The 144,179-nt window shown below is 43.1% G+C and overlaps 2 protein-coding genes across 2 annotated transcripts; one reads left to right on the top strand and one right to left on the bottom strand.

Moving 5' to 3' along the window:
• Positions 1-28,536: 28,536 nt before the first annotated feature.
• Positions 28,537-129,570, top strand: LOC311149318 (SH3-containing GRB2-like protein 3-interacting protein 1; the record flags this gene model as incomplete). The annotated part of the gene is made up of 23 exons (XM_084186464.1): positions 28,537-28,579; positions 38,976-39,020; positions 81,153-81,225; positions 93,297-93,321; positions 93,692-93,712; positions 93,945-94,010; positions 94,333-94,399; positions 96,762-96,998; positions 104,922-105,006; positions 105,411-105,529; positions 107,431-107,535; positions 108,012-108,086; positions 108,266-109,117; positions 110,899-111,035; positions 111,415-111,571; positions 114,297-114,356; positions 117,313-117,424; positions 117,676-117,831; positions 118,356-118,491; positions 118,578-118,780; positions 119,028-119,092; positions 126,028-126,192; positions 126,458-129,570. The coding sequence occupies 23 exons, from the start codon at positions 28,537-28,539 to the stop codon at positions 126,478-126,480; spliced, it is 3,027 nt and encodes a 1,008-aa protein (XP_084042590.1). The 3' UTR covers positions 126,481-129,570.
• Positions 129,571-131,636: 2,066 nt separating this feature from the next.
• On the bottom strand, positions 131,637-135,641 carry LOC311148860 (relaxin-3-like; the record flags this gene model as incomplete). Its single annotated transcript, XM_084185854.1, has 2 exons — positions 131,637-131,788; positions 135,464-135,641. The coding sequence occupies 2 exons, from the start codon at positions 135,639-135,641 to the stop codon at positions 131,637-131,639; spliced, it is 330 nt and encodes a 109-aa protein (XP_084041980.1).
• Positions 135,642-144,179: the final 8,538 nt, after the last annotated feature.

Raw genomic sequence — 144,179 nt, 5'->3', positions numbered from 1 at the left:
AGTAAACTTTTACATTGTTTGTTCCTGCATCTGCGTCCTGCCTCTTCGTATCCTCAGTACTCATCACAGCACACATGAGTAGAGTACAGTATAATATAACATACTCTACTGGTACTCTTCTCGACTGTACTGTACTAAACTATACTGTACTATACTGTGCTCTACTTTAATATACTGTACTTTAGTGTGCTCTAATGGGCTGTACTGTGATGTCCAAACTTGTGAAACATAGATGTATATTGTTGGTACAGTAAAACAAAGTGGGATTCGGTACAGAAGAGCACAAATGAGTAGAGTACAGTATAATGTACTGAACTATACTCTTCTTTTCTTAACTTTACTGTGCTATACTGTACTCTATTGTGCTCTTCTGTGATGTCCAAATTTGTTAAACTTGGACGTCTATTATTGGTACAGATTTAGTCCAGTCTGGACCAACCAAATTTGGTCTTGTTTGGGGGCGGAGCTCATTAATGATAGCCAGTGTGTAGAATAATACCCACACATGCCAAGGAGGATATTATAATTTTCTACCTTTGTGTACCTCAGGATACATCACCATGAAGAGAATGACATTCATAATTATGCATTTCTGTATAGTACAGATCAAGGGACCCATGATGTCATTCTGTTACTGGGTGTTGATCCACTTCACTTACTGTAGTTCATAACCAAAATATCATATCATAGCAAACACCCCTTTCTTTCTGCAGACATCTTAATTCGGCGTAGAAACTTAAGTCTTTGGAAAACGTGGTCACATATAAATCTGAAGGAGATTTTACTGTCATTCTATTACCAAACTTTGCATCTGCCCTGTTCCTCAAGTAAATTAAAAGTAGACTTCTGCATGTAGGTGTATGGTTTGTAAAACTTAGCAATCAATGGTTTTTGCTTGGTATACATTTTAAAGTGAAAAAGTGAGTCCCAGTATCTCTCTATTACTGTGGAATTGCCTATAATTAGCTTTGACGTGGACTATTTTATTAATGGCAGCCACATCAGCTGTTATATGACATACTGTATATATGACATTATAGAAGAGTTTTCCATATGTTTTGTTACTCCTACAAGACTTTTCATGAATTTCTTTCCCAGAAATGAACTAGACCCTGAGACAGACATGAGTCAGACAGACAGATGGATGTTATTGGTATAGAAGTCTCTCCCCCCCCCCCCTCTCTCTCTCTCTCTCTCTGCCGTAGTGGAACATTTATTTGATTACTGAGGGAGTTTTTAATGAGGACTAAGGGTCGAGTGGTGGGTCAGAGCTGAGAGGCCCCTGACGCAGCAAGGCCTGGTTCCACTTTGGGCCCCTGGCAGTCATCACAACCACCACGGCCCTCCTCTCCTGGCCTGGCTAACTCTCTACACACATGCCCACTTGAGAGAATTTAGCAGCTGGTCAATGTTTATTACGCAACCCTGAGATCGACCACATGAAAGAGCCTTCTGGAACATTAGAACAGAGGGAAAGAGGGGGAGAAAAAAGGAAGAGAACCAGAACCAACATTTTTCTGAAAGGGTTGAGTAATTGTCTTTGGCTGAGCGAGCAGTGGTCGTTTACTAAGGTCGATTTGGGCTAAGGTGGTCGATTTGAGACGTCTGTCTGTCTGACACCATTGAAAAATCATAATTTCCATTTTGGAAATGAACTACCGTTAGCTAGCTAGGCGACAGCCAGCCTGATTGATTAGCCTGAGTGGATTACATAAGATCTGTTGAGTCAGGGCACGCTTCGGAGTGTCAGATTGACATGTCACAGCAGGTTCAACAGACGTTTATACTGTATCTTTCCTAACTCTGAGGGTTAGACAATTATCATCTGATGTGTGTGTATGTCGTCTCGTCTATTGTAACAGGATCCTAGTACACATAGGCCTCTCATTCCTCTCTGTAACACACTGGCCCACTTGACTATGCATGGTGACCTGTTACGGGTCGTACTGGTCCTAATGTTCAGTTAGTGTTCCTCCTCCTCTTCCATACCCTCGTAAACCAGACATGGTCTTGGCGTGGTCGCTCATACTGTCAGCTCTCTGGCTTGGGCTCTGGTAGAAAGAGAAGTTTGAAATGGGTATCAATTAGGGCTGGCACAATTACTGTACAACTGTGTAACCAACGGTTATGGATGAAGACCGTCATGAAAATAAAATAATCGTAAAAAAATATAAAATAAATAACAGCTGACTAGATGGGCATTCGTGTGGTTGAGATTCTGCGATAACATGGACTCTTAACAACATGATTCAACTTTGTTGCCCCTTGCTGAAGCAAGCAAGGTGTTGTAGCAAACGATGAATAGAATGGGCTTGGAACTTCTAACCGTAGAGATCCTATTCATAGATTGCAATTCGGTCGCATCGCGCCATTTTTATGAATGTTCTCAAGCCACCCTCTAGCAGTGGCACAATAGTGGTGCCCAAAGTTGTGATAAGCCCAGTCATTCTGGACAGAGGCTAATGACTGTTTAGTCTAAATTACACTATAGTGCCTGGAAATATGATGACATTGCTAAAGTAGTCAAATATTTAGTAGGAAACAACTTTGCCAGCGTTATCATGTCGTCAAATTTACTTTAGACAGATGGCAATGTTGTCATTAGCTAGCAAAGTTTGTCAAAAATAGCTAGCGATGCTAACGTTAGCTAGCTAAAATCCGGTGTCCTGCCTTCAATCTTAGCAAACTAGCTAATGTTATACTGCATCTAAAGTCAATCTGGCGGCATCAAAATGATAACAAAAGATTTTCCTACTAATTATTTGCCTCCTCATGAATGTCATTGTATTTCCAATCCAATGTAATGCACTTTTGATTAAATCAAATCAAATAAAATTGTATTTGCACATGCGCCGAATACAACAGTTGTAGACCTTACAGTGAAATGCTTACTTACAAGCCCTTAACCAAAAATGCAGTTTTAAGAAAAATAAGTGTTCAGTAAAAAATTGATATAATAATGAAAGAGCAGAAGTAAATTAAAAGAACAGTAGGGAGGCTATATACAGGGGGTACCGGTACAGAGTCAATGTGCAGGGGCACAGGTTAGTCGAGGTAATTGAGGTAATATATACATGTGGGTAGAGTTAAAGTGAATATGCATAGATAATAAACAGAGAGTAGCAGCAGCGTAAAATAGGGGGTGGGGTGGGGGGACAATGCAAATAGTCCGGGTAGCCATGATTAGCCGTTCAGGAGTCTTATGGCTTGGGGGTAGAAGCTGTTAAGAAGCCTTTTGGACCTAGACTTGGCACTCCGGTACCGCTTGCCGTGCGGTAGCAGAGAGAACAGTCTATGACTAGGGTAGCTGGAGTCTTTGACAATTTTTAGGGCCTTCCTCTGACACCGCCTGGTATAGAGGTCCTGGGTGGCAGGAAGCTTTTCCCCAGTGATATACTGGGCCGTACGCACTATGCTCTGTAGTGCCTTGCGGTCGGAGGCCGAGCAGTTGCTATACCAGGCAATGATGCAACCAGTCAGGATGCTCTCAATGGTGCAGCTGTAGAACTTTTTGAGGGTCTGAGGACCCATGCCAAATCTTTTCAGTCACATGAGGGGGAATAGGCTTTGTCGTGCCCTCTTCACGACTGTCTTGGTGTGTTTGGACCAAGATAGTTTGTTGGTGATGTGGACACCAAGGAACTTGAAGCTCTCAACCTGTTCCACTACAGCCCTGTCGATAAGAATGGGGGCGTGCTCAGTCCTCTTTTTTTTCATGTAGTCCACAATCATCTCCTTTGTCTTGATCACGTTGAGGGAGAGGTTGTTATCCTGGCAACACACGGCCAGGTGTCTGACCTCCTCCCTATAGGCTGTCTCATCGTTGTCGGTGATCAGGCCTACCACTGTTGTGTCGTCGGCAAACTTAATGATGGTGTTGGAGTCGTGCCTGGCCATGCAGTCATGGGTGAAGAGGGAGTACAGGAGGGGACTGAGCACGCACCCCTGAGGGGCCCCCGTGTTGAGGATCAGTGTGGCAGAAGTGTTGTTACCTACCCTTACCACCGTTGGGTCAGGAAGTCCAGGATTCAGTTGCAGAGGGAGGTGTTTAGTCCCAGTTTCCTTAACTTAGTGATGAGCTTTGAGGGCACTATGGTGTTGAACGCTGAGCTGTAGTCAATGAATAGCATTCTCACGTAGGTGTTCCTCTTGTCCAAGTGGGAAAGGGCAGTGTGGAGTGCAATAGAGATTGCATAATCTGTGGATCTGTTGGGGCGGTATGCAAATTGGAGTGGGTCTAGGGTTTCTGGGATAATGGTGTTGATGTGAGCCATGACCAGCCTTTCAAAGCACTTCATGGCTACAGACGTGAGTGCTACGGGTCGGTAGTCATTTAGGCAGGTTATCTTTGTGTTCTTGGGCACAGGGACTATGGTGGTCTGCTTGAAACATGTTCATCAGTGTTCATTGATGGTGCTTTGAGTAGAATGCTCAGTCGGCATTAGTACGTTCAAAACAATATTGTGAAGAAACATGCAACCCATGAATTAAATTACTTATTTCATATAATTAATTATTAGTATTCTAATTCTATGCCTCTAACCCTGGCAATTTGACTGGTAAACTCATTGGTACTCAATGGATGCCCGGTATTGTAATGCAATCATTTCCATGGTAATGTAGAATGTTAATTCAACTGATGTTAACTGATGTGGCTCATGCAACGGAATGTGTTTTTTGTAATGTCAGTTCAGTTGAATCAACAAATCACAGCACGTACACGTCCTGCTTTTACTTCCTGCTTTTATTTCCTGCTTTGCTCCTATGGGTACACTCGCATTGGCCGCCAGTCCACCCATTATGCCATCATTGGCTTGAATGGGGACAGCCGGTCTATTCATTGTATTTCTATGGCAACACATGCAGTCCGGAGTAGAGGAAAGGAGAACATGTGCTATTCGAGTGGTTATTACAGAGACCGCGGTCATTTGTCTGGCCAATAACGGTTATCCAAAATTCCAAGACCGTCACAGCCCTAGTATCAACAAAAACAAACAGGATGTTCAACACGGAACTGTGGTTCCCTCTGGGTATTATATTAGGCAACACGTGATGTTGAGATCCCATTAGCTTATGGTATGTGAGCAGACCTGGGTTTAAATACTATTTTAAATCTTTAAAATACTTTGAGCGTTTTTCTCTACACTGCCAGATGGGCAGGTTTTGCCGTTTTGGGACTATTTTATTTATCCATTAAGCAAGGCAAGCTCAATCAAGCGCAGTATTTTAAATTATTTTTCAAAAAGTATTTGAACCCAGGTCTGAATGCGAGAAGAGGACTCAGTCAGCCAGCTAGGGAGAGCCATGGAGAGTTCAAGACAGGGTTGAGGATGGGAAATTGTGAGGGAGTTGGGAGCGGAGCACCGAGCAGGCTGGGTTTGGTGTGAGTTTTGGGTGTGCTTGCCTGGGAATGAAGCCTGGGAAAATTCCTCCTCCCCTCTTCTGTCCCGTGTTGCACAGTTAAACCCAGCAGCATAAACAGACAGCTTTACTCTACACAAAGGTCTGACACCTACACCACACCGTCTGCAACCCAAATGGCACCGTATTCCGTATATATTGCACTACTTTTGACCAGGGCACACAGGGCTTTGGTCAAAAGTAGTGCACTATGTAGGGAATAGGGTGCCATTTGTGACGCACACCATCACACCACTGCCTGGCTGGGAGAGAGATAGAAAAAGGGATGTTTGTGCCCTAGTCAGAGCCTGTTCAGACCTGTCTTTATGACGTTATTAGAACGGTCTCTGAATACCAGAGCCTAAATAGCAGGGGATAACACCCGAGCTGCTGATGCAGGGATGATACATACACACAAGTACGCACGGATGAACACACACACGCACACCTGCGGGAGTCATCCCTCATGAATAATCAATCTCTGGTTGGTAGAAGGAATAGGGCCCTATACAATCTTTTTAATTTTTTGCCTGATTATGTTTAGTTTTTTCTGTTTCCCCTGTTTTTCCAGGTTTTCACTCTCAAATAGACAAACTACTAGTTTGGATGTTCTAAGTCCACAACAATGCTTACACCACATCAGCAGGCCACTTTTAAAGATTTTTCGGTTTAGTTACCCTTTAATTCCAGTGTGCACCAAGCAAGACGCTGTTGTTTAGGAGTGTTGTTGTAGAGCACGTGATGGTAGAGTCTGCAAAACAAATACCCAATGGATTGATGAAAATAATCATGATATCCTTCTGCCAGGTAGTTAACATTTAATTGATAAGATTTTTAAGAAATCCTTTCCATCTACCAGAATACTTTATTAGCATCATCACTAACGGCTACACAAAGTGGTAGACGCACGCACCGCTAATCATTTTCAATACATTAAGTTCAATAGATTTTTGAATATTGTTTAATTCCGTTTGAATGTATTCATTCCGTGACTCTCTCGTGGATTTGATAGGGCCCTAAAGGAAGAAACTGAACTGTACGGAGGCTGTTAGTCTTCCTCTTCTAACCCTATCTTTTAAAGTTGACTTCAGACTCATGGTGTTAGTCTGTAAATGTCCTAGCTGAGTGATTTCCCCGCGTCTCCGCATGTACGAGGCAGGTGGAGCGGTGTGAGGGAGCGCGGTGAGCTGTTTTAGGAGTGCAGTGGTGAGCCGAGGCTCTGCGTATGGAGTCAGGGAGGGAGAACATATGCTTTATTATATGACACATCTCAGCTGGTGTGAAGTAACTCACTGATGAGTAAGAGTGTAGGCGTAGGGCTGTCAGGAAGGTTTGTGTGTGAGTCCCTCCGATATCTCCTGCTGTTCTTTGCCGGAGGGAAGCTCTGACATGTTGTTCCGGCCTTTGGTGTGTGTGGTTGTTTGTGTGTATTATGTGTAGGAGTGCCCCATATTCACATTCTCTCTATTGGCTCCATAAGGAACCTCACCACACAACTGTGCACAGTATAGCATAAAACAGAACAACAACAACATAGCACAGATGCACCTTGCATCATAGGACAGAACAACATTGCAGAGCACCACAGTATAATAGCACCAGTCAGTAGTCCTACAATAGGACTCACCCCAATAGCACCAGGGCTCCTGCCAGTTAACCTAGGCATTATAGGACTCTGTATCTCTATGGAGACCAGCCATCAGGGCCTGAAAAGGGGGCCAGGTCAGAATAGTCACGGACTGGGAGGAGCTCACTGCATACGCAAAACCCATATTAGCATCCTTGTGGGTGCTCTGTCAGAACGAGAGACAGAGGAGAGAAAGAGATTGATATGGTTATGAAAGCGTGATCGTTTATGGATAATTTCTGTAACGCCATTCCCTTTATAATTTCATTATGCTTAGAACTGTAACGTTCTACTTTTAGCCTAGTGGTGATGGCCTGCTATGCCTGAAAAACAATCTTTCCTGATATAATTCCATTATTTTTGCACTTTTGAATCTCCTTTGAAACGTCCTCAAATCACGTCAGTTGCTAAACTCCATTTTGATGGTTTGGGGAAACTATCTCATTAGAGCAGCCTGTGTGTTGTGTAAGTTATGTTTATAGATGGGATCTGATAGTGGAGTGAGTAGTGCTGTGTTTATACAGACCTGGCCCCTGTGGACGTGCTAATATGTTCTGAGTAAGAAGAACACTTTGGGTTGGTGTTGACATCACCTTATTAGTTCAGGCTGCAGACCACACACACTGGTGACTAACTAATCTTTTCCACTTGGTGTGTGTGTGTGTGTGTGTGTGTGTGTGTGTGTGTGTGTGTGTGTGTGTGTGTGTGTGTGTGTGTGTGTGTGTGTGTGTGTGTGTGTGTGTGTGTGTGTGTGTGTGTGTGTGTGTGTGTGTTAAACTGTGGATCAGAGCGAGAACAAGGTTGAGGGTGAACTGAGATGTCACCGTCATCACATTTACCACTGAACTGGTTCTACTGAGCCAGGTTTGAGGAGTTACCGAGGTATCTTTGGTCAACTCTGAGTTCACCTCGGGATAACTTGTACAACGAAAGTGGCTCACCTTTTAGCCAGGTACATTTCAGAACCAACCTGCTCCAGGGCAGGCTAACTCAGGGCTATTTATCCTGAGCCGCTAGTTGAGGACCAATGAAATCAGATTCCCTTCCTCTCGCAAAGATTCCGTCATCATCCCCTTCATTTGAAGAAGATTACTGATTTTAAATATTTTATTAATGAAAAGGTTTTTGTGTGTTAAAAAATAATGTTTAAAATACCTATCACAGTACACATTTAGTAATGACAGAATGCATTTGAAACTTCAAGCACAGTAAAACTTTTGCATTACTTAATTCATGCCAGCAGTAAAATTAGATTTAAAAAACAGATAAAAATACACCTTATGGAACAGCGGGGACTGTGAAGCAACACAAACATAGACACATGCATACAAACACACGATAACATTCGCACTATACACACATGTTCACATGGATTCTGTGTTATAGATATGTGGCAGTAGAGTAGAGGCCTGAGGGCACACACTTAATATGTTGTGAAATCTGTTATGAATGTATTGTAATGTTTTTAAAATGTATAACTGCCTTAATTTTTCTGGACCCCAGGAAGAGTAGCTGCTGCCTTGGCAGCAGCTAATGGGGATCTATAATAAATACAAATACAAAATGCAATTATTTTTATCGATAGGAGTGGGTAACAAAAGGTGCTCGTGCACGCCAAAGACGGCATTAACGATAAGTAATAAAATAAAGATGGCACTGCTAAAAACCAATTTCACTCCATAGCCTGCTGAATTTGCAAGATAACTTTTCTTTCATTTTGATTTCGGCACAAATGAAAATGTGGCACTGACTCACCCATGCATTGATGCAAACAGTTTCCTCTGTGTATCAAGAATGGTCCACCACCCAAAGGACATCCAGCCAACTCGACACAACTGTGGGAAACATTTGCAGTCAACATGGGCCAGCATCCCTGTGGAATGCCTTGTAGAGTGTCGATGAATTGAGGCTGTTCTGAGGGCAAAAGTGGGGTTGCAACTCAATATTTGGATGGTGTTCCTAATGTTTGGTATACTCAGTGCACTGTACAGTGGGGAAAAAAAAGTATTTAGTCAGCCACCAATTGTGCAAGTTCTCCAACTTAAAAAGATGAGAGAGGCCTGTAATTTTCATCATAGGTACACGTCAACTATGACAGACAAAATGAGAAAATTAATTCCAGAAAATCACATTGTAGGATTTTTAATGAATTTATTTGCAAATTATGGTGGAAAATAAGTATTTGGTCAATAACAAAAGTTTCTCAATACTTTGTTATATACCCTTTGTTGGCAATGACACAGGTCAAACGTTTTCTGTAAGTCTTCACAAGGTTTTCACACACTGTTGCTGGTATTTTGGCCCATTCCTCCATGCAGATTTCCTCTAGAGCAGTGATGTTTTGGGGCTGTCGCTGGGCAACGCGGACTTTCAACTCCCTCCAAAGATTTTCTATGGGGTTGAGATCTGGAGACTGGCTAGGCCACTCCAGGACCTTGAAATGCTTCTTACAAAGCCACTCCTTCGTTGCCCAGGCGGTGTGTTTGGGATCATTGTCATGCTGAAAGACCCAGCCACGTTTCATCTTCAATGCCCTTGCTGATGGAAGGAGGTTTTCACTCAAAATCTCACGATACATGGCCCCATTCATTCTTTCCTTTACACGGATCAGTCGTCCTGGTCCCTTTGCAGAAAAACAGCCCCAAAGCATGATGTTTCCACCCCCATGCTTCACAGTAGGTATGGTGTTCTTTGGATGCAACTCAGCATTCTTTGTCCTCCAAACACGACGAGTTGGGTTTTTACCAAAAAGTTATATTTTGGTTTCATCTGACCATATGACATTCTCCCAATCCTCTTCTGGATCATCCAAATGCACTCTAGCAAACTTCAGACGGGCCTGGACATGTACTGGCTTAAGCAGGGGGACACGTCTGGCACTGCAGGATTTGAGTCCCTGGCGGCGTAGTGTGTTACTGATGGTAGGCTTTGTTACTTTGGTCCCAGCTCTCTGCAGGTCATTCACCAGGTCCCCCCGTGTGGTTCTGGGATTTTTGCTCACCGTTCTTGTGATCATTTTGACCCCACGGGGTGAGATCTTGCGTGTAGCCCCAGATCGAGGGAGATTATCAGTGGTCTTGTATGTCTTCCATTTCCTAATAATTGCTCCCACAGTTGATTTCTTCAAACCAAGCTGCTTACCTATTGCAGATTCAGTCTTCCCAGCCTGGTGCAGGTCTACAATTTTGTTTCTGGTGTCCTTTGACAGCTCTTTGGTCTTGGCCATAGTGGAGTTTGGAGTGTGACTGTTTGAGGTTGTGGACAGGTGTCTTTTATACTGATAACAAGTTCAAACAGGTGCCATTAATACAGGTAACGAGTGGAGGACAGAGGAGCCTCTTAAAGAAGAAGTTACAGGTGTGTGAGAGCCAGAAATCCTGCTTGTTTGTAGGCGACCAAATACTTATTTTCCACCATAATTTGCAAATAAATTCATTAAAAATCCTACAATGTGATTTTCTGGATTTATTTGTCTCAATTTGTCTGTCATAGTTGACGTGTACCTATGATGAAAATTACAGGCCGCTCTCATCTTTTTAAGTGGGAGAACTTGCACAATTGGTGACTGACTAAATACTTTTTTTCCCCACTGTATGTCTGTATCATCAATGCTCCTTCCACTCAAGCTACTGCTACTGTCTGCCTTTCTGAACTGCATAGACATCTGAAGCTGTGGAAGACCATCAACCATGAACTAGCAGATCGATATATTTGTTTTTGTTTTGTTTTCAAAGTGACTTTGAGATTCTTGTTTGTAATGAATAACGCTATATAAAATACATGTATTATTATTATTATTATTATTATTATTATTATTATTATTATTACTATTATTAATGGGACTTGCGACGCAAACATCCCATTTTAAATCTTTGACATAGTTCTTCTTATTATTATTATTATTTGGAACGCTACTCCTTCTGCACCATTTAAGCTAGAAACGCCGTTCAAACTTTAAAACGTGCAGATCGGTCTGGAATAGTGTGCTTGTATATCACTTTTTGATATCTTTTATACTTTTGAAGTTGTACATTTTTTTTGTCCTGCTTTTTGTCCTCCATCTGCTTACATGGGATTTCCTCAAGATTCTAAAAGGCCCCATTGTGACATCATCACTTCCAACTTCCATTCACTGTAAATGCAATAAAGCAACTTTTGACACAAATCAGCTACTTATTCCACTTTGCAACAACTTACACAAAAAGTTAGAGCATTTAAATCTTCTCTGCTTCTCAAATCTGGCGTTTGAACCAAAAAAACGTATTCTGATAAAAAGTTACAGCTGTTTTAGTAACCTCATCAACAACATTTTCTGTAACTTTTTTGCAAACAACTGCAGTTTTGACCACTACCTCAAGTTAGACAAAAAGTTAGAGCGTATGAATTGTTCTACTTCTCTGCTATTCAAATCTGTTCACGGATCCAAAATATCCGTTACGGATCTAACAATACAGCTGTTTTAGTAACTGAATTACCACATTTTCCCCTAAACCTTTTCCAAATAACTGCCATTTTGACCACTCCCCCAACAATTCAGACAAAAACATAGATGGTATGAAATCTGCCCCTACTTCTCTGCTTGTCAAATCCGAAAACCGATTAGGAATAGCGTCTACCAATCTGTAGATAGAGCTGTTTTAGGAACCCATTAACTGCTCTCTTTCTAGCTGCAGTAAATCATGTCAGAAACTAGCAGATGAATTATTTACCAACAACAGCTTCAGATTCCAGTAAAACTACATCACGTTTTGAAGTTCACTTTCCTTGCTTTGTCTAACAACACTATCATGAATCTAGCAAATAAGTTTTGTGGGTCAGAGTGCAGTATTTAATTATTAATAAAGCCCAAACGTACTGTATGTTAGCATGTTTCTCACACTTGCTTTAGCCAAAAGGGAGCAGTGTTGCCAACGCTACTGTAATAGCAATGCTAGACTCACAGGAGAGAATGTCTTCATAGCTCTTCAAATTCCAGACCGAACAGCTAGCGCTAAGAGCGCTAAGAATGCTTCCCCGGTCTGGACGACCTGGAATGATAAAGATAAGATTTCCAATGCTTACTAGCTTTGTCTGCCTTTTTAGGGATCATGCTCCGTGCTCTAAATAACTAAACTGACTAGTTTGCCTGACGTCATTGAGCAGCCCAAATGGAGCCGTTGCTATGGATACTCAGACACAAAAATTATGACTAGGGTGAAGAGTGACCACACAACTACTGACCACAACCAGATAACTGTTGACCACAACCACACAACGGTTGACCACAACCACACAACGTCTGACCACAACCACACAACTACTGACCACAACCACTCAACTTCTGACCACACAACTATTGACCACACTTCTAATCACCATAACTACTGACCACCACAATTACTGATCACATCACAACTTCTGATCACAACCACACAACTACTGACCACAACAACTGACCACAACTACTGACCACAACTATTGACTACAACCACAAAACTACTGACCACAAGCAAATAACTACTGATCACACAACTACTGACCACAACTTCTGATCACAACCACACAACTGCTGACCATATCTAGTCACCACAACCACACAACTTCTTCACACAGAACTACTGACCACACATCTAAATCACCATAACTACTGACCACCACAATTACTGACCACAACCACCTAGCCACAACTAATGACCACAATTACTGACCACAACCACATAACTTTTGACCAAATAACTACTGACCACACAACTACTGACCACAACCACACAACGTCTAACCACAACCATATAACTTCTGACCACAACTACTGACCACAACCACACAACTACTGACCACAACAACACATCCTCTGACCACACAACTATTGACCACACTTCTAATCACCATAACTACTGACCACCATAATTACCGACCTCAACCACACAACTTCTGACCATATTCACACAAATACTGACCACAACCACACAACTACTAACCACAACTACTGACCACAACTATTGACTACAACCACACAACTTCTGACCACACAACTACTGACCACAACTACTGACCACAACCACACAACTACTGACCACAACAACACATCCTCTGACCACACAACTATTGACCACACTTCTAATCACTATAACTACTGACCACCATAATTACCGACCAAAACCACAAAACTACTGACCACAAGCACATAACTACTGATCACACAACTACTGACCACAACTTCTGATCACAACCACACAACTTTTCACACACAACTACTGACCACACATCTAAATCACCATAACTACTGACCACCACAATTAGACCACAACCACCTAGCCACAACTACTGACCACACAACTTCTGACCACAACCACACAACCGCTGAACACATTTGGGGACCACAAACACACAACTACTAACCACAACCACTCAACTACTGACCACAACATCTCAACTACTGACCACAACTACTGACCACAAACACATAACTACTGACCACTCAACTACTGACCACAATTACTGACCACAACCACACAACTGCTGCCCACATCTAGTGACCACACCCACACAACTACTGACCACAACCACATATCTTCTGACCGCACAACTATTGACCACACTTCTAATCACCATAACTACTGACCACCACAATTACTGACTACAACCACACAACTGCTGACCACAACTTTTGAACCACAACTACTGACCACAAAACTACTGATCACTACTGTGACCACAACTACTGCTCTAGTCTGCACTAGCTCTGGTCCAGCTCTGGTCCTGGTTGTAGCTAGCTAGCTCTGCCTCACACTAGCTCTGGTCTGTACTATAAATTATAACTACTTAACTGTGCATGCATATAATTACTACCAACAATAATTGTAACTCTTGAAATGTTCAAGCTAGATACACCAAACCAACTTTCACATGTTCAGGCTATCCTAACTTCAAATTATGCACAACCTTTATCAACTATAACTATATAAATTAGCATAAATTAACCCACCAACAGTAACTCTTAAACCGTTCAAGCTAGATACAACAAACCAACTTTCATATGTTCAGGCTATTCTAACTTTCATCTACCTACTTGTTCAACTATAACCAGTCCCCACCATTACTACTGCATACACTATCACTACTATAATGTTTTTCTAAACCATACATACTTTAAAACTGCTTTGTTTTGAATAGTAAAGTAAAACTTTTTAAACATCTACCACTACCACAAAAATAATTTTAAAGCAAGTCCCATCAATTGTACTTCATGTACAATTACCATCTAGTTGTTGTTGTTGTTATTATAAGATGCATAGGGGCAGGAGTTTTTCCAGATTACATGACCTAAGGCCTAGAGTTTTGTCCTGGCCAGGTAGACAGGAAAGACTGTAGGGGGTCTGTAGTGTTACAGAGTGTTATTCAGGCCAGGTAGACAGGAAAAACTGTAGGGGTCTATAGTGTTACAGAGTGTTATTCAGTGTAGACTGTGGTAGAGACTAAGTAGAGTGAGGCTCCACAATAAACAGAACCAATCTGGGGAGTAAACAGTAAACACATTGTTTCTGTGAAGAGGTGGGCTCACTGCTCAGTCTTAATGGATGAGGCATGGTGTGTTGCTACCATCACATACAGCAGTTATCCCTTATTAGTTTAAGACCATTGGGACCACTGAAGGAAGTTAAAGCACCAATGTTCCCAGTGAATCATCACCCTGAGTCAATGTGTCCTGATGTTCTCCTCTGAAAGGGAAGTCCCCTCAGCTCCCCTGGCCCTTGTTCTGTGTGTCAGGTCTCTTTCTCAGTCCTGCCCGGCAGCAGCGTAGCTCTTCTTGCAGGTTGCCGTGGCGATCCACAACTCCCCTCTCACCCCTCTGTCAGCCCTGGTGATGAGGAATGCTGATTAGGCAGCAGCGGGCTCAAACCAAAACATTCCAGGCGGTGATAAGGCTGGGCTATGTCCATGTGCCTACGTGCTGCTCGGCCCGCCATGTCCTCAGTCTGTCTTGCGCACAGTGACCTAATGGCACAATGACACCCCAGACACAGCTCACTTTGCCCTGCCCAATGTAGAGGGAGAGACTGGCGGTAAGGGTGGGATTTTCCGGGCCTTTTAGGGTAATCAGCATCCACTTACTGGTTGTTGGTCTGCTGACGTTTGATCGGTTTGTTTAGTCTGTTGCTGATGGGGTTTAGTTCTGCCTGTGGTGAGACTGGGATACACAATACCTTAAAGGCCCAGTGCAGTGAAAAACTTGATTCTCATGTGTTACATATATTTCCACACTTTGAGGTTGGGATAATACTGTGAAATTGTGAAAATTATGATTATGCCTTTTGAGTGTAAGAGCTGTTTGAAAAGACTGCCTGAAATTTCAGCCTGTTTTGGTGGAATGGAGCTTTGGCCTTTCCATGGTGACATCACCATGCGGTAAATTAGTTAATAGACCAATAAGAAAGAGAGTTCAAACCTCTGCCAATAACAGCAAGTTTTCAGTTTTCCCCTCCCCACTTAGACCACTCCCTGACAGTCCCAGCAAAATGTTTGCTTGAGAAATTGCTCATGGCTAAGAAGTAGGGGTGTGAACGTTTAAAACAAAAATGGAATTGTCTTTAACGTTAAGAAGAAATTCCTAACCGAAAAACTATTTTTTTCTTTTTTTCTACAAATAAAACTCCCAGTGCAGTTATCACAAAACATATTCTTAGCCATATTATATAATAGGCTATAAAGGCATGCAAGTAGTGCAGAGCGATTAACCAACATTTCATTTTTTAAACAACTAATTGACAGACGTGGGTTCAATTATTTGAATTCCATTTAGTTTATTATTTTTTTATTTCTGTGAGGTCAATGCACACATTGTGCAGTTTCTTTCGAGACAAATCAGATCAAGCCCGAACTGTGCGATGTAGCAGTGAGTTGTAGTTTACAACAGGCCAATATTCTATGTATTTTAGCACAGAAAACATTGTAATTGATTACAATGACCATAAACCATTGCTTCACAACTTATTTCTAGCTGAAAATACATGAGCTAAGTGACGCATAGTTGGTATTCAGCAGTCATAAAAGTATGCCTTAAATACTTTGAAGAACTACTAAAATAGGGATTTTGTCAGACAGCATAGGCACAGCTCTATAGAGATGAGATGATGACTTGGAATGAAATAATAAAGTCATCAAATAAAACAAATGTAATATACACAACAACGGAAATATTTTATTAAAATAAAGTAATGTGAATAAGTGATAAGCAGTACTGGGCAGTCACTACCATCTTGGGACTTTTACTAAATGTTTTATTCTGTGTTACAGCATTCAACCCAGGTAATGCATAGTGCATTTAATGTTTCAAAAAATTATCGGTCCGGAATCGAAAACAGTGTAAAAAAAAATTTATGAACCGAAACAGAACCGACCTCAAAAAGTACTAATCGCTCAGCACTACAAGACATTGAGATACAGATTACCGAGACATATGCGCAAGATTCTTTCTGCCTGCCCCCTCCTCTCTCTCCCTTGCACTGGCTTGCCTGCTCTTTCTCTTCGCTAATGATGCAAGTGTGTTCAGTCTTTGGTCTGTTGTGTGTAGAATATCCTAGCTTATTCATTGATGATAGGCCTTGCTTTACTGAAGTTGCGAGACATTGCAAACCAAGAAATTGTGAGATACAGCATTCCATAGCGAGATACAGCTTTTGATTACCGATAGATAGGCCTAGTGTACGGTTCTGACTCTGTCTGCCTGATAACAAAACTGTAGCTGGCAACAGCCTGCACAAAGTGCAAGCAGGTAGGCCTATTGTTTTCGATAATTCTGTTAATTCTCAGTTAATTATTACATTAATTCAGGCTTTCGTTCATTAGACCATACACAGACCATATAAAATGTAAACCTGTGAGGCTAGTAAAAGTTTTAGTAGCCTACTAAATATAAATGTAGCCTATTTTTGCAGCCTATATTCGATTCTGGGAATTCCCTCCCGTAATTTGCATGCGCCTCGAGAATAATATTTATCTCGCATTGAACACACAACAACAAGCCAACTAGGTAAATAAACTCTTCTATTATGGGGTGGTCTGATTTTTCTATTCATTACTCGTTTTGTTTTGCAGATGAAAAGTAAATGTCGACAGTTCCAGCATCTTCGTAGTGTGCCTCGGCAGAAATCGTTTTTCATATTCCGTATTTTTGGAGCGTGGCGGCAATGTTTTGCCTTGCTTCCATTCAGCCACAAGCATTAGTGAGGTCGGGCACTGATGTTGGGCGATTATGCCTGGCTCGCAGTCGGCTTTCAAATTCATCCCAAAGGTGTTCGATGGTGTTGAGGTCGGGGCTCTGTGCAGGCCAGTCAAGTTCTTCCACACCGATCTAGACAAACCATTTCTGTATGGACCTCGCTTTGTGCACAGGGGTGTTGTCTTGCTGAAACAGGAAAGGGCCTTCCCCAAACTGTTGCCACAAAGTTGGAAGCACAGAATCGTCTAGAATGTCATTGTATGCTGTAGCGTTAAGATTTCCCTTCGCTGGAACTAAGGCCCCTAGCCCAAACCATAAAAAACAGCCCCAGGCCATTATTCCTCTTCCCCCAAACTTTACAGTTGGCACTATGCATTCGGGCAGGTAGCGTTTCTCTGGCATCTGCCAAACCCAGATTTGTCTATCGGACTGCCAGATGGTGAAGCGTGATTCATCACTCCAGAGAATGCGGTTCCACTGCTCTAGAGTCCAATGGCGGCGAGCTTTACACCACTCCAGCCGACGCTTGGCATTGTGCATGGGGATCTTAGGCTTGTGTGCGTCTGCTCGGCCATGGAAACCCATTTCATTAAGCTCCCGACGAACAGCTCTTGTGCTGACGTTACTTCCAGAGGCAGTTTGGAACTCGGTAGTGAGTGTTACAACCGAGGACAGACGATTTTTGCCCCAGGAGAGTGAAGCTAAAGGATCGATAACTCTGTGTGGATAAATAAGATATATAGCTAGAATTGGAAAGAGGTCACATTTAGACTCCATGTTGTTCAGGTGCTTTCATTGCATCGCTAGGTAATTAGATATCAATTTCACAATCTGATTGACCACGACGCAGTGTTTTGGTGGTCTGCTGCGATGACAGTGTTCTCTGGATGCTCTGTGAGGCTGTGTTTTTTCAGAGAGACCTGTGGTGTGGTGACCGTCTCTATGAGCGTGCAAGAGTAGGAGACATAGGGAGGGAGGAACAGGTAGAAAGGAACAATGGCAGACTGAAGACAGCGGAGCAAAATGCTTCAAGATAAAAACGTCATATTCAATATCTGTAAATCTGACTAAATATTAGCACTTCACCCAACATACCCGTATAGTCGTGGGCAATATCCTTCACTCTGGATAACAACACAACGCAAATTATAAGGCTAGAGAAATTTATCGACCAATATTTTCAACACAGTCAACACCAAAACATGTCGGAGAGTAAGCATGGAGAACCAATTCCCAAAAGAAAACGACACTCCTCGGTTGACACAGACGATTTATGCTTTTCACCACCTGGAACAGTAAGTGTAGAAACCGACTTGCTAAAGTCGATAAATGATAAATTGGGCATACTTGAACTAGTCAGTAAAGATATAAAGGATTTGAAGGCGATCCTCGAGATGAGTGAAGAAAAAAACAAGCTAAAGGGTACAGTGAATACTATTGAAATGGACGTTAAATAACTTTAAAAAGAGAACATGTTTCTGAGAGAATCTTTACTTGAAATACAGACTACATCTATGTGAGAAAATCTGGTACTCACCGGTATTAAAGAGAATGAGGGTGAAGATCCAGAGAGTGTGGTGAAAGATTTACGGGTTAAAGCACTGCAGATCCCAGGCGATACTGTCGACAAAATTAAACTCGAACGTGTACATCGTTTCGGACAGAGAGTACCGCAAAATGAGAGCCCAATCGTTGACAAATGTCCATTCTTTAAGGATAAAATAATGGTTAAAAGCCTGGGCAAAAGACTCGCTGGCACAGAAATATGCATGAATGATCAGTTCCCAAAATAAATTGCAGAACGGCGCAAAGTTCTGTACCCACTCTTCAAAGTGAATAGACTAAAAGGGAAATGTGTAGCTCTCGTAGTTGGTAATATTGATAAAGAAATAAACTACAAATACACTATACCATTCAAGATATGGAATGTCGTAAAAATAATTAGTATTCGACTTTCTATTTACAGTATTTATAAATAGATAAAATACTTTATTAGAAGAAAGGACAATTATTGAAATAATACATCTTCAAATATAAGGAACTGGAACATTAAAGTACTCAAAAGCCCGAAATTAGGTAGGAATCAACATGGTAGAGATAAAAACACAGCAAACAGAGGACATAGAAGGCACAGTATGTGGGTATGTGCGGGTCTATATGTGGGGGGGAGTGTGGTTGTGATGGAAGATGGGGTGTGTGTTTTTGGGATTGGAAAAGTGTGGTGAGTTAAGTGAGTGAAAAAGGAAAATGGTTGCAAATGCCAGGGTCATGTGTGTCTGCGAGCAGGAGTTGTGACAGAGAGTTTTCAATTTTGTGCAGATATGGGATATACACTTTTAAATAAATTACAAATAGTCTATTTATTTATTGTCCTATCATGATGGAACGGTCCCCAACCCTATTTCTTGGAAACCCACCTGAGCGACCCACACACTAAGGAGAAGTCCTTATCTGTTTTATAGGCCTACTGCAAGTAGCCTATACGCAGCCAAGACAGAAAGATGAACACGGTCAGAGACCCACTGAAGCAGCACTGCCCCCTCAAGAGTCTTGAGACTGCCTGGCAGGGTTGGTCCAACAAAGCCAAAGCCCCTACCTAGCCACCAACACCCAGGTGGCAGTGCTGGCAACACTAGCTGCAGTAACCCATGGGGAGGGGGGTCACACTCAGTCAAACAGAGAGGGGCAAAATTATTGTGACCCTGTCGGCACAAAATAATAAAAAGGTCTGACTGGTCAAAAATGCTTGGGAAAATGGTCACAATGGGCGACCAGCGTGTGTGTGTTTCAGGGGAAAGGGGTGTATCTGAACTCCATCAGCTAGGACTTGACATTGGTTAAGCAAATCTCCTAATTCTTGCTCAATTTTGCATGCCTTCTCATACAGGTATAACTGTATATGCATTCGCACATCAAGTCTTCTCTTGAGTTGGGCTCGGGGATGGAACATCTCAGCTTGTGGTTGTTTGTGGGGGATGCGTGGGGAGAGTGTGTGTATGTATAACACATCTGTTGCTATGGAGTAATGATGTGAGGGACAGTATAGGATGAATAACAATAATTGTTTCCCAAAATAATAATTGCTTGCCAAAAAATGTAGTTTTTGTAATGCCAGTCCTGGCTATAGGTAACAATCCTTCTATGAAGTGCCTACAGTATTACGCATGTTATTCGTTAATTGCGGAAATAAATTAAAGATATGCAAGATTTTTTAAACATACAGTGCATTCGGAAAGTATTCAGACCCCTTGACTTTTTCCACATTTTGATACATTACAGCCTTATTCTAAAATTGATTAAATTGTTTTTTTGTCCCCTCATCAATCTTCACACAATACCCCGTAATGACAAAGCAAAAACTGGTTTTTAGAAATGTTTGCAAATGTATTAAAAATGCAAAACAGAAATATCACATTTACGTAAGTATTCAGATCCTTTACTCAGTACTTTGTTGAAGCACCTTTGGCAGCGATTACAGCCTCGAGTCTTCTTGGGTATGACGCTACAAGCTTGGCACACGTGTATTTGGGGTGTTTCTCCAATTCTTCTCTGCAGATCCTCTCAAGCTCTGTCAGGTTGGATGGGGAGTGTCGCAGCACAGCTATTTTCAGGTCTCTCCAGAGATGTTAGATCGAGTTCAAGTCTGGGCTCTGGCTGGGCCACTCAAGGACATTCAGAGACTTGTCCCGAAGCCACTCCTGTGTTGTCTTGGATGTGTGCTTAGAGTCGTTGTCCTGTTGGAAGGTGAACCTCCGCCCCAGTCTGAGGTCCTGAGCGCTCTGGAGCAGGTTTTCATCAAGGATCTCTCCGTACTTTGTTCTGTTCATCTTTCCCTCGATCCTGACTAGTCTCCCAGTCCCTGCCGCTAAAAAATATCCCCACAGCATGATGCTGCCACCACCATGCTTCACCGTAGGGATGGTGCTATGCTTTCGTCTGGCCACTCTACCATAAAGGCCTGATTGGTGGAGTGCTGCAGAGATGGTTGTCCTTCTGGAAGGTTCTCCCATCTCCACAGAGGAACTCTGGAGCTCTGTCAGAGTGACCATTGGGTTCTTGGTCACCTCCCTGACCAAGGCCCTTCTCCCCCGATTGCTCAGTTTGGCCGGGCGGCCAGCTCTAGGAAGAGTCTTGGTGGTTCCAAACTTCTTCCATTTAAGAATGATGGAGGCCACTGTGTTCTTAGGGACCTTCAATACTGCAGACATTTTTTGGTACCCTTCCTCAGATCTGTGCCTCGACACAGTCCTGTCTTGGAGCTCTACGGACAGTTCCTTCGACGTCATGGCTTGGTTTTTGCTCTGACATAAACTGTCAACTGTGGGACCTTATATAGACAGGTGTGTGCCTTTCCAACTCATGTCCAATCAATTGAATTTACCACAGGTGGACTCCAACCAAGTTGTAGAAATATCTCAAGGATAATCAATGAAAACAGGATTCACCTGAGCTCAATTTCGAGTCTCATAGCAAAGGGTCTGAATACTTACGTAAATTAAGTATTTTTTAAACTAATTTTTTATACATTTGCAAAAAAATCTAAAAACCTGTTTTCGCTTTGTCATTATGGGGTATTGGGTTTAGATTGATGAGGATATTTTTTTTATTTAATCCATTTTAGAATAAGGCTGTAACGTAACAAAATGTGGAAAAAGTGAAACGGTCTGAATACTTTCCGAATGTACTCTAGGTAGGGGTAAAGTGACTAAGCATCAGTATAAATATAGAGTCATGGTCAAAAGTTTTGAGAATGATACAAGTATTGGTCTTCACAAAGTTCGCTGCTTCAGTGTTATAAGATATTTTTGTCAGATGTTACTATGATATACTGAAGTATAATTACAAGCATTCCATAAGTGTCAAAGGCTTTTATTTAGGCAAAATTGTGAGTGAGCCCACTCCCTTGGCTGAGAAGCAATCCCACACATGAATGGTCTCAGGATGCTTTACTGTTGGCATGACACAGGACTGATGCTAGTGCTCACCTTGTCTTCTCCTGACAAGCTTTTATCCGGATGCCCCAAACAATCGGAAAGGGGATTCATCAGAGAAAATGACTTTACCCAGTCCTCAGTAGTCCAATTCCTGTACCTTTTGCAGAATATCAGTCTGTCCCTGATGTTTTTCCTGGGGAGAATTAGCTTCTTTGCTGCCCTTCTTGACACCAGGCCATCCTCCAAAAGTCTTCGCCTCACTGTGTGTGCAGATGCACTCGCACCTGCCTGCTGCCATTCCTGAGCAAGCTCTGCACTGGTGGTTCTCCGATCCTGCAGCTGAATCAACTTTAGGAGACGGTCCTGGCGCTTGCTGGACTTTCTTGGGTGCCCTGACGCCTTCTTCACAACAATTGAACCTCTCTCCTTGAAGTTATTGTGGTTGATTTAGGTGCAATCTTACTAGCAGCAATATCCTTGCCTGTGAAGCCCTTTTTGTGCAAAGCAATGATGACGGCACGTGTTTCCTTGAAGGTAACCATGGTTAACAGAGGAAGAACAATGATTTCAAGCACCACCCTCCTTTTAAAGCTTCCAGTCTGTTATTCTAACTCAATCAGCATGACAGAGTTATCTCCAGCCTTGTCCTCGTCAACACTCTCACCTGTGTTAACGAGAGAATCACTGACATGATGGCAGCTGGTCCTTTTGTGGCAGGGCTGAAATGCACTGGAAATGTTTTTTAAGTTCATTTTCATGGCAAAGAGGGACTTTGCAATTAATTGCAATTCATCTGATCACTCTTCATGAGATTCTGGAGTATATGCAAATTGACATCATCAAAACTGAGGCAGCAGACTTTGTGAAAAATAGTATTTGTGTCATTCTCAAAACTTTTGACCACGACTGTACAGTACCAGTCAAAAGTTTGGACACACCTACTCATTCAAGGGTTTTTCTTAATTTTTACTATTTTCTACATTGTAGAATAATAGTGAAGACATCAAAAGTATGAAATAACGCATATGGAATCATGTAGTAAACAACAAAGTGTTAAACACATGAAAATATATTTTATATTTGAGATTCTTCAAATAGCCACCCTTTGCCTTGATGACAGCTTTGCACACTCATGGCATTCTCTCAACCAGCTTCACCTGGAATGCTTTTCCAACAGTCTTGAAGGAGTTCCCACATACGCTGAGCACTTGTTGGCTGCTTTTCCTTCACTCTGCCGTCCGACTCATCCCAAACCATCTCAATTTGGTTGAGGTCGTAGGATTGTGGAGGCCAGGTCATCTGATGCAGCACTCCATTACTCTCCTTCTTAGTAAAATGGCCCTTACACAGCCTGGAGGTGTCCTGATGAAAAACAATTGATAGTCCCACTAAGCCCAAACCAGATAGGATGGCGTATCGCTGCAGAATGCTGTAGTAGCCATGCTGGTTAAGTGTGCCTTGAATTCTAAATAAATCACAGACAGTGCCACCAGCAAAGCACCCCCAAACCATAACACCTCCTCCATCCATGCTTCACGGTGGGAAGTACACATTCTGAGATCAACCGTTCACCCACGCCGCATCTCACAAAGACACAGCGTTTGGAACAAAAAATCTCCAATTTGGACTCCAGACCAAAGGACACATTTTCACCGGTCTATTGTTCATTGCTCATGTTTCTTGGCCCAAGCAGGTCTCTTCTTCTTATTGGTTTCCTTTAGTAGTGGTTTCTTTACAGCAATTTGACCATGAAGGCCTGATTCACACAGTCCCCTCTGAACAGTTGATGTTGAGATGTGTCTGTGAAGCATTTATTTGGGCTGCAATTTCTGAGGCTAGAAACTCTAATGAACTTATCCTCTGCTGCAGAGGTATATCTGGGTCTTCCAATCCTGTGGCGATCCTCATGAGAGCCCGTTTCATGATTATTTCTGCGACTGCACTTGAAGAAACTTTCAAAGTTCTTGAACTTATTCCATATTGTCTGACCTTCATGTCTTAAAGTGATGAACTGTCATTTTCTCTTTGCTTATTTGAGCTGTTCTTGCCATAATATGGACTTGGTCTTTTACCAAATAGGGCTATCTTCTGTATACCCCCACTACATTTACATTTACATTTTAGTCATTTAGCAGACGCTCTTATCCAGAGCGACTTACAGTCAGTGAATACATATTTTTCTTATACTGGCCTCCCGTGGGAATTGAACCCACAACCCTGGCGTTGTAAACGCCATGCTCTATCAACTGAGCTACATACCTGCCGGCCATTCCCTCCCCTACCCTGGACAACGCTGGGCCAATTGTGGGCCGCCCATGAGTCTCCCGGTCGCGGCCGGCTGCGACAGAGCCTGGATTCGAACCAGGATCTCTAGTGGCACAGTTAGCACTGCGATGCAGTGCCTTAGACCACTGCGCCACTCACTACCTTGTCACAACACAACTTATTGGTTCAAAAGCATTAAGAAGGAAAGAATTCCACAAATTCACTTATAAGAATGCACACCTGTTAATTGAAATGCCTTCCAGGTTGACTACCTCATGAAGCTGGTTGAGAGAATGCCAAGAGTGTGCAAAGCTGTCATCAAGGCTATTTGAAGAATCTCAAATATAAAATATATTTTGATTTGTTTAACACTTTTTTGGTTACTACATGATTCCAGATGTGTTATTTCATAGTTTTGAAGTCTTCACTATTATTCTACAATGTAAAAAATTGTAAAAATAAAGAAAAACCCTTGAATGAGTAGGTGTGTCCAAACTTTGGACTGGTAGTATATATACGCTACCGTTCAAAAGTTTGTGGTCACTTAGAAATGTCCTTGTTTTCAAAAGAAAAGCAATTTTTTTGTCCATTAAAATAACATCAAATTGATCAGAAATACAGTGTAGACATTGTTAATGTTGTAAATGGCTATTGTAGCTGGAAACAGCAGATTGTTCATGGAATATCTACATAGGCATACAGAGGCCCATTATCAGCAACAATCAGTCCTGTGTTCCAATGGCACGTTGTGTTTGCTAATCCAAGTTTATCATTTTAAAAGGCTAATTGATCATTAGAAAACCCTTTTGCAATTATGTTAGCACAGCTGAAAACTGTTGTGCTAATTATTGAAGCAATAAAACTGGCCTTCTTGAGACTAGTTGAGTATCTGGAGCATCAGCAATTATGGGTTTGATTACAGGCCCAAAATGGCCAGAAACAAATAACTTTCTTCTGAAACTCGTCAGTCTATTCTTGTTCTTAGAAATGAAGGCTATCCCATGCGAGAAATTGCCAAGAAACTGAAGATCTCGTACAACACTGTGTACTACTCCCTTCACAGAACAGCGCAAACTGGCTCTAACCAGAATAGAAAGAGAAGTGGGAGGCCCCGGTGCACAACTGAGCAAGAGGACAAATACATTAGAGTGTCTAGTTTGAGAAACAGACGCCTCACAGGTCCTCAACTGGCAGCTTCATTGAATATTACCCGCAGAAAACCAGTCTCAACGTCAACAGCGAAGAGGCGACTCCGGGATGCTGACCTTCTAGGCAGAGTTGCAAAGAAAAAGCCATATCTCAGACTGGCCAATAAAAAGAAAAGATTAAGATTGGACTCAATTTCCTCCTACAACAGGACAACGACCCAAAGCACAGCTCCAAACTATTCAATAGCCATTTAGGGAAGAAGCAGTCAGCTTGTATTCTGTCTATAATGGAGTGGCCAGCACAGTCACCGGATCTCAACCCTATTGAGCTGTTGTGGGAGCAGCTTGACCGTATGGTACGTATGAAGTGCCCATCAAGCCAATCCAACTTGTGGGAGGTGCTTCAGGAAGCATTTTGTTGTTGAAAAGGGATGTAAAGGGATCCAGAGAGGAATGATGGAGGAACGATGTGCCAAGTGCAGGACTGCCCTCTGCTGATACTGTAGATGGGTAGAAGAAGAGAGTAAAAGTAGGTCAGTGAGAGAGACAGAGGGAGAGAGACAGAGGGAGAGAGACAGAGGGAGAGAGACAGAGGGAGAGAGACAGAGGGGGAGAGACAAAGGGGGAGAGACAGAGGGGGAGAGACAGAGGGGGAGAGAGAGAGACGGAGCGAGAGAGAGGGAGACAGAGGGGGAGCGAGAGAGAGGGAGAGAGACAGAGGGAGAGAGACAGAGGGAGAGAGACAGAGGGAGAGAGACAGAGGGAGAGAGACAGAGGGAGAGAGACAGAGGGAGAGAGACAGAGGGAGAGAGACAGAGGGAGAGAGACAGAGGGGGAGCGAGAGAGAGGGAGCAGGAGAGAGAGAAGGAACGAGAGAGAGAAGGAGCGAGAGAGAGGGAGACAGAGGGGGAGAGACAGAGGGGGAGAGAGAGAGAAGGAGCGAGAGAGAGGGAGACAGAGGGGGAGCGAGAGAGAGGGAGAGAGACAGAGGGAGAGAGACAGAGGGAGAGAGACAGAGGGAGAGAGACAGAGGGAGAGAGACAGAGGGAGAGACAGAGGGGGAGAGACAGAGGGAGAGAGACAGAGGGAGAGACAGAGGGGGAGCGAGAGAGAGGGAGCGAGAGAGAGAGAAGGAACGAGAGAGAGAAGGAGCGAGAGAGGGGGAGACAGAGGGGGAGCGAGAGAGAGGGAGAGAGACAGAGGGAGAGAGACAGAGGGGGAGCGAGAGAGAGGGAAGAGAGAAGGAACAAGAGAGAGAAGGAGCGAGAGAGAGGGAGACAGAGGGAGCGAGAGAGGGGGGCGGGAGAGAGAGAAGGAACGAGAGAGAGAAGGAGCGAGAGAGGGGGGCGGGAGAGAGAGAGAGGGAGAGAGAGCGGGAGAGGATGGGGGGATGTCATGGCAGCCAATTTGTTTTTCCAATTCTGCTGCATTTGAAATGGAAAATCCCCCACCTTGTTACAGTGTCAAACCTGTGGGAGGAATATCTGGCAATTAAGAACTACTGTATCATGAACTTCAGAAGATGAATGATTGTTTCTGTAAATGTCGAGGACAGGCTGTTGAGCTCTGCTAAAAGTGGAGGAGGAAACGAGATACTGAGATGAGATGACACTGCAGCAGCAGGCTCAGCTCTGCTCTGATATTATGATATCAATGACATCATTCTCACTGCTCAGGAGCAGAGAAGGCAATTCTTGTAAGGATAGGTCATACAGTATTCTGAGATTAAGAGTCAGTTGAGCCAGCCAGTAGTCATGTTTTATGTATGAGTTATACACGTGTAATAGATGTAGGGCCGTCAGGACACATCATCCAGTCACAACTATAACTGTTTGATTGAGACTGTATCCGATCAGGCCTGAGAGAGGCAGTGCCTCACTTCAACAGGATAGTCTAGGCTTAGTACAAATGTGTCCTGTCTGATTTTACATTTCTAGATGCCTTTTAATTTGTCCGTCTGTCATCACAGTTATGCAGTCAGTTCAGTGTCTGATTTCAGTGTCTAAGACGACATCTGATTAGGTGCTGAAACTGCAATCTATTACATTATTTGTTTTCAGCCATTTAAATTCAATTGCATTTTGATGTGGTAGGTAATTTGATCTGTTTTATACCAACCCATCTATGTAACATATGTGACCCCTGACATCTAAGGGTGGTTAACCATTGCATAACAGTGACGTTTAAAAGACATCTCAACACTTCTGCCAAGTGTAATAATCAGAGTGATGAGTTCAGAAGGCCAGTGAGTGTTATGACATACTCTGGCAAAGTGTCAGAAATATAGAAAGAGATGCACTGTTAGAATACAACCAGCAGGAGGCAGCAGAGGCATGTGGCACTGATGTCTGCTGCATAAAGTTTGTCTTTCCATCCTGTTTATTGTACAGTTTACAGTTTTATTTCCTGCATACGTAAATGAGAGACTGTTAAAAGTAGGAGGATTCATCCTATTTCAGCGTATTTCTCTACTAATCTCACAAATTTTCCCTGTTCTCAACCTTATCTCTCTCCTTCATCTCTCCTGTCTCCCTCCTTCCTCTCTTTCCTCGTTTCCCTCTTTCTCCCAGGGTGCTAGGGGTTAATGCCACTGGCCCAGTGTGCAGTGCAGTGCATAGAGAAGTGGCTCTGTTCTATACAGGTCAGGTACACTCAGGCTGTTTGTGTATAGTCACCTTCACTGACTGACAGCGGCCCAGACAGCACTTCTACAGAAGGACATTACCATTCTCCACAGGTCCTTCAGTGTGTGTGTGTGTGTGCTTGCGTCTGTCCACTCAGCCAGGGAGCTCAGTCAGGTGCAGTCATCCTCACCCCTCCTTTAATGCGACTGGTCCCTCTCTTTCTTTCCCTCCTCACAGACTCTCAGCCATCCGTCTCTATTTCCATTCCTTCGTCCCTCCATCCCGCTATGCGCCTGTGGATATTCCAGATATGAGACCTGCTCCATGGAGATTGCTGTAGATGGCTGAGGAGCTGTGTACCGGCTGGTTTCGCATTGTTGCAGGTATGCGCACCTCTCTCTCTTTCCTCACCTATCTGTCAACTTCCTCTGTATGAATGTGCGTGGGTGTATTCCATTACTGCACTGTAACTGTGTGCGTTGTGGTGCTTACAAGTTTGTGTGTGTTCTATAGTTGTGTTGTCTTTTTATGGATGTGCGTGTGTATGTATACATACCCCTCCCAAATGTACCAGTTACTCTCTTGGTTGTGTTTGGTGCAGAGGCGTCACAGGGAGGTATAGTAGAGAGAGGCCCACAGTGTAGAACAGAACAGTGCCCCTGTGATCTGCTGCTGTCCTTAAAGGATCCTCTAGTCTAGCTGCAGTAGAAATGGGTCAGGAGCTAATACAGTTTGTGACTATCACACAGCCAAGGCCCAGAGAGGGTAGAGCTGCAGCACAGAGGGGTAGACAATGGGTAGGTGCTCTTTTCACTCTGCTTTGTCTCTCTCTCTTCATATCTCACTCTTTTTTTTTCTTCTGTCTGTTTCTCTCTCTTTCTCCTGTTATCTTTCTCTTCTCCTTTCTGTGGGTTTTGCTCAGGACTGACTGTGTTCAGCTCCTCCTGCTGGCTATCTGACTTAACTGCTTGTAGTTGTGCAGAGTGCTGCTACTGATGGGAGCTACCATTATCTTCCAAATGCAGGGGTCCCAGACTCCAGTCCAGGAGAGCAATAGCATGTGCATGTTCTTTGTTTCAGCCGAGCTCTACCACTATTGCTTCAGCTAATAACTTCATCACAGTCTTCAGTTTAGAGCTGAGTTGGAACAAAAGCCTAAATACCCTGGACTGTAGCTCTCCTGGGCCGGAGTTGGAGACCCTCGGTCTGTATGGTGCTTGTTGGTCAGTATGCATGTGTCAATAAGCATGCTTGCAGTAAGCTGTTATTGTGACAGTGACCTACCATTCCCTGAGCTGTACTACAGTTTTCCAGCCATAGAAATAAAGTAACTAGAACGGACAAAGCCCCTCAGACCACAGCAATTTCAAATCAAAATCACATTTTATTTGCCACATGCTTCGTAAACAACAGGTGTAGACTAACCGGCCCTTCCCAACAATGCAGAGAGAAATAAATGGAAAGAATTCAGACCCCTTGACTTTTTCCACATTTTGTTACGCTACAGTCTTATTCTAAAATTGATTAAAATGTTTTTTTTCTTCCCTTCATCAATCTACACACAATACCCCGTATTGACAAATCAAAAACCCGGAAATATCACATTTACATAAGTATTCAGACCCTTTACTCAGTACTTTTTGAAGCACCTTTGGCAGTGATTACAGCCTCCAGTCTTCTTGGATATGATGCTACAAGCTTGGCACACCTGTATTTGGGGAGTTTCTCCAATTCTTCTCTGCAGATCCTCTCAAGCTCTGTCAGGTTGGATGGGGAGCGTTGCTGCACTTGCTATTTTCAGGTCTCTCCAGAGATGTTCGATTGGGTTCAAGTCCGAGCTCTGTCTGGAACACTCAAGGACATTCAGAGACTTGTCCCGAAGCCACTCCTGCGTTGTCTTGGCTGTGTGCTTAGAGTCGTTGTCCTGTTGGAAGGTGAACCTTCGCCCCAGTCTGAGGTCCTGAGCGCTCTGGAGCAGGTTTTCATCAAGGATCTCTCTGTACTTTGCTCCGTTCATCTTTCCCTCAATCATGTCTAGTCTCCTAGTCCCTGTCGCTGAAAACGATCCCCACAGCATGATGCTGCCACCACCATGCTTCACCGTAGGGATGGTGCCAGGTTTCCTCCAGACGTGTCGTTTGGCATTCAGGCCAACGAGTTCAATCTTGGCTTCATCAGACCAGAGAACCTTGTTTCTCATGGTCTGAGAGTCCTTCAGGTGCCTTTTTGCAAACTCCAAGCAGGCTGTCGTGTGCCTTTTACTAAGGAGTGGCTTCCGTCTGGCCACTCTACCATAAAGGCCTGATTGATGGGGTGCTGCATAGATGGTTGTCCTTCTGGAAGGTTCTCCCATCTCCACAGATGAACTCTGGAGCTCTGTCAGTGACCATCAGGTTCTTGGTCACCTCTCTGACCAAGGCCCTTCTCCCCCGATTGCTCAATTTGGCCGGGCGGCCAGCTCTAGGAAGAGTCTTGGTGGTTTCAAACTTCTTCCATTTAAGAATGATGGAGGCCACCGTGTTCTTGGGGACCTTCAAAGCTGCAGAAATGTTTTGGTACCCTTCCCCAGATCTGTGCCTAGACACAATCCTGTCTCTGAGCTCTACGGACAATGCCTTCGACCTCATGGCTTGGTTTTTGCTCTGACATGCACTTTCAACTGTGGGACCTTATATAGACAGGTGTGTGCCTTTCAAAATCATGTCCAATCAATTGAATGTACCACAGGTGGACTCCAATAAAGTTGTAGAAACATCTCAAGGATGATCAATGCGAACAGGATGCACCTGAGCTGAATTTTGAGTCTCATAGCAAAGGGTCTGAATACTTTCGTAAATAAGGTATTGATTTTCGCTTTGTCATTTTGGGGTATTGTGTTTAGATTGAGGATTTTTATTTATTTAATCTATTTTAGAATAAGGCTGTAACATAACAAAATGTGGAAAAAGTGAAGGGGTCTGAATACTTTCCGAATGCACTGTAGGTCAGGGTAAAGTGACTAAGCATCAGAATAGATAATAAACAGTAGCAGCAGCGTATGTTATGAGTCAAAAGAGTCAAGAAACGGTCAGTGCAATTAGTCCAGGTAGCTATTTTGTTAACTATTTAGCAGTCTTATGGCTTTGGGGAAGAAGCTGTTGAGGGTCCTGTCGGTACCGCTTGCCATGCAGTAGCGGAGAGAATGGTCTATGACTTGGGTGCCTGGAGTCTTTGACCATTTTTAGGGCCTTTTTCTGACACCGCCTGGTATAGACGTCCTGGATGGCAGGGACCTCGGCCCCAGTGATGTACTGGGCCATACTCACTACCCTCTGTAACGCCTTGTGGTCGGATGCCAAGCAGTTAATGGTGTTGGGGTCTTGCACGGCCACGCAGTCGTGGATGAGCAGGGAGTACAGGAAGGGACTAAACACGCACCCCTGAGGATCAGTGTGGCGGATGTGTTGTTGCCTACCCTTACCACCTGGGGGCGGCCCGTAAGGAAGTCCAGGATCAAGTTGCAAAGGGAGGTGTTCAGTCCCAGTGTGCTGAGCTTAGTGATGAGCTTGGAAGGCACTATGGTGTTGAACGCTGAGCTGTAGTCAATGAACAACATTCTCACGTAGGTGTTCCTCTTGTCCAGGTGGGAGAGTGCAGTAAAGATTGTGTCATCTGTGGATCTGCTTGGCGGTATGTGAAGTGAAGTGGGTCCAGGGTGTCTGGGATAATAGTGTTGATGTGAGCCATGACCAGCCTTTCAAAGCATTTCATGGCTACAGATGTGAGTGCTACGGGGCGATAATCATTTAGATAGGTTACCTTGGTGTTCTTGGGCACAGGGACTATGGTGGTCTGCTTGAAAGATGGAGGTATTACAGACTTGGTCAGGGAGATGTTGAAAATGTCAGTGAAGACACTTGCCAGCTGGTCAGCGTGTGCATTGAGCCTCCTAGTAATCCGTCTGGCCCCACAGCCTTTTGAATGTTAACATGTTTAAAGGTCTTACTCACATCGGCTACAGAGGGCGAGATCACACAGTCGTCCGGAACAGCTGGTGCTCTCATGCATGGTTCAGTGTTGCTTGCCTCGAAGCGGGCATAGAAGACATTTAGCTCCTCTGGTAGGCTCCCGTTGTAATTCGTGATAGTTTGCAAGCCCTACCACATCTGACGAGTGTCAGAGTGGCGTAGTAGGATTTGATCTTTGTCCTGTATTGACACTGCCTGTTTGATGTCTCGTTGGAGGTCTTAGCGGGATTTCTTATAAGTGTCCCGCTCCCTGAAAGTGGCGGTTCTATCCTTTAGCTCAATGTGGATGTTGACTGTAATCCATGGCTTCTGGTTTGGATATGTACGCTGAGTATACAAAACATTAAGAACACCTGCTCTTTCCATGACATAGACTGACCAGGTGAATCCAGGTGAAAGCTGTGATCCCTCATTGATGTCACTTGTTAAATCATTTTCAATAAGTGTAGATGAAGGGGAGGAAACAGGTTATAGAAGGATTTTTAAGCCTTGAGACAATTGAGACATGGATTGTGTATGTGTGCCATTCAGAGGGTGAATGGGCAAGACAAAATATTTAAGTGCCTTTGAACGGGGTATGGTAGTATGTGCCAAGCGCACCGGTTTGTGTCAAGAACTGTAATGCTGCTGGGTTTTTCACGCTCAACAGTTTCCCGTGTGTATCAGGACTGGACATCCAGCCAACTTGACACAACTGTGGAAGGTATTGGAGTCAACATGGGCCAGCATCCCTGTGGAATGCTTTCGACACCTTGTAGAGTCCATGCCCTGACGAATTGAGGCTGTTCAATATTAGTAAGGTGTTCCTAATATTTGGAATACTCAGTGTATGTACGGTCACTGTGTGGACAACGTTGTCGATGCACTTATTAATGAAGCCGGTGACTGATGTGGTAAACTCCTAAATGTTATTGGATAAATCCCGGAACATATTCCAGTATGTGCTAGTGAAACAGTCCTGTAGCTTAGCATCCACTTCATCGGACCACTTCCGTATTAAGTGCGTCACTAGTACTGTACTTCCTGTTTGAGTTTTTTCTTGTAAACAGGAATCAGGAGGATAGAGGTATGGTCAGATTTGCCAAAAAGAGGGCGAGGGAGAGACTTGTGTGCGTTTCTGTGTTTGGAAGAGTTTTGTCGCCTCTAGTTGCACAGGTGACATGCTGGTAAAAATGAGGTAAAACGGATTTCAGTTTCCCTGCATTAAAATCACCGGCCACGAGAAGCGCCGCCTCTGGATGTGCATTTTCTTGTTTGCTTATGGCCCTATACAACGCGTTGATTGTGGTCTTAGTGACAGCATCAGTTTGTGGTGGTAAATAGACAGCTACGAAAAAGATAGATGAATTCTCTCTTAGTAAATAGAATGGTCTGCAGCTTATCAGGAGGTATTCTTACTCAGGTGAGAAAAAACTAGAGAGTTTCTTAACATTTACAGCTGTTGTTAACAAAGAGACACACCCCTCCCCTCTTCGTCTTACTCAAGGCTGCAGACCGGTCTTGACGATGCATGGAAAAACCAGTGAGATGTACGGTACCAGTGAAAAGTTTGGACACACCTACTCATTCAAGGGTTTTTCTTTTCTTTTTACAATTTTCTACATTGTAGAATAATAGTGAAGATATAAACTATGAAATAACACATATGGAATCATGTAGTAACCAAAAATGGGTTAAACAAATCAAAATATATTTTATATTTGAGATTCTTCAAAGTAGCTCAGCGTTCAACACCATAGTGCCCTCAAAGCTCATCACTAAGCTAAGGATCCTGGGACTAAACACCTCCCTCTGCAACTGAATCCTGGACTTCCTGACGGGCCGCCACCAGGTGGTAAGGGTAGGTAACAACACATCTGCCACGCTGATCCTCAACACGGGGGCCCCTCAGGGGTGCGTGCTCAGTCCCCTCCTGTACTCCCTGTTCACCCATGACTGCATGGCCAGGCATGACTCCAACACCATCATTAAGTTTGCCGATGACACAACAGTTGTAGGCCTGATCACCGACAACGATGAGACAGCCTATAGGGAGGAGGTCAGAGACCTGGCCGTGTGATGCCAGGATAACAACCTCTCCCTCAACGTGACCAAGACAAAGGAGATGATTGTGTACTACAGGAAAAAAAAAAGAGGACTGAGCACGCCCCCATTCTCATCGACGGGGCTGTAGTGAAACAGGTTGAGAGCTTCAAGTTCCTTGGTGTCCACATCACCAACAAACTATCATGGTCCAAACAACCCAAGACAGTCGTGAAGAGGGCACGACAAAGCCTATTCCCCCTCAGGAGACTGAAAAGATTTGGCATGGGTCCTCAGATCCTCAAAAAGTTCTACAGCTGCACCATCGAGAGCATCCTGACTGGTTGCATCACCGCCTGGTATGGCAACTGCTCAGCCTCCGACCGCAAGGCACTACAGAGGGTAGTGCGTACGGCCCAGTACATCACTGGGACTAAGCTTCCTGCCATCCAGGACCTCTATACCAGGGGGTGTCAGAGGAAGGCCCTCAAAATTGTCAAAGACTCCAGCCACCCTAGTCATAGACTGTTCTCTCTGCTACCGCACGGCAAGCGGTACCGGAGCGCCAAGTCTAGGTCCAAAAGGCTTCTCAACAGCTACTACCCCCAAGCCATAAGACTCCTGAACAGCTAATCATGGCTACCCGGACTACTTGCACTTTAACTCTACCCACATGTACATATTACCTCAACTACCTCAACTAGCCGGTGCCCCCGCACATTGACTCTGCACCGGTACCCCACTGTATATAGCCTCCCTACTGTTATTTTATTTTACTTCTGCTCTTTTTTTCTCAACACATTTTTGTTGTTGTTGTTTTATTTTACTTTTTTAGAAAAAAATAAATGCATTGTTGGTTAAGGGCTGTAAGTAAGCATTTCACGGCAATGTCTAAACCTGTTGTGTTCGGTGCATGTGGCAAATAAAATTGTATTTTATTTTATTTGATCCATGTCCTTGTTCAGCCACGAATCCGAGAAACATAGAATATTACAGTTCTTCAGGTCCCGTTGATAGGATAGTCTCGAACAGAGCTCGTCCAGTTAGACTGTGTGGCGCACAATTGGCCCAGCGTCGTCCAGGGTAGGAGAGGGAATGGCCAGCAGGGAGGTAGCTCAGTTGGTAGAGCATGGCGTTTGCAACGCCAGGGTTGTGGGTTCGATTCCCATGGGGTATGAAAATTAAAAAGAATAATGTATGCACTAACTGTAAGTCGCTCTGGATAAGAGCGTCTGCTAAATGACGTAAATGTAAATACTATTTCTATGGTTCCGGATTATCTCTTCCTTTTGGCTTTTGACAGGGCTGTGCAGGAGCTTCACACGGGTAAACAGAGAGGACTGTGGGATAGCTTCCGCTTTAAATCCCTATGAGATACTTTTGGCCATGCAATGTATGTGGACACCTGCTTGTGGAACATCTCATTCCAAAATCATGGGCATTAATATGGAGTTGGTCCCCACCAAACTTTACAGTTGGCACTATGCATTCAGGCAGGTAGTGTTCTCCTGGCATCCGCCAAACCCAGATTAGTCCGTCGGACTGCCAGATGGTGAAGCGTGATTCATCACCCCAGAGAATTTGTTTCCACTGCTCCAGAGTCCAATGGCGGCGAGCTTTACACCACTCCAGCGCACGCTTGGCATTGCGCATGGTGATCTTAGGCTTGTGTGCGGCTGCTCGGCCATGGAAACCCATTTCATGAAGCTCCCGACGAACAGTTATTATGCTTCCAGAGGCAGTTTGGAACTCGGTAGTGAGTGTTGCAACCAAGGACAGACGATCTTTACGCGCTACGCGCTTCAGCACTTGGTGGTCTCGCTCTGTGAGCTTGTGTGGCCTACGAACATCGCGGCTGAGCCATTGTTGCTCCTAGACGTTTCACAATAACAGGACTTACAGTTGACCGGGGCAGCTCTAGCAGCGCAGAGATTTGACAAACTGACTTGTTGGAAAGGTGGCATCCTATGACGGTGCCATATTAAAAGTCACTGAGCTCTTCAGTATGGGCCATTCTACTGCCAATGTTTGTCTATGGAGATTGTATGGTTGTGTGCTCAATGTTATACACCTGTCAGCAACGGGTGTTGCTGAAGTAGTGTATCTAAGGCACTCCTCTGCTTTCCTGTTCTCTCCTCTCCTGCTAGCTCCTCTCATCTCTTTTCCCTCATTCCCTCATCAGCTCTTCTTTCCTTTCCTCTATTGTTTACCCTCATTTCTTTCAATTTTTTTCTCATCTCTCCTTCCCTCAATCGGTTGTCTTGCGTGTCCACCTGATTCCCTGTGTTTCTCTATCTTGTGGCCTCCTTGCCCCTCTCATTCTGTAGTAGTCTCTGGTGACTAAGGTGGCAGTTTCCCAGCCCCTTGCTGTATAGTCATGACTGAGTCAGTGTGTCCTGCTGGTTGTTCTTCTTCTAGTTAACACCAATGTCTCTCCTCTCAATGCCACCATGTTCCAGAATCAAAACACAGCATAGGGCTTTAGGCTTTATTTAACAAGTCCCCTCCTCCCCTCTTTTTCTCACTGCTCACCGGCTGGTGGCTAAATCTCCTCTGGGGAACAGTGGCGGAGAGTAACAACCTCGTCTGGCAGAGCTAGGGGGTAGCCTGAAGGATGGAGGGATGGAGGGAGAGGGGGAGGATGAGATAAAGCTGTGGGCAGGGAGAGGACTCCTCTCAGGAAGCATCTGCTGGGTGTTAAGGATACAGAGGGAGGGAGGGAGGGAGGGATGGAGGGAGGGAGGGAGGGAGGGAGCATGCCATGGCTTAATGAGGGGGGAGAGAGAGAGGGGGAGAAAGGGGCAGGGAGCAAGCAAGCAATGAAGAGTGAGGGAGAAAAAAAGAGGAGAGAGGAAGAGGGAGAGGGAGAGCATTTCACATGGGCTTGAGCATGACTCGGATAATGCATTGTGCATGAAGAGACACAGGGCTGGCTCAATTTAAAGTGTGACAGACTGACTCATAAACAGGCAGGACAGCATGTCTCTCATCTGTGTTCCTGTGTATGAAACGTAACTTACATCTGTCTTTAAATCTGAATCGTTTATAGATATAGTATATTCTGCAGCTGCAAGTGATTTAGTCATTTGTTGTGTAATATTATTTGTATTACAAGAGTAACTCTGTCAGTATTATCGTGGCTGCTGTTGTTGTTGTTGTTATGGAGGCTTCAGCAGTGCTTGGCTAATTGTCAGTCTGTCCTGCAGCTCATGTCTCTCTCTGTTCAGTCTCTGCTCCATAGCCAGAAACATAAACATCCTCTATCTCCCTCTCCTCTTCTCTCTCTATTCCCCCCCACCCCCCATTGCTATATCTCTCCCCCATCTCTCTTGTTCTCCCCCTTTCCTCTCTTTCACTCTCTTTGTCTTTGCTCCATTAGTGGTCATCCCTTAACCTCTGGCACCATCCATCCCCGCATGTAAAAATAATCACCAGCCTCCATGCACACACACACACATCCACACCTCCCTCCCTCGTTCTCTCCCCTCCCTCCCTTCCTCCCTCTCTCCCTCATCCCCTCTCGCTGGCGGCAGGCTGAGAGTAGCGGTACACACACCTCCCTCCCTCCCTCCCTCCTCCTCTCCTCAATCTGGGTCTATCCAGGCTGAGAGTAGCAGTAGCAACATAAACGATAGCTGACCGTAGCTCCTCCCTCGGTTGGGCTGGGTCTGGAGAGGCAGCTGTACACAGCGTCGGTCTCCCTGACGTCACAATGATTGATCGTTATCCCCAGTGGCAGTGGCAGCAGAGAGGGAGGGGCGTAGAGAGAGAGGGATGGTGGGAGGGGGAGAGAGAGAGCAGTCATACTGAGCCAGCAGGCAGAGCAAAAACAGTGATATAGAAAAGGGAGGGAGACAGAGAGAAGGCAGAGCACTGTGTAAATACTTTTAAAATACAGTCAACCTACAGAAAAATGAATATGCCCGCTAGGAGGGGAGATACATTTGTTCTGTAACCAGGATCAGGGTGTGTGGGTTCGTGAGTTTGTGTCCTGAACATGGGCTGTCAGTTCACTTTAACCTGCACGTTATTCTGGCAACGAGCAAATAATTAATCTCATTCATCGCTCGGCAGAGTCTGCATACGCAAAAGGTAGGCAGGGGAGGGGTGTGTGTGCGTTATTTATGTTCGCTTGTGTGTGTGTGCGTGTTCTCTATGCGTTAACATGTCTATGTTTGAGTTTGCCTGTGTGTGTGGGTAGGTGTGTGTGAATGTGTGTGCGTATAGATGCGTGTATGAGGGAGGGATGGAGGGAGGCTACTTGTTTGTCATTCTCTAGGGCCAGGCTGTCATGGGATGCATGCCGAATGCATGTGACTCTGCAGAGAACCTCAGGGATTGGCTGAGAGCAGCTGTGATCTCAGCAAGCCTCCATCTCTCTTTCTCTTTGCTCTACCTCCCTCCCTCTCTACTCTTCTATCTCTTTCTCTTTTTTTCCAATGGTTTTTTTTCTCCTCCTCTCAGCATCCTTGGCTGATTGTGTAAGTTAGAGGCGCCGTAGGAGTGGAAGCAGCATCCATGGCCTAAGCCCCAGCCTCTCTCGGGCTACTGATCGGCGCTGAGCCCAGCCAGCCCCCCTCTCTGCCCAATCGCGGTGCATGGACCATGGGCCAGTAGACAAACAACGTGTGGGGGTGTTGGTGGCTGTGTGTTAGCCGTAGCGCTAGGTTAGCCCTGTGTTAGGTTCTGTTCTCTATTCTATCCGTGTCATCTGGTAACCAGGGGCTTCTCTCCCCTGCTTTCTTTCCAGGCTCCTTGGAGATAGAGGAATGCAAATCTGCAATCATGATGGAAGGTAAGACACACTTGAATGTATTATTTATCCGCCTCCTCATCTGCTAGCTGTGTGTGTGTCGGTGTGTGTGTGCGTGTCGGTGTGTGTGTGTCGATCGGTGTGGGTGTTTGGCAGCTTCAAATGTCATAAGCAGCCCTCCTATTTTGAGTGCATGCATTCCAGTGATCTTGCATGTCGTTTGGTGGGAAGGGCACAGCCACTGTAGAGAACGTCTCTCTCTACCATGCCAACACAATGGCTGAGCTAATTGAACACTGTGTGTTTTTTTCTCTCTCACCATCTTCCCTTCCCGTTGTAAAGGATTATTGGGATTTATTGTGCAGAAGGGCTTATGTGCCCAGCTGGCTAGCTTGTATAAATTCTCTTTGTATGGAGCGGCATACACACACACACACTACACACACAGGGTACACACGGTGTGTTCTGCTGTAGCCTCTATCTGCGCGGCCACTAGCCTGCTTGCGTTGCGAGGCCATTTTCAAACGGAGGTAGCTGCGTTCGTTCATGTGTGCACCCTATGGATAGATTGATCTGTCACAGTCACCGCTGTTCGGAAAACACACATGACATTCTGGGTGTTGATGACATCATCTGTCTGCAGTGATGGAGAGAGCGAGGAACCTTTATTTACACACTCTGTAAACGACAGGATTCATTTAATACATTTAATCTGCCTGCTCCATTTTGAATCTCATCTCCATAATCTACGACGTACAGAAAAGCAATACAGATCTATAATCTATTTGTGCTGTGATTTATCTTCAGAAAGTGTCACTGTTGTGGCAATATTACTATTAATCTGGATGTATACTGAACAAAAATATAAATGCAACATGCAACAATTTCAACGATTTTACTGAGTTACAGTTCATATAAGGAAATCAGTCAATTGAAATAAATAAATGAGGCTCTAATCTATGGATTTCACATGACCGGGCAGGGGCGCAGCCATGGGTGGGCCTGGGAGGGCATAGGCCCACCTAGTTGGGAGCTAGTCCCAGCAAATCCGTTTTTCCCCACAAAAGGGCTTTATTACAGACAGAAATACTTTTCAGTTTCATCAGCTGTCCGGATGGCTGTTCTCAGACGATCCCACAGGTGAAGAAGTCGGATGTAGAGGTCCTGGGCTGGCGTGGTTACACATGGTCTGCGGTTATGAGGCCGGTTGGACGTACAAATTCTCTTAAAACGACGTTGGTCCAAATGAACATTCAATTATCTGGCAACAGCTCTGGTGGACATTCCTGCAGTCAGCATGCCAATTGCACACTCCCTCAAAACTTCAGACATCTGTGGTATTGTGTTGTGTGACAAAACTGCACATTTTAGAGTGGCCTTTTATTGTCCCCAGCGCAAAGTGCACCTGTATAATGATCATGCTGTTTAATTAGCTTCTTGATATGCCACACCTGTCAGGTGGATGGATTATCTTGACAAAGGAGAAATGCTCACTAACAGGGATGTAAACAAATGTGTGCACAACATTTGAGAGAAATAAGCTTTTGTGCGTATGGAACAATTCTGTGATTTTTATTTCTGCTGATGAAACATGGGATCAACACTTTACATGTTGCGTTTATATTTTTGTTCAGTATATTTAAGCATGATCATTTTATGTTCATTGTATGTCTATACCATCAGCACCTTGGCGTTCCCCCTACATTACGGTAGAAACATGTTGTTAACCATCGGCTGGCTCTGCCTGTCTGTGTGTTTAGACAAGAGTGATCCAGCCTGTCTGTCATCCCCAGTCCCTGGCGGCCCGTTGGCAGTCACAGGTTGTTGGCTTGGCTTGTGCTATAGAAATAAAATTACTAGAACGGTTATCCCCATTCAAGTCAATGTTCTGTGGCCTAAGGAACTTTTCCTGTTCTAATAATTTCTATGGCTTCTGCTCCAGAGTCCAGCCACATAAGAGGACATTAGGGTACAGTGATAGAATTGTATCATAACAGCAGGATTGAGTCTAGTGGAAAACACGTCAGAAAGGCCACCAGAAAACCCCCATGATTTTTAAACATGGATAGAACCCCTGATTCTCTCATAGTGACATTCACACAACACAATCACTGATCAATTTGGCCTAGCATTCATACTGGGTTCTGACATTGTTTTCAATCTAATTATTTCAACCAACCCAATAGATATCTATTGACAGACACAACAGTTTTGTGAGATAAATCCTGTACATCATGTGCTCTCTGTCTTAACTAGTGTATCATAATGGTGTTACTCTTGGTCCCGGATCGTGACCTCTGGACAGGTCACATGATGTAATGCTTTCGGAATGGTCATCAACACCAATGGTTTATCATGACATTGTTCCAGTTCACCCCAGTTAAAGCTCTTCACTTCCCGAGTCCATTGACAGTGACTGATGAGATGTTGAGTCAGTACAAAAAGCTATAGGTTATAAGACATGCCCTACAGCCCCCAGTGACTTTGTGATCCACCCATCACTCCCTCCCTTCCTTACTTCCTCTTCTCTCCTGTGTGCATGCCATCCACCTGAAACCCTGATGAAGGAAGCTTGCTGTCAAAACATTGGTTATCATTACATGTTTTGCATTGGGGCTAGAGTGTGAGGCTATCTATTCCTTTCAAAGTGCGTGCCATGCTATCTATCTATCGATCTATCGATCTAGCATATCTATCTATCTAGCATACCTATCTATCTAGCATATCTATCTATCTAGCATACCTATCTATCTAGCATATCTATCTTTTTGGCAGAGTGGAGATTATGCTTTGCTAGCTAGCTAGAGATCCGGTCTGGCAGAGGCTTCCCTGCAAGTGTCACGGGCGAGGTGTTAGGTAACGTTAGGTAGGGGTTGGAGGTTGCATGGGGACGAAAACGACAGTCACGCTGTGCCTTTAAATAGCCCTCCATTAGCATGGCTAGCGCTGTCTTAGCGTGGCTGTGTGACACTGGATTACTAACTGTCAGGTGTAAAGCGGACGTTAATCCCTGTTAGCAGTGCTGTTTAAAGTCCCACTGCCAGGAGGACCGAGAATGGGAACGTTACTATACCGGAAACCATAGAGAGTTGTATCTCTACAGAGTAAACACCCGGCTTAGCTGTCAAGGATCGATGTGAAGGTATAGTGTAGGTGTGCTAGTACTGGAATAGATCATATAAGTGAAACTGGTTGGAGGTACTCAAGGACAGGTTTGGGAAACACTGGAATAGGTGGATGTACTGTAGGTTCCTGGTATTGTTGTGGAGAAACAAGACTTATTACATAATCACCATTGGGTGCTTATTATGGTATTATTAAGTCATGTTAAGGTTGATAAGCAGGGACTAAACAGTTAACCAACCATACAGGCAGATCTTGAGACGCCCTCAGGACATGGAATAAGACCCCAGAGGGAGGCCCATTCTTGGGCGCGTTAGCCCTGGGTAACCGCCTAATGCTATGTGGTATGGTTTTAATATAGTTGAAGCTGTGACGGCAACGGGGAGGCCCGGGTGGTCCCAAATGGTGTCCAGCTAGGGCTAACACCAGGGCTATCACCACGGTTGGCATCAGGACAAGACAAGGGCCTAGGAGGGCCACTTTAAATAGGAGTTTTTAAATAGTGTTCTTGCTGTTTGTTTCCTGTGACTAGTTTTAGGTCTGTACTAGGTCCCACCCTAGCATTACACTACATGACCTCGCCCCTGAGGGTGTTACCATAGTTCCCAGGGTTCTCCCTCCCTAGTCGGTTGGTGCCAACCTCAGCCTACAACACCAACCCTGAACACTAGCTAGCATATAGCCACACTCTCATCCTGAACCATAAAACAATACTAAAAGCAAAGATAAGAATTTACATTAATCCCATCATAAACATGACATTGAAGCCAAAAAACAACATAGTAGTCCTTTGATCTTCCCTTGTTTTTTTATTAGCATAGTGTTGTGAGAGATGTACTATACCCCTGTGTTACTGTCCTGGTCTGTTGAGCTGCAGGGGCAGAGCTAGACAGGAAGCAATAGTGCATAATGTCAGGGCTTCTGGCAGCTCAGAAGGAAATGCCTTCATTGTGAAGGGAGCGTCACTCTGCTCTGCTCTGGCAGCAGATGCTTTTAGAACATGTGTTGGGACTGGAGATGTGTCTGTCGACTGTGGAGCGGACCAGGGGAGATTGGGGACGGGGGAAAGAGAGGTGAGGGGCAAAAGGGGGGGCAGTGACATCTGGAGGTATTCTCAACAGGTGACCCGTTTGTGTGTGGAGCCACTGAGGTGTGAAATGGTGTGTGTGTGTCAGAATGAAGAGACAGGCCACAGAGGAGTAAGAGATCATTTTAGGGAAGAATAGGGTCTTAGTTGCTGTGAGGGACAATGATTCTGACAGAGACCCAAAGGACTCAAAATGAACTTCCCAACAACAAAGGCAAGCAGTAGGGACAGGAACTGGGCAGAGGAAGGGGACTGTCGTCTGGATGAATTGTCCTTCATTCACCTCTCATTCACACACATATTAACATCCACCTTTGGCTGTATTCTTGGGGTCATTGTCCTGTTGGATCGTAAATCTTCGCCCCAGTTTAAGGTCGTTTGCACTCTGAAGCAGGTTCTCATCAAGGATTTGCCAGTTTTTGGCTCCATTCATCGTTCCCTCTATCCTTACTAGTCTCTCAGTCGCTGACTCTGAAAAGCATCCCAATAGCATGATGCTGCCACCACCATGCTTTACGGTAGGGATGGTGTTAGACGGGTTATGAGCTTTACCTGATTTTCTCCAGACATACTGCTTTGTGTTCAGGCCAAAGAGTAAAATGTTTGTCTCATCAGACCACAGAATATTTTGCCTTATGCTCTGAGTCTTTCACGTGCCTTTTTGCAAACTCCAGGCGTGCTGTCATGAGCCTTTTTCTCAGGAGTGGCTTCCGTCTGGCCACTCTCCCATAAATTGGTGAAGTGCTGTAGATACTGTTGTCCTTTTGGCAGGTTCTTCAATCTCAGCCAAGGAACTCTGTAGTTCTGTCAAAGTGGTCAATGGGTTCTTGGTCATCCTCCCTGACCAAGGTCCTTCTTGCCCAGTTGCTCAGTTTGGTCGGACGGCCAGCTCTAGGCAGAGTCTGGGTAGTTACATATTTTCTCAATTTCCCAATGATGGAGAACACTGTGCACTTATATAATTATTTGGTACCCTTCCCCAGATATATGCCTCATCACAATTCTATGTTGGAGATCTATGGACTGTCCCTTGGACTTCATGGTATAGTTTCTGCTCTGACATGCACTGTCAACTGTGGAACCTAATATAGAGAGGTGTGTTTATTTTTATATGTTTTATTATCCGTTTTTTATATGGAATTTTGCATTGTACTGTGAAACTGCATGAGGTGTTAAAATCCCATTTGTCAACCAACCTTTTACACTGGGTGAAAAGGGTCAATAGCAGGGGATATCTTTATCTATGTATTTCTGGATATCTGAAATGTTATTAGATATAAGGAGTTGACATGCTCCAGATACGCATGTCCTTAATTTCATATACGGAGCTAAGATATTCTCTGTAATGGGACAGTTGCTACATGCATCCAATCTGCACCTCATAAATCTCCCTGCTACCGTATGAGTCCAGGGAGATATCTGGGGCGAGATACGTTTAAGACACGCACCTGATGTGCGTGCACCCGCTTACATATTTGTAGAATATTCTAACTCCGGAAAGGGTATGTGTCAACATGCTGACATAGCTAAGCCTTTATACTTTGGCATGAACGAATCCACATATTTTTTCAGAAATGTATCATATCTGTAGTCCTTACCTGATATATTATGTATCTGTATTTTTATTTAAATGCATAATTAAAATAGATATCCATACATGATATGTAATATTCATCCTCGTATGTCTGATCAAAAATGGGCTAACTCCGACTCATGATCAATGTCCAGCGGCCAAAGTATTTTACCTGTTTAGGCGCCAAAAATCATTGTGCTTCTTCACATGAAGGTGACATGTCTGGGTATACATTTGCACCATATTCAGTAGTAGGCTAAAAGTCACAAAGGCAAACATTGTCATATTTAATCCAAGTTGCTATTTCAAAGCACATCTCTGCTATTTCTGTTTAAAAATGCAGCATAGTAAATCCAGAGCTCCAATCACAGCACATGTTTTCTGGAAAGATGCAAACGTAGGCCAATCTTTGCTAAAAAATGTATTTTCTGATAAATAAATAAACTACAAGTTACACACCCTCAATACCCCTGCCTGCCCTGTTTGTTATGGACGATGGATGCGATGGGTGAAGATTGGGTCATCAGCGGCGGTCCCTCGCAGTCCAGAACCAACGTGGTGGTAGTGTTGGTCTGTGATCCACTCCAAACTGTCAATGCGTAAATCATGAAAAAATGAAATATGATGAAAATATTGCCATTTCACATAACCATACCACAAGGTAGCTACTCTACCTGCTTCATTCATGATGAGAAAACGAACTGTTCTTTTTGTGTTGCTATTTGAAATGCACTTCAAATAAAGTTTGAATTAAAGTTTGATTTGATATTGGATCTTTAATTGATGATTGTATGAATATAGACTCCATTAACTTTATAGTCTATCATTCTTATTAAGACGTTTAAAAAATATATGAACTAGGTTATAGGCCTACTAAATAGATGTTTGGAGTAGATTACCTGCTGAGCTGAACTGGGGTGTGATATGAGGACAATAGACAAGGTGTTAGGGGCTATTAGCATGTGTAAAGATCCATGACCTTCTAGAGCTGACTAATCAAGACTGGTCAAGCTCTGTTTTTATTCGGATTTCTCAATACTGAGCTTCTACTTAAAGATATTCTGATTTACATGTACACACTCGGAAAACAGGCCATTTTACGCAGTGTCTATCGGTGAGTGTGTGTATCTCTGTCCGTCTGTCTCTCAGTGAGTGTGTTTCTCTGTCCATTTGTCTCTCTATCGTTGATTATGTGTATCTCTGTTCATCTGTTTGTGCATCTGTGAGTGTATGTTAGCTATGTGTATCACTCTCCGTCAGTCTGGGTATCTACGAGCGTGTGTTAACGAGCATAGCGGGCAAGCTCAGGTCCCAGATTAGAGCCTTCCTGAGCATGTGATTAGGAGGCCTCTCTCTGTCTCTCCTCTTAGACACACACACTGGCACACACACACAGGCACAGGCACACACACACACACACACATTCACACTGCAGAAACTTCTGATTATTATAATGTCTCTGACAAAGAGCAGAAGGAAAAATAGATACAAAAAGAAAGCTAAGGAGAGATAGAAATAACTGTAGGAGTGGAGGGAGAGGGACAACGAGACGTGTATGGTGTGTGTCAGGAAAAGACAGGTAAACAGAGGAGGAGAGATGTAGAGAGAGAGGAAAACAGTCAGAATGCGTCAAGATCGACTGAGAGAGCGATAGCATGAGAGTAGGAGAGGAAGACGGACAGGGACACTGATAGTGTGAGAGGAGGCGAGGGAGAGACCGAGGGAGGGAGGGAGGGAGGGAGGGAGGGAGGGAGGGAGAGAGAGATGGAGGGAGGGAGGGGGGAGAGAGGGAGAACTCTATGGTCCCAGTGTCCCCGGATGGCAGCCAGCGCAGGCCAATATTTGATTGAGTCACTGTCCTGCGTGTGACATCACTGGCCTCTGGGACTCCTATTGGCTCTGAATCAGGAAGTCCAGAGGGGGTCTGAGAATTATATAGGGGCCAAATTACTCATTATACTCTCTACGAGAATGTATACTTTTCATTTTGCCCCTATTTGTACCCAAACAATGCCAACCCTGATATTGCATGCGGCTCTGCCACCCCGTTGCTCCAGCCATGTGCCCTAGCCAGAGGGCTGTGCCAGGCTGCCAGCCCATTTCATCTGATAATCTTTCTCTTCTTTTAATTAGAATGCTCTCTCTCTCCTCTCCTCCTCTCCGCTGAGTGTCCTCCATTTCCTGTTGATTTGATTGTGGACGTCCTCTCCTCCACTCCTTCCTTCCTTCCTGTGTTGAGGAGGGAGGTATGGATAGGGTAAAGGAGGAGAGGGGATGCCCTGAGGGAAGTTAGTGTGATAGCATTACTGGGTGATCTGAAAAGTCATAGTCAATCGATCAATAATATAATAATACTTTTAGCAAAAAAAAATATTTTTAATTCACAATCTGTAGAAGCAATGAGAATAGAAAGGTTCAGAACTTTTGTAAAACATCACAGTACGGTTGAAATTTATATGGCAAATAGAAATCCTATATGGATGGTGTTAAGAGATAGATGGGAGGTATTGAATGGAGTTGAAGGATGGGACTAATAACAAATAACAACAAATAATAACAAAGATAGCTAATAATGTAAGCATACTGTGTCCATAATAAGTATATAGGTTGTATGTTGGGAGCTTTTGGGAAAAAGCACAGTTAGAAAGATATGGCATATAGAAGCAAACCGGATGGACATCATGAAAATGATCGGAGAGGTTGAGAGTAGAAGAAGTTCAGGAGCAAAAACAAAAACAAAAAACAAATATAATATAAGTATTGTAAAATTGACTGTGTCCATAAGGTGTATATAGTAAGTATAGGCTGGAAGTAGAGGCCTGGGCATTGTTGTTCACTAATTTACCCCAAGTAGGGAAAGGATGGCGGGGTTGAAACGTAATAAAGGGGAGTATATATATAAAAAACATGGGGGGCTGGAAGTGATGCAGACAATTACATTGATAGAAGTTCCAATCTACACAAACTTCTTTTTTTTTTTGGGGGGGGAGGGGTGGATCAGCTTAATATGAATATATTAAGCTGATCCACCCCCCCCCCAAAAAAAAAGAAGTTTGTGTGATTTATTTTTGTAATGTTTTATTAATCTCTTCCCTGTTCTCTTGCCACCATAACTAATTCAGCTGCTCCCACGCTGCCTAAACTAAAAGACTTTGGCAATGTCTCTCTCACTGGACCATAGTGTCTGAAAACGAATACACACTCTTATACAGACACAATATAAAAAGTACCCTGTTAGTTTTATTAATAGTGTTAGACTCACATTTGTGGGCAATCTTAGTGGGCAATCTGATCTCACTTCGCCAATAGATGTGCAGTGTGTTAGATTTGGATGGAATTCAACCAGTGGTTGAAGAGGATTTTAGATGGACTCAGCCACTGTATAGTATAGGTCATGTGTAATTCAACTCTGCAGCAGTGGCATCCATTTTGCTGTAGTCTATAGAACCTCTCTGTGTGTAGCAGTATGGCCGCCTCCATTTGGCTAGGTTTCTCTGTGATGGGATCAGTGCCAGCGCAGTAAAAACAGCTGTCAGTCACTGTGTGAGAGGGATGGAGACAGTGACACAGTAACGCAACATCAGAAAGAGTAGAGATTAGGATACTGTGAGGATGGGTGGAGGGATGAAAGGATGTGTGTGATTAAAATGTGGTTCACAGCTTGTGTGTGTAAATATCTCTGGCCAGCTGTTTGAAATGGCTGACATGTTTGATGTGTGTGTGTATGTGTGTGTGTGTATGTGTGTTTCATGTACTGTATGTGTGTGAGACGAGGAGTAGTACATCCAGTCAGCCAGCTGTGACTGAGCAATAGCTGAATGTGTAGCATCTTGGAGGGTAGGTGGTCTGTCTGTGTGTGTGTGTGTTTTTTGTGTATGTGTGTGGTTTGGTTGTACCAGAAGTCCTCACAAGGATAGTACAACAAGGACAAGTGTGGACATTTCATCGGTCCCCACAAGGTTTAGGGTTAGGGTTACAATTGGGGTTAGGGGTTATAGGTTTAGGGTTAGGTTTAGTTTTAGAGTTTGGGCTTAGGGTTAGGTTAAGGGTTAGAGTTAGATTTAGGGTGAAGGAAAATATAATTTTGAATGGGAGTAAATATTTTGGTCCCCACAAGGATAGTAAAACAAACGTGTGTGTCATGCGTGTGTGTGAGGATCTGAGGGAGGAACTGTAGGATGAGTCATCAGTGTTCACTGTGTGGGCTGTGTCATTTCAAGGATGTCAGACTGAGAGACTATAGAAAAGAGCTGCGACAGTGTAAAAAGTGTTTGTTCTTACATTAAATAGCATTAGCAGTATTTCCATTCTCCATCCCTAAACCCAGTCCTACTTTGTATCTCAGCCACAGCCCCAACCCTAGCTTTTCCCAACCCAGTCCCAGACAACCTTTCAGTCTTGGTAATACTACATTTTACATTTTAGTCATTTTAGCAGACGCTCTTATCCAGAGCGACTTACAGTTAGTGAGTGCATACATTTTATCATACTGGCCCCCCGTGGGAAACGAACCCACAACCCTTGCATTGCAAGTGCCATGCTCTACCAACTGAGCTACACAGGGCCAGTAATACCAGTGATAATTTAGTAGTACCACAACCAGCGTAATTTCCTTAGCCCCAGTCCCAACTCTATAGTCGGCCTAGTTATGACTGCTCCTCCCTGTCTTCTAACCATGCTGGCTGATCAGTCCATAGTCTGAGACACTATTGGTGCTCTCTGGACCTTACATCTCTCCTCCAAAAGCTAAGGAGAGGACAGCTTTGGCCCTTTGTGAGACAGTTAATTATTATGGTTATGTCCAATAAGGATTTTCTTAAGCAGCTTCATCCCTGCTGTCACAACGCCACTGGTACTTGATTTGATAATTATACACACACGATATGGATTTCATTCAAGTCAATGACATACACTATACTGTCCATTAGATATAAACGAATAGCTGTAATGCATTTGAGTCAGTGGTTTGTACCTGCACTTCACATCTATCTTAGGGATAATTTAGCAAAGATGCTTGCTCAGATGTCAGGCCAGATATAGCAGCACAGCACTCCTATTTACTTTGACTGAATCACACTGAGTGAATTGCACCAAACCACCTCCTATGAGCAGGAGAGTAGGAGACCTTGTGTGGGTGTCTCTGTGTGTCTGGGGCTGAGCTGTCATTGTAAAGACCTTTGGGATTAAGACAGGTATTGAGTCATCAGGTTTTCATATAATTACAGCAAATGATTTGGAGTCTACATTTACGTTACTGTGTTCATGTGTGTCTTTTGGGGGTTCATAAAGGGACAGCGTGTGTGTGTTTCCATGCGTGAGTGCGTGCTTGCATAGTCTAACTGACTGCGTGTGTGTGTTGTGTGTGTGTTTCACCAAGTCAACTCACAAATGGACCTCCTGCCAGTCCTCCTCTCTCTTGTCCCTATGTGATGGATGACTCATGGCCAAATAGGATTTCATTAGCAGACATTAGCCCTCTCACTGAATAGAGGACCCATTGATTTTCACCATCAGCATAGAGAGACAGGAGACTGGGCGAATCAGCAAAAATACAACACAAAAAAAACTGCCTTTTCAATGCCTACTGTAAGACTACTGTAAGAGCCCATAGAGCTGAATGGCTGAGGAATGAAAGGGAGAACAGGTTGATGGTTATTCTATCGCGCTGTCTTTGTAAGACTCTAGGCTGACGTCATAGTGAGACAGTGTGTGATGTGTTCTGGCCTTGGTCTGGAGTCTTGTGCAGGGCTTGACATTGACTTTCTTAGTCACTTGTCCTTTGGACAATCCTTTGGACAATATTTCCAAAAATATAGAAAAATCATGGGCCAAAAACTGAAAATTGTGTGATGCAAGGAACCACTTTAAAAAAATGTGGTCTTTGCATATTCAAGCCTGTCTCAAAACACTGCCCCTTTAAGGCTCTCCTGTAGGATAGTTGGCCACCCTTCATAGCCTATAAAATATTGCAACATTACAAAATTACAGCCAAATACATTTTACGTCTTTATAAAATAATTTCCTCATTCAATGAATCAGGGATCCAATGGCTAAAGTATGCGACTTCAAGGCAAGGTTTCTAACTAAGACATGTTTATATTTAACCTTGTAATACTAAAATATTCAGGTTTCAGCGGAGATCTATTTACAGCATGGGAGTTTTGTCAATTATGCTATTCTAATAATATTATTTTTTACGTTGTCAGAATGACATGGCCAATGTTGAATAGAGGTGAATCCCAGCTTTCCAACATGCAGGTGATGACACACCATGACTTTTCCTGGATTTTCTTGACTGTACGAACCCTGTTTGCTGACCAAAGAAATGATGCTATAACTGTACAAATAACTCCCTACACGCTCCAGACTAACAGTTTCCCCTAACCTTTTCAACAAAAATAATCTTATTCAAGTCATTATGAAGTAATTCACAATGCTTTAATAAGAAATGTTAATAGACTACTGAGATGGTATTCAATAAATACGTTATTACATATAACATGTCCAAGAAGGAATGCATGATTCAAAATGCAACCTAATCCAGTGATTGTCATACATTTTGGGGTGATAATTAGGCTATTTTTGTTAAATTTTAATCTGGGCTCCAGAATTGTCAGATTTATTTGTTCAATAGAGATACATTTGCCTTTTGTCTTTATGTGCAATAATATTATATATACTGTATAGGCCTAATTCAATTTATGCTAATTTACCACCTGAGGAAATGGAAACTCAAACACATTAGCTATACTGAACAAAAATATCAACGCAACATGCAACAATTTCAAAGATTTTACTGAGTTACAGTTAATATGAGGAAATCAGTCAATTTAAATTAATTAATTAGGCCCTAATCTATGGATTTCACATGACTGGGAATACAGATATGCATCTGTTGGTCACAGATACCTTAAAAGAAATGGGCCTCACAATGGGCCACAGGATCTCGTCACGGTATTTCTGTGCATTCAAATTGCCATCGATAAAGTGCAGTTGTGTTTGTTGTCTGTAGTTTATGCCTGCCCATACCACAACCCGCCACCATGGGGCACTCTGTTCACAACGTTGACATCAGCAAACCGCTCAACCACATGAAGCCATACACGTGGACTGTGGTTGTGAGGCTGGTTGGATGTACTGCCAAATTCTCTAAAACGACGTTGGAGGTGGCTTATGGTAGAGAAATTAACGTTCAATTCTCTGGCAACAGCTCTGGTGGACATTCCTGCAGTCAGCATGCCAATTGCACGCTCCCTCAAAACTTGAGACATCTGTGGCATTGTGTTGTGTGACAAAGCTGCACATTTTAGAGTGGCCTTTTATTGTTCCCAGCACACCTTTAGTAATGATCATGCTGTTTAATCAGCTTCTTGATATGCCACACCTGTCAGGTGGATGGATTATCTTGGCAAAGGAGAATTGCTCACTAACAGGGATGTAAACAAATTTGTGCATAGAATTTGAGAGAAATAAGCTTTTTGTGCGTATGGAATATTTCTGGGATCTTTTATTTCAGCTCATGAAACATGGGACCAACACTTTACATGTTGCTTTTATTTTTGTTCAGTGTAGATTTCTAACTCTAAATATAACACCTACTGCTAGTAACCATGTATTAATCTAACAGTATATGTAATGTCCTAAAAATAACTGTGCAATGAGGCCTAGTGCAGTCGCGATGGCCAATTTGCAATTTCTAAACCATATCAGATATCTTGATTGTAAGATAGTGTACTTTGAGCTCAATAATGATAGTTGAGAAATACAGATTATAGCTACAGAGAGCTGAGACCCTCCTCTCTTTAGTATGGACAACTAGTTGCTTCCAATGTTGTGTTTTTGTCCCTCAATTGCATTTTGAAATGTTATACAATCATGAGGGGCACACAAGGGGGGAGAGAGAGTGTGAGAGGCTTGTTTAGAACAGCAGCCGGCCCCAGCGAAACAGCCAGGCACAGCGGCAGGGGAGACACTTTTGTTACAGGTATCGTGAGGATGGTGCACTTCACTGTTAAACAAATGCATGGTTTTATCCTCCCCCAAAAATAGGACGTTTTGATTGAGGTGACCAGGTAGAATGTGCAGCTTGCACCAGTGGGACCAATTAAATATTTAACTCGCACAGCCGAGTCAAAGGGTCAGAAAATGCGACTATATGGTCGCAGTCTGGAGCCCTGCACTATTAGCAAGGAATATGAACAAATGCGCACACGTTGCATCTCGCAACTGCGGATGATTGAAAGACCTCTCCTGCCTGTCAATGCAATACAATTCTACTCCGATGGGCTTTGCAGAAATTGGGAGAATCAAATCAAATCAAATTGTATTTGTCACATGCGCCGAGTACAACAGGTGTAGACCTTACAGTGAAATGCTTACTTACAAAGCCCTTAACCAACAATGCAGTTTTAAGAAAAAATAAGTGTTAAGTAAAAATAACAAATAATTAAAGAGCAGCAGTAAAACAACAGCAATACAGCGCATCCCGAGGACACTGATACAATTTTGATACAATTCTGATCGGAGTAATTGTTTGATATTGTGATTTTTGTGTGTTTTTTTTTCCTCGTCCATGTCGGTGTGCGTGTCTGTATGTTATATAGTTATACTCTACAGAACGCAAGACAGGATTGTAGCCCAGACAGAGCGCAAAATGTCCAGTCAGAAAAGATTGTTTCTCTCTCTGTCAGATGCATTGGCATTAGGCTATAGCTAAACCATTTTTTGTTATTTTTGTAACAGACACTCCTTAACTATCTTGTGTCTAGCTGTTTAAAAAAGTAGCCTATATAGCCTTCTAGCTCCATTCGATAGACTATGAATATGACTGAAGGCTACGCTTTATCGTTTTACATTACCTTCAGAAAGTATTCACACCACTTGACTTTCTCCACATTTTGTTGTGTTACAAAGTGGGATTCAAATGGATTTAACTGTCATTTTTTTGTCAACGATCTACACAAAATACTCTCTCTGGCACGGCAAGCGGTACCGGAGCACCAAGTCTAGGTCCAAACGGCTCCTTAACAGCTTCTACCCCCAAGCCATAAGACTGCTAATCAGATGGCTACCTCGACTATTTGCATTGACCCCCTTTTTTTACGCTGCTGCTACTCGCTGCATAGTCACTCTACCCCAACCTACATGTACACATTACCTCAATTACCTTGACTTACCTGCACCCCTGCACATTGACTCAGTACCAGTCAATATATATATAGCCTAGTTATTGTTATTTTATTGTTACTTTTTTTTACTTTAGTTTATGTAATTTTGTATAAATGTTCTTGGCAAATATTTACTTACTTACTTAAAAAAAACTCTGCATTGTTGGTTAAAGGCTTTTAAGTAAGCATTTCATGATAAGGTTGTATTCGGTGCATGTGACAAATAATATTTGATTGATTTGAATGTCAAAGTGGAAGAAATTGTTTAACATTTATTTACACTGTCTTGATTAGATAAGTATTCAACCCCTTGAGTCAATACATGTTAGAATCACTTTTATCAGCGATTGCAGCTGTGAGTCTTTCTGGGTAAGTCTATAAGAGCTTTGCACACCTGCATTATATAATATTTGCACATTATTCTTTTAAAAATTCTTCAAGCTCTGTCAAGTTGGTTGTTGATCATTGGTAGACAGCCATTTTCATGTCTTGCCGTAGATTTTCAAGCTGATTTAAGTCAAAACTGTAACTAGGCCACTCAGAAACATTCAATGTCATCTTGGTAAGCAACTCCAGTGTATATATGGCCTTGTGTTTTAGGTTATTGTCCTGCTGAAAGGTAAATTTTTCCTCCCAGTGTCTGTTGGAAAGCAGACTGAACCAGGTTTTCCTTTAGGATTTTGCCTATGCTTTCTCTATTCCGTTTCTTTTCATCCTAAAAAACTTTGTATTCAGGACATAAAGTTCATTTCTTTGCCACATTTCTTTGCAGTTTTATTTAAGTGCCTTATTGCACACAGGATGCGTGTTTTGTGAAAAATATATTCTGTACAGGCTTCCTTCTTTTCTCTTTGTCAACTAGGTTAGTATTGTGGAGTAACTACAATGTTGTTGATCCATCCTCATTTTTCTCCTATCACAGCCATTAAACTCTGTAACTGTTTTAAAGTCACCATTGGCCTCATGGTGAAATCCCTGAGCGGTTTCCTTCCTCTCCGGCAACTGAGTTAGGAAGGACGCCTGTATCTTTGTAGTGACTGGGTGTATTGATACACCATCCAAAGTATAATTAATAACTTCACCATGCTCAAAGGGATATTCAATGTCGGCTTTTTTAAAACCCATCTTTCAATAGTTGCCCTTCTTTGCGAGGCATTGGAAAACCACCCTGGTCTTTGTGGTTGAATCTGTGTTTGAAATTCACTGCTCGACTGAGGGACCTTTACAGATACAGTGGGGAAAAAAAGTATTTAGTCAGCCACCAATTGTGCATGTTCTCCCACTTAAAAAGATGAGAGAGGCCTGTAATTTTCATCATAGGTACACGTCAACTATGACAGACAAAATGAGAAGAAAAAAATCCAGAAAATCACATTGTAGGATTTTTAATGAATTTATTTGAAAATTATGGTGGAAAATAAGTATTTGGTCAATAACAAAAGTTTCTCAATACTTTGTTATATACCCTTTGTTGGCAATGACACAGGTCAAACGTTTTCTGTAAGTCTTCACAAGGTTTTCACACACTGTTGCTGGTATTTTGGCCCATTCCTCCATGCAGATCTCCTCTAGAGCAGTGATGTTTTGGGACTGTCGCTGGGCAACACGGACTTTCAACTCCCTCCAAAGATTTTCTATGGGGTTGAGATCTGGAGACTGGCTAGGCCACTCCAGGACCTTGAAATGCTTCTTACGAAGCCACTCCTTCGTTGCCCGGGCGGTGTGTTTGGGATCATTGTCATGCTGAAAGACCCAGCCACGTTTCATCTTCAATGCCCTTGCTGATGGAAGGAGGTTTTCACTCAAAATCTCACGATACATGGCCCCATTCATTCTTTCCTTTACACGGATCAGTCGTCCTGGTCCCTTTGCAGAAAAACAGCCCCAAAGCATGATGTTTCCACCCCCATGCTTCACAGTAGGTATGGTGTTCTTTGGATGCAACTCAGCATTCTTTGTCCTCCAAACACGACGAGTTGAGTTTTTACCAAAAAGTTATATTTTGGTTTCATCTGACCATATGACATTCTCCCAATCCTCTTCTGGATCATCCAAATGCACTCTAGCAAACTTCAGACGGGCCTGGACATGTACTGGCTTAAGCAGGGGGACACGTCTGGCACTGCAGGATTTGAGTCCCTGGCGGCATAGAGTGTTACTGATGGTAGGCTTTGTTACTTTCGTCCCAGCTCTCTGCAGGTCATTCACTAGGTCCCCCCGTGTGGTTCTGGGATTTTTGCTCACCGTTCTTGTGATCATTTTGACCCCACGGGGTGAGATCTTGTGTGGAGCCCCAGATCGAGGGAGATTATCAGTGGTCTTGTATGTCTTCCATTTCCTAATAATTGCTCCCACAGTTGATTTCTTCAAACCAAGCTGCTTACCTATTGCAGATTCAGTCTTCCCAGCCTGGTGCAGGTCTACAAGTTTGTTTCTGGTGTCCTTTGACAGCTCTTTGGTCTTGGCCATAGTGGAGTTTGGAGTGTGACTGTTTGAGGTTGTGGACAGGTGTCTTTTATACTGATAACAAGTTCAAATATGTGCCATTAATACAGGTAACGAGTGGAGGACAGAGGAGCCTCTTAAAGAAGAAGTTACAGGTCTGTGAGAGCCAGAAATCTTGCTTGTTTGTAGGTGACCAAATACTTATTTTCCACCATAATTTGCAAATAAATTCATAAAAAATCCTACAATGCGATCTTCAGGATTTATTTTTCTCAATTTGTCTGTCATAGTTGACGTGTACCTATGATGAAAATTACAGGCCTCTCTCATCTTTTTAAGTGGGAGAACTTGCACAATTGGTGGCTGACTAAATACTTTTTTCCCCCACTGTAATTGTATTTGTGGGGTACAGAGATAGCCATTCAAAAATCATGTTAAACACTATTTTTGCACACAGAGTGAATCCATGCAACTTATGTGGCTTGTTAAGCAAACATGTACTTATTTAGGCTTGCCATAACAAAGGGGTTGAGTTCCATCTAAAAACGTTAAAGTAGCCAGAGGACTAATAATGAGAGAGAACAAACTATCAATAGCCTATAGAGAAATCGAATGACAAGTTTAATCAAGTTTTAGCTTATTATTAAGAAATAAATGTTTCATGCGGGCCGGGAAAAACCCTCCATGTGAGGTTCAAAATCAAATGGCCAGTAATCTATTATCCTTCTAAGCCTATCATAAAAGCTTTAAAGGCCCAATGCAGCCGTTGTTATGTCAATATCAAATCATTTCTGGGTAATAGTTTTCCATTAAAATGGACAAAAGCGTTTTAGCAAATGGACAAAAGGTTTTTTAACACTTTTACAGTGTTAGTTTCATCAGCTGTTGTACAATATGATACAAAACACAGGAAAAATATAATTTTGACTGCACTGGGATTTTAAGACAAGTTAAAGTTATTAACAGTAACTTATTTCCCAGATATTCTAGCCTACGAAGGTGTTGTCCTAAAGTTGTTGTGGCTTTCAAAAATAACAAGAATGAAAGTCACAGCTTTTTGAGAGAGAGAAGAAATGACGTTCTATAATTGTTTTCAGCAAATAAAGCAATTATTATCCAGTTCTGAGGACTTTAGACTGCTTCTATCTAGACCATGATGTAGACCTATAACCTAGCTCACTACGGTAAGAAAGCCCTTTCCTCATCAGACAGTCACTGCTCCATCATGTACGCGCCACACAGACATACAGACACATACAAATCTGTTCTGCTCCTCACCAGAAAGGAATATTACAACATAATTGCCATTGCCTGCACATCTGCTGCCCAGGCTTTCAAGAACATTATATTTCAGCATGATTTGCCCAGTAGCATTCAAAAAATTATAATATATATATATATAGGCAATAGCATCAAATATCACAATGTTTTATGGGTACACGATCACGATATGACAAAGGTTGACATCGCCCAACCCTAGTCTCTCTCTCTCTCTCTCTCTCTCTCTCTCTCTCTCTCTCTCTCTCTCTCTCTCTCGTGCTCTCTTTGTGTGATATGCTGACAGTCGAGGTCAGGGGCTTTTTATCATGACAACTCTATTGATAATGTTCCTATAGAGGTCACATTGATGTCAGAACATTCTCCTAGTCTCCTTGGACGCACAACTTTATCTCTTCATACTCTTCCCTCCCTGCCTGCACACTGGGCAGTAATTCTCACTGAATCTTATATCTTACAGCTAGAGGAAGGAGACAACCTCACCGCACCACAGAGCATATGTCTTTGATGCAATTTTTTTATTTCAGAAGATACGCCACTGGCTGTTTACCTACGTATGTAGACAGACCAGCAGCAAAGTTTTATCTTATCATATAAGGACTATAGCATTACATAACAGTCCGTATAAAATGGCAACCACTGTTGTGACAGTGTTACCATTGCTGTGTAACCAAACTATATAAAAATAGGGGACATCCATATTAATGTCTTGACCAGAATAACCAGATTTAAACACACTCAAATAAAAGTCTACTGAGGTTTTTACTTTTTGAACAAAGTGTGTGTGTGTGTGTGTGCGTGTGTGCGTGCGTGTTTCATCAGCCAGAGATGAGAGAGGATGTGGGTTGGGGAAGGAAAGGGGCATTTTGTAGGTTAGCCTGCCGAGCCGAAGCCCAAGGCTGTCTCAGCGATTTGTGCTGTTGTGGCTCGGTGTGACTTGCCCTTTGAAAGTCATGTCAATGAGGCCCAAACCACTTTGTTCCTCTGACTGCTTTTGATGAAACCACTTTGTTCCTCCAAAGCTGCGTTTACACAGGCAGTCCAATTTTGATCTTTTGCCCAATTATTTGGGCCCGGTTTCCCAAAAGCATCTGAAAGCTATGTTCATCGTTAGAACCTTTGTAGGAGCATCGTTAAATCTCTGACCTGTTTCCCAAAACCATCGTTACTAAAGTTCCTCTTGAATATGCTTGTTATTTAACAACTACCTCAGACCACTTGTAGAACAGCTAAGTACGTCGTTAGATGCTTTTTTTGCCCTTCCACTTCACTTTATACACAGAAGATCTCCGCTAAATACAAAATCAAGATGTTTATCTGTTTTTGTGTGACTGCCGATAACTTCAGAACGAATGTGACAAGTGACTACAAATACAAAGTTGCCCATTTCTTTGCATTACAAGCAAAGGATATAAAAGACGCTTCAAATGTATAGGCTACATATACCTATATATTTGAATGATATTGAAATCAATTTCATGTTAATTCAATTGAGTTTTATTTAGCTATTTGTACGCTACTGTCTGTAATATCTGCCTCTATATATTTCATGATGTGTAACGTGCACATTGATGTGCCAAATCTTGATTTAGTGCATTATTATAGGGTAAGCATTAGAATAAGCCGCCTCAATATTTGTAGCCATAGGTGATAATATCTCTCTAGGAGCTGATCCGTCAACAGTATTGTAGAATAATTATAATGTTAAGGTAAGATTGGAAAGGGAGAACGCTGATCCGAGAGCAGTGCTTCCTTTCGAACCTATCAGTATCGACACATGCCTCAACAACGCACTTAGCGAACGTTCTCTCTGCGTGGTGTTTTGGGAAATGTCAGGGTCTGAAAGAGGAATTCATGGTGCGTGTTTCTTCAAGTGGTTCCAGACCTAGAGATTGCCTGTGGTCTCTCTTGCTCTCTGTCTGTCTGTCTGTCTGTCTGTCTGTCTCTGTCTCTGTCTCTGTCTCTGTCTCTGTCTCTGTCTCTGTTTCTGTCTCTCTCTCTCTCTCTCTCTCTCTCTCTCTCTCTCTCTCTCTCTCTCTCTCTCTCTCTCTCTCTCTCTCTCTCTCTCTCTCTCTCTCTCTCTCTCTCTCCTTCCCTCTGTTAACAGCCAAACAGACATCCTTAGTGGCTTGTGGAGGTCTGATGGTAGAGCATGGCGCTTGCAACGCCAGGGTTGTGGGTTCGTTTCCCACGGTGGGCCAGTATGAAAAATGTATGCACTCACTAACTGTTAGTCGCTCTGGATAAGAGCGTCTGCTAAATGACTAAAATGTAAATGTAAAAAATGATGGTGGTTGATGAGATTAATTTAAAGCTGTAAGAAACTGAAGTCTCTGGGTTGGTTTTAATAGCCCCTCTGGTTAGAAGGGCCTCAGGACAGTACATTCCTCTCCCCACCAGAACCCTCCCTGACCAACCTGTAATCCCTATAGGAGGGGGGTGGAGGAGGGGGCCAGGGATCAGGACTGCCTGGGACCCACTGATTAGAGAGAGGGATGGGAAAGAGGAAGGGAGGAGAAATCCACAGGAATTCCCAACCGCTTTTAGCAGTCGAATCTCGCTATCTGTCTGGGATCAGAGAGCGAGTGAGAGAGCGTGAAAGAGAGCAGTGTTTTCCCTAGGATTATTTTCAGCAGCGGTGAGGGAGAGGTTGTTGTCCTGGCACCACACTGCCAGGGCTCTGACCTCCTCCCTATAGGCAGTCTTATCATTGTCGGTGATAAGGCCTACCACCGTTGTCATCAGCAAACTCACCGTTTCATTATCTGTCTCAGACGATCCTGCATGTGAAGAAGCCAGATGTGGAGGTCCTGGGCTGGTGTGGTTACACTTGGTCTGCAGTTATGTGGCCGGTTGGACGTATTGCCAAATTCTCTAAAATGGCCTTGGAGGCGGCTTATAGTAGAGAAATGAACATTCAATTCTCTGGCTACAGCTCTGGTGGACATTCCTGCAGTCAGCATGCCAATTGCATGCTCCCTCAAAACTTGAGACATCTGTGGCATTGTGTCGTGTGACAAAGCTGCACATTTTAGTGGCCTTTTATTGTCCCCAGCACAAGGTGCACCTGTATAATGATCATGCTGTTTAATTAGCTTCTTGATATGCCACACCTGTCGGGTGGATGGATTATCTTGGCAAAGGAGAAATGCTCACTAACAGGGATGTAAACAAATGTGTGCACAAAATTTGAGAGAAATAAGCTTTTTGTGCGTATGGAATATTTCAGGGATATTTTATTGCAGCTCATGAACCATGGGACCAACACTTTGTATGTTGCGTTTATACTTTTTGTTCATTGTATATATAAATATGTATATAAAAATGTTTTTGGGAGTGGTGGCAATGATTTAAATGAATATAGGGGAAACACTGGAGAGGGAGGGAGGGACAGATAGGAAGGACAGAGAAGAAGAGATTAAAGGAGGAGGAGGAGAAAGAAGATGAAATTGAGGGATAGTGACAGAGAGGAGAGAAAATAGCCTCATCTTTAAAGATGGAGTCATTTCCTTGCTGAGCCGTCCATTTTAAAACGCTGCCGTATGCTGTCACATCCCTGTGTCTCCTCAGCATAGTGAGGCTCTGCTCTGGCAGGACGTGTCTCTCTCGCTGTGTCCTGATTCTACTAATTGTTTTTACAAACAGTGTAATTTCCTGTTCCCCAGGGAGCGTAGATGTGAACATGTCCCTGATTCATCTCAGCTACTGATTCGCATTAGCTGCTCCTCCATTATGTTTCATCTGAACAAGGACACAGAGCCAAAACCAGGCACAATGTGTGTCTCAGCATACTGGTCTTATGGAGTCTATCTCTCTTCTGTTCTGTTCTACCAATAGAACGTCTCGCAAGGCAGCTGCGAGTGATGTGATTGGTCGAGCTGTGCTGAGGTAGAGGGCAACTGTGTGGAGGCTGATGACTGATGTGAAAGCTTGTTTTTCTCTCTCTCTTCCTCTATCCACCATCTTTTTCACTCTTTTTGTATTTTTCTTATCTCCTCCTGTCCCCTTCTCTCTCCTTGCTGGTCAATAGTTGCGTACATGTCCAGGACAGCACACCACAAACAGCTCGTTGGTTTGCTAGACAGCTCTCTCTCTCTCTCTCTCTCTCTCTTGTTAGTCCATCCCCTACATGTCTCCTTGTCTGGATCTGATTCAGATCAGGTCTCAAGTGGTCTCTCTCCAGAAAGTTGAGGATGTGCTGTGAGGTCTGATCATGTGTTTCTATAGAGGGTGCACAGCTTAGTGTTGAGAACATAGGTCTCTCAGCCTCTCTACCAGCAGCCTGCATTGCCACCCCTATTTGCTATGTCTTTAACCAAAGCCTAAAGGAATGTCTGTGTCCACAGGCATGGAAGGCCGCTCAATCAATTTGCTGCCTGTTCTTAGTAAACTGATGGAGAGAACTGTGTTTGAACAAAACAATGCAATTTTTTGAAAGAACAAGTTAACTACTGACTTTCAGCATGCATATAGGGAAGGGCACTCATAGGGAACTTGTACTGCACTGACTCAGATGACTGATGATTGTCTAAAAGATAATAAGATGGATAATAAGATGATAGTTGGAGCTGTATTGTTAGAGTTCAGTGCAGCGTTTAATTTTATTTATGTTATGGCTTTATGTCACCTGCCATCACATGGTTGGAGAGTTACTTATCCAATAGAGCTCAGAGAGTATTCTTCAATGGAAGCCTCCTGTCACGACTTCCTCCGAGGCTGCCTCCTCTCCTTGTTCGGGCAGGCTTCGGCGTTCGTCGTCACCGGCCTTCTAGCCACTGCTGCTCCTCAACTCATCATTCCATTTGTTTTGTCTTGTTTATTACACACACCTGGTTTATATCCCCTCATCAGTACCTGTATAAGTGTAAATAAACCTTTTATTCTGTGATTTGCCCTCCTGCGCCTGACTCCTTCAAATCACACATCACACTTCCCTAACATCAGATATGTACAGTGCGTTATCCCTCAGGGCAGTTGACTTGGGCCGTTACTCTTCTCTATTTTTACAAATTATATGCCACTTGTCTTACAAGAAGCTCAAATGACTATGTGTGCTGATTGCACACTCTACACATCAGCACATACAGCCAGTGAGCTCACTGAGACTCTTAGCAATGAGTTACAGTCAGTGTCAGAATGGGTAATTAACAATAAACTGGTCTTAAATACAACTAAAACCAAAAGCATTGTATTTGGTTCAAAACATTCTCTTAGACCTAAACCTCAACTGGATTTGTGCATAAAAGGTGTGACCATTGAACAAGTTGAAGAAGCTGAACTCCTAGGAGGAACATTGGATGGTCATTTATCATGGTCAAGTCATATTGGCAATGTTGTTGTAAAGATGGGGAGAGGTATGTCTGTTATAAAAATATGTAATGCATTTTTGACACTGTACTAGTTGTTCAGGCTCTGATCTTGTCTGGTCTTGATTACTGTCCGGTAATAGGGTCAGGGGCAGCAAAGAAAGACTGCAGCTGGCTCAAAACAAAGCAGGACTCCTTTCCCTTAACTGCACATACAGAATTAACATCAACAACATGCATGATAGTCTTTCATGGTTGAGTGTTGAGGAGAAATTAACTACTTCTCTTTTAGTCTTTTTAAGAAACATTTGTTTGTTGAAAATGTCAAACCACTTGTATAATATAATGTATTTTCACTTCAAACAGACATACATACCCCATAAGACACGCTGCTATGATTTTTTTTTACGGTACACAAACCAAAAACATATTTAATGCATCGCTCAGTTATGTATAGAGCCATGTCATCCTGGAATGCTCTGCCACCAGAGCTTACTCAGGCAAAAAGCAAGTTTAGCTTTAAAAAAACATATACTACCAGTCAAAAGTTTGGACACACCTACTCATTCAAGGGTTTTTCTTTATTTTTACTATTTTTTAGATTGTAAAATAATAGTGAAGACATCAAAACTATGAAATAACACATATGGAATCATGTAGTAACCAAAAAAGTTTTAAACAAATCAAAATATATTTTATATTTGAGATTCTTCAAATAGCCACCCTTTGCATTGATGACAGCTTTGCACACTCTTGGCATTCTCTCAACCAGCTTCACCTGGAATGCTTTTCCAACAGTCTTGAAGGAGTTCCCATATATGCTGAGCACTTGTTAGCTGCTTTACCTTCACAATGATACACACAGGAAACTGTTGAGCATGAAAAACCCAGCAGCGTTGCAGTTCTGGACACAAACCGGTGTCCCTGGCACCTACTACCATACACGTACATTTTTTTGTCTTGCCCATTCACCGTCTGAATGGCACACAATCCATGTCTTAATTGTCTCAAGGCTTAAAAATCCTTCTTTAACCGGTCTCCTTCCCTTCATCTACACTGATTGAAGTTGATTTAACAAGTGACATCAATAAGGATCGTAGCTTTCACCTGGATTCACCTGGTCAGTCTATGTCATGGAAAGAGCAGGTGCTCTTAATGTTTTGTATACTCAGTGTATATTTCCACACTATGAGGTTGGAATAATACTATGAAATTGTGTACTGGGCTGTCCGCACCACGGTCTGGAGCGCTTTGCTGTCGAGGGCGGTGCATTTGCAATACCAAGCAGTGATGCAGCCAGTCAAGATGCTCTCGATAGTGCAGCTGTAAAACCTTTTGAGGATACGAGCGCCCATGCCAAATATTTTCAGCCTCCTGTGGGGAAAAAGGCACTTTCGTAGGCCCTCTTCATGACTGTGCGGTTGTGTGTGTGGACCATGTTAAGTCCTTAGTGATGTGGATGCCAAGGAACTTGAAACTCTCTCGACCCGCTCCACTACAGCCAGTTCAATGTGGATGGGGGCGTGCTCTCACCTCTTTCTTCTGTAGTCCACGATCAGCTCCTTGGTCTTACTGACGTTGAGGGAGAGGTTGTTGTCCCGGCGCCACACTGCTAAGTCTCTGACCTCCTCCTTGTAGGTTGTCTCAAAGCCGTTGGTGATCAGTCCTTACACAGTCGTGTCGTCAGCAAACTTGATGATGGTGTTGGAGCCGTGTGTTGCCACGCAGTCGTGGGTGAACAGGGAATACAGGAGGGGACTAAGCACACACCCCTGAGGGGCCCCTGTGTTGAGGGTCAGCGTAGCAGAGGTGTTGTTTCCTACCCTCACCACCTGGGGCCAGCCCATCAGGCAGTCCAGGATCCACTTGCAGAGGGAGGTGTTCAGTCTCAGGGTCCCCAGCTTGGTGATGAGCTTGGAGGGGACTATGGTTTTTTAAATTAGCTGTTATTGGCAGAGAGGTTTGGTACTCTCTTTCTTATTGGTCTATTAACTATTGGTCTATTAACCACCAACTCCATCATCAAGTTTTCTGATGACACCACGGTTGTAGGCCTTATAACCAACGACAAGTCAGCCTATAGGGAGGAGGTACGTAAACTGGCCTTGTGGTGCCAGGACAACAATATCTCCCTCAACATCAGCAAAACAAAGGAGTCGATTGTTGACTTCAGAAAGCAGAGGAGGGAACACGTCAACCAATCCACATCAACCGGACTGCAGTAGAGAGAGTCAGCAGTTTTAAGTTCCTCGGCATTCACATCACCGATGACTTGACATGGACCAATGACACCACCACTCTTGTGAAGAGGGCGCAATATTGCCTCTACTTCCTAAGGCGGCTGAAGAAATTCGGCATGCCACCCCGGGTCCTCTCCAAATACTACCGCTGCACCATCGAGAGCGTCCTGACCAGTTGCATCACATCCTGGTATGGGAATTGCTCCATCCACAACCACAAGACCCTCCAGAAGGTGGTGAAGACGGTCCAATACATCACTGGGGCCGTGTTCCAACCCATCCAGGACATCTACTTGAAACGGTGCCTGAGGAAGTCCTGTAACATCATCAAGGACCCCACACACCACAGCCACGAGCTGTTCACTCCCTTACTGGCGGGCATGAGGTCTAATACCAACAGGCTCAGAGACTGTTTCGATATACAAGCCATCAGACTGCTGAACACTTGAACTGGACTGACCACCTGCACTGACTCTCCGTGTCTTAGCACACATGCATACACTCATGCACACACCCACACAGACCTACACACATCAACATACATACACACACGCACACACACACGTTCATGCTACACGCACATCACAACTGCTCCTACCAGACTCTTATTCATTATTGATAATACTGCACAATTTAAACACTTGCCCCCCAATACCCCCTTCCTTGATACATGTGTAATAAATATTGTACTATTCTATTCTACTAGCCATTTATTTGATGTTCGTATTATCTTTTATTATTTTTTATTGTCGAGAAGGAATCTGTTGGACATTGTATACCATTTGTATCCTGTACATATGACTAATACAATTTGAAACTTGAACTAATTTACTGCATGGTGATGTCACCATGGAAGGCCAAAACTCCACCCCACCAAAACAGGTGGAAATTTCAGGCAATCTTTTCAAACAGCTCTTACACCAAAAAAGATTATAATTTTTTGCACAATTTCACAGTATTATTCCAACCTCATAGTGTGGAGATATACACTCACTGGCCAGTTGATTAGGTACACCCATCTAGTACCGGGTCGGACCCCCCTTTGCCTCCAGGACAGCCATTCTACAAGGTGTCAGAAACATTCCACAGGGATGCTGGTCCATGCTGACGCGATGGTATCATGCTCTATTGCAGGGGTACTCAACTACTATTTGAGACGGTCCAGTGACACAAATGTTGTAAGTGGCAAAGTTCCGGATGGATATCATCCTTTATTGGCGCTGTGGTACAGCGTAGTAACAAACATAGTCGTCTACGACTTAATCATATAAAATGTACATTAAATACATTAAATGAGACAAGACACGTGAATGAATTACTTATTTCTTTTGAATGTGAACATGTGCATCATTGCATCAACATTGCTGAAAAACAAAAGTGATTGCATAGTTGTCTAAATGAAGTGAATGTTTTCTGGAGAACAAAGGAGAGTTTAACAAAAATAATAATCTGAATGCACAGAAAGTCACTGTGGGCCATGCAATATTCATGTATAAGTCACACTGGGCCTTGCCCTTGCATCAATGAGAGTAATTACACTTTCTGTCTCCTGCCAATGCTTTGAACTTTGGCACAAATGGTGTGAGAGAAACTCTGAGACACTGGTGCAAGTGTTCATTGGTGAGCCTGGTGCATAGTGGAGAAGGCTGATTCACAGCTGTAGGTGGAGCCAAACATGGTCAGGATGTCTAGTGCCAGTTTCCTGAGAACAGGGACATCAGCTACAGGCACCATCTTTCCCCAGAAAGTGACAGGGTCACAATCACCAGCCTGCTCCTTCAAAGCCACATTTTTTCTTGCAGCTTAATCAACTCCATTTACAGTGATGCAACATCTACCTATCTGAAGATCTGTTTAGCTTCTTCTGACAACTTTGTCACATTTGTGACCAAGAGGGGTTTCTGGATGAGCAGCAGCAGTTTTCTTCCAACAGTGAAGTCATCAAAGTGAGCATTGAAGTTATCCATCAGCTTCTGGATGAAATCAACATGGTTGGGAACATCTTTGTCTCCCTGCAATTTGCACCAGAAGATTGCGGAAGTGGACAAGTTCTCCCTGGAGATCATTCTTGAAAAGCTCACATTTCTTCTAGAAAGCCCAGACTGCTGTTATCATATCACACGCTGTGTTGTCCCGTCCCTTCAACTTAACATTCAGTCGATTAAAGGTGTGATGTAATGTCTGTAAAAAATTCAACTGTTTCCATCTTCTCATCTTCCAAATGTTTTTCCTATTGAGTTGCCTTGTCACTCTTTTGCTCTGATAAGAATGCGTTGATTTCCTCCCGAATGGCCCAAAAGCATTCCAAAACCCTGCCTTTGCTGAGCCGTCTGACATTGTTGGGCGGTAGTAAGAAAACTGTCATTGGCTTCTGTCAGAATGCCTCGTAGCAGGTGGTGTTGTAGGGATGATGTTGCTCTCAAAAAGTTGATCAGTTTCATCATCGTTGTCTCAGAATACTATTTTCCCAGACTGGCACACCGAACAGACTGATGGATGCTGCAGTGGTATGATGTCAGATCAGGGTGGTCCTCTTTCAAACGTGCAACCAGTCCCCTCCCTCTTCCTATCATGGCTGGAGCTCCATCTGTTGTGATGGAGACCGCTGACTTCAGATATATCTCCCTTTTTGTCAGCATCCCTTTGATGGCCTCATGGATATCCTCTCCCTGTATGTGTGCTTCGATATAAAATGTACGTTTAAATGTTAAGAAAATGTTTCCATTTGACACATCCTTAGCGCACACACACACCATGAACCCCCATGATACACTTTCACAAACACCATTACGTAAACACTTGTACACACACACACACACACACACACACACACACACACACACACACGTGAAGACACACAGACGCAGAACGAGTGAGGGAAGGAGGGAGGGGGATAAAGAAAGAGAGAGATACCATCTGCTGCTTCCTTTGAAAAGCTCATCACCCACCAAACCATCCACATATTAATCAGACTAGCCTATGACAAATTTTACCTCCATTAAATAAATAATATGTCCACGCTGCCTAAAACAATAGCAGAGTTATATGGATCATCAGTCATCACACTGCAGTTATGATTCATACGTGCTGTCACCATATGGAGGATATGAGGGTGAAGCCATTTAAGTGATTGGTTGGTTGGCGCGTTGGCAAGCACTGAGAGTATTTGGCATTCAGGGACGAACACATCACATAGAAAGCCGTTGGTAGGACACATTCACTCAGGCAGCCACTCACAGGAACAGGAAGATATAGGATTTATATAACCTTGGTTAGGCACCATGGATAGATACTGGGTCAGGGGTTAAATTGGGATACTGGATGTGGTTTAATCCACTTCCTCTTATGGTATCTGAGGGAGTAGTATAAACAGCACTAGAGGAACAGGACAGTAATGGACCACCACACCTAAACTAATCTCTGTCAACCATTTAACTAACTGTATTTATGAAAGATCAAAAGTCACATTACCTGGAGATTGTTGTCTTAGTTACTGAGTCATTGATTAGTAAAGGCCTATACTGATGAAAGTAAATAACCAGAGGGTTTATGTTCAGTATTTAGGTCTTTGTGTTTTGTTTCCTCTGGTTATGGTTGACTCCACTGTAAGCGCTTGCATCAAGGAAATATCCATACTTAGCTTTGTAAACACTGTATCGCTTGACTTTATTTCCATGATAATGATTGTGCCACCGATTTTTACATTTGAGTAATTTAGCAGGCACTCTTATCCAGAGTGACTTACAGGAGCAATTAGGGCTTGCTCAAGAGCACATCGGCTGATTTTTCACCTAGTTGGCCCAGGGACTCGACCCAGCAACCTTTCGGTTACTGGCCCATCGCTCTTAACCGCTAGGCTACCTGCTATGCTTCTGATGAAGCTTTTAGCTAAATGAACCAGAGTGGTTTTCAGACTTTTATAATCATCACGCTGACATGAGGACGTGACTACATTGTTGTCCACAAGAGTAGTACAATATTTCATCATCTTCTCTGCATTGAAATGATTTACACATTAACTTTAGAGCTGGACATGAGTTGAGTTGATTAGTATTCTTGTGTGTGAGGCTTTTAGTAGGAATATAGTATCAGAGCTGTACATTAGCCTTCATCATGTGGAACTGCCACCTAGTCACAGCCTTGCCTGACCTGAACTTCTGCACTTTTTGTGTGGGTGGGGAGGGGGGATTGTATGACGGTTTAAATTGTATATGTATGTTGTGTCAATTGATTCTATGTATTTATGTATTTATGTAGAAGCAGCAGCACTGTCTATTGTCCAAGTCAAATGTTCCCTCAGGGACAATAAAGTATATCATATCATTAGCCTATTAATTTTATTCAGCCTGTTCAGCATGATTGGTCCGAGCTCTTTGAGCTGGAATAGGAAGTGATATTGACAAGAAGATTGAAGGCAGTTGCCTATTCTATTCACTCACACAGAGCACTCAGGAATGACCCAGGCACCAAACCACCTAACCTTTACGGACATGAATATTGGGCTCGATGGAGCAACAAACTGCTTTTGGCATCACATTATAAAACTACGCTCAAGTACAGGTCAAGTATGTTTTGGTGTGTTTTTTGAGTGTGTTAGTGTGGGTGTGTGAATTGCTCCGCTCAGCCCCAGACCACAGCAGGCCTCCCTCTCATCTTCTTCTTATCCTCCCACCAGTTAGAGGAGCACTGGACCGACTGACCCTCTGTCTTTTAGACGGAGTCAAACACTAATTGCTCTCCTCATCCCAGATTAATCGGTTCACTCTCAAACTGTATTAAGCTTTAGCTTTCTGCTGATATGCTTCCTAACAATGATTTATGGGCAAATGCTATCATACAGTGCCTTTTCTATAAATAGTCAGGGACCCCCATAGGTTCCCATCTAGTAGTTTATGTTCTATTAACATTTGTTTTATGTTACTGCAACGTTGTGGAGGGTCCCTTGGGTGACGTTATCGTTTACTCTCGTCTCTCCAGTGCCCCTTTGATGAGGAGACATGTTTCATAGCCTCTCTATCGTGTGAATAGCAGTACAGGTGGGAATGTAATATGTAATGATCAGACATGCTACCCAGGTGGATAGATTTTATTACCGGCTTACTTTAAATGTGAAAGCACTACCCTTCTATTCTCTCAGAACAAAGATTGTCTGTTTTCTGAGTATTGGCCTTTTCAGTGAAAGGTTAAACTATTTATATCACTCAAATAATACTGTCTATCTTTCATGACTCTCTGCTGGATAGGATCAATAAGGTCAGAGGTGTGGCATGAGAATGAAACATTTTCTCACTGTGTGTATCAGACGGTGTGTGAATAAGTATCAGTGTGTGTTTCAACATGCCAGGGAAATTCATATGCAATTTCATTTTCTTTTGTTGAGTAACAACATGAATCTGTTTCCCACTATAGAGTCATGTGTGGGTGCTTTGTTTGGAACTCTAGCTGTTCATAGATTTATCTGCCTTGTAAAGGCTTGCAGACCTCATAAAGGTATCATGGCGCTCATAATGCTGGCTGGCTGATCTTTACGATACCAGTACTTACACTTACTGCTGTTACTGGGCAATGGGCACTTGGCATAGCTTACGATTTGTATGGTATACACAGGCACACATTTAGTTTACCATGTAGTATAGATATTGTTCATGCATATGTGCGTACATTTGTTTGTTTGTTTTTACTGTATTTCTAATGAATGTTTACCCCATTATATTGAGTACTTTTTATAATGACAATCCATAGTTATTCATCTGTCAAAATGGGTTAATTTCCCCTCTGTATTAGAATAGGGTGATTACCACAAAGAATAGTTGTAGGGCCGGGGACTCATTTTGGGGAGCGCACCGCATTTTGTGTTTACTCAGTGAGCATGAAGCAGGAACAGCCGCCCAAATAAGACTGATACCTCTCCTCTCCTAGTTCACCTGATTGTTGAGCATTACCCTCCAGGGTGATTTGTTGTGATAGGAGAAGCATCTGTCTGGAATAGTTGGATTCAATCTCGTGAGAAAATGGTGTAGACAGAATTTACAGGCCTAATCAATACAGTGCCCTGGTGCTGACCCATCCAGCAGTCAGTTCAGTTCAATCTAATATACAACTTCAACCAATAAGTTCTGAACATGGTCATATTCCGGAATGCAAATGATGGTTTATAATGTGTTGAGTATTGAGCTGTTTTCTAAAGTATGACATACAGTATCTGCAAACACACCAGTCATTGTTATTATAATGAGAGCCAGAGTGAAATATGTTCTGAGAAACACAAGCTGCTCATTGAGTGGTGTATGGAACAAGCAGATGTTACTGAAAATTGTGAAAATGTCAGCCTTTGGTGCATGTAATAGGGAGCCTTGGGATATGAGTGCCAGCTGTTAGGAGAAAACCAGAAGAAAGATAGAGAGAGATATTGGGGGGTGTACAGATGGATGGTTCCCCCATCCTGGCATTCCATAACACCTTTTGTCCACATTTTGCCAACTGTCAGTGTGCTAGTGCAGTCAGTTCTGCACATCATGACCCACTTTCCTTACATTTTACATTTTAGTCATTTAGCAGACGCTCTTATCCAGAGCGACTTACAGTTAGTGAGTGCATACATTTTTCATACTGACCCCCTGTGGGAATCGAACCCACAACCCTGGCGTTGCAAGCGCCAAGCTCTACCAACTGAGCTACACGGGACTCCCTAGATCCTTAGTATCCAGCCGCACGTCATTAGCTTAAGAATCTGTCTTTTCAAAGTGTGCATCCATTCAGCAACTGACAAATCCGGTGCTGCATGCCGTTGTGTGTGTAACGCGCTATATATTGTGTATGCACAATGTCTGTAAAAGTTCAATGTGTGCATGCATGTGTGTGTGCATACATGTGTGTTTGTGTGTACAGTAAGTGTGGCTGTCCATAGCTGACAGTGCAGCCACTTGGACAATACAGTAAGAGGCCAGCCTTAGTGCATTCTCACACTGTTTCTCTATCTCTCAGTCTCTCTGTTTCCCTGTCTCTTTTGTTTCTCTCTCTCTGTTTCTGTTTCTCTATCTCTGTCTTTCTGTCTCTCTATTTCCTTGTCTCTCTGTTTCTCTTTCTCTGTTTCTGTTTCTCTCTGTTTCTCTGTCTTGCTGATTCTCTATCTTTCTGTTTCCCTCTCTCTGTTTTTCTGCCCTTCTTTCTCTCTGGGTTTTAGTCTTCTGCTGAAAATAAGAACAGACAGGTGCAAAGGCAGCCTCTCTGTCTAATCTTCCTCTTCTACTCTGCCTCCTCTAGTCTTCTCACTCTATGTTCATCCTTTTCTCCTCTGCCCCCGTGCTCTGCTCTAGTCATCTTTAAAGAGAGAGTTCAGGTGAAGCAGCAGGTCTCCTGATCTCATTTTAAATCACGGCAGGGCGTCAGACATGGTATCAGGTCACAAAAAGGAGAATCGCTGTGTGTGCAGTTGTGCCTGTGTACTTGCCCGTGTGTCATTGAGTGTACCTGTGTGTGAGCAGCTACTGTGTGTGTGTGTGACTGCACATTTGTTAGTGCATAGATCCGTATCTGCCTGTCTGCCAGTCTCCTGCTGCATCTCGCTCTCCTCCTCCATCCTCACAGGAATGACTCATGCCAACACTGGAGCCATTTTAAACCTCCCTACCAGCCTCTATAACCCAGCCCTCCCTGGCTCTCTACGAACTTCCCCAGCCCCTACTCTGACTCAGATACCACAACCCTGTTTCACACCATAACCCCATTGTCTTTCGTCTAACGTGACAGGAGCCATCTGTCTAGCAAATCGTAGCACTGGTGTGGCTTGCTACTTTGTAACATTTGGCCAACGCGATAATGTCATAGCTAATGTTAGCTAAAGCAGTCCGCTGCGGCAGAACTCAGTGTACTAGTCACAGCAGAACAGCAACCTTGCCTTTTTTGGGGGGCCAGCATTTCACTACAGTAGCTAGCTAGCTAGCTTGAGAAAGGAATATTTATTCAGCATTTGGTGTGTACTGCAACTGCTAGCATCTACCCAGAGTGGGTGAAAACATGCTTTGGGGATAACATTTTACTTCCTTATGTTATAAAATAAGTTTTACCAAAACAAATATAATTCTTCATGTTCTGAATCATTCAGTGGGGTTTTCTCTAACATATCATTAACATTATCTCGCAGCGACTTGAGGATTTTACATGTTGTGGTGGTCGTCTGCAAAGTTGTTTCCACGGGTCGCAAAAAGCATAATTAACATGACACGAACTGAGTTAAATGTAAAAGGCTTTGAAAACAAAACACTTGCAGTACGCTCAGTGCTCCGTTTACATTTTTGAGATACGCTTGTTTTTGTGAGAAATCTTCTAAAAATATCAGGAATTCTGCATTAATATGAAAAGCGTATACTAAAATATGAAAATACTAGATATCATGTATTAAAATCGATATCTATCTTACCTCTATATTGTTTCATGTCCTCCGGATTCGAGAAGAAAGATGACAAGTTCAACGGTGAGCCTGTCAGTTAGCCTTAATTCTCGCACAGCATCCAGCCTAGCTGACGCAATGCCTTTTCCCAGATTTTTGACCACTTTTTTTCTTTGGCCTCCATTGGTTTAGTTCTAATTTTGGTCATCCTACAAGGATAAAAAACTCCAATAACTTTTAAACAGATTATGATAGAGACATGAGGTTTGGACCGTTGGTTTTCTTAGAGTATCTACACAATTAACATTACCCATTGGTCAAGAGATGTGTTTTTGATTGAACACCCTAGTAGTTAAGACTTGGGAAGAAAACCGCAACATCTGCTAAGAATGTATAGTTTTTGGTAAGATTAATTCAGACTCTTTTGTGGAAGAAAGGGGGTTCATTGGACGATTATTATGTCAGCTTGGTAATATTTTCGAATGGTATAACAGCAAATTGTAGCCAAAATTCTTTTTAGATATCACATTAGTGTTTGCAAGTTATCAGACAGATCCCTGCAGATGGCGTGGCACTATCTGATGTGAGACAATGACGGTAACCCTCTTCTCAGGCTTATCTTAAGGGCTGCCTGTCGACCGAGAGTCGTCTTGTCTTTCGACCAATCGATTGGTCAAAATTTGAACCCCTTGACTTTTTCCACATTTTATTACGTTACAGCCTTATTCTAAAATTGATTAAATAAATAAAAATCCTCAGCAATCTACACACAATACCCCATAATGGCAAAGCGAAAACAGGTTTTTAAAACAGAAATACCTTATTTACATAAGTATTCAGACCCTTTGGTATGAGACACGAAATTGAGGTCAGGTGCATCCTGTTTCCATTGATCATCATTGAGATGTTTCTACAACTTGATTGGAGTCCACCTGTGGTAAATTAAATTGATTGGACATGATTTGGAAAGGCACACACCCGTCTATATAAGGTCCCACAGTTGACAGTGCATGTCAAAGCAAAAACCAAGCCATGAGGTCGAAGGAGTTGTCCGTAGAGCTCCGAGACAGGATTGTGTCGAGGCACAGATCTGCGGAAGGGTACCAAAACATTTCTGCAGCATTGAAGGTCCCCAAGAACACAGTGGACTCTTCCTAGAGCTGGCCACCCAGCCAAACTCAGCAATCGGGGAAGAAGGGCCTTGGTCAGGGAGGTAACCAAGAACCCGATGGTCACTCTGACAGAGTTCTAGAGTTCATTTGTGAAGATGGGAGAACCTTGCAGAAGGAAAACCATCTCCGCAGCACTCCACCAATCAGGCCTTTATGGTAGAGTGGCCAGACGGAAGCCACTCCTCAGTAAAAGGCACATGACAGCCCGTTTGGAGTTTGCCAAAAGGCACCTAAAGACTCTCAGCCCATGATAAACAAGATTCTCTGGTCTGATGAAACCAAGATTGAACTCTTTGGCCTGAATGCCAAGCATCATGTCTGGAGGAAACCTGGCACCATCCCTATGGTGAAGCATGGTGGTGGCAGCATCATGCTGTGGGGATCTTTTTCAGCAGCAGGGACAGAGTGACTAGTCAGGATCGAGGCAAAGATGAACGGAGCAAAGTACAGAGAGATCCTTGATGAAAACCTGCTCCAGAGCGCTCAGGACCTCAGACTGGGGCGAAGGTTCACCTTCCAACAGGACAACGACCCTAAGCACACAGCCAAGACAACGCAGGAGTGGCTTCAGGACAAGTCTCTGAATGTCCTTGAGTGGCCCAGCCATAGCCCGGACTTGAACCCAATCGAACATCTCTGGAGAGACCTGAAAATAGCTGTGCAGCGACACTATCCATCCAACCTGACAGAGCTTGAGAGGATCTGCAGACAAGAATGGGAGAAACTCCCCAAATACAGGTTTGCCAAGCTTGTAGCATCATACGCAAGAAGACTCGATGGTGTAAACGCTGCCAAAGGTGCTTCAACAAAGTACTGAGTAAAGGGTCTGAATACTTTTGTAAATGTGATATTTCAGTTAACATGGGGTATTGTGTGTAGATTGATGAGCGGAAAAAACAATTTCATCAATTTTAGAATAAGGCTGTAACGTAACAAAATGTGGAAAAAGTCAAGGGTTCTGAATACTTTCCGAAGGCACTGTATAGACACATCCTCTGTGTTTTAATAAAAGCAACTATATGTACTGAGCTTGTGTGATGCTTTAAGCATGCTGTTTGATTAAATAATGAACACACACAAATGACTCAAGAGGGAGCCAGAGATCAAGATAGCCTAACCAGAAGAAGAAAAAAACTATTCCTGACCTGCTTCCTCCAGCTGCTGCTAGCAGATTCTGCCTTTATGCTCCTGGATTTGCCGGTAATATGCTACACCAGCGGTCGGCAACCTTTTCTTCATTTTGAGTCCCAATTTATCTTACCATTTCTACCGATCTGCCTGCCAGTTATGATTTTCATATGCACATTTTCGTGGAACAGTTTCATTTAATTTATAATAGTCTTTGTAACTCATAATCATTGTCATGTGGTTAATCTACATTCTATATAAATGAAAATGATACAAATCTAAAAGTAACTTATATTGCTATTGCCAACAATTTAGAAATAGCCTACATAAAGCAAACAAATAAAAACATTGCAGCCTGCAGGTAGAAAATATCCTTAAAAAATATATATATATACTATTCTCCCCATGCTGCAGACTGCTATATCGGTCCACTAATACAGGAGTTGTAAAGGCCCAGTGCATTACTTCTGTGGAAAAGCACCCCAGCTTCCCGCGGCTATGGCTGCAGGCTATTTGTGCAAGGGATAAGAAGTAATCAGGTATTTTATGAAGTTTCCACTGGATCAGAGCATTACATTTTTCCCTTTCATTCCGAGTGGTTATCGAAAGGGAGAGAGCTGGAAATATTTTTCAAATACATTGAGGAACTATTGTCATTCTCAATAGATTCTAAATACAGAACTTGTTTACTTGCTGTTTGAGGTGAAGAAAAAATTACTTTGAGAAGCTCCACAGCTCATTAGTGGTAGTGAGTTAAAACAATTAGAAATACTATCAGACATCCCCAAATGGGCACATTTATAGGCCTACATTTGCGTGCAGGCCAGGTAGCCTAGGCCTACTTCTACAGTGAATCCAGAAAGTATTCACACCCCTGTAACAACACATTTTGTTGTTACAGACTGATTTCAAAATTGATTAAATATTTTAAAAAATCTCAGGCATCTACACACAATACCCCATAATGAGAAAGTGAAAACATGTTTTTTGACATTTTTGCAAATGTAATGAAATACAGAAATATCTAATTTACATAAGTATTCACACCCCTGGTCAATATATGTTAGAATCACCTTTGACAGTGAGTCAAAACTATAACTAGGCCACTCAGGAACAATCAATGTCGTCTTGGTAAGCAAATTCAGTGTACATTTGGCCTTGTGTTTTAAGTTATTGTCCTGCTGAAAGGTGAATTTGTCTCACAGGGTCTGTTGGAAATTCACACAATGAAGTTATGAAACAATGAATGCACACGAAATGATGGGAGGGAGAGAGTGCATTCTGGAGAGAGACGTACCTTGTGTATCTTAGCCACACTCCCCTTATTCTTGGACCGTGGCATCCCCACGGCATCCTCAATGGATTAGTCCACTGAGACTAGCGTAGATCAGACAGGTGTCTCCTGTGCCATGAAAAATATATATTTGCGACTGCTCGACTCAAAGAAACTTGGTCGACCAACAGCCTATCGACCAAACAATCGACCATTTGACTAAATGGGGTACTACTTATCTTATCACACCTGTATGAATCACCACACACTTCTATGTATCCCTTATTCCCTTTATTGTATGAATCACCACAAAAACAATCCTTTGTTAACTACCATACATCTTCCTGAAGAACCATGCTTTTAAGATCCTGAGCATAGTCTCTCTGAACCAGTGTCCTCCCACACCTCCATAACCTCACACCTTCCAAGAATAACTGTTGCTGAACAACCACACACCTTGCAGCATGACCACACACCTTCCTAGAATGGCCACTCTTTAAGTGACCAGACACCGGTGTTTCTCTGCTTCCTCAGTGTGTGCCATTCTTCTCTACTCAGTATGCACAGGAGCATCCATCTCCCCCTCCCTGCTGCATGTCTGTGTGGAGAGCCCTCCTGGCGGCCAGCCTCAATCTGGTTCACTGTGGATAAAAAGCTTCTCCAGCCTCTCTAGCTCTCCTCCTTTAAACCAGCTTGTAAAACAGTCCCTGCTTCTCCCTCCCAGAGAGTGTATAGCACCCTGAATGGGCCCAGTCACCAGCTAGGGGGAAAGAGAGGGGAACAGTTTGTGTGTGTGTGTGCACAAACGCGTGTGTCAGTGAGCATGTGTGTGTGCATCTGTGTGCGTATGCTTTCAATCATAGCTTTCTTGCTTTTGGAGTGTCTGAATCAGACAGTCAACATCTCTAGACTACAGTTAAACCCAGACACACAGAGAGACATATATACATAAAAGCCCACAACACTCACATTGTGTTGCTTAGAATACAGAATGGCACACAACACTAGTCTACCCATGCACTCCAGACACACAGGAAGCCAGACTCAAGCAAATAACTCACAGGATAGCCAAGATACAAACATCTAGTAAAGCACCGCGATAACAGAGCTATTGTAGAGTAGAGAGTAGGACTGCAGATCACTATCAGTGTGTGGCCCCAGAGGGTGCAGTTGGAGTCTTGGAGAGATTCAGTCTTTTCTATGCAATCTTTATTTCTAGACTGTTTTATGCTTGCAGAATTTCCAGGGCAGCAAACTAGCAACAACCAGTCTGTCAAAGCCGAAATAACCCACATCAAACTATTTCAACTCAGAACTGATTACCTTTGGAAGTTGTTTTGACAGTTATGATTCATTTTAAGACTTGTTGTTTTGGTTTGGAATAGATCCCAAGATTTGGAGAAACGTGTAGGGGGATTGACAGAAACAGAAACAGAGCTACCTTAGATGAAGAGATATCAAAAGACGACATAAGATATCAAAATGGAATTCAGAAAAGTATAAATAATTTTTTTGCAGTGTATTTTCTTCTCCCTCTCATTGGCCCAGATGCCATCCATAGTTAGGTGGTGGTCCTGCTCTCTTATTGGCTGGGAGTTCCTGTGGCCTTTCCCTCTATTACATTACTGTGTTTTTAAGAGAGACCACTAATGACGTTAGCACTTCTGCTAGCTCTGGTACGGAAGCCATTAAGTCATTAAATAGCATCCACTAACCAGGCACTCTGTTATTTTCATATCCACTAATTAACCCATACACATGGGGAGGGAGGTCTTCATGTGTTGTCAATCCCAACGTCAGAGGACTGCATTTTGGCAGACTCTGTTGCTTTCAGCGTAGATACATGGCATAAACACTTACTGCATTAGAGTTATGACCGAGTTTGCAGAGTAGAGAGAGAGAGAGGTCACTATTTCTATGGTGGGGGTCTTGCTGTGTGTGAGTCACTAATACTATAGATGTGACACTTACTATGCTTCCTATGCGTGCGACCTGTGTGTGTGTACAGCTCCGCTGCACCAGGGGATTATAGTTATGTGGCTGAGCCCAGAGGATGCAGGGGGGAAATATGTTAGCAGGATCAATGATAGCAGGCCTGTCAGGATCGATTTCTCATTTGGGTCGTGACGGGTACCCACAGAGCCAGACCTCTCCAGTCAGGGCAGGGTGAGGCAGTGACAGGTACCCACTACCCATAGGCTTAGAAAAAAGGGTTCCAAAATGGTTCTTCGGCTGTCCCCAGGAGAACCCTTTTTTGGTTCCAGGTAGAACCCTTTTGGGTTCCATGTAGGGTTAGGCTGTGACAGGTAACCACAAACCCAGCGGGGACAGAGGCTGTGACAGAGGCAGATACTGACAAACACCCAGAAGGACAGCGGCAGTTATCCACAGAGGCAGCTGAGACAGGTATAGGTAGGTAGTGACAGGTCTTCACAGCGCCTGTAGACAGACAGGGACAGGTATGTACTGATATAGGCAGAGACAGACCTAAGATACTGAAAATCTGAGGAGGAAGAGAGAGAGAGCCAGACATGCATAGAGGCATATTTTGACTCTTGTCACGGATCTCTTGGACTGGTACTTTCATTTGCATGCTACAGATGAGGCATGTTTAGACTGTGCTCTGTGAGATTGCATGGAGATAGGCCTCCTCCTCCCTGTGCTGTGTTGATTCTTCATTTGTCGACTATCGCATCTGTTGTTAATTCATGAGTTGAGCCACTGGTGTTGAATTCAAGCACTGGCCTAGAGGCTAGGGATAAAGATACCGTGTGTGTGTGCGTGTGCGCAAGGCTGCTTCGTGCAGACACACTCCCAAGGCTCTGGGTCCACCAGTGCGTGTCACACTGTAGTTGGAGAGGTAGAGGCGTGAGACGACAGACAGAGACAGACATGAGAGAATGACAAGGCTTGAATATTGGGACCAGAAATGCAGGGAGATAACTGGGCCTTCATTTTGGGTAAGAATGGAAAATTGGAAAGTGAATATGCCAAAATATTATGCCAATTTCAGTCTCTGTTAGAGCTGTTAGAGCGTCATCTTAAGTGATTGTACTGCTTCAGTATTCTGTTCCAAGTCATTTCAGTCGCTCTTTGGTCTGCAGAGGACTGAATATGGAGAGCAATGAAGTTAGCTTCCCTTCTGAGTTCATGTTTTAATAGTCTGGTATCACGGCAAGTTACAGATCTATTGAAGCAGAATACTCTTGATTTGTGTTTGATGAGAAATGTTTCTCTGCTGTGAAGGCGATTATCTTATCAGCCATTCTCTGTTGTACTCTGTAAAATATTAAGTAAGGATGAAGTGTAGGCAGAAGTAGGTGCCATGTTCCTCCCTACACATTGGCTATACTATGAGTTATTTCTGTTGATGATCCAGTGTATTGATTTAGGCTGGGTAGAGTCAGAATTTAGACTGAGTACTAATGCTAGTGTCAGTATCAGAGGAGGGGGCCTTGACAGATCGATGATCAACCGAAAGGCATCCATCTGCATTGGCCATGAGGACCATTTGAGATGTGAACGAATATTAGCCTTCACAGCGCGATAGTGTTAGCCTTCACAGAGTGTTCTGCTGCTAAATAATAGATGAAAAGCTCACCTTTGATCCACTAGACCATAGATCTGGGCCTCTGTTCTGACGTTGGACAGCTTAACCTGGCTCGAACTCTATGAATACACACAAATGGACACGCACACATACAGACAGACGCGCACACACATGCACTATGTGTATACACAAACATTAATATGCTCAAGCTCACACACATACAGTACCTAGACACCTTTTCATATGAACACACACACTCATACACACACGGCCTCACAGCGGGGAGTTTCTGACTTTTGCTCTTTGATGCTGCTGCCTGTTGGTTTTGTGTGCTTGGACCTTACCGTGTGTGTATGTCTGCGTGCATTTGTGTGTGGTGTGTGTGAGACTGTGTTTGATCTGTTAATACACTAAACTGTGTCTCTCCTCTCTTTTCTCCTCAGGATTGAAAAAGCGTACCAGGAAGGCCTTTGGGATACGGAAGAAAGAGAAGGGAGACAAGGACAATGACTCAACGTAAGTCTACCAGTCTAACTTACACACACACACACACACACACACACACACACACACACACACAAACACAAACACACACACACAAACACAATCGTACATTCACATACACGGCTGTCACCCAAATATGATTCCACTGGCTGTGAAGGTTCCATCAAGGGAGTTGAGGTTCTATTGACAATGGACGTTACGTTCCACCTGAGGAGCTCCACAGTTTGAGCCATAATGTCCTCTCATACGAGGACAGTTGCCTTGGTCAGCTATAGGCTGTGCCCTTGCCTCTGTGAAACTGGCTGTAACTCTGGCTCCAAGGCTCAGCACTGTGATCAATCACTACCTGGACCCAGTGTTTTCTCTAATGTGGGTTGGGAAGTACTGATTCCCCTCACTGGGATGCATGATAGCTTATCATTTTGATTCATGACATCTGATAGGTGGGTATGATCCTGTTGCTGTGTGTGCGTGCGTGCACGTGTTTGTGCCCAGCGATGTAGTGGTATTACCCTCCACTACAACACTGTTTGTGCATGTGTGTGTATGTAATTGTTTGTGGGTAAAGTTATCCCTTATACACCTTTCAAACCAATACATTTTCCCGCCAACTTTAGCATCCCGGCAACTTTTTTATGAAAGGTATTGCCGGTGACAAAGGCTCTACTTTTATTTCCGCCAACCGACCTAGTCATGATTGCTGTAAAGTTCTCCCTACGGCTTAGTAGGAAATGTAGCCGTAATGCCGGGGCGGCATTAGTACACACTACGCTCTTAACCTCTTGATGGTTGCTAGGCAGCGGCCATTACTACTATCATCCAGGCAGTTCTAAAGTTGGCGAGGCATGTCACTTCACCCGTCTCTTCGCATAGCCTACCGCATGCACTGTTTTCTTAATCACAACTGTATGGATCTATAAAGAATTACTGCGGGAATAAATATCACTGAATGACGAACATATTGGAATAAAGTAGGGTAATGCAAGGGTAGAGGAAGTTCAGGAGTAAAAACAAACAAAATATAACTATTGTAAAATTGACTGTGTCCACAAAATATATATAATATGTATAAGCTGGAAGTAGAGGCTTAAGCGTTGTTGTTCACTAGTTTACTCCAATTAGGGGAGGGGTGGTAGGGTTAGAAAGACATCAAAACTATGAAATAACACATATGGAATCATGTAGTAACCAAAAAAGGGTTCAACAAATCAAAATATATTTTATATTTGAGATTCTTCAAATAGCCACCCTTTGCCTTGATGAAAGCTTTGCACACTCTTGGCATTCTCTCAACCAGCTTCACCTGGAATGCTTTTCAAACAATCTTGAAGGAGTTCCCACATTCAGTTGAAGTCGGAAGTTTACATACACTTAGGTTGGAGTCATTAAAACTTGTTTTTCAACCACTCCACAAATGTCTTGTTAACAAACTATAGTTTTGGCAAGTCGGTTAGGACATCTACTTTGTGCATGACACAAGTCATTTTTCCAACAATTGTTTACGGACAGATTATTTGACTTATAATTCACTGTATCACAATTCCAGTGGGTCAGAAGTGTACATACACTAAGTTGACTGTGCCTTTAAACAGCTTGGAAAATGTAGCTTTAGAAGCTTCTGATAGGATAATTGACATCATTTGAGTCAATTGGAGGTGTACCTGTGGATGTATTTCAAGGTCTACCTTCAAACTCAGTGCCTCTTTGCTTGACATCATGGGAAAATCAAAAGAAATCAGCCAAGACCTCAGAAAAAAAGAGTGTAGACCTCCACAAGTCTGGTTCATCCTTGGGAGCAATTTCCAAATGCCTGAAGGTACCACGTTCATCTGTACAAACAATAGCACGCAAGTATAAACACCATGGGACCACGCAGCCGTCATACGGCTCAGGAAGGAGACGCGTTCTGTCTCCTAGAGATGAACGTACTTTGGTTCGAAAAGTGCAAATCAATCCCAGAACAACAGCAAAGGACCTTGTGAAGATGCTGGAGGAAACAGGTACAAAAGTATCTATATCCACAGTAAAACGAGTTCTATATCGACATAAGCAAGGAAGAAGCCACTGCTCCCTGCTGCAGTGTGTACAAATCTGACAAGACCTACAGGAAACGTATGATCTCTGTAATTGCAAACAAAGGTTTCTGTACCAAATATTAAGTTCTGCTTTTCTGATGTATCAAATACTTATGTCATGCAATAAAATGCAAATTAATTACTTAAAAATCATACAATGTGATTTTCTGGATTTTCGTTTTAAATTCCGTCTCTCACAGTTGAAGTGTACCTATGATAACAAGTATTTGATACACTGCCGATTTTGCAGGTTTTCCTACTTACAAAGCATGTAGAGGTCTGTAATTTTTATCATAGGTACACTTCAACTGTGAGAGACGGAATCTAAAACAAAAATCCAGAAAATCACATTGTATGATTTTTAAGTAATTAATTTGCATTTTATTGCATGACATAAGTATTTGATACATCAGAAAAGCAGAACTTAATATTTGGTACAGAAACCTTTTTGCAATTACAGAGATCATACATTTCTTGTAGGTCTTGACCAGGTTTGCACACACTGCAGCAGGGATTTTGGCCCACTCCTCCATACAGACCTTCTCCAGATCCTTCAGGTTTCGGGGCTGTCGCTGGGCAATACGGACTTTCAGCTCCCTCCAAAGATTTTCTATTGGGTTCAGGTCTGGAGACTGGCTAGGCCACTCCAGGACCTTGAGATGCTTCTTACGGAGCCACTCCTTAGTTGCCCTGGCTGTGTGTTTCAGGTCGTTGTCATGCTGGAAGACCCAGCCACGACCCATCTTCAATGCTCTTACTGAGGGAAGGAGGTTGTTGGCCAAGATCTCGCGATACATGGCCCCATCCATCCTCCCCTCAATACGGTGCAGTCGTCCTGTCCCCTTTGCAGAAAAGCATCCCCAAAGAATGATGTTTCCACCTCCAAGTGTGTTACAAATGGTTTTCTTTGAGACTGTGGTCCCAGCTCTCTTCAGGTCATTGACCAGGTCTTGCCGTGCAGTTCTGGGCTGATCCCTCACCTTCCTCATGATCATTGATGCCCCACGAGGTGAGATCTTGCATGGAGCCCCAGACCGAGGGTGATTGACCGATATCTTGAACTTTCTAATAAAATTCTAATAATTGTGCCAACAGTTGTTGCCTTCTCACCAAGCTGCTTGCCTATTGTCCTGTAGCCCATCCCAGCCTTGTGCAGGTCTACAATTTTATCCCTGTCCTTACACAGCTCTCTGGTCTTGGCCATTGTGGAGAGGTTGGAGTCTGTTTGATTGAGTGTGTGGACAGGTGTCTTTTATACAGGTAACGAGTTCAAACAGGTGCAGTTAATACAGGTAATGAGTAACTGTGAGAGCCGGAATTCTTACTGGTTGGTAGGTGATCAAATACTTATGTCATGCAATAAAATGCAAATTAATTACTTAAAAATCATACAATGTGATTTTCTGGATTTTTGTTTTAGATTCAGCTCTCACAGTTGAAGTGTACATATGATAAACATTACAGACCTCTACATGCTTTGTAAGTAGGAAAACCTGCAAAATTGGCAGTGTATCAAATACTTGTTCTCCCCACTGTATATGGGACGGCTGTCAATCCTTTGGTCCTTAAATGAAACTGATATACTTTTTTATTTATCACAGTTTTCCTTAACCAATTATGTTCTTTAATGCAAGGCCGACAGACAAGTTCCTTACTTTCTCCCCCTTCCACTTTCCTCTTCCATTTTTGCGGTAAGGCTGCAATTATTTGGTTGACATTTTGGGTAGAGCAGACATTTCCATATGTTTTTGTTAGCTGCATGTGCGACATAACTCCACCAGTCCTACCGATGATATCATTTACGAAGATTATACCTTTTTTAAACATTGTGTCAAAAAAAAAAGTTTTTTTGTCAATTAGTATATTTGAGTTTAACCAAAATATTTTTTGCATTATTTGTTCTGTCGTTTCTGGAGGATTCAATTGAAATTGCAACCAACTTTCTATGGCTTGTTTTAGAAATAGTGATATTAGGGAGATGATTTCCTTTTCCAATAACTGAAAGTGAGTGGTTGTAATCTGGATAAAGTGAAAAAGGCCATTCTTGAACATTGGGTGAGACAATCTTTCTAATTTGCTAGAGAACCAGTTCGGATTTAAGTATAACTTTTGTATGACTGAAGCTTTTAGTGATAGGTCTAATGCTTTAATATTTAATAATTTCTGTCCTCCGAATTCATATTCATTATATACAGTGGGGGAAAAAAGTATTTAGTCAGCCACCAATTATGCAAGTTCTTCCACTTAAAAAGATGAGAGAGGCCTGTAATTTTCATCATAGGTACACGTCAACTATGACAGACAAATTGAGGGAAAAAAATCCAGAAAATCACATTGTAGGATTTTTTATGAATTTATTTGCAAATTATGGTGGAAAATAAGTATTTGGTCACCTACAAACAAGCAAGATTTCTGGCTCTCACAGACCTGTAACATCTTCTTTAAGAGGCTCCTCTGTCCTCCACTCGTTACCTGTATTAATGGCACCTGTTTGAACTTGTTATCAGTATAAAAGACACCTGTCCACAACCTCAAACAGTCACACTCCAAACTCCACTATGGCCAAGACCAAAGAGCTGTCAAAGGACACCAGAAACAAAATTGTAGACCTGCACCAGGCTGGGAAGACTGAATCTGCAATAGGTAAGCAGCTTGGTTTGAAGAAATCAACTGTGGGAGCAATTATTAGGAAATGGAAGACATACAAGACCACTGATAATCTCCCTCGATCTGGGGCTCCACGCAAGATCTCACCCCGTGGGGTCAAAATGATCACAAGAACGGTGAGCAAAAATCCCAGAACCACATGCGGGGACCTAGTGAATGACCTGCAGAGAGCTGGGACCAAAGTAACAAAGCCTACCATCAGTAACACACTACGCCGCCAGGGACTCAAATCCTGCAGTGCCAGACGTGTCCCCCTGCTTAAGCCAGTACATGTCCAGGCCCGTCTGAAGTTTGCTAGAGTGCATTTGGATGATCCAGAAGAGGATTGGGAGAATGTCATATGGTCAGATGAAACCAAAATATAACTTTTTGGTAAAAACTCAACTCGTCGTGTTTGGAGGACAAAGAATGCTGAGTTGCATCCAAAGAACACCATACCTACTGTGAAGCATGGGGGTGGAAACATCATGCTTTGGGGCTGTTTTTATGCAAAGGGACCAGGACGACTGATCCGTGTAAAGGAAAGAATGAATGGGGCCATGTATCGTGAGATTTTGAGTGAAAAACTCCTTCCATCAGCAAGGGCATTGAAGACGAAACGTGGCTGGGTCTTTCAGCATGACAATGATCCCAAACACACCGCCCGGGCAATGTAGGAGTGGCTTCGTAAAAAGCATTTCAAGGTCCTGGAGTGGCCTAGCCAGTCTCCAGATCTCAACCCCATAGAAAATCTTTGGAGGGAGTTGAAAGTCCGTGTTGCCCAGCGACAGCCCCAAAACATCACTGCTCTAGAGGAGATCTGCATGGAGGAATGGGCCAAAATACCAGCAACAGTGTGTGAAAACCTTGTGAAGACTTACAGAAAACGTTTGACCTGTGTCATTGCCAACAAAGGGTATATAACAAAGTATTGAGAAACTTTTGTTATTGACCAAATACTTATTTTCCACCATAATTTGCAAATAAATTCATTAAAAATCCTACAATGTGATTTTCTGGAATTTATTTTCTCATTTTGTCTAGTTGACGTGTACCTATGATGAAAATTACAGGCCTCTCTCATCTTTTTAAGTGGGAGAACTTGCACAATTGGTGGCTGGCTAAATACTTTTTTCCCCACTGTAAATAGGCCTGTTTAATTTTGTCTGGCTTGCCAAATAAAATTGAATATTTTTTTCTCATATAATTTAAAAAACTGTTCACTAGGCGTAGGCAAGACCATAAGCAAATAGGTAAACTGGGATAATACTAATGAGTTCATCAGGGTGATTTTTCCACAAATTGACAGGTATTTACCTTTCCATGGTAGCAAGATCTTATGTATTTTTGCTAACTTTCTATTAAAATGTATTGAAGTGAGATAATTTATTTCCTTTGGGATATGTATTCAGTACGTTTTGGAGAAATGTCCTCTGGTCTGATGAAACAAAAATAGAACTGTTTGCCATAATGACCAACGTTATGTTTGGAGGCAAAGGGGGGTGGCTTACAAGCTGAAGAACAACATCACAACCGTGAAGCACAGGGGTGGCAGCATCAGGCTGTGGGGGTCTGGTGCACTTCACAAAATAGATGGCATCATGAGGAAGGAAGATTATGTGGCTATATTGAAGCAACATCTCAAAACATCAGTCAGGAAGTTAAAGCTTGGTTGCAAATGGGTCTTCCAAATGGACAATAACCCCAAGCATACTTCCAAAATTGTGGCAAAATGGCTTAAAGACAACAATGTCAAGGTATTGGAGTGGCCATCACAAAGCCCAGACCTCAATCCTATAGAAAATGTGTGGGAAGAACTGAAAAAGCATGTGTGAGCAAGGAGGCCTACAAACCTGACTCAGTTACACCAGCTCTGTCAGGAGGAATGGGCCAAAATTCACCCAACTTATTGTGGGAAGCTTGTGGAAGGCTACCCGAAACATTTGACCCAAGTTAAACAATTTAAAGGCAATGCTACCAAATACTAATTGAGTGTATGTAAACTTCTGACCCACTGGAAATGTGATGAAATAAATAAAAGCTGAAATAAATCATTCTCTCTACTATTATTCTGACATTTCACATTCTTAAAATAAAGTAGTGATCCTAACTGACCTAAGACAGGGAATTTGTACTAGGATTAAATGTCAGGAATTGTGAAAATGTAGTTAAAATTTATTTTTGTATAACGTGTATGTAAACTTCCGACTTCAACTGTATGCTGAGCACTTGTTGGCTGCTTTTCCTTCACTCTGCCGTCCGACTCATCCCAAACCATCTCAATTGGGTTGAGGTCCGGGGATTGTGGAGGCCAGGTCATCTGATGCAGCGCCCCATCACTCTCCTTCTTGGTAAAATAGCCCTTACGCAGCCTGGAGGTGTGTTGGGCCATTGTCCTGTTGAAAAACAAATGATAGTCCCACTAAGCCCAAACCAGATGGGATGGCGTATCGCTGCAGAATGCTGTGGTAGCCATGCTGGTTAAGTGTGCCTAGAATGTTTAATATATCACTGACAGTGTCACCAGCAAAGCACCCCCACACCACAACACCTCCTCCTCCATGCTTTACGGTGGGAAGTACACATGCGGAAATCATCCGGTCACCCACACCGCGTCTTACAAATACACTGCGGTTAGAACCAAAAATCTCACATTTGGACTCCAGACCAAAGGACACATTTCCACCGGTCTAATGTCAATTTCTTGTGTTTCTTGGCCCTAGCAGGTCTCTTCTTCTTATTGGTGGCCTTTAGCAGTTCGAACATGAAGGCCTGATTCACACAGTCCCCTCTGAACAGTTGATGTTGAGATGTGTCTGTTACTTGAACTCTGTGAAGCATTTATTTGGGTTGCAATTTCTGAGGCTGGTAACTCGAATGAACTTATCCTCTGCAGCAGAGGTAACTCTGGGTCTTCCATTCCTGTGGCGGTCCTCACGGTCCTCTTTGGTTATTTGAGCTTTTCTTGCCATAATACGGACTTGGTCTTTCACCAAATTGGGCTATGGAAGTGATGCAGACAATTACACTGATCTACCCCCTATAAAAAAAGAGGCTAATGCAATTGATGCTAATTGTTGATTACTGAAACTCCCAAAATCATCCAATTGTTATAATACATTTGAAGCAAAAGCCTACCCGTGTGTGTTCAACTATTTCAGCACCGTTTCGCGCTACTTTGAGACAAGCGTGGGGACTCATCTTGATAAATCAATCAATGTCAGATTTGAGTTTTCACTGAATCTCTGTTTGGATATTGGTTAGGCTACAATTAGACTTTGGAAATGTTAGCTAAGTTGAGGTGAAGCTGCTCATGGTCATCTTGTCTAGTTAGATCATTTATTAGCACTGATTAGAACATTTTGCTATCATGTTATGTACTGTAGTTTAATAAGTGGATTATTTTGCTCTTCAGTCGCATAGTAGCCTAGGCCTACCCCCAACCAAAAGCCTGTGACTTGTCTTAAGCAATCAGTGTGATTTTGTGTCACTGAATCTCCATCTGTATATATTTTGTTAATTGGTCTCTGGCTGGGCAACTAAGTGGAGGTATAGCTCTGCTATTAGTTTGCTCATCTGTCACTGATCAGAAACATTTAGCATGCAATAATGTAGCACTTGTAGGCCTATTATTTTGCATGATTATGTAAAGGCAACTCCAAAATATGTTTCACAATATACAGTGCATTCGGAAAGTATTCAGACCCCTTCACTTTTTCCACATTTTGTTATGTTACAGCCTTATTCTAAAATGGATTAAATATTTATTTTTTTCGCCTCATCAATCTACACACAATACCCCAGAATGACAAAGCAAAAACATGTTTTTAGAAATGTTTGCAAATGTATTAAAAACTAAAATATCACATTTACATAAGTATTCAGACCCTTTACTCAGTACTTTGTTGAAGCACCTTTGGCAGCGATTACAGCCAACGAGTCTTCTTGGGTATGACACCACAAGCTTGGCACACCTGTATTTGGGGAGTTTCTCCCATTCTTCTCTGCAGATCCTCTCAAGCTCTGTCAGGTTAGATGGGGAGCGTCGCTGCACAGCTATTTTCAGGTCTCTCCAGAGATGTTCGTTTGGGTTCAATTCCGGGCTCTGGCTGGGCCACTCAAGGACATTCAGAGACTTGTCCCAAAGCCACTCCTGCATTGTCCTGTTGGAAGGTGAACCTTCGCACCAGTCTGAGTTCTTGAGCGCTCTGGAGCAGGTTTTCATCAAGGATCTCTCTGTATTTTGCTCCATTCGTCTTTCCCTCGATCCTGACTAGTCTCCCAGTCCCTGCCGCTGAAAAACATTCACACAGCATGATGGTGCCACCACCATGCTTCACGTAGGGATGGTATTGTCCAGGTGATGAGCTGAGCAGTGCCTGGCAACAATTTAATTACGCTTTTTTCCCAACGTTTACTGACACCGGCCATATTCAACGGGTGTTGAGCGTTCGTAAATTCGTTAGTTATTCTGTGCTCTGGCACACTCAGACGAGAGTGCTCTGAAATCGGAGTAGATAGCCAGAGTGAATTTACCAGCTACATCTAGCGACAGTTGTCGCAGTGACATCATAAACATTCTATTGAAATAGTTACTTGCATAGTGGAGTCTTTTGTTTAGAAATTTAGCTAGCTAGCTAACAATGAACCATAATCCCAACTCATAATGTTACTACCCTGCATGAATCTGCAGGTAGCTAACCAACCATGTTCAATGTTAGCAAGCTAACATTAGGCTATAACTAGCAATACAAATGGCTCTGAGATATGAATAATATTACTACACAGATCATACACGTAACGCTAGCTAGCTAGCAGCCAGCTAACGTTAGCTAGCTAGCTAACAGTACACTTTAATTTGAAATGAAAATGACTTGCTGACATAATTAGAAACGTGTAATAATATCTGAAAATGTAGCTAGCTAGACTCTCTTACCGTATACATGGATGGACGCTTCTCCCTCTCTGTCACAGATGCCATGGTTGCCCTTAGTTTGAAGATGTAATCCGTAGACAGGTGTTTTATACAACAGCCTTCTGTGTGTTCTCTTTTTTGCAATCAAACGCCAGAATATTCTCCATCTCCTTAGCTATCATACTCTAATTCCACTGATTTCAGAACTCGGTCCTCCAGAAAGTGGAGAGCAACACTAGTGCAGTTCTACTACGTGATATGTTTCAAAAAAGCGGGGTTAGAAAGGATTACCTACACATACTGACCAGCTCATATTATAGACAGAAGCGCGCTACATGGCAGACCAATCCGAACTCATCACACTCATTATCTCAGCCAATCATGGATAGTGGGAAGGTTGCTGTCTTTTTCCGTGGCTAAACCAACTAGGCTTGTAATTTAACAATTGTATTCGTATTTACAGATGGCACACAAGTTTGTTATTAAGGCACATGAAAGTTCACATGTTCCAGAAGGCATTTCTGCCAAAAAACGCATTTTGATTTTTAAAAAAAGTTTACGTTCAAATGGCACTCCTGTGAAGTAGTGACGTGCGATATATGCCTAGTTCATAAAACGAGTCACAAATGTGGAAAAAGTGAAGGGGTCTGATTACTTTCCGAATGTACTGTACAGTACATGACCAAAAGTATGTGGACACTTGCTTGTCGAACATCTCATTCCAAAATCATGGGCATTAATGTGGAGTTGATCCCCCTTTTGCTGCTATAACAGCCTCCACTCTTCTGAGAAGGCTTTCCACACCTTCGGAACATTGCTGCGGGGACTTGCTTCCTTTCAGCCACAAGAGCATTAGTGAGGTTGGGAACTGATGTTGGACGATTAGGCCTTGCTCGCAGTCGGCTTTCCAATTCATCCCAACGGTGTTCGAATGGGGTTGAGATCAGGCCTCTGTGCAGGCCAGTCAAGTTCTTCCACACCGATCTCGACAAACCATTTCTGTATGGACCTCGCTTTGTGCACGGGGGCATTGTCATGCTAAAACAGGAAAGGGCCTTCCCTCAGCTGTTGGAAGCACAGAATCGTCTAGAATGTCATTGTATGCTGTAGCGTTAAGATTTCCCTTCACTGGAACTAAGAGGCCTAGCCCGAACCATGAAAAACATCCCCAGACCATTATTCCTCCTCCACCAAACTTTACAGTTGGCACTATGTATTACATTTAACATTTTACGTTTTAGTCATTTAGCAGACGCTCTTATCCAGAGCGACTTACAGTTAGTGAGTGCATACATTTTCATACTGGCCCCCCGTGGGAAACGAACCCACAACCCTGGCGTTGCAAGCGCCATGCTCTACCAACTGAGCTACAGGGGACTCCTGGCATCCGCCAAACCCAGATTCGTCCGTCGGACTGCCAGATGGTGAAGCGTGATTCATCACTCCAGAGAACGCGTTTCCACTGCTCCAGAGTCCAATGGCGGCGAGCTTTACACCACTCCAGCTAATGCTTGGCATTGCGCATGGCTCGGCCATGGAAACCCATTTCATGAAGCTCCCGACGAACAGTTCTTGTGCTGATGTTGCTTCCAGAGGCAGTTTGGAACTCGGTAGTGAGCGTTGCAACCGAGGACAGACGATTTTTATGAGCTACGCGGTTTAGCACTCAGCGTACCGTTCTGTGAGCTTGTGTGGCCTACCACTTCGCGGCTGAGCTGTTGTTACTCCTAGACATTTCCACTTCACAATAACAGCACTTACATTTGACCAGGGAAGCTCTAGCAGGGCAGAAATTTGACGAACTGACTTGTTGGAAAGGTGGCATGTTTGTCTATAGAGATTGCATGGCTGTGTGCTCAATTTTATACACCTGTCAGCAACGGGTGTGGCTGAAATAACCGAATCCACTCATTTGAAGGGGTGTCCACATACTTTTGTATATATAGTGTAACTTTTTTTATATGACAGAGGTTCCACACGTTGCCATGACGCAAGTTGTGTGGGAAAAATATAATTTGTATTTTATTCTGTCATATTTCATTTTATTCTTAGCCTACTATAAAATATATGTGTGTTGACTGAGATTAGGGTAGTTTAAGTGTGTCTTGTCTGTTTAATTAACAAAATAACTATTGATTTCATGTGCATGGCGCAGCCATGTAGCATATGGGCTGCACAGACCAGTAACATAATTAAAATATGCCATTCAATTCTTTTGAAATGTCTTATCCCGGCAAGAATGTGGTATGAATAAAAAAAAAAATGCATATGTATTTATGTATGCAAAGGGTGTTAGAATGCCCCTATAGATTGGGGTTTTCCAGTGAGCTGCTTTGCTAATTGGCAGTGCACTTCAGTGTTAGGAGAAAATATGGAATGTGGATTTCAAGATCCTTACTTTCTCTTTGCTCCCTCCCTTTTTCTCTTTCTCTGTCTTTCTTTCACAGGGGGTCCCCTGACAGAGAAGGTGGTGTAAGTATCACAAAATTATTCATGTTTTATCCAAAGGATTAATCGGTCAACTTGTTCAGCTGTGAAATAGTTCACATTTATTGAATTGTGTTGTCAATAAAGATGCTTAATAATGTCATTGCTGGAAGGGGAAGACATGATTGCCTATTTTACAAACTCAGTTTAATACTGTCGTTTTAAGACTGGCTCAGTCCTTTCGGTGAATCAGCACTGTAACATTGGTGCCCCTTTTTCATAGACTCTAGAATCAAATGAAATGAGTGTATTGTATTGTTGAACTTAACTGTTTTGTGAGGTATTGAATTTCCTTACATGATTTGATTTGTATTGTATTTGTATTCTCTGTATTGTGGACTCGACTGTCATCCAGGGTCCCCAAGAGATTGAATCGGTATTGAACACTATTGGAGTCCCTTCTAGTGTAGGGTAGATAGTTACTATAGCCTCTACTCTACTAGGCTCTACTAGACCTTAGGTACTCCTTAGGTGCATAGTTACTACTTGGGTTCATAGTTCCTGTATAAGTAACATTGAGTAGCCAATCACAGCGTAGTAGTGCATGAATTGAGTAATCAGGATCGTGATTGGTGGAATTGATTGTGATCGTGTCATTCTGTTTTCAGTCACAGAAGAAGGCCAATGGGGCGGCTGTCAATGGATTCTCTGGAGAGATCGACTGGGACAGATATGTATGGAACCAGCTTTTTTCCTTTGAACAAGCTCATATAAAAAACAAATCTATGATTATGTTACTGGCATGCTCTCAAAGATCTATATGTCATGGACAGTAGATATTATTCTGACCCTTCAGTTACTGTCCTACTGTCGTTTCTAAAGATTCTGAGGGTATGTTAATGTAGCATCAGTCGGTTGAGGTCAATTCCAATTCAATTCAAACAATTCAGGAAGTAAACTGAATTGACAGAATTTAAATGGAATTGAGCCCAACCCTGATAGCATGTTGTAAATACAGCGTGTGATGTTGGTGTGTCTGTTGCTCGTGTGTTTCAGAACACCCCTACGGTGGACGATGAAGGTTACAGTCTCAGGCCAGACGAGGAGGAGGGGCCAGGATCAGATATCCTTTATCATCTAGCTACACCCTAATGGAGATAGATATTAACTATTTCACACGATATAATACACCTACACCTAATACTACACCTATAGCAGCACTATAGTTATACCAAATCACAGATTACATATAGTTTGTATGTCACAATATGAGCACATCGCTCTTTGTACAGTGGGGAAAAAAAGTATTTAGTCAGCCACCAATTGTGCAAGTTCTCCCACTTAAAAAGATGAGAGGCCTGTAATTTTCATCATAGGTACACGTCAACTATGACAGACAAAATGAGAATTTTTTTTCCAGAAAATCACATTGTAGGATTTTTTATGAATTTATTTGCAAATTATGGTGGAATATAAGTATTTGGTCAATTACAAAAGTTTCTCAATACTTTGTTATATACCCTTTGTTGGCAATGACACAGGTCAAACGTTTTCTGTAAGTCTTCACAAGGTTTTCACACACTGTTGCTGGTATTTTGGCCCATTCCTCCATGCAGATCTCCTCTAGAGCAGTGATGTTTGGGGGCTGTCGCTGGGCAACACGGACTTTCAACTCCCTCCAAAGATTTTCTATGGGGTTGAGATCTGGAGACTGGCTAGGCCACTCCAGGACCTTGAAATGCTTCTTACGAAGCCACTCCTTCGTTGCCCGGGCGGTGTGTTTGGGATCATTGTCATGCTGAAAGACCCAGCCACGTTTCATCTTCAATGCCCTTGCTGATGGAAGGAGGTTTTCACTCAAAATCTCACGATACATGGCCCCATTAATTCTTTCCTTTACACGGATCAGTCGTCCTGGTCCCTTTGCAGAAAAACAGCCCCAAAGCATGATGTTTCCACCCCCATGCTTCACAGTAGGTATGGTGTTCTTTGGATGCAACTCAGCATTCTTTGTCCTCCAAACACGACGAGTTGAGTTTTTACCAAAAAGTTCTATTTTGGTTTCATCTGACCATATGACATTCTCCCAATCCTCTTCTGGATCATCCAAATGCACTCTAGCAAACTTCAGACGGGCCTGGACATGTACTGGCTTAAGCAGGGGGACATGTCTGGCACTGCAGGATTTGAGTCCCTGGCGGCGTAGTGTGTTACTGATGGTAGGCTTTGTTTCTTTGGTCCCAGCTCTATGCAGGTCATTCACTAGGTCCCCCTGTGTGGTTCTGGGATTTTTGCTCACCGTTCTTGTGATCATTTTGACCCCACAGGGTGAGATCTTGTGTGGAGCCCCAGATCGAAGGAGATTATCAGTGGTCTTGTATGTCTTCCATTTCCTAATAATTGCTCCCACAGTTGATTTCTTCAAACCAGGCTGCTTACCTATTGCAGATTCAGTCTTCCCAGCCTGGTGCAGGTCTACAATTTTGTTTCTGGTGTCCTTTGACAGCTCTTTGGTCTTGGCCATAGTGGAGTTTGGAGTGTGACTGTTTGAGGTTGTGGACAGGTGTCTTTTATACTGATAACAAGTTCAAACATGTGCCATTAATACAGGTAACGAGTGGAGGACAGAGGAGCCTCTTAAAGAAGAAGTTACAGGTCTGTGAGAGCCAGTAATCTTGCTTGTTTGTAGGTGACCAAATACTTATTTTCCACCATAATTTGCAAATAAATTCATTAAAAATCCTACTATGTGATTTTCTGGATTTTTTTTCCTCAATTTGTCTGTCATAGTTGACGTGTACCTATGATGAAAATTACAGGCCTCTCTCATCTTTTTAAGTGGGAGAACTTGCACAATTGGTGGCTGACTAAATACTTTTTTCCCCCACTGTATATAGAGTCTGTATCTGACTGACTGACTGTTTGACTGACTGACTCAATGACTGACTTAGTGAACGACTGTCTATATAGATCAGAAACATTTTGTATTCAGCCCACCACAGAACAGCTTATCAGTACAAATCAACAGGGAGACCGTTGAGTATCATCTCATCTCAACTCAATAACAAACAGACAGCCGGGAAATAACTGAGTATCACGTCAACTCAATAATAGCTAACAGCATACGGCCTGGAACAACTATATATTGATTAGACTGATATTGCTGGGAGATTCTGCAGGCTTTTCGGAACATGCTGTTCTGTGAGGAGATTCTACGGTCTCCTGATTAGAAGCTGTTGTATGCTGTAGCAATCTAGTATTTGGTAGAGTTGTAGATATAGAAACGATCCGGAGTACAGAGTTTCCCCTAGTACAGATCTAGGATCAGCTTCCCCTCCCCCAATCCTAACCTTAACCGTTAGTGGGGAAAATGCATAACTGGCCCAAGCTCAGTAGGGGCAACGTCACCTTACTCCTAGAAATACAATGTAAGTGACCTATGACCTTCAGCAGTTAAACCATTACGGTCTTTAACGGCAACCCACCTGGCCCCAAACCACCCAAGGAACACTTCTTCTCCTCCAGCGAGTCGGAGGGAGAGGAGGACCACCGGAAAAAGTTTAAGATCAAGATCAAACCGTTACCAGCGGAAAGTGCCAACTGTTTGGCCCCCTCAGTAGATGAACTCAAAGCTTCCATTGGCAACATAGCTCTGTCTCCTTCTCCTCTGGTGAGTCCCTCCCTCCCTCTGCCATCACTGCTTTGCCCTCACTGGAGCCATGGTGTCATTTCCTCTTCCTGTTATTGTATACTGTATTCTAGAATGTGTTTGAATTGTTGTATCTGTTTGCTGTTCTGTTCCTCATTAGGAAATTCTTTCCACAGTTCACAACACATTTCTTACTCTTTGTGTGTTTCTCTGTCGCACTGCATGCGTTTTCTCCTCATTACCCACTTATATGCCTGTCTGTGAGTGAATTATAGTTTCTCAGAGGCTTATTCATCCATATTCCTGTAGTGACAGTGAGCTAGGGAGGCACTGGGGTTTGCTTACCCTCTACTACATAATACATTGCTGATGCTAGGGATGTTGGGGAGAGAAATGGTGGCTGGCAGGTCTTTAGCATTCTGCTGTGACCTCAGTGGACTACCAATTACTGGAGTGGAGTTTAACCCAAGGCAGATGTCTCTAAGCAGCCCACAGAAACCAACGGACACTGTGTTATTGAGTCTCATCATACACTTTAAACTGGAGAGAGAGTTCCCACACCACAATGACAACAACTTCATGAGAAACCATGAGATTCAAACCTACTCAAATTAAAAACATCACTTAAAACCTCAAATTAGCAGAGTGATCCAAATGAGAGGGGAGGGGGAGGGAGAGGTGTTGAAGGAGTTTCTCTTTGGGATGGGGCCCCACCCCTCCAACCTCCTCCACACCCGTCAACCCTCCTCTAGTGTCATACCTGGTGTAAATAATTCAGCCTGGAAAGTGGGTATTCACAGTGAGGCACTGATGTATGCTGTACGTACGTGAGGACAGTCTCTGGTCATACGAGAACCTTACAGACTCAATAATTAATCCATCCACTGGCTGTAGAGCCGCTAGCTAGCCGTTAGCTCACTAACCTTGAGCAGTGAGCAGGTGTTTGGTTGTTTTAAGCTGTACCTGGCTCTCTCTGTGTGTAGAGGAATTGTACAATATAGATCAGGGAATAGCAGACATTAGCTGTGTGGTTCTGAGGGTGGCCAGTCAGTCATAGAGAATTGTATTATGTCCTCCTTACTGTAGGTCAAGTAATCACCTAAAACCCATTGTCAAAACCTTGTTCCAGAAAGGTCTATCAGTGTACTAGGTTAGGGGACAGAAAGGGTTGGAGACTACGTGCCATGGGGTTTGAGATTATAACAACCATGTGATTAAATCCCAAATGAATGTACAGTGATTGACCAGGTCTAGGAGAGACCTGCAATGTAGAAGGATTTAACCCCAGGTCTTTCAAGTCCTTTAATATAGAGATGTATTCCCAAGCAACGGTTCTAACGCCCACGTCTGAATAGAAAGCAGTGCCAGCTCTGTCCTATACTCTCCAGATTATGTCTATTCCAATTAGCATCTCCTCCGTTTAGTAAAACCTCTCCAGTCTGTCCAGAGTGCTGGAACTTCTGCCTTTTACCTCAGTCATGAATTAAACATGAGTCGCTCTCCATTGCAACTGTGTGCTTACCCAGGTAGCCCTGGCAACGGTTACCAGGACATTGGCTAAGGAGAGCTGGGATAGGGAGCAAAGGTTAACAGGCTAAATCGAACAACGAGGTTCTTTCCACATTTCTTTCCCTGGCTTTCTCTTGCTCCCTCATTCTATCTCTCCTGCATTCTCTTTCTCTCCTTCTCCCTTCGCCTGTCGTTCTCCCTTCCTCTTTCTCTCCCTTGACCTCGATCTCTCTGTATTAAAGTTAAATGTGTTGTTCTTTGAGCGTGATGGCTGTTGAGAATACAGAAAGAGAGACAGAGGAAGACAGTATGTGTGAGAGCAGATTAACCTCCCATGGGCATTTCTGTCCACAGTGCAATAGATGTATCACTAGAGTTTCCCTTGTACTCAACAACTATCACTATTGATTAAACATCCAGTCACTCATCAGATCAAAGTCGCTTATCAATATACTGTAGATGGATGAATGAATGGGTGTGGAAAGTGAAATGGATAGACAGATTGGTAGATAGTGGATACTTATGCTCTCTCCGTGGATCTTACGTAAATGAGAGTAGAAAACTATTGACATGATGTGTGTTTGTTTGGTCAGTCTACATTCACCTCCATAATTCCTGCTATCATAGCTTTGTGTATACAGTAATTGTGGATTATCTACCCTAACATGGTATCCCCTCTACCCCCTTTCTCCCCTCCTCTGTCTCTCTGTTCTGCCCCCTCCTCTGTCTCTCTGTTCTGCCCCCTCCCTCTGTCTCTCTGTTCTGCCCCCTCCCTCTGTCCCTCTGTTCTGCCCCCTCCCTCTGTCTCTCTGTTCTGCCCCCTCCCTCTGTCTCTCTGTTCTGCCCCCTCCCTCTGTCCCTCTGTTCTGCCCCCTCCCTCTGTCTCTCTGTTCTGCCCCCTCCCTCTGTCTCTATGTTCTGCCCCCTCCCTCTGTCTCTCTGTTCTGCCCCCTCCTCTGTCTCTCTGTTCTGCCCCCTCCCTCTGTCTCTATGTTTTGCCCCCTCCGCTGTCTCTCTGTTCTGCCCCCTCCCTCTGTCTCTCTGTTCTGCCCCCTCCCTCTGTCTCTATGTTCTGCCCCCTCCCTCTGTCTCTCTGTTCTGCCCCCTCCCTCTGTCCGTCTCTACCTTTCTTCCCCTCTACCTCCCTCTTTTTCTATATTTATCTTCCTCTCTCTTATGATGCTAACTTCTGTAGAGGAGTAGTCCGGTAAGCCTCTTCTTGGCATGTCGTTCTCTGTCTCTCTGTCTCTCTGTTAGCATGAATTGCACACTTGCATGTCAGTTTTCTCCCTTTCTGTTTGTGATTCAGCATACTGACTTTTCTCTCTAAGGACCATATTGAATGTCTGGTGGGTGTCCATTGGGTCCTTTGTAATAGAGTGAGAGAAATATGCAATAGCAATACAACACACTCAGGTGTACCGGTGAACCAGGATTTGTGGAGAACAGGTTGCTCTGAATGAGAACCAATGGTGAGACTACCACAGTACCAGCACGAAGACAGCTGCTTTATAGTGACATTCGCTAAGATGGAAATCTGGCTGCTTTCTCTCATAATATCCATGCACAACAGCTCAGCAGATTATGTGTGCTCGTGTGTGTATATGAGTATATGCTTTTATTTTATTTCCTCTGAGTAAGGTCCCCTGAATCTGATTTAATTGAGGCTGTAGCAGTCAGTCAGTTGCATTCCACAGGAGCAGAATGATGGGAATAATTACAAAGGAAATGGAGGTGGGGAAGGGCAGAAAAGAATGCAGAGGGAGATGAGGAGAGGGGAAAAGGATACAGCTGAATGAAGCCACAGCAGGTCCACAGAAGAGTAGAGAGGACAGGGCCAATTGGATCAGTCATTATGGGCTGTGGATGACTGTGATTTCTCTCTCAACATATTGACATACACACCCATGCATGATCACACACCCACGGATGAATCATCGCGCTCACTCACTCGCGCGTGTGAATGAGTCATCCGTGCTCCTCTTAAGCCCTTCTCAGCTCTCTGCTTTCTACTCCATGATGCATGTTTGATCTCAATATACATGTTCAAAAGCATCAAATGGGTAAATTGTGACTGACTGACTGATCTACAAATAATAATGAATAGTTATTTTTGATGCAAGGTGATTTGTAGATCAGTCAGTCGCCAGCCCATTTGGTCTCACGTCAGATGGCATCACTTCTATGCGAAGCTCGTCCCTCAACCGATCTGTGGAACTCATCCCTAATTCTGAAAATCACTCCGCTCTCGGTAGCTATGACACACTGGCTACTACCGCAAACCATGCTCGATCAGCAGAGCAAACTTACTCCCGCTAGCAGTCTAGTGCAAGCTTGTTTGAGTGGCCATACGGTAGATAGTTTGCCAGATGAATTGTATAGCACCAAAGTTATGGAACTGTTCACAGCTGGCACTGTGCCTCGCTACTTTGAAACATTTTGCAAACGCGATAACGCCACACAGAGCAGTCAGCTGTGCTGTAGAACTCTGCGCACTAATCACGCCAGAACAGATGTCATGAAGACTAATTTGTGCATTAGCTAGAACTTCACTGCGCTAGCTAGCGGGAATATTCAGTGTTGAGTGTGTTAAATTATGTTGTTTGCATCCCTGCCTTTAGTTTCATATGGATTGATTTGAAACTGATTCAGCCAGCAAGCAGACACTAGCTAGCTAATGTGCTAGCTAGCTAATTTTCGTGCACATTTCAAATTTCATAAATACCGATTCTACCACCACAAAACACCTTAGCTAGTGAAGAATACCCAATATTAGCTACAGGTTTATAGTTTTTGGCAAGATAAACTCTGACACTTTTGAGGATTTAAAGGGGGTTCAGTTGACAATGTCACCTTGGTAACCTTTTCGAATGTTAGGACAGCATATAGTAGCCAAACCTCTTTTTAGCTATCCCATGTGTTTGCGAGTTATCAGACAGACCAGATGTGAGACAATGTGGTTGATCTATTTTAAAGCACATTAAGGGTGTGGATCATGCACTCTTAATACTCTTAAAAGCCTACTGCCATTCTTCAGTCACCAGTCAGAAATCACTGAATATTTGAACATTCTTACTGGCACGGCTAATAATGCCACCACAGGCCTATAGAAATGTTGCAGTGCTCCGCTTGACCTGTCATTGCTCCAATCACACAATTTTGCTGCCTCAATGCCCCGTCCACCAGGAAGTAGCTGAGTGCCGGAGCCGCTATACCAACATTTTTATAATTAACTCAAGATAGACCACATGGTGTCGTTTCCAACCGGAGCAAATTAAGCGTAGTGGGCAGAACAACCAAGGATGTGGGTAGAGCCAAGCACGAGCTAGCGAGATCCTATTGCCGTGTTCTAGCATGTATTTGCATATTTCTGTTAAGGAACAACTACTCTGTGAAGTGCGCGTGTACAATAACTCAGTTCACCATTGCACTCCTTCTAAACAATATAATTTTTTAAAACTTTTAGAAAGGTTTAAGTCTACAAAACTTAGTGTTCGTAACAGATTATAGTTTTGGGAGCAGAAAACGGTATTGAGATCGAGTGTTCCATCGCTGAGAAAATGTGCAGAATGTTGGCCAAGTTTAATCTAGCTCTAACTTCTCCCACTTCCTGCCACTGGACTTCCTCTCATCACCATATTTGGTGGTGAGAAGAAGTTCTAAATGGATGCTTCAGATTTATACATCCTGTGAAGTATCTGGCTCATTGTTCTCTCGTAGTGACATCACTATGACAGTATACTACTGTACTGTACCTTTCTTTACCCCACTCTATCTCTCTGGTGCGGGATGACTAAACTGAATTTCCATTACAGCCATTAATGGGGATGACTCTGGTTGTGTTGTGAATGTAACTGTATTATGTTGGAGAAGTGTGCTTTACTGATTCATCACTCTCTGACCAGGTATCTCTTCTCTCTTCCTTTTTGCTGGTCATAGAGACGTAGCCCGGTAAGTGTCCCTCCATTCCGTGTCCGTCCCTGGGGCCTGGGGTGAATTACAAACGCTTTTTTCTCCCTCTGCTTCCTGTAGCCTGCTGGAGGAGTGGAGGGGAGAGGGTTGAGGTGGAGTTAACAGTTGAAACAGATCAGGAAAATATGGCTCCCTGTTGTACTAGGCGTTTAAGTCCCTGGGGGAATCTGAATAGTCTTTCCTTGATTCCTCGTATCCTCTGTCTTCGCCTCCTTCTTGCTTCCTTCTGATATATTAAGGAGGTGGGTAGAAGAAGGGAAGAGACGACGCAAGAAATTGAGAAAGGACGTTTGAGATTCACCCCATCTGTCGACAGCTGGACCCTTTGATCTCTCATTTCAGCCCCACCTTCTAGTGAATCCTCTGCTGCCCTCTCTCTCTCTCTCTCTCTCTCCTTCCATCTCGCACTGTCCCTCCTTCCTTCTCCCTCTATTTTCCTTCTTATCGTGCCTCATTGAGAGTTATTTCATGCACTGTATTCTCACTAAAAAGCAGCACTCTTTGTCTTGGTCTCTCTTTCTTTCTCTCTCCCTGCTCTCTCTTTCTCTCCTTTTCTCTCTATCTCTCTCTTTACCTCTGGGTTTCTCTCTGTCTCTCTCTCCATGTTTCTGTATCTCTCTCTCTCATTATATGGTCTCATCTGTATTCTATATCTGTCCTTCTCAATTTTGTGTAGGGTGTATAATGTCTTGGGCTTACATGAGGCTTTAAATACCTACTCTTTCGATCTGTCTCTGACAGCTTTCTGTGCCCACTGAACTCACACTATACACTGAGTGCACAGAACATTATGAACACCTGCTCTTTCCATGACATACAGTGGCTTGTGAAAGTATTCACCCCCCTTGGCATTTTTCCTATTTTATTGCCTTACAACCTGGAATTAAAATTGATTTTTTGGGGGTTTGTATCATTTGATTTACACAACATGCCTACCACTTTGAAGATGCAAAATATTTTTTGTGAAACAAACAAGAAATAAGACAAAAAAACAGAAAACTTGAGCGTGCATAACTATTCACCCCCCCAAAGTCAATACTTTGTAGAGCCACCTTTTGCAGCAATTACAGCTGCAAGTCTCTTGGGGTATGTCTCTATAAGCTTGGCACATCTAGCCACTTGGATTTTTGACCATTCTTCAAGGCAAAACTGCTCCAGCTCCTTCAAGTTGGATGGGTTCCGCTGGTGTACAGCAATCTTTTTTTCATTTCACTTCTCCAATTACATGAAATCCAAATAAAAATCAATTTAAATTACAGGTTGTAATGGAACAAAATATGAACAACGCCAAGGGGAATGAATACTTTTGCAAGGCACTGTAGACTGACCAGGTGAATCCAGGTGAAAGCTATGATCCCTTATTGATTAAATCCACTTCAGTCAGTGTAGATGAAGGGAGGAGAACGGGTAAAGAAGGATTTTTAAGACTTAAGATAACTGAGACATGGATTGTGTATATGTGCCATTCAGAGGGTGAATTGGTAAGACAAAAGATTAGAAGTGTCTTTGAACGGGCTATGGTAGTACATGGTAGTAGTACAGTAGGCCAGGCGCACCGGTTTGTGTCAAGAACTGCAATGCTGTTGGGTTTTTCACGCTCAACAGTTTCTTGTGTGTATCAAGAATGGTCCACCACCCAAAGGACATCCAGCCAACATGACACAACTGTGGGAAGCATTGGAGTCAACATGGGCCAGCATCCCTGTGGAATGCTTTCGACACCCTGTAGAGTCCATGCTCGACGAAAGCGCGGGGGGGGGTGCAATTCAATATTAGCCAGGTGTTCTTAATGTTTTGTACACTCTGTGTATATTAGCTTGTCTATAGATCCTAATGGTCATTGTAAAGTATATATTATTTGTATTAATCTACATAACTGCATTTTTATTTCACTCTGCAGTAAGTATACCTTTTCCAGAAATATAATGTTTTATAATCCATTCACGATTCAGACAGTGCATCTCAACACAATATCATCTCTTATGTCCTAAGGCCACTAGCTCCTAGATTGTTCCACAGTATTTCTATGTGAGGTAGAGAGAACAGGCCTATTATTAGTCATCTACTTCCCTGTTGCGACGGTTGCTAAATCAGCCTAGCCAATGGTCTCATCCGATTAGCTCATTCTAAGGCTATAGAGACCATTTTCTGACCTTCGCTAGTGGACAGGCACCCTCCTGGAAATACTGTATGTAATGTGTACATTAACACGGTGTGACTCATGGATTTTAAAACCCTTTATTATTTCCATATGAGTCATTTGAGTGTGAAATGTAATGTGTGATATGTTTTTTGTCTTTTTTCAAATGTATGTGTTTTTATTATAGGGGTTGATGACAAAGGACTCTAGTAAGTATCTAAGATGTCTCCACTGTATCTAAGATGTCTCCACTTGTTTTGTTGTTTAAAGCTAAATGCTTCAGTTGAAAAGCCAAGTCATTGATTAGTTTCAATGTGTTTTAGTGTGTATGATGAGTCAGTTGAGGTGAACGACTGTGAATGAATCTCTCCTCAGGTGAAGAGATACAGGTAGCTCGGCCAAGACGTCCTGCACCCATTGAGGTCCCCACATTAGCAGCCCCGGTGCTACAAGTCCCCAGGTACGTCTCTGTCTGTTGCCCACTGACCTGTCACAGACTCACCCCAGGTGTTGTGGCTCTGTAGTGATGCACTGGTCTGTACATCTATAGTTTTACATTAACCTCTGATGACTTTCAGTCGCTGATGACAATCAACAATCACTGATTTAGTAACGTTAAGTCGAAGGCTGATACAGCCCCTTCCTTCCCTTATGACATGAATGCATCTCCTGTTGTAGTGTGCTGAGTGAGGTGACTGAAGTCTGTCTTAGTTTCTGTGGTAGACTGATCATCTGACTCATCCTGCTGTCCCTGTCTATCCCTGTCTTATCTCCATCCCTCAGCAGTAAGAAAGCCAGTACCAGAGAATGCTACAGCCTACTAACCCTGTCTGTCTGTCTGTCCCTATTTTATCTCCCTCCCAGAAGTAAGAGAGCCCCAGCAGTACCAGTACTAGAGAAGAAAGCAGTCTCAGTACCAGAGGACGCTACAGCCTTATTTGGGCCTCCGCTGGAGACAGCCTTCGGAGAGCAGAAAACTGAAGGTACAACTCTGTCCCACATCTGGCTGTCACCGGGTTTTCTTTGATGTTTGATTGGTGTGTGTGTGTGTGTGTGTCAGCGCTGAGCGATTAACCAACATTTTCGCACCGTTTCTGTAGAAAGAAATCAAAGCAAGCACGAGAGAAATCAGATCAGATGTTACAGGAATTTGTAGTTTTCAACAGGAAAATATTCAACCTAGTTCAGCGCAGAAAACATGCTAATTGCCTACAATGCCCATAATCCCCTGCCTTTCCTGTTTATCCAGACCCCGGACAGACTCATGAGAGAGGAATGTACACAACACAACGACGAGAGGGATAGAGACAGTTTGTGAGGTAGCTCTACACAATTGATAGTTGATAGGTAATTAGCAGTCTTGAAAGTATGCCCTATCTACTAAAATTGTAATTTCGTCAGACAGCTCTGCAGCATAAGAAGCTACTAGCTAGCCATCTAGCTAGCTACTAGTCTAGCTAAACAGGATGACTCGTTAGGGAGCACAGAGATTACGGTCGCGTTCCCTGCTCAGACTTTGCATGCATCAACCAATGGTTGCGTGACATGTCATCGACTGTTCCGTCGGGCACCAGATTGCTGTAACATACTGTATGATGTGGTTAGCTGAAATGTAAAATACCTATCCAGGCGTTGTAAGATCTGGCATGCATCAGCAACACCTGGGCAGAAGAACGTGCCCAACATTAGATGGTTGTCTGGCTGGCTGGCTGCTAATGCCTGAGCAGAGATGAGATGATGACTAAGGAATTAAATTAAATAAAGTCATCCAATAAAGTAATAAGACAATGGATTGTTTTCAATGTTTTTTGTCAATATTTGGCTTTGGAATTTCAATTAAAACGTTCTAAAATCATTTTAAGGTAATTATTTAATGTAAAAAATATATATAATAAAAAAGAACCTGAAATCAAAAACCGTTATTTTGTTTTGTGAAACTCGAACTGACCTCAAAAAGCGCTAATCGCTAATCGCTAGCGTGTGTGTGTGTGCGTGCATGTGTCCATCTCTACCTTGTTTTGCTGTGATCGAGATGTGTATAACGACAATGGCTTGTTGTGGATCACTGTGACACTGAAGACACACTGCAGATGCATAGCACCAACAAGATGGATGCTTCCTATTCCCTACACTGCCTTTCGGCCACCTCTAAAGACACTATCCCTCCTCCCTGTCAGCTGCACACACTGCCACTATGTCTTGGGCACTAAAACTCTCACAAACACGCTAGGGATCAGAGCTCAGAGGCACTATGAAGTCAAATTAGATTCCACCGTGGTTGGTTTGTTGTCGTGTGGATCCACCCTCACCGCTCTCAGTCAGGGTTCTATGCTGGTGGATTTAGCTCTGCAGGCTCTGACTGGAAAGCTCTTAGCTTGTTATGTAACTACCTGCCGAAGCATAGCTAATGTCACTACATACAGATACAGCAGCCTTTGCTTTTTTAACACACCATTCAGAGATAGAAGTTTCTCTGTGAGGCTGTTAGTCCCTGCTGATATCCCTCTTTCTCAATGGTGTGGTTATATAAAGTACATGATTCTGTGAAACTGATAGGGTTGCTATTCTCTATTTATAAATAACAGATGAGCTTGTATAAGATGTTGCCTTCAGTAGTAGGAGATATTCTCCACAGCTATAGCTAATAGAACTGATATTACCTCCTTACTTCTTGGTGTCTTTTTTTGCGCAGTAATTGGTTGGTTATAGACATGACAGGTTTAGGCTAATGGTAATCTAGGTCCAAGAATTCAGATTCAATTCATGTCTTTATTCTAGATGCTAACATGCCTATTTTAACATACAGTTACCCTGAGGTATATCTTTTTAGCTTATTAAACTGACGCCCCCACTATGTTATGTCCCCTGTCTGTTCTGAACATAGTGGGTATATCTGAGACAGTGGTGTGTGACGTGTGGGGTGCTCCTCTACCTGAGTCTGAGTCACTGAGCCCAGACTTCTCTTTCACGAGACCCTTCCCTACAGGCAGTAAGTTTTCCATTTGTGTTTGCACTTCCTGGAATGACTCTGAAATGACTGCACGGAACCATCAACACCTCATAAACCACCTCACCCTCATGACTGAAACTAACGAGCGATCTGGACGGATAAACAGAGGGAGAGAGTCTGTGAACGAGTGCTCCATTAACTCTTCCTCTTCCTCCGCAGCCCGTACTAACCCGCTCATTTCATCCGTCATTAGTTAGAGAAATAATTAAATCCATACTAATGTTGAGCATCATGATTCAATTGCCTCTTCCTCCTCTTCCCCCCTGCATCTGCCATGGATTATGGGCCATATGCATGGTGGTGTATGTAATGTATGGCATGGGGCTGTATGGTAGTTCCCTACCTGTCCTGTCCTGAGCTGGTGTGGCGCAGCCATGCACTAACCCCAGGTGCCTCTAGATGGCGCCACCCTTTATAGTGACAGGCTGTTCACGGATGCACTGATATCATTGCAGCTCCGCCCCTGCTTCCGCCCAAGAATGTCTCAACCTCCCCCCCTCTAACTGGCTCCCCCTCTGCAGATGCTGCCGGTAAGACCCCTCATCACTCGACCCCTCTTGACCCCTTCCCTCTCTCCTTCCCTCTACCTTTTTCTCAATCTCACTTTCTATTTCTTGCATTTGCTGTCTCTCACTCTCTCTCTCTCTCTCTCTCTTACTCATTCTCATACTAACTGCTCTGCTCCTCTCTCCGTGCACGTGACTGTCAGGTTTGTCAATAAAGGCAGAAGGCTCAGGGAGGAAGACCTCCATCCCAAACCTGGACAACATTTTCGGCCCAGCGGAACCCCCTGCCTTTGGCGAGGAGTCTGCCGACAAGTGGGTCTGCTTCAGCGAGGAATCAGCAGCCTCTGAAACACCACCCCCTCCAAAGGACCCAGCCCCGCCTCTGCCAACGTCCCCACCCCCTCCAGAAGATCCCCCTGCCCCTCCTGTACCCACCTCCCCTCTCCCTCTGGATGACCCTGTCCCTGCCCCCTCTCTCTCCCCTCTCCCCACCTCCCGTCCCCCACAGGAAGAATCTGTCTCTCCCTTACCCACCTCCCCACCCCCTACAGAGGAACCAGCGCCCCACCTACCCACAGTCCCACCCTCACCTAAAGACCCTACACCCCCACCCACACCACTTCCACCAAAGGACCCTACACCACCCCCCACTCCCACACCCACTGTTGTCCCCACGCTCGACTTAACCTCCAGCATTGTCCCTGTTCCCCCTGTCACCTCACCCCCCAGCGTTGCCCCTGTCTCCTCTGCAGTCCCCTCTTCTCCCAAAGCAAGCACATCTGTCTCCCCCACCATCCCCCCTGCCCCTGTGGAAGCACCCTCACGCACCATCCCCCCGCCCCTCGTCTTGGCCTTGGAGGAACGGAAGGGTCCTGAAGCAGCTGCTCTGTCTGTCCCACCTGCCCCGCCGAAAGAGGACCTCAGTGAAACCGCCACCACCGTGTCACCCAAAGATGTTGGGCAGGTTTCCCGTGTTGCGCCTCCCCCTCCTCCACCCCCTACGTACAGGGCAGTGGTGTCCTCGCCAGGACCCACGACAGGGGGCATGGGTAGTAGTGGTGAGTACCCCTGCAGTTCTAACTCATCTTACACAACACCCCCCATCCATAACAGCACAATCCACCTGACCACTGTCAGCATCAGTCTCAGTCCGTAGCGTTGTGCTGATGTATCATGCAGTCAGCTAGTGTAAGCACATACTTGATAGGTTGTCAGTGTAAAAGAGTATGTTCTTAATTGACTTACCTGTATAAATAAAGGTTGGATAATAAAAACTAGGAACATAATGACCATCTATTTAAGGCAGTGATTAGGTTTAGTTGGCTTGCTGTTTGACTGGAGCGGCTCATTGAAATCAACTGTGAGTAGGATCATTATATTCATTACGCTGTTTAATGGTTAGATTAATGCTGACTGATTCCCATATCAGGGCTGATCACAATCCTTACATTAATACAGGATATGAGCTGAGAAGGTACTGTACATAAACCCTGCTCTTGTTCAGACCTACATTTCATCTTGCAAAATAGAATTGATCACATTGTGGCTGTGTGTGTGGATGTGTGTTATCAGAAAGAAGTGGGTTAAGATCCCTAAACCAATGAAGCCATTGTTCCCTGTTTCCGTCTATGTAAAGTGACACACCACACACACTCTTGCTTTACAATTATGGCGGTCGTTATGTAGTGTTGTTCCGTTGTAGACTAAAAAGAGATGTGCGTAGTGTACGTGACCACGATGAGGATGAGGGGCGTTAGTTAGTTTAGCTTAACACAACTGGAACGGGACACCCGGATTCAGGACTGGAAACACAGCTTGGATAGATCCCGCTGACACAGCACTTTGGAATGCCGGGATGAGTGGGTATTCTGGCTCTGAATATTTTGTCCCCCTGTGGGAAAATCGTCCCTCAAGATAAACAATAAAGTGACTGACTGAGTTCAGAGTGTTTTTAAATCTTATTACCCACTACTGCAGGGGTGTGGAACACATGTTGCCCTGGGGGGCGCGTTTGGTCTTAAACGAGGTCCAGAGGGCCTCACTGATCATTTGTTATAATTCCTTGCCATCAAAATTAGCAAAAAATTGTCCTCCTATCCATAGTTTTTAGAATTTCCGATGCTCCTTTACTGTCTAGTGATTATTAGCAAGCTGGACAGTCAAGACATTTTATGAATACAGGTCCATTATCATTTCTACACAGTTTCAGTTTGGTTTGAGTCATTTTAAAGTATCTAGATATATATATATATATATATTTTTTTTTTTACTCAAACCACTTGCGGGCCGGATTGGACCCCCTGGGCCGTATGTTTGACACCCCTGCACTACTCACTCCCAAAACCTTCCTAATAGATAGTAAAACAGGTAGCCATGATGGACTGGTGTGTGTTCTCTCACTGTCATTCTATCCAATTAAATTTAGCTCAATGGAAATTCAATCAAACATAATGTTCCGTAAACAGGAAACCAGGTTACCCAATCATTATTCCAGAATGAACTAGATGTTCTAGACCACGTGTCAAACTCATTCCACGGAGGGCCGAGTGTCTGTGGGTTTTCTCTCCTCCCTTGTACTTGATTGATGAATTAAGGTCACTAATTAGTAAAGAACTCCCCTCACCTGGTTGTCTAGGTCTTAATTGAATGGAAAAAACTAAAACCCGCAGACACTAGGCCCTCCATGGAATGAGTTTGACACCCCTGTATCTAGAGAGACTGCCTGGTCAGTTTTGTTTTGATGTTCTAGGATCTCCCCACATCGTGATTTTCTATTTCTCTGGACAGTGATGTCATAATGTTCTCCTAATGCAGGTGTCCTCTTGTCCCCATGCAGGAGCGTCCTCTCCGGCTCGACCTGCTACACCGTCAGCTTCATCAGCTGTTGTCAGCAGCCCCACCCCGCCCCCACCTCCACCACGCCCTTCCTCACGACCCAAACTGCCTCCTGGGAAACCTAGCATGGGGGACGTGGTACGTGATGATATCTTTGTTTACACTTGACTTACTATACACAGTAACAACAACCTACTTGCACAGTAACAACTCTACTTATATAAAATAAAAAAATGCGGTACGTGATACAGTAATAAAAACCTCAAACCTCCTCAAGCAGCACACTCCTCGTAAACAACACCTTTTTATACTTTATGGTACTTCCATAATTGACCTGTAGTAGATATTTGACCGTTAGTTTCAAGTGTTTGTTTCACGTTTAGCCTCCCCAAAATGGATGCTGAACTGTGAGGACGATTGAACATTAAATGACTGATAATTAAATCATATCACTAATAGGATCTCTAACATGAAAACATCTGTTATATTTTTCCTCTGTCTCTCTGTCCCAATGCAGAGCCGGCCCTTTAGCCCCCCGGTCAGTCATTCGTCCAGCCCCCCTCCCATCGCCCCACTGGCTCGGGCCGAGAGCACTTCCTCTATCTCCTCCAACAACTCCTTGAGTGCAGCCACCACCCCCACCGTCGGTAAAGATCTCACTGTGTCTGTGTCAGGTGTGTGTGCCCCGTCATCTCTCTCACCACTACCTGTTCTACTGTACCTGTGCTACTGTTACAGTACCTGTGCTGTTACCTGTGTTGACGGATTGCTTTGGTCAATCTCTGTGCTGCCGCGGAGATGGCGGCATCCATCGGCAGCTGCTGTTTTTCTGTGACTCTCAACTCTGTCTCTCAATAAATCCTGATGCACTCCTCCAGCGAATGCTTGAGTTACAGTGTTCACTCAGTGTAATGTATTTACATTTACTCAGTGTATTCACTCAATGTACACTGTATATCTGTGAATGCGGTAAGGATTTTAAAGACTACAACATGCCTAATAATTCGTAATGGAATGGTTAAATATACTGTAACCATTCACTCAGCTAGGGGAAAAGGTTATTGTCTGAAGAGCCTACAGTATATTACAACAGAATACAGTTAGTCATAAAGACACATATGGTATTAATCCCAGAGAGTGACATTTTAAATCATCACTTAAATGAAGCATGATGTGGTAAATGTTTGCTGGGTATTTACTGTTTTGTTAGATACACAATGCATTCGTCGTATCTTCTTTAGATTTATGAGGAGGACAGTAGAAAGTAACAAGATAATATGATTTGCAGCGTAAGGAGACTTGGAGCAGAGAGCCCACATTTGAAATGCTGATCATGCCTTGTGTGCTTCTCATCCCATGAGATTTTTGTATTTGAGTTTTTTTTCTTCACATTTTTCACCCATCCCATAATGTTTCCGTTCACAACGTGTCCTCCTTACTGTGACACTGTCCGTTTTTCTATCACCATTATTTCTTACAGGGTTTGTTCTTTGTTTTGATTTGCATTTGTCCTTTTTTCTTTTGGGCTATCGCTTGTTGTGATGTCAGAAGATGATGCTTTTGTAGACAAACTGCCCATGTTTGGGAGGCCCTTTGATTCCCTGGCAGGTACAGTATAGTGTGGATGGAGGGAGGCTATCTGAGAGGAAGGGGGTTAGGACCTAGGAGGGAGGAATGTTCCACGTTCCACCCAAGCTTTGATGACTGTCTGATGTCATAGGTCATCCATCCATGAGAATTTTCTTGCTTTGTTTGTCTGTTTGTTTTTGTCAATCCATCTCAGAGTTGATGGCAGCTATCATATGAGGGGAGTACATTTGAGATATTGGAGTATGCCACAGATTTCGTTTTTCACTTTGATAAATGGTGAAACACCTCGCTCTCTCCATCTCTCACACACACTCTCACACAAAAGCAGTGTTGAATGAAAAGCATCCCAATGATAATTTGTTCAGAAAGCTGAAATGCCGTGCATCTGCCATTCATCATCCCACACCTACAAGGTTCTTTTTTGTGTTTTTTATGACTGTACACGCTTTGCTGCCCACATCACCACGGCAACGTCCATTTTTGTGTGATAGTTACTGTGTGTGGAGTGCACTGTGTTTTCGAGCATGCTGTTACTCTGCAGTCTGCGGTGCTGTGTGTGTATATGTGTGTGTTCCTGTGTGTAAAGAATGTAGCCTGTCTGAAGAGCTTCTGTGGCATCTGTGGGCACTCACACACACTCACACTCACTCCCTCTGTGATAGAGAGAGCCTAGCTGCTTTTGAAGTCTGGCAGGAGAATTGGCCTGAGTGTTTCCAATTGGTTGGTATTCATCGCACCACCCTCTCCTCACCACTCAGATCATCACAGACAGACAGGCAGGCAGCCAGTGAAAGAGCTCTCCAGTGCCCACCTCCCAACCTCTCACCCTGATCCCCATCCTCCCCCTGTACCAGACTTCCCCTTATCCTCTGCCCTCTCACCCTCTCACTCCACCCATGGGAAGGTGTTTCTCCACTACACTACACTCCACTACTCTAACCATGCACCCCCATCAGAACACCTGCCCACTATTCACCATTCACCTCCACTCCATCCATCCATTCACTACATCCCAAGGTCCCCACCACCCCCTCAGCAGTCACACCTAAACAGTGAGCCCACCAACCCCCTCCAGCACCCCTGGTTTTACCCTCATCACTTCCCCCTGGTGTACGTCATCAGGTCCAACAGCCAGAGTCCATCTATTCTGAAAGACGATGGCCGGTGTGATACGTAAAACAGTCTACTATTGGCATGTGATGTAAAAGTATTAATGTAATGATAATGGTAATGAAGGTTTTCTATAGCAGTGTGTAGATGAATATTGTATGTGCAGTATGAACGATCTGCCAGGTATCATTCCCAATCAGTCCTCTCCAGGCTTGGCTTGTTCTCACCATGCTCCTAGACATCCACCACCACCATCCACCAAGAGATACCTTATTTCATCTGGTCCAGCCCCCTCCCACACACACGTACCCGTTTCACACTACTGATCTGAGCCAAGCTGTACAGAGCTTATCTGACCTGGCTATGGATCCTTTGCTGCCTGGAACCATGCTGGAAAGGACAATGTGGAAAGAGATTATCAGAGCCAGAACAATACGGTTCAGGTCAGCACAATAGTGTGAAAACTCATAGGCAGCCTACACAAAGACATACACACACCATTTGGTGTCCTGTTCTGTGCTGGCAGTGTTTTGGCTTGCTGTGCCATGCCCCTCTGTACCCCACCTCACCTTACTGTGACTTGTGATAGACCTGCCATGTGACTCACACTACTGTCCTTCTCTCTCCCTCCCCCTCTCACATACCCACCCACCCTCCCTTCCTCCTCTCCCTCCTCCCTCCTCCCTCCCCCCACCACAGAGAATGACCAGCCTTCCCTGGTTTGGTTTGACAGAGGAAAGTTTTATTTAACCTTTGAAGGTAAGTTGTGTCTGCACAACAGCTAACTGTAGTGTGCACACTCACCCGACCCGACACGGGCCTCATCTGTGCAAGCTTTTCCTCCCCCCTCCTCCTCCCTCCTCTCACCCCTCCATCCCATGGCCCAACACTCACTGCCTCCAAGCTAACTCCTGAGCCTCTCTACATGCAGCCCCCTTATCATCTTTCTCACTCATCTTCCTCCTCGCGTCGTCATTCGTTCTCATTTCACATGCGGTGGCCGCAAGTCTGTCATTTCCTTAAAGATCCTCATTCTTCAGGTACTCTACTAATCTCTGTTTGTGTTGTCTTCTTTTTGTGTAGACTCACTTCTCTTTGTTCTTTTGGGTTTTGGTTTTGGTCTTTGATCTTGTCACAATGATTCATCATCAACAGCATGTCTGGAATATGCATGAACTCGCTCTCTCTTTCTCTCCTTTTCATATATCTTACTTTCTGTCTTTTCAGTGCGTTTCAGTGTTTCTGAATCACAATGAAACTGGCCTTTTACATAGTACATCAAATATTTAATTCACAAGCAAGGCAATGAGATGATAGACAGTCAAAAGTTTGGACACAACTACTCATTCAATGGTTTTTCTTTATTTTTACTATTTTCTACATTGTAGAATAATAGTGAAGACATCAAAACTATGAAATAACACATATGGAATCATGTAGTAACAAAAAAAGTGTAAATTACAGTAGATTTTAGATTCTTCAAAGTAGCCACCCCTTTGCCTTGATGACAGCTTGGCATTCTCTCAACCAGCTTCATGAGGAAAGCTTTTCCAACAGTCTTGAAGGAGTTCCCACATATGCTGAGCACTTGTTGGCTGCTTTTCCTTCACTCTGCAGTCCAACTCATCCCAAACCAGCTCAATTGGGTTGAGGTCGGGTGATTGTGGAGGCCAGGTCATCTGATGCAGCGCTCCATCACTCTCCTTGGTCAAATAGCCCTTACACAGCCTGGATGTGTGTTTTGGGTCATTGTCCTGTTGAAAAACAAATGATAGTCCCAATAAGCGCAAACCAGATGGGATGGCGTATCGTTGCAGAATGCTATATTTGAGATTCTTCAAAGTAGCCATCCTTTGCCATGATGACAGCTTTGCACACTCTTGGCATTCTCTCAACCAGCTTAATGAGGTAGTCACCTGGAATGCATTTCAATTAACAGGTGTATCTTCTTAAAAGTTAATTTGTGGAATTTATTTCCTTCTTAATGCGTTTGAGCCAATCAGTTGTGTTGTGACAAGGTAGGGTTGGTATACAGAAGATAGCCCTATTTAGTAAAATACCATATTATGGCAAGAACAGCTCAAATAAGCAAAGAGAAATGACAGTCCATCATTACTTTAAGACATGAAGGTCAGTCAATCCGGAAAATGTCAAGAACTTCTTCAAGTGCAGTCGCAAAAACCATCAAGCGCTATGATGAAACTGGCTCTCATGAGGACCGCCACAGGAAAGGAAGACCCAGAGTTACCTCTGCTGCAGAGGATAAGTTCATTAGAGTTACCAGCCTCAGAAATTGCAGGCCAAATAAATGCTTCACAGAGTTCAAGTAACAGACAAATCTCAACATCAACTGTTCAAAGGAGACTGCGTGAATCAGGCCTTCATGTTCAAATTGCTGCAAAGAAACCACTACTAAAGGACACAAATAAGAAGAAGATACTAGCTTGGGCCAAGAAACACGAGCAATGGACATTAGACCGGTGGAAATCTGTCCTCTGGTCTGATGAGTCCAAATTTGAGATTTTTGGTTCCAACCGTTGTGTCTTTGTGAGACGCAGAGTAGGTGAATGGATGATCTCCGCATGTGTGGTTCCCACCGTGAAGCATGGAGGAGGAGGTGTGGGGCTGCTTTGCTGGTGACACTGTCTGTGATTTATTTAGAATTCAAGGCACACTTAACCAGCATGGTTACCACATCATTCTGCAGCGATACGTCATCCCATCTGGTTTGTGCTTAGTGGGACTATCATTTGTTTTTTAACAGGACAATGACCCAACACACCTCCAGGGTGTGTAAGGACTATTTTACCATGAAGGAGAGTGCTGCATCAGATGACCTGGCCTCCACAATCACCCGACCTCAACCCAATTGAGATGGTTTGGGATGAGGTGTATATGTGGTAACTCCTTCAAAACTGTTGGAAAATCATTACAGGTGAAGCTAGAGAGAATGCCAAGAGTGTGCAAAGCTGTCATCAAGGCAAAGGGTGGCTACTTTGAGGAATATAAAATATAAAATACATTTTGATTTGTTGAACACGTTTTTGGTTACTACATGATTCCATATGTGTTATTTCATAGTTTTGATGTCTTCACTATTATTTTACAATGTAGAAAATAGTAAAAATAAAGAAAAACCCTTGAATGATTAGGTGTGTCCAAACTTTTGACTGGTACTGTAGATGCCAAACCGACCCATCATACACAGGTATTGGTTCTCATTTTGATCGTTTTAATCACAGTGGTTCTCTCACACACTCTTTGGTTCTCCATCTTCATCCATACACTGCTGCTGAGATAGTTAGTAAACAGGAAATAGGGTGTTCTACAGGAAATGGGAGGAGTCTTATGGATAGAGATGTAGCGGAGCAGCTAGGAGAGGGTTGAGAGAAGAGTAGCTTTGTTGGTTTGTGAGGACTATAGACGTGGGTTGTGTTTAATGCTGATAGTCTCTCTCTTTCTGCTTCTCATACTGTCTCCCTCTGGTCTATTTTCAGTCTGTTTCTCTGAGTCTCTCTATCTCTCTATCTGTCTGTCTGTCTGCCTCTCTCTCTCTCTCTCTCTCTCTCTCTCTCTCTCTCTCTCTCTCTCTCTCTCTCTCTCTCTCTCTCTCTCTCTCTCTCTCTCTCTCTCTCTCTCTCTCTCTCTCTCTCTCTCTCTCTCTCTCTCTCTCTCTTTATTGCTATTAAACATGTGTGTGTGCTGATTTAAACAGGCTGCTCCAGGGGCCCCAGCCCTCTCACCATGGGGGCACAGGACACCCTTCCGGTGGCGGCAGCTTTTACTGAGACAGTCAATGCCTTCTTCAAAGGAGCCGACCCCAACAAGTAGGTCCACTCAGATACCTCTTGATAAGAGAGATGTCTGTCAATGTATGTATTGCTCTTTTGCTCTCGCTCTCTTTCTTTCTTTCTCTCTTTCTCTTTTGTCCTCCCTTTATATTATCTCTGTCCCCTTCGCTCTCTTTCTCTCTCTTTTTTTATTTTACCCTTTCTATATCTCCCTGCTCCCTGCTTCATGTCCCACTCTCTCCCCTTCTGGACATTCTAACCTCCTCCTCCCCTGTCCCTGTCTAAAGGTGTGTTGTGAAGATCACAGGTGAGATGGTGCTGTCGTTTCCAGCGGGGATCACTCGGCACTTTGCCAATAACCCGTCCCCTGCCGTGCTAACCTTCAGCATAACCAACTACAGCCGGCTGGAGCATGTGCTGCCTAACCCCCAGCTACTCTGCTGGTAAAGGCCCACTGTAACACCCCCTCAATATACTGGAACCCTCACAACATCATACACTGGAGTGTTCATAATATTACATCACACTGTACCTTTAACATACTATACCAAAACATTATGCTGGTAAACACCACTGTAACTTCCCTCACATCATACCACTCACAACATCATGTGGCACTGTAGCATTTATAACATGTCACATTGAGCACGTGAAATCATACTGTACCAAAACAATACACCCAAGTCCATTTCTGACTGGGCTCTGAGTCACTGTGAATTCATCCCAGTGGTTTGACTAACCACCTCATTCCAAGGTTATTCTGCACTCTCACACATACAAGGCATCACAGTTGTTTTTGTGTAGCACGAGTATCTGTTTGCAATCGCCGCGCTGCAGTAGTCCTCTCTGTAGTAGATACAGATATAACTCGTACTCTGTTGTGTCTCTGTGTTGAATAACGTTTAGATGGATCAATCGTTAGATAATATGATCAAATACATATTGTCTTCTATTATTGCCCACATAGTGACACCGCCACAACACCCAACCCTGACTCCAAGAACTTCTGGGTGAACATGCCAAACCTGATGACCCATCTAAAGAAGGTGGCTGAGCAGAAACCCCATGCCACTTACTACAATGTGGACATGCTCAAGTACCAGGTCAGCGACTCTTATACTAGATTATGCACAGTTTCCGTACAAATGTCTGTGTCATTGATTCATCTCTATGGTTGTTATGTGTGCAGGTATCAGCGCAGGGCCTCATTTCAACACCCCTGAACCTGGCAGCCAGTTGGCGATGTGCACCCACCAGCACGGACCTCCGAATAGACTACAAATACAATGGCAACGCCATGACAACACCCGTGGCGCTCAACAACGTCCAGTTCCTGATCCCCGTGGACGGAGGGGTCACCAAGCTACAGGCCGTGCTTCCCACCGCCGCATGGTAAGACAGAGGAGTATACTGTATGTCCGAACCATATACAATGCGTTTCTGTTGAATTTAATTGAATTTATTTGATAAGTAAAAGTAGAAGGCTGCACCTGCCGGAGACAACCCATGGCTCTATGGCTCAGCCCTGTGCTGAAGAAGGCAATTTTGCGAGTTTGAAAAAGCCAGTTTCCCAAACCCAGATTAAGCCTATTCCTGGCTTTTAAAGAGTAACAGATTACGTTTGATTCTGTTCTTCCAGGAACGCAGAGCAGCAGAGAATCCTGTGGAAGATTCCCGATATTTCCCAGAAATCTGAAAATGGAGGTAAATAACCTTGTTTACACCAAAGCCCAGGAGAAATCACTAATAATATCATACACTGAGTGTACAAAACATTAGGAACACCTGCTCTTTCCATGACAGACTGACCAGGTGAAAGCTGTGATCCGTTATTGATGTCACTTGTTAAAACCACTTCAATCAGTGTAGATGAAGGGGAGGAGACAGGTTAAAGAAGGATTTTTAAGCCTTGAGACAATTGAGACATGGATTGTGAATGTGTGCCATTCAGAGTGTGAATGGGCAAGACCAAAGATTGATGTGCCTTTGAACGGGGTATGGTAGTAGGTGCCAGGCACACCGGTTTGAGTGTGTCAAGAACAGTTTCCCGTGTGTATCAAGAATGGTCCACCATCCAAAGGACATCCGGCCAACTTGACACAACTGTGGGAAGCATTGGAGTCAACATAGGCCAGCATCCCTGTGGAATGCTTTTGACACCTTGTAGAGTCCATGCCCTGACAAATTGAGGCTGTTCTGAGGGCAAAAGAGGGTGCAACTCAATATTAGGAAGGTGTTCCTAATGTTTTGTACACAGTGTATTATCCTTGTTTCCACTAATGTACTAATCTAAAATAATCAGTGGCATCACGTCATGCCAATAACAGGCTCTAATGTTTACTATCTTAGCTTGGCTTTGCATGACTAACTTTATTTGGGGTGTATGTTCAGGTATTAAAATCTTTAAGAGCAGAAAGCAAATTACACCATGACATTTGGGGGGCGTGCAATTTTAAAAAATGGAACTAATAATAAAGACATCATTTAAACGGTAAGAATGAATTATCTTTTAATGTGGCATGAACACAACCAGTCATGATATTTTCATCTGATTGTCAAACAAATCACTTCAAAAAGTAGGCTACCTGTGCATGTTCGTCCACTCCAAAATAATTCCAGCATCCAAACTGCATGTATACTCGCGTCATTTGATGAATGGAAATAGACATTTGTTACAAAACACCAAAAAGTGTTCCTAATGACATTCAGCGATGCGTCTTGCTGACAAATTGTACTTTTTTGTAGCCTGAACAGTCGGGACACCTGAAATGGTGTTGAAACTGCCCCGGGAAAAACAGGATTGTCACCCTAACACACCTAGTCAACTTACTAGACTAGGCTACAATATGTATTACCATGAAGTTCAAATAGGCCTACCGGTAGCCAGTGGTGTAGTGGTAAAACAATAGGTGGGTAAACTCTGATTACCGATCGTGGTGAAAAGATGGTTACACTGCATTTAGTTGTTTACCCTCCACTAGGCCTATACCACAGACAGTAGTCTACCCTCTCAGCCGAGGAAATTTTACACACATGAACACACGCAGAACAGGTAGCCTACATTCAATATAATACATGAGTTGAATCAGAACATGTTTTACACCCTAGTTCATGAGTTGTCCATAATTCATGAGTCTTCTCAGATCATGTGACATAAAACACTACCTTTCTTTCCTTACATTAATGACATTTATGACAGTGTTATTTCTCATTGTTAAGCATTTTACAATTGCATTAGAACATATAACTTAAACCCTGTATGAATCATGGATCTTGGAGATTTCAGAAAATCCACTGTTAGTGTAACTATGCCTACGTAACATTTCATTGTGTTTCGCCGTGAAAACAGTTCTCATGGGCACACATATCAAATATAATGTAGGCCTACGCCATTGAAAAATGGAATACTTCTAACCAAACGTTAAACTCTTCTAACTGAAGGAGTCACCTTATAGGCCTACTTCAGGGTTTCCTAAACTCGGTCCTCGGGACCCCACGGGGTGAACATTTTGCTTTTTGCCCTAACAGTACACAGCTGATTTAAATTATCAAAGCTCAATGATTAGTTGATTATTTGAATCAGTTATGTAGTGCTAGGGCAAAAACCAAAACGTGCACCCATTGGGTTCCCGAGAACAGAGTTTAGGAAACCCTGGCCTACTTGTTGGATGGATTGGATGCGCATTGGTGTCTAGCTGTAGGTTAGTTGTCTAGTGACATTGGTGACCATTATCAGCTGATCCAGGAAAGAAAACAAACATTGATAGAAAATAATAAAGCTAAATAAATGGTCTACTTCTGGCCACGGATGGCACAGAGAACAACAGCACCCACGCGCACCTAAAAAACGAAGCAATGAGCCTCTAAACAGCTGACTGACAAAGCAAACAATGATGCATCAATGGATTAATCTAATGCATTGGAAAAAAGGCTATTTTTATCAAGGACACGTGGCAAACAAATGGCAAAAATGAGGAAGTACAAAGGAAAATCTATATGTAAAGGAGCTCAGCTGAGGCCGACATTCAGCACTACTGAGTGGACAACGCTGCCACATATAAATAAATGGTTTGAACCATGACGTAGAGGTGGGGCTGTTCGATTCATTTGGAAGCTTTTATTTTCATATTTACCATTGTAAAACATATTTACCAGTACATTTTTAACAAATAGGAGAATGCATTTAGGGGAGCTAATGTCTCATTCAGGGGAGCTGAGCCTCCCCTGGCTCTCCCGTAATTTGCAACTTGCTTAAGAGTCTATTGACGCACCTATGTGTCAATCTAAGTAACATAAAACACAAATCCCCATCAAAATCCATCAGTTTAAGCTAGAGATATCTGCGGTGGAAGGTGGCCGAATCGGTCTTCTCGTGAAAACGTCTGTAGCGTCCGAACCGTTTGGGCTAGAAACGATGAACACGATGGTGTTCTCCGTTTTGCTTTACGACCCCCACAAGTGTCACAGGACTCGTCTGAAGGTAACCCATACAAATGAATGGAAGTATGGAGCTAGTTTTGTGCCAACAAAAATAAGGGGTTAAATATGTGTCCAAAAAAACAACAATATCTTTATTATATCTCCTAGATATAGGACAGACACTTCAAAACCTTATTCCTTATGACTTATTATTTAGCTGTCCTTTGTGTTTCTATGGGCTATAGTAGTAAAGGCCAAATACAATATTTGATCAAATATTTATATACAGTGGGGGAAAAAAGTATTTAGTCAGCCACCAATTGTGCAAGTTCTCCCACTTAAAAAGATGAGAGAGGCCTGTAATTTTCATCATAGGTACACGTCAACTATGACAGACAAATTGAGATGTTTTTTTCCTGAAAATCACATTGTAGGATTTTTAATGAATTTATTTGCAAATTATGGTGGAAAATAAGTATTTGGTCACCTACAAACAAGCAAGGTTTCTGGCTCTCACAGACCTGTAACTTCTTCTTTAAGAGGCTCCTCTGTCCTCCACTCGTTACCTGTATTAATGGCACCTGTTTGAACTTGTTATCAGTATAAAAGACACCTGTCCACAACCTCAAACAGTCACACTCTATGGCCAAGACCAAAGAGCTGTCAATGGACACCAGAAACAAAATTGTAGACCTGCACCAGGCTGGGAAGACTGAATCTGCAATAGGTAAGCAGCTTGGTTAGAAGAAATCAACTGTGGGAGCAATTATTAGGAAATAGAAGACATACAAGACCACTGATAATCTCCCTCGATCTGGGGCTCCACGCAAGATCTCACCCCGTGGGGTCAAAATGATCACAAGAACAGTGAGCAAAAATCCCAGAACCACACGGGGGGACCTAGTGAATGACCTGCAGAGAGCTGGGACCAAAGTAACAAAGCCTACCATCAGTAACACACTACGCCGCCAGGGACTCAAATGCTGCAGTCCCAGACGTGTCCCCCTGCTTAAGCCAGTACATGTCCAGGCCCATCTGACGTTTGCTAGAGTGCATTTGGATGATCCAGAAGAGGATTGGGAGAATGTCATATGGTCAGATGAAACCAAAATAGAACTTTTTGGTAAAAACTCAACTCGTCGTGTTTGGAGGACAGAGAATGCTGAGTTGCATCCAAAGAACACCATACCTACTGTGAAGCATGGGGGTGGAAACATCATGCTTTGGGGCTGTTTTTCTGCAAAGAGACCAGGACGACTGATCCGTGTAAAGGAAAGAATGAATGGGGCCATGTATCATGAGATTTTGAGTGAAAACCTCCTTCCATCAGCAAGGGCATTGAAGATGAAACGTGGCTGGGTCTTTCAGCATGACAATGATCCCAAACACACCGCCCGGGCAACGAAGGAGTGGCTTCGTAAGAAGCATTTCAAGGTCCTGGAGTGGCCTAGCCAGTCTCCAGATCTCAACCCCATAGAAAATCTTTGGAGGGAGTTGAAAGTCTGTGTTGCCCAGCGACAGCCCCAAAACATCACTGCTCTAGAGGAGATCTGCATGGAGGAATGGGCCAAAATACCAGCAACAGTGTGTGAAAACCTTGTGAAGACTTACAGAAAACGTTTGACCTGTGTCATTGCCAACAAAGGGTATATAACAAAGTATTGAGAAACTTTTGTTATTGACCAAATACTTATTTTCCACCATAATTTGCAAATAAATTCATTAAAAATCCTACAATGTGATTTTCTGGAATTTCCTTTCTCATTTTGTCTGTCATAGTTGACGTGTACCTATGATGAAAATGACAGGCCTCTCTCATCTTTTTAAGTGGGAGAACTTGCACAATTGGTGGCTGACTAAATACCTTTTCCCCCACTGTATACAGCTCTGAAAAAAATTAAGAGACCACTGCAAAAATATAGGTTTCTCTGGTTTTACTATTTATAGGTATGTGTTTGGGTGAAATTAACATTTTTGTTTTATTCTATAAACTACTGACAACATTTGTCCCAAATTCCAAATAACAATATTGTCATTTAGAGCATTTATTTGCAGAAAATGACAACTGGTCAAAATAACAAAAAAGATGCAGTGTTGTCAGACCTCGAATAATGCAAATAAAATAAGTTCATGTTCATTTTTAAACAACACAATAGTAATGTTTTAACTTAAGAAGAGTTCAGAAATCAATATTTGGTGGAATAACCCTGATTTTCAATCACAGCTTTCATGCGTCTTGGCATGCTCTCCACCAGTCTTTCACATTGATGTTGGGTGACTTTATGCCACTCCTGGTGCAAAAATCCAAGCAGCTCGGCTTTGTTTGATGGCTTGTGACCATCCATCTTCCTCTTGATCACATTCCAGAAGTTTTCAATTGGGTTCAGGTCTGGAGATTGGGCTGGCCATGACAGGGTCTTGATCTGGTGGTCCTCCATCCACACCTTGATTGACCTGGCTGTGTGGCATGGCGCATTGTCCTGCTGGAAAAAACAATCCTCAGAGTTGGGGAACAATGTCAGAGCAAAAGGAAGCAAGTTTTCTTCCAGGACAACCTTGTACATGACTTGATTCATGCATCCTTCACAAAGACAAATCTGCCCGATTCCAGCCTTGCTGAAGCACCCCCAGATCATTTAAATGTTTTACATTTTTAGTCATTTAGTAGATGCTCTTATCCAGAGCGACTTACAGGAGCAATTAGGATTAAGTGCCTTGCTCAAGGGCACATCGACATATTTTTCACCTAGTCTGCTCGGGATTAGAACCAGCGACCTTTCGGTTACTGGCACAACGCTCTTAACCACTAAGCTACCTGCATCACCGATCCTCCACCAAATTTCACAGTGGGTGTGAGACACTGTGGCTTGTAGGCCTCTCCAGGTCTCCGTCTAACCATTAGACAACCAGGTGTTGGGCAAAGCTGAAAATTGGACTCATCAGAGAAGATGACCTTACTCCAGTCCTCTACGGTCCAATCCTTATGGTCTTTTGTAAACCTCAGCCTGGCTCTTCTTTACTTCTCATTGATGAAGGGCTTTTTTCTAGCTTTGCACGACTTCAGCCCTGCCCCTAGGAGCCTGTTTCGAACCGTCCTCGCCGTGCACTTCACCCCAGCTGCCGTTTGCCATTATTTTTGTAGGTCACTTGATGTCATCCTACGGTTGTTGAGTGACATTCAAATGAGTTGGCGGTCATCCCGGTCAGTAGAGAGTCGTTTTCGCCCTCTGCCGGTCTGTAGCTTTGTTGTCCCCAATGTCTGCTGCTTGACCTTGTTCTTATGAACCGCCGTCTTTGAAATTTTAAGGATGGAAGCAACCTGACGCTCACTGTATCCCTCTGCCAGTAAAGCCAGAATTGAACCCTTCTTTTCCTCACTCAAAACTTTCCTTTTCAACTCTTTTGGCATGGTCAAGAGTTATTTTTTGATTAATATTACTTTTGAGGTACTATTAGCACTGTTTTTGCCATCCAGCTGGTCCTATTGCAAGAGGATAGTGATGACCACAGCAGTGGTTTTATACTTTTATTCGTTAAATATAATTTGGTTCAGGTGATCACCTAATCAGTACCTAATTCAGTAGAATGAGGTGTGCCTGTGTTGGAATTCAACAGACACTGGAATGGAATGGCTGTCATACATGTAGAGATGCTGATTTAAGAAAAATTTGCAGTGGTCTCTTTTATTCCAGAGCTGTATATATATTGGGATACGTAAAGGGGCCCTAAAATTCTAAATCAAATAGCTAAATGATCCATGTTATGACCATCTTAAAACAATTCCATATGTTAGTGAAGTAGAACCCCCCCCCCCCCCCCCCTATAGGGAAGACATAGTCCAGAGATGGCTACACTAGTGTGAATAAGTCATTATCTATGTATGACCTTATAGAATTACTGTATGACATGCATTGCCTCATTTACATTAACTCACTGAGGCTGAGCTCACTGATGCCCCCTTCAGGCAGAAGATGGTTCCACACACAGTCTATCAGCGAATAGAAAAGGAACAGACAAACTACAATCATCATATGCTACTGTGTGCTGTGGAGTTGCACTTGTGTGTGTGAAATGTCTGTGCACGTAATAATAATGATAAAGCATTTTATTTGTAACGTGTGGTGTCACAAACTCAAAGTGCTACAAGTCATAGCATAATGATGAAGACATTTTTATGGCTGTTATGTTGAGCCGTTGTCCCTCTCCCTGTGCGTCCCCAGGCGTTGGCTCATTGTTGGCACGGTTCCAGTTGTCGGAGGGTCCCAGTAAGCCCTCTCCCCTGGCGGTCCAGTTTACCAGTGAGGGCAGCACTCTGTCAGGCTGTGATATAGAGCTGGCAGGGCCCGGGTACCGCTTCTCACTCGTCAAGAAGAGATTCGCTGCAGGTGAGACACTGTCAATGGAATAGTAGTATCACTGAATGATCAACTTGAATGAGCATGTAGAGTAGATCAATGTAACTGTGCATTCTGCATTATTCAGTATTTTAGACTGCGAGCAAGAATGAAATAAAATCACTTGATCGATCATTGTGTATTATCATTAGACTAGACACACATATTTTCCCACTATGATATTAGTTGGTGTATGATTCTGTTCACCCAAAAGCATTCGAACGTATAGTAATCTAAGCATGTTTGTCATTTTCAGGAAAATACTTGGCAGACAACTGATACGCCACACTACTACTGCACAACACTACTGAACAAATACACTGAACATCATCATCTCAATGGACTTACACTGAGTAATGAAAACCTACAACACCACCCCCACCTCCCTACAGACAGACAGACAGACAGACAGACAGACAGACAGACTGACTGACTGACTGACTGACTGACTGACTGACTGACTGACTGACTGACTGACTGACTGACTGACAGACACTCCTTTCTAAACCCGCGAGACAGACATGCCCAGGCCCCACAGCCTGCTGTACCCAGCAGTATTGTAAAACTTGCATTTAGCGTCGTGGACAGTTTTAAGGTGTAATTATTGTATTTGTAAAATGTATTCATTTCAGAACATCTGTATTGCTGCAGTTATAGACACCCACCCCAGGTTGACCCTCTCTAAAGCTACATGCCACTGTCTCTCTCCCCTCTCCAACATGTGGTGTTGTTTAACCCTTAACGCTGCTGCAGCTGCCTAGCTAATCAACCGTACCGCAACCACAAACCCACGGTTGCAATGGTGAACAAAACACTGTATTTATTTTAGACGCATTAACAAGAGAGGATGAGGATGCATGTAAAAGAAGACCATTGGGTTGTGTCATTGCGTGAACTATAGATGAATAGGCGCACCATGATGTCACACTCCTCCAGTCACCTTAACTAGAGGAAGAGGCGAAGCGAGAGGTTTCGCTCTCGTCAAAATCTGTCCAAAATAAGGCCAATGTGTTTCTATGGGCTTTTTTTTCAACTTAAGCTTTGTCGCCTACCTTCCCGCCTTTGGGACAACGACTACCATTGTTAGGGCGGAGACATGAGCATTTCGTTATTATATACAGATCTCTGGCTTAACAGAGGGCTAGTTCTTCCTCATGCTGCCTCTCACATGCCTGTGATTGTACACAGTTAGAGCTACCATAGGGTTCTGGGTAATAGAGTTTTTATGCTGTTGGCTTTAACAGTTAATTTGTTAGCCTGCCCTACACACTGGCACGACAATGTCAAAGGACATTGTTTATTTGGATGATGTAGATCACCAACACACTCCTCCTCTCCCGTCTTTGAATGCACTGATTTAATACCCATTTCAAACATCCTCTCATAATTTTCCTCCACAACATAATATTAATATTATGAAGTCCTGAGTAGTTGGGCAGCTGCAACAATAAATCAATTCCTGGTTGCAATATAAAAAATAATAGAAGATGTTTCCCTTTAGAAAAAACCTGTACAAAGTGTCATTTTAAATTGATAATATATATCTTAAAGGGCGTTTGGTGTTTTCCTTGTATTGTCAAATAGCCTTTCTGTTGTTCCTGAGACAGCAGTGGCAGACTTACTTCAGAGTACATTACAGCATTCTATTTTTATTTATTGATGATAATGATTTATTGTATAAAGTATGTGATTCTGTATATGAATAGAATTTGAATGGTATCACAATTTAGAATCCTTAAAGGTATACATATTTGAATTATCTTTTTTGTTATCTGTGTAGTTGGGTAACCTGTGTACAGTATAATGTATAATTTTTGAATTTATTTCAGATATAATTTTTTAACTGAAGTGCAACAGAAGATTTGAGCTATATATGGGCATTGGGTGGGAGAAAAAAAGTAAAAAATAAATTAAAGATGAATATCTACCTGGATGCGTATGTCATGCTTTATGAAAGTTATAACCATGGATCGTCAGTCAGCTTTTGACCATTTTAGGCCCTATTTCCATTCACCTCAATGTGTTTCTACCTACCTGAAACCCACTGAATGCATATTATTCTGCGTCAAACAGCATGAACACTCCCCTTCGGGTCAAACCAACCAGCGCTTGAATCCATGGCTTTATTTTGCATAATGGGAACGGTCTCTGTGAGATGACATGGTGACGAGGTTTTAGAGGGAGGTTAGATGACCAAAACGCTTTTTGTATTTTATGTGTGTCCTCCAGACAGTCTTCTATAAGAGAGAGAAATATGCTGAATATTTTTAAAACTGACTAAAAAATGAAAAATAAATCTTGTTTCGTGTGAAGAGCACTGTGCTGATAATGTTATAAACTTCCTGAATGCTCTGATATTCAACATAGAGAACAGAAATGTGTGTGACGACATTTAACTCAAAAGGTCTACTCATGTAGGCATCATAAGTATGTCAAAATAATATCTGTGCTTCATAAAGCTACATAGCACCATTCATATGCCTGTCATAGAACTGCCATAGAAATGTTGCACTGTGATTACATGTTGATTGCATGTTGTCTGAACATAAAGTTGGCATTTCTAAGTAAGGCATTAATGAATGGTGTGCTGCAGCTCTCTGTATAGCAGTTTAGTAACAAGGGTTCAAACTAAGTTTTCCGGCATGGATAATATAATGTACGTCTGCATACAGTTACAGTATAGGCCTGAAGTGAAGTGCTCCACTAACTAACTCTATGACCTGTTGTTATGTTAAATGTGGGAACTGAAGACCAGAGCAGGGAGTGTGTCTGTGTGTGACGTGCTAAGCCAGACTGCTTTGGGTTCTGTACTCTTTCTCTCTCTATCAACCACATGTGCAAGCTGTGTTTGTACAGACAATGTTAAGAGGAACTGATGGGAAACTTAGTTTGCTTTTTTCCAAAAACCAATAAAAGTTATGAGCTGGACACATGTGTATGGAGCTCTCTTTTCTCTTTTCTCTTCACAACAGTGTTTTTCACCGCTCGGATACAGTTGATTCAATATGTCCTCCACCCAGTTTGAGTTCTGATGTACAGCACAACACATCAAGGTTGGCTATAATTACATCGTCTTTAAGCCTTCTGCGAATAAGCAGCTGTTTATGATTGTGTGCTATGAGGGATGACAAAAGGAGATGTAATATGATTAGCCTTGTAGTTTAATTCAATGTACTGTATATGTTTATGTTTGCTTCCTTTATATTCATATGGATATATTTGTTATTTCATCTATTTGTGTTATCCAATGCACAGGATACTGAATATGCAATTGTTTAATGTAATGTACCGTACTAATGAAATGTTCTAAACATGTGCAGGATGACGCACTATGCTAGTTTTCTTGGAAATAAAGTAGGCGTATCAATTATGTTTAATCAATTGGTTTGTATTCTGTTATTTTAGTCCAATTCAGTATGCATACAAAGGATTTCTTTCCTTTCAATAACCTTAATGGTTGTGACTTGTCTAGGAAGAATTAGAAGAAGTCTACATTTCCTGTTCTGCACTATTATCACACCATCCCTCACAATGCATATACACCGAGTGTACAAAACATTAGGAACACCTTCCTAATATTGAGTTGCACCCCCTTTTGCCCTTAGAACAGCCTCAATTCGTCGGGGCATGGACTCTACAAGGTGTCAAAAGCGTTCCAAAGGGATGCTGGCCCATGTTGACTTCAATACTTCCGTTGTGTTAAGTTGGCTGGATGTCCTTTGCGTGGTGGACCATTCTTGATCCACACGGGAAACAGTTGAGTGTGATAAACCCAGCAGCGTTGCAGTTCTTGACACGCTCAAACCGGTGCACCTGGCACCTACTACCATACCCAGTTCAAAATAACTTAAATATTTTGTTTTGCCCATTCACCCTCTGAATGGCACACATACAAAATCCATGCCTTAAGGCTTAAAAATCCTTATTTAACCTGTCTCCTCCCCTTCATCTACACTGATTGAAGTGGATTTAACCGGTGACATCAATAAGGGATCATAGCATCACCTGGATTCATGTGGTCAGTCTATGTCATGGAAATGTTTTGTACACTCAGTGTATTTCCTCTGCCAAACATTCAGATCCTTCTCCCAGAGGATGAAACATGAGGTAACACCTTTGCAACACACAGTACTCCAGGTAAGACCTGACAATCATCTGAGTGGGGAATTCCCTGTTGTTAGTTTTGTATTCGGAGGGGATGACGGTGCTGTACGGATAGATGATGACAGAACTATTGTAGTATATAGTACATACATTACAACTAACTCATTTTACCTGCTCTCTTTGTAGTCTGTAGTCTGTACTTGCAGACACTATTGCTTTGTTTAGGTTTATTAGTCTTTAGGTGCTGTGGCATTGTTCATCTGTCTTTTGTCCTGTGGCTGATAGCCTCAACTTGCGGTGTCAGTTAAAGCAGCAATCAGCAGTTGAAACAATATCAAAATACCTGCCCCAGTTTCTCTAAAAAGCTGAGGGATGGGGCTGGAAATTCATCGACAGAGATAGTTTCAAGGACTGACCATCCATAATATCAAAATTATAGTTTTAATCATGTTTTGAGGCTATATGTTTACATTTACTTTGTTTACAGACATTGGAGTAAAACAAGCTTATATTTTGGTGTCTGATGGGGTATGACAGTTGAACTAAGTTCATGAGGCATAAAAAATGGATGTAGCAACTGCAGATTGTCCCTTTTAAGATGGATGGAGATGAGCTTATGACTGACGGTATGTAATGAAAGAATGTAGTGAGCCAAAATGATCAAAACGTTGCAATAATCCACAGTGAATTAAAATCACACCCCTATGCATGTCAAGCAACATTTATTAGACTAGGGCTAGCAAAATATATGGTACGATCAGAACTAGTCTTTTCAAAAAGTTACATGAAAGTCCCTTTATTCAGCTTCATTCTTAACTCTCTCATCATCGACACATATAACAGAGGCTGGTTTCTATCCTGTGTATAAACTTCATGAGATACAAACTATGACAGGAAAACAGTTCCCTGCTCCCTCTTTGTAATCCAAACACATCAACACGACAAGTAAAAGTCCCCTCAACCACTACTATGTACTAAATCTATGATAACAACAGCTAGCTAAAAAGCTCTATCTTTAAGCTCTGATTTCAAACATCTATTTTTGATTGTTCTGTGCAAGTATTGTGATTGGCCGAAACGGTTGAGGATATAATATAATACATAACATTCTTTTTTTTTTCTATGGATGCATTTGTTTTACCTCACCGTATGAGCGGAGTTTGCACATTTTAGACCATTACAATGTCGTAAAGTGACACCGGCGCACAGGGTGAGATAAAACAAATGCACCCTATTTCAGTTTTTCGGAAGAAGGCAAGACAGATTTGGAGAGGAGGAAAGCAAGTCTGTTTGGGAGGGGGTGAAAGGTTAACCACAAAGACCACCGGGTCTCAACAGAGATATGTGAGGTCGGTCTTCCTGCAGCCCACTTGGCAGCACACGGTGGTCAGCATCTTGTTCAGGTCCCGTCTGCTGAACTCTGACCCCAGACTGGCCTTCAGGTCCTCCAGGCTGCTCTGCTGCTGCTCCCCATTTGCCAAACCTGCACATGACATTTATCAATATCATTGATTATTACATAAAATAACATGCTATTACAGTATAATATGAATTCAGGTATTTCATACCAGCACTCCATCTTGCTTTACAAAAACACCTTATCAAGAATGAAAGCAGTCAACAAAAATAATATGTTATCCAAGCCAAAAGTAAAACCGTCCATATTTTTTATTTTATTTTATTTATTTTATTTTATTTCACCTTTATTTAACCAGGTAAGCCAGTTGAGAACAAGTTCTCATTTACAACTGCGACCTGGGCAAGATAAATCAAAGCAGTGCGATTAAAAACAACAACAACAACGAGTTACATATGGGATAAACAAAACGTACAGTCAATAACACAATAGAAAATCGATATACAGTGTAGTAAGTTATGGAGGTAAGGCAATAAATAGGCCATAATGCAAAATAATTACAATTTAGTATTAACACTGGAGTGATAGATGTGCAGAAGATGATGTGCAAATAGAGATACTGGGGTGCAAATGAGCAAAATAAATAACAATATGGGGATGAGGTAGTTGGGTGGGCTAATTACAGATGGGCTGTGTACAGATGCAGTAATTGGTAAGCTGCTCTGATAACTGATGCTTAAAGTTAGTGAGGGAGATAAGAGTCTCCAGCTTCAGAGATTTTTGCAGTTCGTTCCAGTCATTGGCAGCAGAGAACTGGAAGGAATGGCGGCCGAAGGAGGTGTTGGCTTTGGGGATGACCAGTGAGATATACCTGCTGGAGCGCATACTACGGATGGGTGTTGCTATGGTGACCAATGAGCTAAGATAAGGCGGGGATTTGCCTAGCAGTGATTTATAGATGACCTGGAACCAGTGAGTTTGGCAACGAATATGTAGTAAGGGCCAGCCAACGAGAGCGTACAGGTCACAATGGTGGGTAGTATATGGGGCTTTGGTGACAAAACGGATGGCACTGTGATAGACTACATCCAATTTGCTGAGTAGAGTGTTGGAGGCTATTTTGTAAATTACATTTACATTTTACATTTTAGTAATTTAGCAGACGCTCTTATCCAGAGCAAAACTTACAGTGCATTCATTTTTATTTTTAATTATTTTTCGTAAATGACATCGCCGAAGTCAAGGATCGGTAGGATAGTCAGTTTTACGAGGGCATGTTTGGCAGCATGAGTGAAGGAGGCTTTGTTGCGAAATAGGAAGCCGATTCTAGATTTAACTTTGGATTGGAGATGCTTAATGTGAGTCTGGAAGGAGAGTTTACGGTCTAACCAGACACCTAGGTATTTGTAGTTGTCCACATATTCTAAGTCAGACCCGCCGAGAGTAGTGATTCTAGTCGGGTGGGCGGGTGCAAGCAGCGTTCGATTGAAGAGCATGCATTTAGTTTTACTAGCGTTTAAGAGCAATTGGAGGCTACGGAAGGAGTGTTGTATGGTATTGAAGCTCATTTGGAGGTTTGTTAACACAGTGTCCAATGAAGGGCCAGATGTATACAATATGGTGTCGTCTGCGTAGAGGTGGATCCGAGAGTCACCAGCAGCAAGAGCGACATCACATACACAGATTATAGAGTCGGCCCGAGAATTTAACCCTGTGGCACCCTCATAGAGACTACCAGAGGTCCAGACAACAGGCCCTCCGATTTGACACATTGAACTCTATCTGAGAAGTAGGTAAACCAGGCGAGGCAGTCATTTGAGAAACCAAGGCTATTTAGTCTGCCAATAAGAATGCAGTGATTGACAGAGTCGAAAGCCTTGGCCAGGTCGATGAAGACGGCTGCACAGTACTGTCTTTTATCGATCGCGGTTATAATATCGTTTAGAACCTTGAGCGTGGCTGAGGTGCACCCATGACCAGCTCAGAAACCAGATTGCATAGCGGAGAAGGTACGGTGGGATTCGAAATGATCGGTGATCTGTTTGTTAGCTTGGCTTTCAAATACTTTTGAAAGGCAGGGCAGGATGGATATAGGTCTGTAACAGTTTGAATCTAGAGTGTCACCCCCTTTGAAGAGGGGGATGACCGCGGCAGCTTTCCAATCTCTGGGGATCTCAGATGATACGAAAGAGAGGATGAACAGGCTAGTAATAGGGGTTGCGACAATTTCGGCAGCTAATTTTAGAAAGAAAGGATCCAGATTGTCTAGCCCAGCTGATTTGTAGAGGTCCAGATTTTGCAGCTCTTTCAGAACATCAGCTTTCTCAATTTGGGTGAAGGAGAAGCGGGGGGGGGGGGGGGGGGCATGGGCAAGTTGCAGTGGAGGGTGCAGAGCTGGTGGCCGGGGTAGGGGTAGCCAGGTGGAAAGCATGGCCAGCCGTAGCAAAATACTTGTTGAAATTCTCGATTATCGTAGATTTATCGCTGGTGACAGTGTTTCCTAGCCTCAGTGCAGTGGGCAGCTGGGAGGAGGTGCTCTTATTCTCCATGGACTTTACAGTGTCCCAAAACTTTTTGGAGTTAGTGCTACAGGATGCACATTTCTGTTTAAAAAAGCTAGCCTTTTTGCTTTCCTAACTGATTGTGTATATTGGTTCCTGACTTCACTGAAAAGTTGCATATCGTGGGGGCTGTTCAATGCTAATGCAGTATGCCACAGGATGTTTTTGTGCTGGTCAAGGGCAGTCAAGTCTGGGGTGAACCAGGGGCTATATCTGTTCTTAGTTCTGAATTTCTTGAATGGGGCAATTAGAACGGCCTGCTCGCTAAAGTGTTTTAGGGAGCGTTTGACAGTGATGAGGGGTGGTCGTTTGACCGCGGACCCATTACGGACGCAGGCAATGAGGCAGTGATCGCTGACAGATTTTGTGTGGGTGACTGCTTGCTGATTGTCTGTGAGTGATATCTTATCTGCAGTCTATGTTTAACAGCGTAATTGCTGTACATGGTCCTGTCAAATGAGGAAACCCCTAAATTATTGTACAGGTTTTGCCGGTGCTATCTGTCTTGTCCAGTATCTGTTCCTCTAACTGGTTCTAATGAGCATGGCTAATGTGCTAACTGGGTTAGCCTGCTGCTGTCTGTCCAATGGGAACATGCTGGCTGACCCTGATAGCATTAGCATCACAATCAGATGAGGAGACCTGGGTTCCACTAGGTTTGAATGTTCCAGAGAACAGTACAGCATAAAATACCTACATGACCCAGCCAGAGGATCAACTGCCTGCCTGCCTGCCTTCCTGACTGACTGCACACCCCACTGGAACAGCATCACTGTACACCGCTGCAGACAGACCCCATCACTGACTCACAGATACATTGTCTGGTCAATTTATGTCATTCTGTTTATCAAGTGGAATAACTCCTGACGTAAAATGTCAGTGGTGTGAGTGGGAATCTGAGTTTAAGTGAAGATACTACATGAAATATGTTTAAATAATAATAATATGCCATTTAGCAGACGCTTTTATCCAAAGCGACTTACAGTCATGCGTGCATACATTTTTGTGTATGGGTGGTCCCGGGGATCGAACCCACTACCTTGGCGTTACAAGCGCCGTGCTCTACCAGCTGAGCTACAGAGGACCAAAGAAGTGTAAGTAGGAGGATATGGATCAGAAATGGATAGTCAGGTCTGTAAACCTAAGCATGTAAAGAAAAGGGGTAACATGGAAAAGGAGAAAGTGAAAAGTGGGGGTAACAGAGATGGTTTAAAGTAGAAGGTAGATATGGTTAACTCACCCTCTAGTTGCTCCGGTTCGTTGAGAATCCGTCTCCAGCGGGAGCCTCCACAGGTGTAGACGACGGCCCTGAGAAACTCTCTGCCACACAGCTTCACAACGCTCACCTCCGCCCTCACCTGGCTCAACCCCACTGCCACACACAGCAGCAGGGGCAGTAGTACTGGCAACACATGCATCACGACTGGCTGGATTGATATCTGTGGATCCCTGTGTAGGTGTTCGTCCACACAGATTGTTTCTCTGGTCTACTTCTTTCTCTTCTGTCTTCTTGTTTCTATCTCTCTTGCTGAGGCGGTAACACAGTGGATTGGTCTCTGGAAAAAGGCGTGCACTTCCTCATATATATACCATCCTCCTCCTCCTTTCAGCTCATCAGTGGACCCCCCCCCCCCCCCCCCCCCCCCCCCAAATTATTTTATGTTTCCGGTCATGTCCACCATCACCAATTGTGATCTGACTGAGAGTGAGTCCCATCAGGTAATCAGTTCTTTACTGCCCCAATCTACAATCAGATTACCTGTCCAGAGGGGTGGAGTGTGCTCTCTCTACCGCTCCACTTTAACGAGTTGATTGCGGTGACCTTCCCTTTAAAGCACAGCTAATTCAGTCATAGGTTGGGATAACCCCTAGCCAAACAGATGGCTCATGTGTTTATAGTGTTTATGTCAGACAATTCACCTTCCCATAACAGCAGTTAAATGTCCAAAATTGAAGGGAAAGTGTAAATGTCATTCTAATTTTAGTGTTCTCTTATGTGAAATTACATAATGGCATGACATTAGTGCTTCCCTCAATGGTAGTTTCCTCATTAGTTGACAGAAAATGTGCCCCTTATATTGTTTTGATGAATAGATATATAGTCGCTAGTGAGTCTACACACCCCTTGCACGGTGCACATTTTGCTGCTTTAAAATGTTATCTCAAAAGGGAATACATTTGTGGGGTTTTCTACCGTTCTACACAACCTACTCCACATTTTCAAAGTGAAATAAATATGCGTACAGTTGAAGTCGGAAGTTTACATACACCTTAGCCAAATACATTTAAACTCAGTTTTTCACAATTCCTGACATTTAATCCTAGTAAAAAGTCCCTGTCTTAGGTCAGTTCGGATCACCACTTTATTTTAAGAATGTGAAATGTCCGAATAATAGTAGAGATAATTATTTATTTCAGCTTTGATTTCTTTCATCACATTCCCAGTGGGTCAGAAGTTTACATACACTCAATTAGTATTTGGTAGCATTGCCTTTAAATTGTTTAACTTGGGTCAAACGTTTCGGGTAGCCTTCCACAAGCTTCCCACAATAAGTTGGGTGAATTTTGGCCCATTCCTCCTGACAGAGCTGGTGTAACTGAGTCAGGTTTGTAGGCCTCCTTGCTCGCACACGCTTTTTTAGTTCTGCCTACTAATTTTCTATAGGATTGAGGTCAGGGCTTTGTGATGGCCACTCCAATACCTTGACTTTGTTGTCCTTAAGCCATTTTGCCACAACTTTGGAAGTATGCTTGGGGTCACTGTCCATTTGGAAGACCCTTTTGCGACCAAGTTTTAACTTCCTGACTGATGTTTTGAGATGTTGCTTCAATATATCCACATAATTTTCCTTCCTCATGATGCCATCTATTTTGTGAAGTGCACCAATCCCTCCTGCAGCAAAGCACCCCCACAGCATGATGCTGCCACCCCCGTGCTTCACAGTTGGGATGGTGTTCTTGGTCTTGCAAGCACCCCCTTTTTCCTCCAAACATAACGATTGTCATTATGGCCAAACAGTTCTATTTTTGTTTCATCAGACCAGAGGACATTTCTCCAAAAAGTATGATCTTTGTCCCCATGTGCAGTTGCAAACCGTAGTCTGGCTTTTTTATGGCGGTTTTGGAGCAGTGGCTTCTTCCTTGCTGAGCGGCCTTTCAGGTTATGTTGATATAGGACTCGTTTTACTGTGGATATAGATACTTTTGTACCTGTTTCCTCCAGCATCTTCACAAGGTCATTTGCTGTTGTTCTGGAATTGATTTGCACTTTTCGCACCAAAGTATGTTCATCTCTAGGAGACCGAACGCGTCTCCTTCCTGAGCGGTATGACGGCTGCGTGGTCCCATGGTGTTTATACTTGCGTACTATTGTTTTTACAGATGAATGTGGTACCTTCAGGCGTTTGGAAATTGTTCCCAAGGATGAACCAGATTTGTGGAGGTCTACCATTTACTTTCCTGAGGTCTTGGCTGATTTCTTTTGATTGTCCCATGATGTCAAGCAAAGAGGCACTGAGATTGAAGCACAACTCTTAGGGCAAATATTTATTGCTCAAGCTCAGTAAATTTGGTTGGGGGTCATTGATGGACAGCAATATTCAAACCTTGTCTCTGATTTTCAAGCATATTTAAGTCAGGAATGATACTGGACAATTCAGGAACACTCAACGCCTATTGTAAAGCCATTCTGGTGTGTGTTTGGCAAAAAAATTGTCCCTCTGAAAAATACAACTATCCCAGGGTTAGGTATTCAGAACCTTTGCTCCTTTCATATTTATTTTGTTCATGACAAACTCTCCAGTCCCTGCCAGTGACAAGCATACCCATAACATGATGCAGCCATCACAATACTTGAAAATACAGAGGGTTTCACTCTGTGCTGTGTTGTATTGGATTTGACCCAAACCTGATGTTTTTAATTTAGGCCGTGTTGTCTTGCAGTATTACTTAACTGCCTTGTTGCAAACAGAATGGAGGATTTGGAGTGGATTTTTCAACACAGGCTTCCTTCTTTTCACTTTATCATACATGCCAGTAATGTGGAGTGAAAGTAATGTTTTCTGTATTTTCAAGTGTTGTGGTTGCAGCATCATGTTATGGGTATGCTTGTCACCGGCAGGGACTGGGGAGTTTGTCATGATCAAATGAAAGGAGCAGATAAAAAGTTAGAGGAAACCCTGCCTCAGTCTTCTGAATACCTAACCCTGGGATAGGGTTTTATTTTTCAGCGGGACAATTAGAAATGTTTTTATGCCAAAGACACATCAGAATGGCTTTCCAATAGACGTTAAGTGTTCCTGAATGGTCCAGAGACAAGAATTGAATAATGCTGTCCTTTAATGATTCCCAACCAAATTTACTGATCTTGAGCAATTTTGACAAAAACAATGGATATGTTTCCCTAAGAGTTGTGCAAAATGATTATTCAAAATTATTCACAGCTGTAATGGCTGCCAAAGGTGCTTTCACCAAGTATTAACTCTGGGGTGTGAAGCCATTCGCAATCAAGACATCTTCATTTTTTATTTTTTATTAATTTGGAAAATGTTCTGAAATGTTTCCTTCACTTTCGAAATGTGGAGTAGGTTGTGTACATTGGTACAAAAAAAATCTAATGGAATAAATGTTTTGATTTTATTTTAAGGCATCAAAATGTGAAGACTGTGCAAGGGGTGTGTAGACTTTCATTAGGCACTTCCACAAGATCTGATTATGCAAATTCTATCTAATCTGAATAAGACTTGTTTTCTGTTTTTCTCCAATAAGAACATCAAGGTACTACAAAATGTTTTAATTTACACTTTGCTGTAACATTGTTTATCTGTTTTTTCTCTTAAAAGTAAGAGGTGGTCTTGATCAAATTGGAATTTTACTATTAGCAATGGTCTCTAGTTTTTCATCACAGCTCATAATAAACCAAGTACTCAACAACACAATAAGCTCTTGTTTGCTAGTACCCTTCAAGAGTGTCACTAAGCACAGGGCCCTGGCACTGAACCCCTCCCTGTGCAACTGGGTCCTAGACTTCCTGACGGGCCGACCCCAGGTGGTGAGGGTAGGCAACACCTCATAAACACGCAGACTCCTGTACTCACATACTGTATACACTCACACGCATACGCCCATACTCACAAACACACACATACTGTACACACACAGACACACACACAGCCAACGCTGCTGTCCCATGTACAGTGTCTTGCAAAAGTATTCATTCCCTTGCCGTTTTTCTTATTTTGTTGCGTTACAACCTGTAATTTAAATTGATTTTTATTTGGATTTCATGTAATGGATATACACAAAATAGTCCAAATTGGTGAAGTGAAATAAAAAAAATAACTTGTTTCAAAAAATTATACAAAATAAATAACGGAAAAGTGGTGCGTGCATATGTATTCAGCCCCTTTGCTATGAAGCCCCTAAATAAGATGTGGTAAAACCAATTACCTTCAGAAGTCACATAATTTGTTAAATAAAGTCCACCTGTGTGCAATCTAAGTGTCACATGAACTGTCACATGATCTCAGTATATATACACTTGTTCTGAAAGGCCCCAGAGTCTGCAACATCACTAAGAAAAAGGGCACCACCAAGCAAGCGGCACCATGATGACCAAGGAGCTCTCCAAACAGGTCAGGGACAAAGTTGTGGAGAAGTACAGATCAGGGTTGGGTTATAAAAAAAAATCCGAAACTTTTAACATCCCACGGAGCACCATTAAATCCATTATAAAAAAATTGAACGAATATGGCACCACAACAAACCTGCCAAGAGAGGGCCGCCCACCAAAACTCACGGACCAGGCAAGGAGGGCATTAATCAGAGAGGCAACAAAGAGACGAAAGATAACCCTGAAGGAGCTGCATAGCTCCACATCGGAGATTGGAGTATCTGTCCATAGGACCACTTTAAGCCGTACACTCCACAGAGCTGGGCTTTACGGAAGAGTGGCCAGAAAAAAGCCATTGCTTAAAGAAAAAAATGAACAAACACGTTTGGTGTTTGCCAAAAGGCATGTGGGAGACTTCCCAAACATGTGGAATAAGGTATTCTGGCCATCAAGGAAAATGCTATGTCTGGCGCAAACCCAACACCTCTCATCACCCCGAGAACACCATCCCCACAGTGAAGCATGGTGGTGGCAGCATCATGGGATGTTTTTCATCGGCAGGGACTGGGAAACTGGTCAGAATTGAAGGAATGATGGATGGCGCTAAATACAGGGAAATTCTTGAGGGAAACCTGTTTCAGTCTTCCAGAGATTTGAGACTGGGACGGCGGTTCACCTTCCAGCAGGACAATGACCCTAAGCATACTGCTAAAGCAACACTTGAGTGGTTTAAATGTCTTGGAATGGCCTAGTCAAAGCCCAGACCTCAATCCAATTGAGAATCTGTGGTATGACTAAAGATTGCTGTACACCAGCGGAACCCATCCAACTTGAAGGAGCTGGAGCAGTTTTGCCTTGAAGAATGGGCAAAAATCCCAGTGGATAGATGTGCCAAGCTTATAGAGACATACCCCAAGAGACTTGGGCTCCCGAGTGGCGCAGCGGTCTAAGGCACTGCATCTCAGTGCTTGAGGTATCACTACAGACCCCCTGGTTCGATTCCAGGCTGTATCACAACCGGGAGTCCCATAGGGCGGCGCACAATTGTCCCAGCGTCGTCCGGGCTTGGCTGGTGTAGGCCGTCATTGAAAATAAGAATTTGTTCTTAACTGACTTGCCTAGTTAAATAAAGGTAAAATAAAAAAAGACTTGCAGCTGTAAATTGAACCTGGGAATTGAACTAACAACCTCTTGGTCCACCGCATTCTGATTTTTCTGCTACGCCAACATGTCTGTGTCAGTTATCAGTTAGTCTGACTATTCTCTCATCATTTATTTGATTTACTTATTTCAGCAATTTAAGTGCTTTCAGCATATTTGTCTAATGTTGGTGGGGCATGTTAACCTGTTTTAATGATACTCCTGAATCACTATGATCAATAAAGATTTTTCTTGAGTGTACTTTTAACAGAGCTGAGATTTACTTCAAAGTGCATTCACCTTATAGCTTACAGCCTTACACATATCAAGTACTTTCAGATCTACACAAGTGCCTACACCAGTGGCGGCTCCTGAAAAAATTCTCAGGGGGGGCAATTTTTCTGATGATTTAGGTGACCTACACACATTTTTAAAAAGATATGTCCAGCAACAACATGAAGACAGGGGCAGCATATAAGTCAATACCAGAAGCATTTATTGACTGATCTCAAAAGTGTTGGCTTGCCAGGGTTGGTGGAGCCCTCAGTTTCATCTTTGCCTCGCAAAGCTAACTCAAACACTCCGCAAAACTTCACACACTGGATTAGCCGGCTGAGGATGTGGCGGTTCTTGCTAATGTCGTAGTAAATATATTTGTTATAGTGAATATGGAATATGATATGTTGAGTAAAATGTTGTGCTAAGATCTATTTAGGTCAGGAGCTGGTTATAAGTTATGTTCCTATCCAATAACAATGGACAAAAGGGTCCTATCTTGTCAGCCTTGTCAGTTTCAGTTCTCCAGTAAACTTGTGATTATCAACACTAACCTCATCGTTGTGGCGGCGGACAGCTAGCCTGTATCCCTCATCCAGTTGAGTGGGAATGTTCACTCTCCCAAAAGCAGACAATCTCAAACAGCTATCCATGTGGGTCTTTGACAGCTCATGTTTCTTAATCTTTCCTGAAAGATGGTGCATGTCCGTTACACACCAGTCGCTGTCCAAGCGGTGCTGTCTGCCGTGCCGCCTTCAGGGTGAAAGAGTAAGCAGGGGGTAGCAGAAGACTGCATTAGCTACATCGCAGCCTGCTAGCCAGGTTTTTCGTTCGTACCAATTTTTGGAAAATCCTCGGGTGTAGGACTTCCCCCCTTTAGTAGAAACCTGTTGAATTATTAAATTTGGTCTGGGAGGTCCTAATTGTTTCGTTGCCAATTTATCTTCATTTGTTCGCCGACAAAAAGGAACTTCTTTCAAAGACACAATCGAGTTGCACTGAAGCCTAGCCATTTTTACAGTAGTAGTGAATTGATTGATGAGGCTACCCGCTCTTTTCTTAGTTACGTTCATGGTTACGTTACGTATGACGAAAGCGCGTAAGTGCAAGCCCTCAGAAACCCATAGAGATTGTATTGAAAGCTCTGATATTTGAAAAAAATAGATTTTACATGGGAGTCTATGACAGACTTCTGGGCGATTTTCAACCTGACTGAAATCGCCCCAAAAGGGGGGGGGGGCCATTTGAAGCACGACTTTAGCCTGATTGGACATTTAGTGGCACTGTGGCAGATCAGACGTCTAGATTACAACACTGATAACTACTGTTGCCGTGATATAATTGATTAGAAAAAAAATCCCTTCCTTTTCCCGTTTGGCAGTGCGTCGCCCATATCGCCCTATTGAACACACCGCCCCTGGCCTACACTCTAAAAAGTAAAGGTTCCTGGAGGATCTAGGGGTTCTTCAGATTGAAACTGTGGGCAACCCCTACAAGTTTTTCGAAGAACTCTTTAAAAGGGTTCTTCAAAGAACCCCTTTCAATGGATCCTCAAAGAACCTTTCGAATAACCTTTTGGGGTAAATTTTTGAACTCCTGCCAACTCCCCTATTATTAGTAGTAGTAGTAGTAACAATAACAACAATATCACAATATTTTAGTTGTCAGTGTTTATTAAGATTTTAGTGGCAAAGTAGAATAAAAAAATCAAAATATAAGGTAAACTCCCAGCAGAGCCCCAAGTCCAATGGGTATATCCTCTGGCATGTTAATGTATTGATGTTCTCCGTATCTATAGCCAGAATGATTTTGCAGTGCATGGTGATCAAACAGGTTTCCTGTTATATTCATCAGAGGTGAATGCAAAATATAGTAATTATACAGATGATTAACAAAACATGCACACAACAGTATTCATACCTTGGCTTTTGTGTTAAATGTGGATGAATAAAACTTGTCCATAATGTAGAGGCCTATGGGATTTTCCTTGAAGAGGTAAGGGAGGAGGATTGTACCTGTGATCTGCATAACATACCAATACCAATTGACATACCTTTGTATGCTCCTCGTCTGACACAAAAGTGAGCAGTTCAGTCATCTGCACCCAATACAGCTAGCCTTCAACATATTCTTATAGCATACATATTCTTACCTCTTTGTTCATTGATATCCATTGGATTGTATCCAGTTTCTGTTTTATAAAGATTTGCACAAATATGAAAAAATAGATGTTATCATCATAAAACAATATCAATTTAGATCATTCAAGGGACAAACCTTACCTTAAATTGTGGAGATCTTTACATTTTTCAGTTAAGTGCCTGCACCTGCTGTCCTTTCAAATTCAAATCCAAATGTTTCAGTTGGGCAGTTAGGTTCCTGCAAGAACACCCACCAACTAATGAGGTTCCTCGATGAACCCCACCTCCAATGGGTTTCTTGGAATAACCTTTTGGGGGCAATTTTCAGTGCCAAGAACCCTAAGGTTCTTCGAAGAACTTTGAGGATCTTAGAAGAACCCATGTTGAACCCCTCATTTTTAGAGTGTAGGGAGGAGGGGGTAGGGATTATCTGATCTAATTAAAATGAGATTGTCACTGAAAGATGGGAATCTGTAGGATTTTCCCTTGATCACAAATGATGACTCCATTTCCACGATTTTCTGTATTTATTACTTCTATATAGCTGAGCATCTTAAAGAGAACCCTATCGTCTTTTTGAAATCTACACCACATGTACCATGTAGAACAGACATGTATCATTGACAAACACATTTTAATTCGATCTGATAGGTGTAACTGTTGCCAAATAATGACAAACATATATTGCTAATAATGTGACAGTAGGGTGACTCCCATAGCGGGTCTCAAACCCAGGCCACCAACAACGAACAACCTAACCACTGTCCCAACAAGGGATATCCCTGGGG

Source organism: Coregonus lavaretus, assembly GCF_964263955.1.
Source record: "Coregonus lavaretus genome assembly, chromosome: 21".
Classification (NCBI taxonomy): domain Eukaryota; kingdom Metazoa; phylum Chordata; class Actinopteri; order Salmoniformes; family Salmonidae; genus Coregonus; species Coregonus lavaretus.
Note: the sequence above shows the minus strand (reverse complement) of the source record. Positions and strands in the feature narration are given on the sequence as shown.